The sequence below is a fragment of the Pinus tabuliformis genome, chromosome Q, assembly GCF_031772625.1.
Source record: "Pinus tabuliformis cultivar Carrire ecotype Pingquan chromosome Q, CPIR1, whole genome shotgun sequence".
In the NCBI taxonomy this organism is placed as follows: Eukaryota; Viridiplantae; Streptophyta; class Pinopsida; order Pinales; family Pinaceae; genus Pinus; species Pinus tabuliformis.
The window spans coordinates 1,165,751,090-1,165,895,268 of record NC_142296.1 but is presented as its reverse complement, the minus strand read 5'-3'; the positions used below and the strand labels follow the sequence as shown (position 1 = coordinate 1,165,895,268).

Sequence of the window (144,179 nt, the reverse complement as noted above, 5' to 3'; positions counted from 1 at the left end):
AAAATATATGGCTGCATTGAGTAGATTAATCCCTGATAATGAGGAGGCTGCATTGGTACGGAGACAGGTGAGCAACTATACGAGCAACACTGGTCCATTTGGGAGCATGCATGGAGGGCCTACTCCACTTCTACAGAGTTTGGATTTGCGGGTGCTATCACAGTGTAAACACTTCTTCTGCAGAGAGGTGTTGGAGCTCTTATTCTTTCATCCACAGTGTTAAAGGAACAGGTTGAATTTAGACCGGGCAGAGAGCTTGGTTTATGTTCATTACAACTTGCGATTGTTGTCCCATTACTGTGAAGATGCAAAGTCTAATAAAGACTTGTTGACTTGGGACAAGAATCCAGAGGAACCAATTTGAGGATGGAGTGTTGCGACTAGAGCAAATAGAGGAGGCTCTTATCCAGGTATGTCCATTGTGGTATGAATTTTCCAATTTTCCCTTATAAAGCATTTCTCTAATTCATGTTTTTAATTTTTTGTTAACTAGTGTTTTTTTTTTGCATGAATTTTTTGAGCGATTCTAGGATGATGACACGGGTCTTGATATGCCACCACCCCCACCCCCATCTGGTCCCTTGGTTTCTAGGTTCCATGGTTCAACACCAACGGCAGGGGGTTCTTCTTCATCAGTTCCAGTGCCACGACTTACACAGGGACCATCTTCTTCATTGCCACCACGTGGAGGCCCGCCATCACGTTCTATTCGTGGTGGAAGGAGGAGAGATTAGTAGATATATTCACAATCTACTTCTTTTTGTCATAGATTACTCATTAGACTTGTAGACTTGTGAATTTGAATTTTGAACCTTTTTGGCTTGGCGGTGACCAAGTGACATATTTTGTAAACATTATTATTTGAATTTTGGACATGACAAATGTTGACAGTTGCTCACTTGCTAGATAAATCATAATATGCTCTATGTTTTATGTTTTATAATATGCTTAAATGTTTTATGTTTTATAATATGCTTAAAAATTTGATGTATGTTTGTAATAGCTAGAATATAGATGATTGTTGTACATACTAGTAACTACAATGGAATCATGGATGCCATATCTATCTTGATTTATGCAAAAATATGCATGTTTTCATGTCTTCTACAATTAATTTGGTATTTGGGATGTTTGTTTGAGTATAAATGCAAAAAAATATAAAAAATATATATATATAGCAGACGCTTCCGCGGACGCTTCGCTTCCTAGATTTTTGGAAAATGACGCTTCCGCGCTCTGCGCTTCCGCTTCGCTCCCGCTTCATGCAACATTGCGCGGGGATACCACACTACCTCCTCAAGGTACATACCCCATCCAGATGTTCACTAGGTATGTCCTTTTAGGACTATTCTTATCTTGGATTCCCAATCCTCAAAGAATATCAGTCCTCTTCAACCACTCTTATCTTGGATACCTATCCAATCCTCAAAGAGTGTCGGTCCACTTCCTATCTTGGATTTTCTATCCTCAAGGAAATTTCATATGTTTATCCAATCCTCCATTCTCCCTACCATTGCCTTCACTTAGGCATACGATTGTTAGTTCTGGCCTAGTGCACGACACGTGATAGAAGAGAATATAATGCCCATCATCACTCCCTCTCAACTAGGGAGGATATCCTCATTCCCACTTGATTAGGGAATAGATTCTTGCTCCTTCACAAGTATTTAAGGAGACTTTCTTACTTCCTCTCAAGCATAGAGGAAATTTCTTTCACTTCCTTTCAATTGGGAAGTCATAACCACAAGCTCTTTTAGCTTGTCTTCATAAGTGTGTCAGCGACCAGTTCTTCATGGGGTAGCAGTTGCATGGATTCTTCTTTCCTTTGTATCTCATCATATTGAACTTCTTTTTTCCTAGATGTTGTGGAGCCATCTTATTTCTTCAATCTTGTATTAGGATTCATGCCATCAACCTTTCATATCACTTTCCTTTATTCATCATCAATTAAGGCATTATATTGAGCCTATCAAATATGAAAGTGATCTTCACTGAAACATGAACATTAAGTTATCTTCTTATACTGCAACCTTTTAATCCCAAGAAGATGATGTATACATGTTGACTATATTACCAAAACCATTCACTCAATTCATATTATCTTTGAATCAAGTTTAATACCAACAATTGAACTTGCCTCAACTGTCATTATGCATTTCTACAATATCTTTCCAGATAGCATAACAAAATGTTAACCAGACATCAATATCATAATTACCTCATTATGATGGCCTATTTCATCAAGTATTTTGAGATCAACATTGCATGGTCCATCTCTATATTGTGCTGGAATCCTTCTCCATGCTTGCACTTTTAATCAACATGCCCTTGGAATAAATTGATTAGCAAGTTACAATTGCTTCTTCCAAGGAGTTTTTATTAATAACTCCCTTTTTCCTTCTGGAGATCATACCAAATGTTGATCAATATCATTATGTGTATACCATGCTACCTTGTGAGAGAGTCTTGATCTCTAGCCATATTAAAATTTCTTCTTTCAAGGATCATGTAACCATACAGAAGACTTGTTGGAGAATGAAATAGGACAGCTATTAATTCAAATTCTCCTTCACCTTCATAATTGCTTGTGAACTTTAGTTATCTTCTTATGTTTCTTTATAAGATCTTTTCATCAAACAATTATCAAGAGCCAAAACAACAAATATAATGGACACAAGTATTAGGTTTCAAGCCAAGGCAAAACCCCTCCAAGGGGAAAACCCAAAAATTCTCTTCTTTTCCTATAGAATTTGCTTCAAATGAGAAAACAAAGTCGGCCCTCCAAGAAGCCCTTTCAATTAGGTCAAAGATGAAACAAGACAAGAGTCAATCACGCTTCAACCAATTTCCAACTTCAACTTCGGCCCTGCAATTGGTTGTAGAAACCCTAGCTTCTTTGCACGTGTGAGAGAAAATAGCCCAAAAACATATTTTTCTTCTTCTCCTTGACTTCTCCCTACTTTCTTGATCTTCGCTCTAGCTTTCTTGATGTTTCCAGCTTCATATCGAACTTCTTCTTGAGAGATCGAATTGGTGATCAAATGAGGTCGAATCTGCTTCTATTTATAAGCTTTCCATGAGGTCGAATACCCTTCTTTAGGCCGAATTCTTGCTGGCAAGGCCAACTTGTGCTAGGAGGCTTTTAAAACTTTCTAGAGCCATAATTAATACCTTTCACATGTTACAACTTGCCCAATAGGGTCTTATACAAATGACAAGGACTTTTTTGACTCAAGAAAAATATTCTTTTGACATGATAAACCCTAGAAGCATGAAGAAGATGCTTGACCTAGATGACCATCAAAATGGAGCATGAAACCCATACTCTAAAAATAATATTTTTCTTTCTTCTTATTCTTGAAGACCGAAACTAGTTACATTTCCCAACAAGGCTTACCAAGCACACTTTTATAACCAACTCTTTCTGCAAGATTCTTGTAGATATAAATCCTATCCTAGAGAAGAGTTACTTAAAATATACATACCTTTGCTTCCATACAACCATCTAGCCATCCTTTCTTGAACGAGCTTGCTTCTTATACTTGTCAAAGATAGGTGTCTTTTCCCAAGAAGAGAAAGACTTTCATTATGCCTTTCATACTGCAACTTGACCATTTGCATTCCTTCATCCTTCAAGAGTATTATTTCCATACTAGATGGAATATATACCAATCATGTCATAATGCTCCTTCCAAGAACCTTCCAAAATGATGGTTCTTATATGATATTGATGATCCCTCCTTACAAAATGACTACCTCTAACATTATGTTAGAAAATGATTGGATGAACTATAATATGCAATACGATCCCATTTTTTTTCATTCTTGTAAGCTAGATGATTTCTACCAGAGCAACTTGATCGTGTAGATTCTAATTCCTCTACTATCATATGCTTCTTTCTATGATGTCATGCTTTACAAAAATCAAGAAAGATAAATCGCATAATGAACCTGATAGAGATTCAACTTCCTTCAATAGTAATGATCCTTGGGATCTTCTCCTTTCTGCTTCTTCTCAAGTTCCCCCTTTTCCTCGGCTAAGTGAGCTTCACGTTTTTCCTTTCTTTTGTTGTTATTTTTATTTGGACAATCTCTCTTAAAGTGTCCATATTCATTGCATCCAAAGCATTGAATCTTGGACATATTTGGCTTTCCTTTGGACTTTCCAAACTTCCCTTTCTTCTTCTTCTTGTATCTTGCAACAAAGGCTTGAGACTTTTCATTTGATTCGATGTCATCCTTTGCCTTTATTCTATATTCTTCCAAGATACATTGAGCCCATAACTCATCAAAAGGAGTAGTATCCTTCTTTGAGTAGATACTAGTTGCAAAACTGCTCCAATAAGATGGTAGAGCATTTAATACATAAATAGTCATTTCAAAGTCAGAAACAATTTCCCCAAGCCCTTTCAATTCATCTCTTATTTGTGAGATCTTCATAAGATAAGTGGCCATGTCTTCATCCTTTGACTTCTTTATTGTATATAGTTGATTCCCCAAGAAAATCTTTTGACTCGATATACTTATAGAGTACAACGTTACCAACTTATCATACATATCCTTGGATGTCTTTAAATCAACAACAAAGGGAATTACATGATCTTTAATGGATTCAACAATGATCCTTTGTGCCCTTACTTTTCCCTTCTTGTATTTTACTAACTCTTGGGTCTTCTCTTTGTTGGGTACAGCCACTTCACGAAGGACATATTCCATGACTTCATTTTATGTGAGTACCAAGTCAATCCTCTTCTTCCATGCTAGGAAATTTGTTGACCCAACGAGCTTGTTACTCTCCTTGCAAAATGTAGCCATACCCATCTGTAGATTGCGACATATAAGACAATATGACACACACTTGTCAACCAAGAGTCCTCCTTCTTGATGATGTCTTCAACTATCTTGATACTTCCAAGACCTTCAAAGAGACTTCAAAGAGACTTTTAGGATTCCTTCAACATTATTGTCTTGAAACAACTTCAACGAGAGGATGATGATTCGAAGATTCTTTGACGCTTCCTTTTCTTCAAGATGATGCACTGGAGAATCTTCAACAATGTCTTTTCCTTCCAACGAGAGCTTGATCCTTCTTGAGATGATGAGATTTTGATGAAAGTTTGTTGCAGTATCCTTCCTTCTAGGTCAATAGATCTTCTTCTTCTTTCCTTGTGTCCTTTTGCAAATGAATCGTTTTAACAAGCAATCCCTTCTTAACAAGATGATCTTCTAGTTGCCTTCTCTTTCTTCCCCTTAGCTCTGATACCATACTGGAGAATGTAGTAGGGCAACTATTAATTCAAATTCTCCTTAACCTTAATAATTGCTTGTGAACTTTAGTTATTTGCTTATGTTTCTTTATTAGACCTTTTTCATCAAACAATTATCAAGAGAAAAATAATAAAGACAATGGACACAAGAAGTAGGCTCCAAGCCAGGGCAAAACCCCTTCAAGGGGAAAACCCAGAAAGTATCTCTTCTCTTATAGAATCTACCTCAAATGAGAAAACCAAGACCCAAAACCCTAGACCAAGTCCTTCTCCAAGCACTAAGTCATCCCTTCAAGAATCTCTTCCAAACAAGTCAAAGTTTGACCAAGTCAACAAAGGTCAAACCACTTCAAATTTGCTTCACTTCAGAATTTTAGCCTTCTACTTCAAATCTACAACTTCGGTACCTTGGAATAGCAGAAACCCTTGTTTCTAGCACGTGTCAAGACTTCAAGAAGTCCTTCTTCAAGCAAGTTAATGTCTCCAAAGCTAATGAGATTCAAAATTCTACAAATTAGCCCTAATTCAACTCTCGGCCTTGCAACTCTTCGGCCCTACAGCAACACAGAAACCCTAATTCACTCCGCACATGTGAGCAGAAAAGTCCAAATTTTTGCCTCTTTCCTTCGCTAGGGTTTCTTCCTTTTTTTCTTGCTTCCTCGCTCTAGATTTCTTCTTGTTCCCAGCTTCAGATTCAAACTTCTTTCTTGTGTGATCTAAATGGTGGTAAATGAAGTTGAAGCTACTTGTATATATACCAATTTGTGGAGGTCGAATAGCCTCTTCTAGGTTGGCTTGTCACTAGCCGGGACGACTTGTGCTTGGAGGCTCATAAGGACTTTCTAGACTCAAAATAATATCTTTTACATGTTACATCTTGCCCAATAGGGTCTTATACAATTGACAAGGACTCTCTTGACCCAAGAAAAATATTTTTTTGACATGATAAACCCTAGGAGCATTAAATGCATGCTTGACCTAGATGACCAATAAAATGAAGCAAGAAACCCATTCTTGACCTAGATGACCAATAAAATGAAGCAAGAAACCCATGCTTAAAAATAATATTTTTCTTTCCTCTTTTTCTTGTAACATAAAATATACATATTGACATGAGTATAATGACAATTATGAAGACCGAAACTAGTTATATTTTCCAACATGTTTCAACTGGAGAACGGAGATTCTCTACACATGAGAGATGTATTCTTTATATCAAGATTGAAGAAGAACTTGCTCTCTATTTCAATGTTAAAGGATAGAGGTTACAGAGTTGCATTTGTGTATCGTCAGGTTCTTGTATGGCCTGAGGGCTCGAGCATAGACTTAGCAGGAGTGATTGGTGTTTGGGAGGGAGGACTGTACATCTTGTTAAGACGTCCAACCCAGGCACTGGTACGCGACAATATCAATTTATGTGAGTTATGGCATTGGATATTTTCTCATCTACATTATAGGTCTTTGCCAGCATTAAGGAGGATGGTTACAAGTCTTCCAGAGCTTCGAATAGAGCATGATGGTGTTTGCAAGGTTTTGCACTTAGTAAGGATGCCAAGGGATCTTTTTCGAGCAGTGATAGTAGAACGAAGGCCATCTTCAATCTAGAACATTGAAATGTATGTGGACGGATGACAATACCATCTTTAGGTGGTTTCTTGAAGTATGTGGCATTCATCGATGATTTCTCTTGGAAGACGTGGATCTACTTCATGAAGACCAAGGATGAGGTCTTCAGCAGGTTCCAGGAATGCAAGGCTAAAGTATATAACCTAACAAGAAAGAAGATCCAAGTGTTTAGGTTAGATAATGGAGGAGAGTATACTTCTAGGGACTTCAGAAATTTCTACGAGGAAGGGATCAACAAGGATTGGATAGTTCCTTACAACCCACAGCGGAATAGGGTTGTAGAAAGGAAGAACAAGTCCATTGTGGAGGCCCTTAAGGTGATGATTCATGATTAGGATTTACTCATGTTCTTATGGGCAGAGTGTTAAAATTGGCAACTAGGGCCAAACTCCATGTGGGTTATCTTATTAATGGAAGCTGATATTTTTCTTGGATCCCTCTCATCGAGAGGTGTAGGATTGATGTAAAGATCATCCGATTCCGATAAGTATTCATGGAGATATGAATTTATTTGTGTTATGGGACAATTCGTCAAGGTCGGCCAATAACCAATTAAACCCCACTTGTGCTCAACGTTTTAGTATAAATAGAGGTGGCCTTCAAGTCATTTCAACACACTTGGGATCTCTTCCTCTCTACTTGTCTTTGGGTTTTAGTAGGAGGAGAGATCCTAAGGGATAACGTTGCCCTAATCTAGAGGGCAGAAGCCGGAACTGTCGGGAACTACCAGAACAGCCATGAAAGCTGACGCAGAGGGCAGAAGTCGGAACTGTTGGGAACAGTCAAAACTATCAAGAACTGCAGGGAAAGCTAACGCAGAGGACAAAAGCCAGAACTGTCAGGAATAGCCGAAACTGCTGGGAAAGCTGACGCAAAGGGTAGAAAAGGCTGAAGCAATCCCTAGAGGCTGACGCAGGGTTTTTCGTGGGGCAGATTGGAGCTAAGGAGCTGCCAGAGTGTTTATCTAGGGTTTCAGCCGAAGCATCTGTCTCGAAAGGAGAGCAGCATGCAAGGGACAACTAACTAACATTGGGACAATTGTATGGTACTTAGCAGCAAGTACACCGAAGCATGCAATGTTACAGCAAGCATGCAAGGGACAACAAACTAATATTGGGACAGCAGCATGATACTTAGTGCAGCAAGCATGTATTGGTACAGCTAGCATTCAACAGCAAGCATGCTAAGGACAACAAACATGCTAAGGACAACAAGCAAGCAAGGTGCAGCCAGCACATAGGTCAGTATGGCAACATGGTGCAACAATGGCACATAATGCAGTACAGTGACAGGTACAGTCATGATTAATGAAGCATGATGAGATGCAGCATAGTGATGATGGGTGCAGCATGATGACAAAATGCAGCACAACAATAAGTGAAAGAATCACCTTGGAGAATCAGTTGAAGCAGCATGTCTTCAACTGATCTCATGTATCATCTTCTTAGAGATGATCTATGCTCTTATCTAGATAAGTCAAAGTGTTGACTTCTGTTGTAAACGTACTATCTCTCTCTCTCTCTCTGTTGAACCATTGAAGAATATATAAGAAGAATTGATCAAGGGTTTCCCCACAATGGGGTTTGTCCCTGGCTAGCGCCACATCTTGTGTCCTCTTGTCTGGGCTTGTCTTTTGCGATTTATGTTTATGTTCTATCTGCGGTTTACTTTAATGCTGATGTGATTGCTAATCTGGAAAAGATATTGAGCTAACTGTGAAAATTGAAATAAATTGCTTTAAGCATAGAACATACCTAAAATTAACATGGTATCAGAGTTGAGGTGAAGACAATGTCCAAGTAAGAGTGAAAGAGCAATCACCGAAGACAGTTGGGAAAGGACAAAAGGATCAATGGATTCCTCATCCCTCTTCAAATTCACCGAGGGTGAAGTCAAAGCAAAGAATATTATCAGAATGGCGCAGTGGAAGTTTCTAATGGCCTACCTAAAGATCACTTCATTGGGAAGTACGGATCTAAGGGTGGAAGGAAAGGCAAATGCCTTGGTTGCAATAAGTTCAGCCATTATGCGAAGGAGTGTCCGAATGGCAAAGACACATCTCTTGATGAAGATAACAATCATTCCAGGGACATCTTCAATGATCAAAGGAATGACAGGTAATGCAGGTCATCAAGGAAATGGCCGACTCTTCAAAGAAAGCAAGGAACCCCAAGTATGAAGAATCAAATGTTGTTTTTGATAAGATAAAGAAGCGTTATCTTGTATTGGCCCTCTCCTTCAGATTCTTTGGGAATCTGGCTTATTGATTGTAGTGCTTCAAGGCACTTCATCGAATAGAAGGGTGCACTCTCTAATTTGGTAGAGATGGAAACAATCGTGGGATTATACTTGGAGCCGATGCCACCTATCCCGAAAAGGGTGTAGGGAATGTTACCCCTCAATTGAATGAGGGTAACTCGATTCATTTACAGAATCTCTTTTATGTACCTGATCGCAAGAAGAACCTGGTGTCCATTTAGGCAATGTAAGTCAAAGGTTATAGGGTGGCACTCATTGATGGAAAGGTGCGTGTTTGAAAATAGAATTTTCAAAGATGTTTTTGAGTTCAGGGTTGTATCAAGTTGCAAGAAGTCCACTGGGGACCATGTCCATTGACACATAACACCGAAGGTCTGTGAGTCAGATGGTGATAGGGATGCCTGAATTCAAAAAGAGCATGAAAGCACATGTCTGAGATGTACCGAAGGAAAATCTTACAAGGGGACCATTCCCCTCATGTAGCAGGTCCACAAGTTTGGAACAACCCGAGGGGTTTGAGATTCACGATCAGGAATCTCACGTATGCAGGTGGAAGAAAGCCCTCTATGGCTTGAAGTAAAACTCCCCGGGCATAGTATGAGAGGATTGATAGCTGTCAGATGAAGCTGAGATTTACTAAGAGTGAAGCCAATCCAAACCATTGTTTGAAGGTGTGGATGATAGACCTCTCATACCAGCACCTTCTAAGGACGACCTATTTCAAACAAGTGCAGACCCTCTCACTTGTAGAAGTAAGAGGAAGTTGGATTCCGGATGTGGAATGGTAAACTGCAAGCCCGTGAGTCGTGACTACCTCGATGATCTTAACTTTCAGAAGTTACATGGAGATGATGCTGGACCAGATTTGGGAAATCCCTCTGAGTTTCATAAACTCATTTGCATTAATGTTCTTGGTGAACTTCCGTCCGGACATATGTTTTGCAGTTAGCATGGTGAGCTCATATTTGGTTGAGCCTCACTGGATTGGTGCCAAGAATCTTCTTAGATATCTTCGGGGCACAATCTCTCATGGATTGAGGTACACTGCCGAAAATATGAAACTGCGTGACTATTCAAATGCTGACTGGATAGGCAGTGTGGAGGATCACTAGAGCACTTCTCAGCGTTGGTTCTCTTTGCGTTTTGCTTCGATATCATGGATGAGCAGGAAGCAGAAGTTGGTTGCTATAAGCACCGCCGAGACCAAATACATAGCTACGAGTATTATCTCGTATGAAGTTGCCTAGTTGTGGAAGCTCTTCAATGAGTTGTTTGTACATATGATGAATATCACCGTGATCCTCTATGACAACCAGGGGGGATTCAATTGTTGAGGAATCCCATATTCGATGATTGCTCCAGCAAATAGACATCAGATACTACCTTACGGTAAGTCGATGAGCGAGGAGGCTCCATCACATTGAGACTGATGTACAGGTCGCAAACATTTTGTCAAAGCCCCAAGGAAAGGTCAAATTCTTGACTTTTCGAGAATGACTTGGTGTCGTTCAGAGACCCTCTTATGAGTGTCATGTATGATGCACACATTGAGCTCTGAGAGCTCCAGAGGGGCGCAAGGTACTTCTTGGAGCAACATACGACCACAGGGTGATTCACCCTCCCCTAGTGGTGCGCTATGTACAGGGTGACAGGTTCAACCTTCCACTGTGATACCCCATGGCGACCGTGGAACAGAATGATTAGTTCTCCTGTGGGTCGGGATGATTAGTTCTCCCATGGCAACTATGGAATAGGATGATTAGTTATCCTATGGGTCGGGATGATTAGTTCTCCCATGGCAACTGTGAAACGAGATGATTAGTTCTCCTATGGGATGGGATGATTAGTTCTCCATGGCAACTGTGGGACAGGATGATTCGTTCTCCTGTGGACAGGATGATTAGTTCTCCTGTCAAGGCATCCTACCCATGCAGTCTGGGACTCATGGGAAGTACCTCTCATGTGATCAATGAGCAGGGAAATGGGGTTAGGGACCATAGTAGTACTATCAATGGACGCATCATTGTATCTACCGTACTCCCTATGCTAGGATGACCTCCATTGATCTGAGATCAATGAAACTGATCTGGGATCAGTATGAGTGGTTTGAGACACTCTCTTGTGATATTGATCTGGGATCAATAAAACTGACTTCAGGTCAGTAAGAGTGATATGACACACTCTCTTCAGATGAAACTGACTTCGGGTCAGTAGAGAATGGTATGAGACATTCTCGATCAATTCTTCTTCTTCATGGTTTAGCAGAGCAGAGCAGAAAATAGTAGAGAAAAGCAAAGCAGAGCTCAATAGAGCAAAGCAAAGCAGAACTCAGCAGAGCAGAGCAGAGCGTAACAGAGCAAAGCAAAGCAGAGCTCAGCAGAGCAGAGCAGAGCCCAGCAGAGCAGACTAGAGCAGTACAGGGCACTGATGGCAGAGATAGTACAATCGGACATATGGATCAGCAGATGGAGTTCTCCCTAGTTGAGAGGGAGTGTTAAAATTGGGAACTAGGGCCAAACTCCATGTGGGTCATCTTATTAATGGAAGCTGATATTTTTCTTGGATCCCTCTCATTGAGAGGTGTAGGATTGATCTAAAGATCATCCTATTCCGATAAGTATTCATAGAGATATGAATCTATTTGTGTTATGGGACAATTCGTCAAGGTCAGCCAGTAACCAATTAAACCCCACTTGTGCTCAATGTTTTAGTACAAATAGAGGTGGCCTTCAAGTCATTTCAACACACTTGGGATCTCTTCCTCTCTACTTGTATTTGGGTTTTAGTAGGAGGAGAGACCCTAAGGGATAACGCTGCCCTAATCTAGAGGGCAAAAGACGGAACTACCGGGAACTGCCGGAATAACCAGGGAAGCTAACGCAGAGGGCAGAAGTCGGAACTGTCGGGAACAGCAAGAACTATCAGGAACTGCCGAGAAAGCTGACGCAGAGGGCAGAAGCCAGAACTACTGGGAACAGCCGGAACTGCCAAGAACTGTCGAAACTACTGGGAAAACTGACGTAGAGGGCAAAAGCCGAAACTGTCGGGAATAGCCGAAACTGTCGGGAATAGCCAAAACTGTCGGAACTGCCAAGAAAGCTGACGCAGAGACCAAAAAAGGCTAACACAATCCCTAGAGGCTGACGTTGGGGTTTTTCGTGGGGCAGATTGGAGCTGAGGAGTTGCCGGAGTGTTTATCTGGGGTTTCAGCCGGAGCATATGTCTCGGAAGGAGAGCGGCATGCAAGGGACAACTAACTAACATTGGGACAGCTATATGGTACTTGGTAGCAAGTACACCAAGCATGCAAGGGACAGCAAACTAATATTGGGACAGCAGCATGATACTTAGTGCAACAAGCATGTATTGGTACAACTAGCATGGAATACCAAGCATGCTAGGGACAGCAAGCATGCTAGGGACAACAAGCAAGCAAGGGACAACAAGCAAGCAAGGTGCAGCGAGCACATAGGTCAGTATGGCAACATGGTACAGCAATGGCACATAATGCAGTACAATGATGGGTACAGTCATGATTAATGAAGCATGATGAGATGCAGCATAGTGATGATGGGTGCAGCATGGTACAACACGGTGAGGTGCAGCATGGTGCAACATGGTGAGGTGCAGCATGATGACGAAATGCAGCACAATGATAGGTGAAGGAGTCACCTTGGAGAATCAGTTGAAGCAGCATGTCTTCAACTGATCTCATGTATCATCTTCTTAGAGATGATCTATGTTCTTATCTAGATAAGTCAAAGTGTTGACTTCTACTGTAAACGTACTATCTCTCTCTCTCTCTTTGTTGAACTATTGAAGAACATATAAGAAGAATTGATCAAGGGTTTCCCTACATTGGGGTTTGTCCCTGGCTAGCGCCACATCTTGTGTCCTCTTGTCTTGGCTTGTCTTTTGCAATTTATGTTTATGTTCTATCTGCGGTTTACTTTAATGCTGATGTGATTGCTAATCTAGAAAAGATATTGAGCTAACTGTGAAAATTGAAATAAATTGCTCTAAGCATAAAACATACCTAAAATTAACACAGAGGCATCCAGCGTGACAGTTTATGTTCAAAACAAGGGTCCTCACTAGATATTTGAGGACGAGACTCCTGAGGTATTCACAAGAGTGAAGCCAAAGGTCAATCATGTGAGTATCTTTGGTTGTCCAGTATACATCCACGTACCCAAGGAGAAGAGGAATAAGTTAAAATCTTCTAGGAAGAAGGGTACTTTTGTGGGATACAGCGAGACATCGAAGGCCTACAAGATCTAAATTCCAGGACAACGTCAAATTGAGGTTAGTCAAGATGTTATTTTTGATGAGGTACCCTTCAGGAGGTCTAGAGTCTCATATTGATATTGATAATGAGGAGTAGGAGGCTCCAAAGGATGTGGATCCCTATAGTCATGTTGTTCATTCTTCAGACTATTAGGAGGAGTTAGTAGAGCTAGTGGACCAGCCTAAAGATGTTGCAATGACCATGAAGAGACCAGCATGGCTTCGAGACACTTTGCAAGATGCAAAGAGGCATGCAACTCCCCATGGTATTTTCAGGGAGTGCAGACAACCACATAGGTTCTCGAGTTATATCGCATTAATGAGTCACATCATTGATTCTGAGCCTTCCATTTATGACGAGGCAATAGGCCAATAGGTTTGGATGGATGCCATGATGGAGGCATATCAATCCATCATGAAGAATGATGTGTGGGAGATAGTACCGAGACCAGAAGAGAAGTCAGTGGTCACTTCTAATTAGATCTATAAGATCAAGCATGCTACAGGTGGCAACATCAAGAAGTACAACATGAGGTTTGTGGCAAGAGGGTTCTCACAGAAAGAGGGAGAGGACTATGATGAGACCTTTGCCCAGTCGCCAGGAACACTTTTATCATGACTATTGTCTCTATTCCTTCAATTGTGGGTTGGAGGTTATATCAGATGGATGTAGAGATCGCGTTCCTAAATGGTGTGATTGGGGAGGAAGTGTACATACAAAAACCCTAGGGCTTTGTGGAACATGGGAAGGAGTCCCATGTTTGCAGGTTGAAGAAGGCTTTGTACATACTCAAGCAGCCACCCAAGGCATGGTATTCCAGGATTAATCGATACTTGATGAGTTTGGGCTTCACCAAGAGTGATGTGGATCTTGATTTTTACTTCATGGTTGTTGGTGGTGATCCTTTGATCTTGGTGTTGTAAGTTGATGAGTTGTTCCTTACTGGGGAAAAGAAGCTCATTGTTGGGTGCAAGAGGGAGTTGGCCTCGGAGTTCCAGATGAATAATCTTGGCTTGATGCATTATTTCTTGGGATTGGAGGTGTGCCAAAGACTTGGTGAGATCTTCCGTGGACAAGGGAAGTACACAATTCATATCTTGAGGAGATTCCATATGATGGATTGAAAGTCCATGGCTACATCTTTGGTGACCAATCTAAAAAAGTTGAGTGATTCCGCCTCAGATTCAGATTATGTGGATCCCATGATATATAGGCAGTTGATTGGATCCTTGATGTCCCTGGTTAACACCATGCGTTAATATTGGAAACTAGGGCCAAATTCCACTTTGGGACAGCTCTTTTGATGGAGATGATGATTGCATTAGATTCCTCTTTTCGAGAGGACCAAGATTGATATAAATATCATCTCATTTGGACAAGCAGAAGTATGATTTTGAATTTATGCCCACTCATGTACAATTTGTCCAGGTCAACCACATCATCATGCAGGCTCATGAAGCCCATACACATGACTCTTCACCCTCATCGACTTGTATAAATACAATTGTCCCTCCACCTCATTTGGCATCTTCATCACTCACACATTCTCTCTCCTACTCTCATTGGTTCGAACTTCGTACAACATTGGGCGCTCTTCTCTCTCACACGTGTGGATCAAGGAGGATGAAATTTCAGACTGAATTATAGGGCCGAAAATCACAAGAACTTTTGCAGTTTGGCCAGTGTTGACTTTGACCTTCCAAGGAGAATTTGACTTTGATCTTTTGGGTGATTATCTATTTAGACAGGTTGCATTTCTAGGCACAGAAATCGAGGGAATATGGGAAGTTTGACAGCAGTTTGACCAGCGCTGACTTCAGGGTTGATTGTAGTTTGACCGTAGAAAATTACAGCAATTTTGTCTCCTTTGACCAAGTTTGACTGGACTGTTTTGGGTTGACTTTGACCTTCTGATCAAGTCAAGTTTGACTGAGAACACTGGGCTGTTTTAAAGATAATTATTGTTGTTGTGAGCAGCGTTGACTTTCTGGTTAGAGCTGAAATTTGACTACAGTAGACTGCAGAAATTTACAGGGTTGTTTTGTCTTTGAATTGGGGAAGTCAATTTGACTTTTGTACTCTCTCTATTGAACATTTGATATAATAATAAGAAGATTCGATCAAAGGGTTTTCCCCACATTGGGGGTTTTCCCTGGAATCTGCCGTATCTAGTGTCCTCTTGTCTTGGCTTCTCTCTACATTTTGTTTCATGTTCTATCTTCTTTTACTATCAATGTGATTATTGTGATTGTTATTGGAAACTAGAAATTGTTATTGTGTTGTTAAGAAACATTGAAGTAAATTATGCTAAGCATAGAACATACCATTGTTAACTAAAACTAACATGCAGAGAACACCCTACGTTATTTTATGGTTGAGTTAAGGCATGTACATTGGGTTGCAATAAAGCATGTGTTGAGGTACCTGTGTGGTACAATTGGATATGGTATGAGATATGTCTCAGGTGGTGAGGTGAGGCTACAGGGATATGCTGATTGTAATTGGGCCGAGAGTGCAGCGAACAGAAAGAGCACCTCAGCATGCTAATTTAGCTTGAAATTGGCTATGATTTCTTGGTTTAACAGGAAACAGACTTTTGTCATAGTCATTACAACAGAAGCAGAGTATAACACAATCAATACCGCAAGTCAGGAAGCAATGTGGCTTTGGATGTTGCTTGCAGGGCTATTTGATTAGGCACTAGAGACGACCTTGATATATTGTGATAATCAAAGTTGTGTCAAGCTTTTGGAGAATCTACTATTCATGATAGGTCGAAGCACATTGAGATCAAATATTGTTAATCTTGGTATGTTCTATGCTTAAGTGCAATTTACTTCAATTTTTCTTATTAGCCCAATATCAATTTCCAGATTAGAAATCACATCAGCATGATAGTAAAATGCAGATAGAACATAAACATAAATAGTAGAAGACAAGCCAAGACAAGAGGACACAAGATGTGGCACCATCCAGGGACAAACCCCAATGTGGAGAAACCCTTGATCAAATCTTCTTATATTCTTCAATAGTTCAGCAGAGGAGAGATAGTACAAATGATTAAAGCCAATATTGACTTGCCAAATAGGAGATCAGACATCAGAGATCCTCACCATGAAGATGACACATTGAGGTTGCAATTTTGACACGAAGGACTGAAGATTTCTATACAGCAAATGATAGCCCTAGAACATCTCAACCAATCACCCAAAGTACTGCGACTTTCCTTCCATATGACCCTCCTTCCTTCGCTGCATCACTGATTATGTCAAAGCTACTAATCTGGCACCCTTTTACATGTTTCAAGGACTGGTGCTTGTCTTGGCAAACCTGGTCATTGGTTAGGGCACAAACTTTGACTGCTACAGCGCCCTAAGCACACCCAACAACCCACCAATTTATTGTGGCTTTCCTTCACACAGTCCCTCCAACTATACGTTGCCTTATAAGGTTGTTATCCTCCCTAAATGCAGCTCCTTAAGGCCTCCAACTGTTGGCTATGGCCTGCAACCTATCCCAGCAGTGAACGATTACTTCGGTCCCCTCAATTAATGCCCCAATCAACCCTTAAACAACAGTCCCTAGCTCCTCTGTTCTCGGCCCTCCTAAACAGCCTTACGGTCTTTCCTGAAATGGCTTCAGAATAGCGTTATTTATCCCACGCTAAATACTCGTTGCGTTTAGGCCTTCCCTTTTGCTGCATATAGGAGCCTTCCTTTGTCGCGGATTAGGCCTTCCCTTTTGTTGCGTATTAGGCCTCCTTGACTGTGGCCAAATATTCTTCAAGACTGTGGCTAGATGTCTCCTTTTATTGCGACCAAATCTCCTTCATTAACAACTGCTAGGGCTCTCCTTCAACTGCGTATTAGGGTCTCCTTTAACTGCGTAATTAGGGCCACCTTTTGACAGTGAATGAGGACTTCCTTTGCTGTGTATAAGAGCTTCTTTGGACAACAGATTGGAGCTCCTCTTGCTGTGAATAAGAAACTTCTTTAGACTGTGTATTAGTGCTCCTAGGACCTGCAGCTAGGACTTTTTTTTGACTTGCGGCTAGGGCTAGATCTCCTCTCTAGGACTGCAGCTAGGTCTCCCTCTAGACCTGTCTTTCCACCAAACCCAAATGAGTGGAGAGAGATCAAGAGAGATGTGTGTGTGTGTAATGACTTGAGGCCTCCTCTATTTAAATGCAACGTTGAGGCGACCTTGAAAAATTGTCAAATAATACAAATAAATTCATATATCAATAAATACATGTCAGAATCAGATGATCTTTAGATCAATCCTACACCTCTCGAAGAGAGGTCCAAGAAAAATATCATCTTCCATAAATAAGATGACCCACATGGAGTTTGGCCCTAGTTCCCAATTTTAACAAATATCACTTCATCCGAGACATGGCACCGAAGGGAGCAGTAAAGTTCTAATACATATCCACAGACAAGCAAATTGTGGACATTCTCACCAAGCCTTTGTCTAGGGGGAAGTTTGCATACTTTCTAGACAAGCTTGGCGTAATGCCGAATGTCTCCCTCGCTAAGAGGGAGTGTTGATGTTTTAGCGGCAACAGGCAAACATTCTCCCACGAGGTCATGCTGATTTGACTAGTGAGGAAATGATACATTTACCAATGGCACCATGTTGATTTGTTTCGGGATAAAAGGCCCAGGGGTAGACTTTCTCCCATGGGATCATGCTAATTTGACTAATGGAGATTGACCATTCTCCCATGTGGCCATGCAGATTTGGCTAAGGGTGAATTGCCCACGATGCTTACATTGTGCTCCACGATGGAGTGATCTATTTTTTATAGAGAAGGTTTATATTGTTTATTGATTCGAGCTTTCACCCAACAAAGGGGTAAACAATTCTAGTCTAATGTCGAGTTGTTATGTAGGTAGGCTCCACTAGCGAAGGGGTTTCTTGTGATGAGAAGCAACCTTGATGAGTTTATACTCCACATTAGAGCTCTATATAAATAGACAACATGTGAGGCAAATCATCAACATAGCAAGCTCATTGAATCTTTTCCAGTGGAGGAAAAATTCGTCCAAGAAAAAAATCTATTGCTAGAGATAATCTATTCTATCTTTCTCTTGTTCTGGTTGTACATGTGAGAAGGATGGACTATCTGACCAACGCATTGACTGAAGTTGACCAAGAAGTCTTTGACCGAGTTTGATTGAGATTTCACCATCTGTTTGACCGAGTTTTTGATGGCCACACATGTAGGTTTTGACCGCAGCCCGCACATGTGGATTTGACTGCATTTTGACAAGCCATAGGACCACACATGTGGGTTGATCACAGAGTTGATCGCAGAATACAGGGCCGAGTTTTACCAAGCCAAGTTGACTGCAGAGTTTGACTATTTGACTAGCATTCACCAAGTTGATTTTTAGTGGTTTAACCAATAGTTGTTTGACCAGGTTTGACTGGTATTTTGACTTGTATATTGGCACAGATTTCTAGACAAGTTTATGATTTGTAACCTTGCTGAAAAGACAATTTCTACTCAAGGAAAGATTGTTGGGTTTTCTCCCAAGGTTGGGTTTCCCAAGTAAAAAAAAAAATGTGTCTATTGTGCATGGTTGTTTTTCTATGATCTTATTGTTTCCACTGCATTTACTGTTGAGCTTTTCTGAGAATAATTATTCAATGATAGCGGTGGCATTATATTACTACTTGAAAAACATTAGGAAGTAATTATCAGGCAGAAAATTGTATTCTAATGTACTTTCCATAAAATTTATGTTGAAAAATCTATGGCATTAGCATTAGGTGATTTCTCTTCAATTAGTGATTGCTTGTGAATGCTTTTTACTTCTTTAGATTAGGATCTTCCTCTTGTTAGATTATTAATGTTCTTCTTCATCAAACAGTAACCAATGCATGAACATAAATGGACAAGAGACACAGCATGTAGGCTATCAGCCAGGGCCAAAGCCTCTCATTCTTTGAAAGGAAAACCCCCACAAATTATTCTTATAGAGATTCCAATTGACGAATACCAAGACCAAGACCATTGACCTAGTAGCCTCTCCAAGACCAAGACACAAGTCTTTGTCCATCTTCCCATTCATCCTTTCTCGGTTCCTTCTACTTCAGAGCTTTCATCATATGAGATCATTGTCGTCATGTAGTTATATCAAACTAAGGTCACTATAATACTCCTCTTCCTCCAGCAGTAGAACCGAATCCTTATGTCTAAGATAGTACCAAGACCTTCTTCAACACAATATCATGAAGGGCTAGTCACATACTAGTGATCCTCTTCCCGAATGCTTCTTTGTTGTGAGATATAACGAATCACTGTGGCATAATATTGAACTGTAGGTTCTTAATGATCTTCATGATACGGAACTGTGGCTCCTTCCAAGACATTGAACTGTGGTATTATACAGAGACCAATCTCTTCCTCGCCATCATTATGATCTGTACCTAAGAGGGATCCAAATTCCCTTTATCACATAATTGTAGCCTTCGAATTGTTGCCTTCACTGAGTAGGATATCCAAAACAGAGGTGATCTAAATTTCTTTCTACTATTGTTTACCCAAAATCATAAAGAAACCCATCCAAACTTCACTATGCCATCATTTGAACTGTTGACTGTAGATACCCTCCGAAAATCTCAAAGGAATCCGAACTCTAAACTATTCCTTTTGCGATGACCCTAGCCTTGTATATATAGTAGTTTGACTATATAATAAGCCGACATGTGCAACGAATGGGTGTGTCTTCAAACTGTGAGCCGACATGAGTTTGTTTACTCCTCTTTGAAGCCAACATGAAGAGAGGACTGTGTGCTTGTCGTTGGAGGGCTATATAGACTCATATACAATTGACACATGCTCAAGAAGAGCTCTTCATACATGACATTGACTCTTTGACTCAATGATAAATCCTAAGGCTCTCAATGGGAGCCACTAACAAATAAAATCTCTTGCTCATGAAACCCATGAAGCAAGCCTTAGAATAATAATAATTGTATTCTCTTCTTTTCATCATTTACAAAAGTCACAATTACATGTCATTATGAAGACCGAACCTAGTTACATTTTACAAAAGTCCCTCTTAACTAGGGAGGTATTCATAATGGTACTTGGTCATTCTCAATCTAAATAATTTCTCATAAGAAGAATCGGATTGGTAACCCATCTATCTAGCATCATATCAACCAGCATTGCCACATAGCAAGACCTTGACTAATAGCTCTATCCACATGATCAAAGCACAATGTTGACGAGACCAATGATTCATAGACACCATAATTATTGTCCCTCAAGGTACATACTCCACCCATGTGTTCACAGAGTATGACCTACTTTTGGACTATTCTTATCTTGGGTAGCCAATCCTCAAAGAATATCGGTCCACTACGACTACTCTTATCTTGGATGCCCTATATCATCCTCAAAGAGAATCGGATGCCATATGTTTACCCAATCCTCCATTCTATCTTCCCAGGTGAAGACCAGAATGATGTGTCTATCTCTCCCTCTCAATTAGGGAGAACATATCAATACCTAAACTCCCTCTTGGCTTAGGGATTTCCAAGTTTCTTCCAATTAAGAAACTTGTTTTCAGGCTCCCTCTTAATTAGGGACCTACAGCAACTCCTTTCTAGTTGCCTGAAGAGCTCCTTATTTCGATGTCATGAATTTCTTTGTCAAGGAGTCTTCATCTTTTGTGGCTTCTTCATACGGCACAGACCATCCATAACTTTCATCCATGGGTTAGTCATGTCATTATTCCTTTCATTAGTAAGTCATCCATTAGTCTTCATTTGGCCTTGCTTCATGTCATGATGCTTCCCTTTGGCAATCCTGCATAAGCCCATCCAAATATTTGTTCAAAAATAAGAAATGAACACTTAAATCAAAATTACCTTTGTGATGGTCTTTTATCATAACATCTTCCAGTGTGCATCATCATCCTACATACAAGTTGACATATCTCCCAAAGATATACATTGTCAAGGGTATCCATCTTTTTCAAACTACCATCAGAGTCTTTATATCTTTCTGGGAGATTTCCTAGTCAAATCTTCTTGGTCTCTCGAATGTTGATTGCCTTTACCATGGTTGCATATCTCACGATCTCACATATCCTTATCCAGCAGATGTTTCCCTTTTGACTGATCTATGATGTGACTTGTCCTGGATGACTTCTTCCTTTGATCTTTCAATGAGGTCACCAAGAGCTATACCCTTCAAAGTTGACTGTCATAGATTTTGTTCCATCAGTCCTTCATGTTTTTCCTACGAGCTCGCACTTTTCCTCTTTTAGCTTCCTTCACTTCTTTGGTGAAATGGGCTTCTTCTCTATTCCTTGAACTTAGGACAATCTTTTCCATAGTACTCATATCAATGAATATTAGCTATGTTCTTCTTTCCTTTTGAAAAACATCTGAATACTTTTTCCTTCAACCTGTCTTCTTTTATCTTGCATAGAAACCACAAGTTGTTGATAGCCTTCTCATCCTTACAGACATTTCTTAACTTGTTCATGAGTTAGAGCATGAAGATTATCTCATCCCAGATCTTGCAACTTAGATCTTATGATGATAACCTTTTATCCTTTGATACCTTAATTTGTGTAGATCAGATCTAAGTGATATGACCTGCTTTATCGCATCTTTAGAGAATAGTTCTACAAGTTTATCATATACATCTCTTTGATGTCTCCAATACTGCTATATTAGGGGACTTTTCACAAGAATCCCTTTTCATGTATTCAAAGGAGACCTTTTCGTAGATATGTTCAATGACTTCACTTCCTTCAAGGACTATGCCTATCCTCCTTTTTCATGCAAGGAATTTCGATGACCCAACTAGCTTATAGATCTCCTTGCAAAACGAAGTCATTTTACCAAATTTGATTATAGAATGAAAGATACTTTCTTGACAAGTGAAGATGAAATCTTCAACTTGATCACTTTAATGGTGGTCGAAGAAGATCTATTAGTGCTCCTTTTGGATTATATTCTTTTAAATGAAAAAGCCCTTCTTCAATAAAGGAGATTGCTCCTTTTATGATGTCAACGACCTTAGATCTAATTTCCTTTGTTGATGGTGATTGATGAGGATGTTTTGATGCTTCCTTGGATGATCTTCATCAAGGATAAGGAGGGGATCCTTGCTTCAATGCTAGGGAGCTTGCCTTATAGCTTTTTAAGATGGTGATAATGCCTTCTCGCATCCAAGATACTTTGACTTCTTTTTAGTGTGGATCATAAATGCTTCTAGGTTTTCGATTTTCTCCAAGATGATGTGATCTTCGACTTTAAAGTACTTTAGCTACCTTGCTTTGCAGATAACTTGATGAGGGTCTTTGTGGTCTTTTGATGATGACTATAGGATCCAACACTTTTGTTGGAGTAGACTTCTAGCTACTTGATGTGTAGATCTATTTGCCTTGAGTAGGCAAAGGCTTTGGCCTTGATTGATAATCCCAGGACTTCTTCTGAAGTAAACCTTCTTCTATGATCTAGGGTTTGATTCTCCAAAGTAGATCTCGACTTTACTTTGATATTCTTCAAACTTGATCCTTGAGTGTCTCTTTCATTTCCTGCCCTTTTATAAACTTTGACACCTTATCTCTGGTACCATGTTGAAAAATCTAGGGCATTAGCATTAGGTGATTTCTCTTCTATTAGTGATTGCTTGTGAATGCTTTTTACTTCTTTAGATTAGGATCTTCTTCTTGTTAGATTATTAGTGTTCTTCTTCATCAAACAGTAACCAATGCATGAACATAAATAGACAAGAGACACAGCATGTAGGCTATGAGCCAGGGCCAAAACCTCTCACTCTTTGAGAGGAAAACCCGCACAAATTCTTCTTATAGAAATTCCAATTGATGAATACCAAGACCAAGACCCTTGACCTAGTAGCCTCTCCAAGACCAAGACACAAGTCCTCTTCCATCTTCTCGTTCATCCTTTCTCGATTCCTTCTACTTCAGATCTTTCATCATATGAGATCATTGTCGTCATGTAGTTATATCAAACTGAGGTCACTGTAATACTCCTCTTCCTCCAGCAGTAGAACCGAATCCTTATGTCTGAGACAATACCAAGACCTTCTTCAACACAATATCATGAAGGGCTAGTCACATACTAGTGATCCTCTTCCTGAATGCTTCTTCGTTGTGAGATATACCGAATCACTAAAGCATAATATTGAATTGTAGGTTCTTAATGATCTTCATGATACAGAACTGTGACTCCTTCCAAGACACTGAATTGTGGTCTTATACGGAGACCACTCTCTTCCTCGCTATCACTGTGATATGTACCCGAGAGGGATCTGAATTCCCTTTATCACAGAATTGTAGCCTTTGAACTGTTGCCTTCACTGAGTAGGATATCCAACACAAAGGTGATCTGAATTTCTTTCTACTACTGTTTACCCGAAATCATAGAGACTCATCCGAATTTCACTCTGCCATCATCTGAATTGTTGACTGTAGTTACCCTCTGAAAATCTCAAAGGAATCTGAACTTTGAATTGTTCCTTCTACGATGACCCTAGCCTTGATATATAGTAGTTCGACTATAAAATAAGCCAACGTGTGCAACGAATGGGTGTGTCTTCACACTGTGAGCCGACATGAGTTTGTTTACTCCTTTTTGAAGCCGACATGAAAAAGGATTGTGTGCTTGTCGTTGGAGGGCTATATAGACTCATATACAATTGACATATGCTCAAGAAGAGCTCTTCATACATGACATTAACTCTTTGACTCAATGATAAGTCCTATGGCTCTCAATGGGAGCCACTAACAAATAAAATCTCTTGCTCATGAAACCCATGACGCTTTACAATAATAATAATTTTATTCTCTTCTTTTCATCATTTACAAAAGTAACAATTACATGTCATTATGAAGACCAAACCTAGTTACATTTTACAACAATTTCAACATTTGATAATGGGTTGTCTTATTCTCTTTAACATTGCTTTTATATTAGCCCTATCCACCAATGGATGGACCTTACATGCAGTGGAATAAATCAAGCTTGGCATGGAATTGATATTCCATTATGTGATCAGCATTCATCGTCTGCTTCATCAGCAGATTTCTAAATGGTCAAGTATATACATGGGGCCAACGTAAGAACATGTAACATATGTCTAATGTGACCACACACAAACAAATGTATCCTTTCTCATAGGTTCAAATGGGCTCCGTCAAGCCACAGTCGACTTGTAAATGACTTATATCATATGAAACAAAAGTTAGACATTGTTTGTCTAGGAGTCAAAATGTGAGCACCACAAACAAGATTTTGTGTTGAAATGACATCCTAGAAGGTACTTAATAAGAACCAAACAGCACGAATATAATTCAGGCTGGCAATAGAGATGTATCAGGAATCCGGCAGGACCCATAAATGCCATCATTAGTTTGCTAAGAACAAATCCAATTTTTTTTTGGCTGGAGATGAGTCACAAATCACCATTGTCCAGTTGCATATTTTTGGCCATTTGTTGTCTTTTCTTGCATCCACCACCTAACCACCCCAAATCTGGAGGTCGAACTCCTTCCAGTACATTATTCTTTCTTAAGATATGTTTGGATGACAAATTTGGTAATTGAGTAAGGTCCTTTTCCCTTTGACCACCTGTACCCAAGTGTTACATTCATTAACCATTTTTTGAATGGATTATGGTTTGCCATAGTTTCATTTCTCACATTCTCGTGTGGGAGGATAAATTTTGTTTGTTTGATATTTGATCTCTTACAATTCATTTTGAAGTTGTATCCAGAAGAAATTATTAGATAGTGTATCGGCTGCTTCTCCATGATTGATGACTACGTTGGGGTGTCATCTTCTTCTTCATCACCCCATTCTACTTCTAGCTCTGATGCACCTTAATATGTTCCATTGTTTAGCTGGGGATAGGTGGTCATTTTTGTTCCATCATCAGCATATTATGTTTGACATGCCCATTGTCTCTATATTATTTCTAGTTACTACTGTTTAGGTCATTAGCTATTTTGTTTTTTTGTAGATTAGTGATAGGGGTTTCTTTCGCACTTCCACTATGTACTTGCACTGGTTGTACTTCTCACTCCAATGGACCTACTATTCATGGTCATTTGTTGGGTATTAATAAAATTATATTCTTCCATAGATGAGGGCGTTTGAAATTTCTTGAATATTACAATCATTGCATCCTGCAGTTGAATTCATCGATAAGTTCCGCTTAAGGTTGTCCTTCCCTGCAATTTGATTCCAAACCTGCTCTATTCGGCCAAGAACTGTCTCTAATCTCTTCAAGTCAGATCCAACTAGAAAATCTCTTGTATTTGATAACTGGGGTCTTAATTCTCTGCATCAGGAGTGACCTGAAGACCCCTTAGAGATTCAAATTCAGAACATCTGCACGGGAGGAGCAGACAGGTGCAGGCAAGTGCCCATGAGCAGAAAAAGCATGCAGACGGAGAATGCACAGATTTTACAATACAGGTGAACAATTTTTGGCTCCCATGAACAGGAAAAATCATGCAGGCAGGGCAGGAATAAATTTTGCAGAACAGAAGGGCAATTTCAGTCCTACATGAAGGAAAAGTTTTCTTTTACATATGTGAATAAAAAAAAGAGCCTATAAGAACAATATACTTCCAAGAAAACTTCAAACTCTTTACTATTAACAAAACCTCAATGGAGGATCTACATATTTGCTGTTTTCCTGTTATTGTGCCATCCACTTTCCTGGTACACCTAGGGCCCTGGTCTGCGAGAGTTCATAATAGATGGAATTTCCAATGTGAAGTTTGTTGGTGGCAATCCTACTAACAAAATGACTTGAACCATAAACTTCAATTCTAGTGCTGCCCCGGCCCCCACATCTTAGACACTGAAACAACAAAGTCAAGCTCAGCCACTTCATAACGTTGATTGACTATTGAGATTCTTTCCCATACACAATCGCAGAATCCCTCCTAAAGCAGACTGACTATATGGGAGAGGCGGGGAGAGCAGGAGATACCAGATCTCCATCTCCAGGTTCTAGAATGTTTGATAGATAAAACTCTTGGCCTTTACACCCGAGACCTCTAGCTACCAGGTTTGATGACAGATAGGCAAATGCCTGGCTATTTCTCTAGCAAAATACTGCACAATAGGAAAGAAGCAGATGAAGTAACACCCAATCAACCCAGCCTACAATGATGGTTCAATCATCAAAGTAAGCCTAATGAACTTTATTTACTATGCCTACTGTGCTAGATATCAAAAGACTGATTATATCTTGTAGGTTCAAATGTCATTACAATTTGTGACATAGCTCCGTCTGTTTATAACAGAACGTGGTTTGGAAGTGTTTTTCACGAAACTGATGTTTTTATTTGCCAAAAGATTTTGCATGGCACAACACCATGCCACAGCTTTTTGATAAACAATTCTATCTAATGTAAATTTCCAATACAAAAAGAAATTAAAATGACAGAACAGAAGTCAGAATACAAAAGGAAAATCAAGGTACAATGGTGATTCAGGGACAGTAGGAGAATCAGACCTTTGAAATGTGTACACCAAGACTCCGGTGTATTCCTGAACACTGGATGCACACAAAGATACCCAGGTTTACACTTGCCCACCTCGGTCCTCTGCATTTAGATGTGTTTGATTAAACATCTTAAAAACCACATAAATGACTGTCTGGTAGCATCCTATGAAACAATAACAGGGCAATAGGAATTCCCTACATAAAAGTCTGCAAGCTAAGAAATCCTCAGATGGTACAAATAAACCAGACTATCTTCTGCCATATAGGTTAAAAACCTCATTTGAGCCAGTGTCAGAAAGCAATAATACTAGACTTAAATTATCAATAAACACTAGACATGAGATATCATCTTATAGAGAGAAGATTGCAACTAACTGGTATACTTGCAAGAAGAAAATTTCATATATTATGCTCCATATAAATGTGCTTAAAAAAATGTTTAACGCAGCCATGTAAGGCATAAAAGTCAGAAACTTATATAAACAGCAGCAACTTGCATTCTAGATAGCATTTCATGTAACATGTATAAGTCAATAAATAAATATATATATATATATATATATATATATATATAAAAGCAATTTTCTCTTTTAAAATGAATAGGGCCATAATGAATGCCTAGGAAACAACTCCTCATTGGCAGACAATAGAGAATAAGATGCCCTGAATAACTAAGTTATCTATCCAATAACTTGTGACAGATAATGTGTTAAAAGTGCCAAAAGCCAATCTATCCAGGAATATGAATGGGTGGTGAAATTGTAGAAAAGTTAAATAATGCAAATCCATAGTACAGTTAGAGAACATTATATAAATGCTTAGTACAATCCATTCTTGCAGATAACGCTAAAATTGAAGATATTGGACACCTAATCCGCAAAAGGCTATGGTGTGGAAGTTGAACAGTCAAAGGGAGTCCAAGAGACCTTGGAAGATGAATCCAAGTGTCACACCAATGTATTATAAATGTATATCTTGTGAATAATAAAGCATCTCATGATTATCTATCTTAGTCTGCTGTCCATTATTTTTGTCTATGTTTAACATGGTATCAGAGTTGCAGGCGTATTCCTGCCCTGCTCAAATCTGAGCCACTGATTTTGTGGCCTCTCTCATGTCAGTTCTGCCCTATCTGCTTGTCATAACTTGAGCATTCTATTTCTCTCTGTGCGCCTGTCCATAGCGCTCCATTAATTTGTTGTCTATCAGAAATCTGTTGACTCTCCTCTGCATACCTGTCTCCTATTCTAATGCTGTCCAGAACTGTCACACTTGACCTGTCTCCTATTCTAGCGCGTGTTACTTATGCCTAGACCTGTACCCATACCTAACGCTCACCTCTCTGCCTCTCTGTGCCCTCTGCCCGTGAATTTTGCTCTTTGGTACAAAACAAAACAAAAAACATACAGACCCTCTTTCTCCCTGCGTGAAAATCATTGGTAAACAGTGAAGAAGCCAATGAGTATTTGAAAATGCAGTACGAGATTACGCAGAAGATGTGCAATTGCTGGGCGGCTATGCTTCCTTTCGGTGGGAATTAACAGAGATTGTGGTGATTATAGTGGTGGCTGGTTTTAAACTCAGATATATATGTGTACGAAATGCATAGCATGGCATTGCTTCTTTCGTTTTGATGAACAGTAGGAGTTGCGCTGATCACATTAATGGCATACGATTTTCGAAGGCCAAATCCCCACAGGCTGCGAGAAAAGCCTCTCAAAGGAGCGAATAGAGGAGCTAAAGGCGATCTTCACGGGGTTTGATCTCGACTTAGACAGAAGCCTGAGATTATATGTGCGTTGGTTATACATCCAAATGTCCTTTCTCTACATTGATTAAAGGTCGAAGCTTCTCTGCGTTGATTAAAAGTATTCGTGTGTGCATACATGTGCGTTGGAAGCGTTCAAGTTTTATATGTGCAGAGCTGGTACGGTGTGTATATATTATCCGCTGTTTGAGGTATTGTGTGGTATATGTACGCTGCTCCAAACTCTTGGTGTGTTTGGTGTATGCACTGTATATGATGTGTTCAAGGCCACTGCTTATGGTATGACAGCCTATTGTGTGAATACCTACATCGAATGGTGGTTATATGGAATGTAAGTTGAGTGTTCTGTTGTTTACATGTGCGTTGTTGTTTATATATTATATACATTGGGGTCATATACAGTGTCAAATCGAACGTGAGTTAAGTGTTGTGTTGTTTACATGTGTGTTTAACATGGTCTCATGTTGGAGTGTATGGTGCAGATGCTACCTACGATGAAAGTGGTTCCCTTGCATGATTCTCTACAATTGAAGGTCTCCATTCAAGTTTGTGTTGAGTAATGTGCGTTAGTTTTGGTGAAAATAATCCCATGTGTTGAAACTTTGGTATGTACGATGAAGATGCATTCACTCATCATATAGTTGCAGTTATTTATCATTTTATCTGTACATTTGCCAACACCATTTTTGTTGCTTCATTTGTTGTGAAATGGCTCTAATTGGTGGAGTATTAGAGTTTCTCAAAACTCTGATACAGTCTATTGTCAAAGACACAGTTAAAATCAGCAAGGATACTTTGTCTGATATTAGAACTTGTTTGGAAAATGCACAAGAGAAAATAGAGTTTTTGTAGCTCGAATCACACAGCTACAACAAGATGAGTTACAACAACGTAAACATCATTTTGAATTTTTTTTTGCTCATATCAATCCTCTGATTGAGCTCAAGATAGGCTCCCATCAGCTGCCAAAAAGTTGTCAAATCAGTAACATTGAGTTGACTCCCGTCATGTGCCCATTTTAGGAGCAGATTTGCATGCAGGTGTGGAAATTCAGTCTGCACTTCCCAAGCCCATCATCAAACCTTGGGAAAAGCTTGTCGACAACAAGCATAAAACACGTCTTGGATATGATAAGGAGGTTTCTCTTCACGTTCCAAACTACTCCAAGCCCATCCAGTTTCATGGTGTTGGGTTTTTGCATGAGAATTCATATTCACTTGTCCCTGCTCCTCCACAACAACATATTGTGAAATGCCAACATTGTGACCGATTCACCATGTGGAAGATCATTGTTTTGATCTTCACCCTTGTAAGCATTGTGGTGAGCACACTCATTCTTCAAACAGATGCTTCAAAAACAAACCTCCTGCAAGAACAAAGGTTCAACTTGGATGGATCGCTTCTTGGCAATGGGCTTCAACAACCAAGAAGATATTTAAATCATATGACAGAATTTGTTCTCGAATACTGAAAATTCTTGCAGTTGAGTTTTCTTCATCTTCTCACCTCGTATCTGACAGGGGGGAATTGATGGTCATACACAAGCTTCAAAGAGAAATTAACTGAGCCTGAGCTACAACCTGAACCTGTTGCCTGAGCCTTCAGCCAGAGATAGCGATACCCAGATTTAAATTTGTAGCCAAAGACATAAAAAAGCCCCCAAGTATGTCTTTGGTTGGTGCCCTTCCTTAAACCTTAAACCACCGCAAGTTGCAGACCTCCCTTTTTCCAAGTTGAAGGTCTCCCTCTCCAAAGCATTAAGGAGCACTTCCTCTTGCAGAAGACTTAATCTTCTTGTCCAATTTGGAAGAGTTTCGGAATCGCACTAAGCGTTCCTTTGGTTATTGGCCTTCTTTAAACCACCGCAAGTTGCAGGCCTCCCTTTCCCAGGTTGAAGGTCTCCCTCTTCAAAGCATTAAGGAACACTTCCTCCACCAAAAGACTTTAGCTTCTTGCCAGAATTGTAAGAGTTTTGGCAACTGCACTAAGCGTTCTAGTGTTGGTGGTCATCCTTAAACCACCACCGGTTGGGACCTCGAGTTCTCCCACCTTATACCTTCATTTAAGAGAGCTCATTCACCCTAGTGTTGTCATGCATTATTGTATTTTGTATTATGGCGCTCTTCTTGGATTCGTATATACCCCTTCGGATTAACGGAGGGAATGTTGGACACCTAATCCGCTAAGGGTTATGGTGTGGAAGTTGCCTGATTTGTAATAAACAAGGTTAAAGCACCGACAACAAGAGTGTCAGCGTTATTGTGTGTTTGAAAATAAAATAAAATAAAATAAAGAAAATGTGCTAACAACAGGAGTAGCAGCGCATTTTTGTATAAAAGTTCAGTTAAAACTCTGTTTTTCCTGTACAACACAGTACTTTTGGGCACGCTTTCCAAACAAATTAGAACAAATTATTCAAAACTGAAAGAGGTTTTTGTCTATAATAGACCCATTTAAAAAAAACTTCTCTCGATTTTCTAACAGCTATCACGGTTTTGGAGATTCGAAGGGATCACTAGACCCTATTTTTCAGTAATTCGTGAGGAAAAATCTCATGGACAGTGGTTGACTTGGATTTCACCTCATCAAATTTGAATTGGTGATCCTTATCTCCAGCCATGACTTCAACAACAACATGATCTTTAGATGCAGATAGGCTTAGGCTTGGAAAGATGTTTATGTGCATGTATTTGAGAGATACGCTTTATCTCTTTTAGTTTTATTTTTAGCAAATTGTAATTAAGAATATGCTAGAAACTTGTTGTAGTTTGTAGTCTTTTCTATAAAGACAGGTTCTGTAAAATGAAACACGGTTGGAATTTTTGGCAAAACCTTTGGTACAATGTATATATTTGGATATCAATATAAATTATTGTGTTCAGCGTTATTTGCTCAAATTTACAGAGATTCTTCTGTAATGGGTTTCTTGTCTATCTTCTAGTGTTTGTCAGCAGTAATTGTTGTCAAGCAAACTCCATGCCCCATGGTTTTTCTTTCTCTTTCAATACCAATGTTGTTTAAAACCAATCAGATCTAATCGATGTGTTGAGTACATAACCAATGATATTTGACAGAGTTATAGAAGTGATCCCCCTTCAAATTGAAAGAGCTAGCTTTCGATTCAAAAGATTGGTTAGAAGTTACCTTAGAGTTTTTCCCACAGCCAAGGTTTTCTTTGTGTGATAACATTTTGGCGATGTTGTCGAGGACCGAAAGTTACATCCTCCCTGAATGACTTGATTGCTTAAGTCAGATCTCTGAGAGAAAACAGGGATTTGAATATCAGATTCGCTGCAAATTTTTGCTCTGGCGACTCTACTGTCCAAAGACTAAGTACCCTGAAGACTTTCTCAGCGACTCCATTGCTTCAAGATGGATAACGGATCTGCAAGGTATGCTCCAATGAATCGCTCTCACATTCCTAGTTTTCCAAATCATATTCCTCGCATAGATTGGCAGACATATCTGCCAAGATTTAAAGATGAAGAAGGAAATGAAGATGCTCTACATCTGATTAAATTTCATATACATACACGTAAGCTTGGGGTTGAATTGCATGAAGATTGTCTCATGAAGATGTTTATGGTCATCCTAGTTTAAGCTCTTTAAATGATTTTCATAAAGTATTTTATGAAAATTACAGAGAATGTTATCCATCTTTATTGCTGATTGAAAACTATTGTGAACATTTTGAAAGTTTAATTCAATAACTAGAAAAAGTTTATGGTGATGAAGAGCTTATGGATGAAGAAATCATAGAGGCCTTTTGTGAAAAACATTTTCAACAGCAAGAAGAAATAGTACAGGATAGTTGCCATCATAGTCAGCAAGATCTCCAGCAGAACATAGTGTCTTCCTTGATTGTAAATGAAGAAAAACAGGGCCTTAGTATTCAGATTTTATCCACTGAGAATGATGAAACTTTTCAACAGACTTGTCAAACCTTAACAGATCAACAAAAGGAAATGGATAGTCAATCAGTTTATTCATCTTTTGGGTCAGTGATTGAAAAAGAAAGGATTATAAATTCTTTTGAAAACTCTTATTCTCAACAACATGAGGATGTATTCTGAGATAGTAAGACTGAAAAGGCATGTGATAAAGAATTCCATCTTGATTTGCCAGTTGTTGATGAATGTATTAAGGATAATCTTTTTCAAACACCTATTGAATTTGCTCCTCAAGAAATTCTCAATTCATGTTCACATAAAAGGTTACTTGTGCACCCATTGTTTCAAGCTGATGTACATGAAGTTTCAGATTTTGAGGATCTTAGGCTACAAGCTCAACAAATCATCCCTTCTTTGCAACAAAATGACCATCATAACTTGCAGAAAAATAGTGATAAAGAAATTGTTTTAGACCCTTATGAAAATCCAGATGGTTTTTCTGTTGAATTATGTGAAGGGTTACCTTTAGAAACTCCAGTTTTAAATGATGTGGATGTTGCATTTGAATATTTTCAAGAATGTGCAAATATTTTCTCTGATGTGAATGAAATTTTTCTTAAGGATCAACCAAAAGAAATACTTCTTGACATATGATAGAACAAACAACGGTGAAAGATGAAGGATATTCTTGTCTTTTTGTTGATCATCAACAGAAATAAATAGTCCATGTTTTTGAAGACCCTTTTTCTATCATGTTCCAATCATCAGGTAAAAAAAAGATGGCATTTTTGGAAATAGTCAATGGAAATTTTTCAAAATGGGTGAAGCTTGGAGATGGATTTAGTTCTAATGTTGAGTTGTCATTTTTTGAATTTTTCTTTCTAACTGGGGACAGTCCAAATATGTTGCAATCAAATGGCCATTTACTTGACTGGTTGCACTAGAAATTTGAGATCACTTGACCCTGCAATTGACTGGTTGGAATAGGGTAGGAAGTTGTACATGAATAAGCTCACAAGTCTGAGCATTCTTTCATTTTGGCATTTCAGCTTTTCATTTTCAGAAATTGGTGTTCAGGTTGATACCAGAGTTTGAGTGTGCATTTGATTGTAGTAAACAATTTTCAGCTTTCACATTGTAGTATAGTTTTCAGTTGGTTTTTTAATTAGAAACTCAATGTGCTTTGTATATTTTCTGAAGTTTAATAAAGGAAGACTAATTCTGCAGCAGAGATTCTTGTGTTGAGAGACTTTAGATACGTGTTTCTATTTCTGTTTTCCTTCTATGTTGTCATATGTATGTTCTTCCATGACTGATAAGAGTAAATAAACAGAAATCATATTTACTATGCTTTGTTTATATGATCAGTCATTCACAAATTTCTAACTTATGCTTTGTAGAATTCACCCTTGTGGTGCTCTTATAAGTATATCATTGCCTTCTTATTCTCCATTCCATCTCAACAGTTTTAAATCTCAGAGTATCTCAGCTACAGGTTTTAATTAGCTTACATGTTAAGCCAAGTACTTGACTCCATGCCCAGTGGAAATCTATCAAACCTTTCCACAATTTTGAAGCTTTGTTACATCAGACCTAGTCATTGTGTTAAGTACATACCAGTGATTTTGACTGAGTTATGGAAGGGATCCCCCTTCGGATTGAAAGGGCTAGCTTTCAATTCAAGAGATTGGTTAGAGGTTACCTCAGTTATTTCCTTCCACAACCAGGGAAATTTTTTAGTGATAACCCAGTGAAAGGGAGTCCAAGAGACCATGGAAGATGAATCCAAGAGTCACACCAATGTATTATAAATATATATCTTGTGAATAATAAAGCATCTCATGATTATCTATCTTAATCTGTTGTCCATTATTTTTGCCTATGTTTAACAGAAGATAAAAATGAAGGTTAAAATTTAGGAAAATTCTATAGAAAAATAAAAAGTCACATCAAACTCAGATAATCTACCCTTTCCGGTTCAGTACTACTGTTGTGGATAAGATTCCTATATCATCTAAGATTCTAAAGTTTAAACCCATTGTCTTTAGTCTAATAAATAAGATAATATAAGATAAGATATTTTTATTAATGTCCAACAAATGACAATAAATAGGTCAATGGGACTGAAGGATACAACCAGTATGAGTATAATGTGGGAGTGCAAATGCAACTCCTAGAAAAATGCCTAAGCTAAATCAAGGATAGAATGAAATGAAGTAAAAAAGGATACAATAATAGGATAGCTTCATAAACATGTATATAAACGAATCATGTAGAAGACTAAGTGAACAAGTCCAGGGCTGGAGGTCAATAATGTCAAGAATGCCAAAGTCTGATAGCTGACAACAAGGTGGGTGACTGTTACGAATATAAAATCATATCAAATAAAATGAATATAAATAATATATAATCAAAATAATGATTATTTAAATAGTCATTAGTTAACTGAAAAGGCATGTCTAAAAGACATGCCCAATAATGAAAAGGCACTTGCCCAAGTATATAAGCAAGGCCTCATTGTAACATTCAACATCCTTGTACATTTTCATATATTAATAAAATATTATTTATAAATACATTTGTGTATTTTATATTAAGAGAATAAACACTCTTAAGTTTTGTTGCTTCAGTGGTATCAAAAACATGCGAGTCTTTGAACGTTATCCGCCGCACAATATGCCATTAAGTTTACATCCTGAATTCATTGAGCAGTTAGGTGAAATTCGAGAATCATTTCAGCAATTAAAAAAATCATGTGCAGAAATTACAGCATGTCTAAAGGAAGAATACACTGACATGAAAGGGACTAACATTAAAGAATGTTCGAACCAAGGAAATATTGTTGAAAATGTTCCTCATGGTGACATAGATAAGACTTTTGAAGAAGATGAAGATGAGGAGGAAGACGAAACTCCAAGGAAGCATAGAAGGCCTTCAGCTTTCATAGATGACACCGCACTTGTTGCAAGTGACGAAGAAGAGGATGAAGAAGAGGGCGAAGAAGATTTTATCAATGATGTGGGAGCTGATTTACAAGATGAGGAGAATACTTAGATGCACGTCGTCCTTTCCTTCCTCGAGATGAGCAAGAACAGGACGTTGAAGATCTAGAAAAATTGATACAACAAAGATATGCAGCATGCTCGAACCATGTTGAATATGATGAAGAAACTACTGATGTTGAACAACAAGCTCTATTGTTGTCTGTGAAGGACATGAAGTTGTGGATGGTCAAATGTGCGATAGGACATGAACTTGAGGCATTTGTTTGTCTTATGCAAAAGTACATTGACATGCAGTCCCAAGGGACAGATTTGCAGATAAGGTCAATTGTTGCTCTTGATCATCTGAAAGGCTATCTTTATATTGAAGCAAACAAAGAGGCCCATGTTAAGGAAGCATGCAAAGGTCTTCGAAATATATATTCTATGAAGATATCGCTTGTTCCTACCAAGGAGATGACAGATGTGCTTTCAGCACAAAGAAAATCGGTTGAGCTTTCCAAGGATACATGGGTGCGTGTGAAAATTGGAACATACAAAGGTGACCTGGCAAAGGTCATAGATGTTGATAATGTAAGACAAAGTAACCATAAAGTTGGTTCCTAGGATAGATTTGCAAGCAATGGCCAACAAATTGGAAGGCAAGGATATTGGGAAAAAGAAGGCTTTTGTTCCTCTGCCTCGCTTCATTAACATGCATGAAGTCAAGGAAATGCATAATCCCAGTTGAACGTAAACGGATCCATTCACAAGAGAGGTGTTTGAGACAATTGAGGGTATGATGTTTAAAGATGGATATGTTTTCAAAACTGTGTCCATGAAATCTATTAGTTCCCAGGACATCCAGCCAACATTTTACAAGCTTCAGAAATTTCAAAAGCCTTAAGATGATGCAAGTGATGATGTGCCTAGTTTATCTTCATTGCTTGCCAACCGAAAGAAAGGGAATTTTATGAAGGGTGATGTGGTTGTGGTTATTCGAGGGGACTTGAAAATTTTGATGGGACTGGTGGTGAAAGTGGAAGGTCGTGTTCTCGTATTAGTCTTAGACACGACAAAAGAAGATATTCATGTATTTGCAGACATTGTCGTTGAAATCTCTGAAGTAACTTTTGGTATCACCAATCTTGGAGAATATGAACTACATGACCTTGTGCAACTTAATCATCTAAGCTTTGGTGTAATCATACGTGTTGAAAAGTATTTGTGTCTTTGTACTAAGTTGAAAAGCATCGAAATGGAAAAGGCGAATGAGCGCCAGTTCTTCATTGCAGTTGTTGAGTGGTTGAACGCATTCCCGGAGTATTTGCAAATGGAAATCTTGGCATCGTTGCCGATAGAATACGTGCAAAAATATAGCTTTTTCTACCAACACTGGAAGTCCATCGTTTCATCCAACTATTTCATAACTAGAATGTGGGGTGAGAAGCCTGTTAACAAGGGACCATTGCTTGTTTTGTGTAGTTCAGACCCCACTAAGCACCCTTGTATCGCTTATTGCTTCTACATGCTCTTGGAAGCCCTGCTTATCCCTCTCTTTAATTACGGAGTCTCCACGTTCATCACGACATCCAATTGGTGGGGATGCCTTTTGCAAGGGTTCGACAACGAGCCCCTTGCTGCTAGATTTCCCCATCACTGTCGACGACTCTCACGATGGAGACGTGTTGAGTGAGAGTTATCAAGAGACCAACAAGACTAGCCATGAAATTTTCTCGCCACTGGAAAGAAATTGGTTGTCACAATATAAATCATCGTGTCATGTGGATAACTCAAAGCATGCAGAATCAAGATCAACCAAAAGAGTGTGCATTTTAAGCATCGACGGGAGCAGAATAAGAGGAATTCTGGCCTGCCGCTATCTCTTATATCTCCAAAATGCTCCCAAACTCTAGACGAGAAATCCGAATGCGCACATCTCAGAGTATTTCGACATTGTAGCGGGGACTAATATTGGTGGAATTATGGTTGTTGCATTATTGGTAAAGGGTGAAAACAGAAAATCTCTTTACACGCCCCAAGAGACAATGGACTTCATTATAGAAAAGGGAAAACACATGTTGCACTTGCGGTCATCATCATGTGGGTTGTTGGGTAGGTTAATCCTCAGGATCAAGGCAGCAGTTGCATCAAAATGCTCCACCAAGAGCCTTGCAAGGATTTTGCGGGTGTTGTTCAGAAGTAGTGATGGGCGACCATTAACATTGAAAGACAAAATGGAGCCGATTTTGATACCCTGCTACAATTTATGCAGCGTTGCGCCCTTCCTGTTCGCGGAGGCAAGTGCAAAGCACACGCAGAATTACAATTTCAATATGTGGGAAGTCTATCATGCGACCATGTGTTCTCCATGATTTCAGAAGCCTATTCCAATTAAGTCCGTAGACGGGAAAACGACAATTGTGGGAATAGACGGTGGGTTAGTGATGAACAATCCCACAGCGGCCACTATTACTCATGTGTTTAATAACAAAGTTGAACTTCCATCTGTTGAAGGGGTGAATGATATCTTGGTGTTGTCCCTTAGAGCGGGAGCACTTGATTGTCCATACAAATACAAGCAGGTAAAAAGGTGGGGAATATCACTATGGGCCAAACCGATTATGAATATTGTGAGTAAAGGAATCTCAGATATTGTGGATCACGCTGTCAGCATGGCTTTTGGTGACAGTCCACAAAACTATGTAAGATTGTAGACAACAAGGAAGCCAAGTAGAGGTGTAAGTGAAGGGCATGTGAAAGGATTGATGGACGGAGGAGACATTGAAAGAGAAGAGCCTAAGGATAATTCGGTCTATGTTACACCGCTATTTGTTACGCACGTCAACAGTCAACTACCGTTCAAACGGTGTGACCCCTCAGTCACCAAATCGAACCATTCAACTACAATATTAACTATATAGTACATAGGATTACAATATAATTAATTATATAATTTAATTAAAAAATAATAATAATAATAATATAAATAAATAATAAATAATAAATAAAAAAATAGATAACCCTGGGTTCAAGACAATGTTACCAGCTAATTATACACGCTGAGGTACCAGTGATGTTGAGTACATATGTTGAGATGACAAACGCAAAATGAAGAAAATTTTCAGCAATATAGCTTTGCGGACAAAGCTTTTGAAGGAAAGCGCAATGTTACTAATATAAAATTATATAAAATAAAATGAATATAAATAATAAATAATCAAAATAATGATTATTTAAATAGTCATTAGGCAAGTGAAAAGGCATGTCTAAAATACATGCCCAATCATGAAAGGACACCTGCCTATATAAGCAGGGCCTCATTGTAACATTCAACATCCTTGTACATTTTTATATAATATTAAATTATTATTTATAAATACATTTGTGTATTTTATATTAAGAGCACAAACACTCTTAAGTGTTTTTGCTTCAGCGACCTTGGCGCTGGCTCGCTATCTGAAGTCCCCTGGAAGTTAAATTTACCATGTAGAACAGATTTGGTCAACCTTAGTGTGCTTTTATTCCAAGGTTCAATGACAAAGCAGTAGCACTATCGTTGGAGTATAAGGAAAAGCTCAATGATTGGAAAATCATTTTTTAATCCTTATGGTACCAATAAAGCCCACAGGTTTTGGGGTTGATTTTCTCTCATCCTGTGTGCTCCGTTTTCCATCTTCTTTCATTTCCTCCTCATTTTGGAACTTTCTGTACAACGCTGGAAAGTGATCCTTTTTTATCCTTTTTATACCATTACAGCCCATTGGTTTTGTGATTGATTTTCCCTCCTCCTGTGTTCTCTGTTTTCCATCTTCTTTATTTTCCCTCATGTTTTTTTTTTTTTTATATACAACACTGCAATATGGAGTTTTCAAAGGGAAATTTGCCTCATTCTTCTATGAGATCAGAGGTATGTTATAACTTGTTAGAAAATTATATATTACGGAGCAATGGAACACATAAAATATTACAGAAATATAAACACAGAAAACGCATAAAACAAGAGAGACACAGATATATGTGGTTCACCCAGTTTGGGCTACGTCCACCCCGAACAGCCAGTCCTTCCTTTCTATTATCCAGCAAAATGAAGAGACACAACCTACAACAAATCCACTGTAATATCCTCTGTTTTCTCTCACAGTCTCACCTCTATGTTTCTCGCTCAGATAATGTTAGGCCAGGAGTAACTCCAGTTTGGCAGAAAACTGATACGATTTATTTCATTAGGTAGCTATTGTTATATACAAAGAATGTGACTGCTCAGTTCATCTTCTGATGACTGTTCACATTCCAAATTCACCCAATCGCAGAGGATTAGGTGTCAACATTCCCCCCCTTAATCTGAAGGGATGTTGGTGAGTCCAAGCATCGTTCTGAATCTTTCAAGCTTTTCTCTTCCAAGCGCTTTGGTGAAGATGTCTGCAATTTGCTCATTTGTGGAACAATGACGGAGATGGATTGTTTTGGCCTCAACATGATGTCGGATCAGATGATATTTAGTATTGATGTGCTTTGTACGATCATGGAACTTTGGGTTCTTGGCCAACTTTATTGCAGAGGTGTTGTCAATCATGAGTGGAGTTGATTGTACTTGTTTTACCTGCAAATCTTCAAGAATTTTTCTGAGCCACACAATTTCTTTCGTTGCTTCAGCTGCTGCCACGTATTCTACTTCTGTTGTGGAATCTGCTGGAACTGATTGTTTGCGTGATCTCCAAGAGACAGCTCCTAATCCAAGACTCATAGCATATCCTGAAGTAGATACCCCAGTTTATTTGTCTCCATCGAAGTCTGAATCAGAGTATCCAGTCAAGCTGAAGTCGTCCACCTGTGTATACTTGATTCCAAGGTCTTGAGTTCCCTTCAAGTACCTTAGAACTCTTTTTGCAGCAGACCAATGTCCCTCACAAGGCTTTTGCATAAACCTGGAGAGGATTCCAACAGCAAATGAAATGTCTTGTCTGGTAGTAGTGAGGTAGATGAGACTTCCTACAAGCTGTCTATACTTTGTTGCATCCTCAAATTCCTTTCCTTCAATAGATGTAAGCTTTAAGTTTTGTTCCATTGGAGTAGAAAGAGGATTGCACTCTGTCATGCCAAATCTGTTTAACAAATCTCCAATGTATTTCTTTTGAGAAAGAAATATGGATTTTGGATGTTGGGTTACTTCAATGCCAAGATAGTAATGAGCATAGCCCAAATTAGTCATTTCAAAACTTTTCCCCAATTCCTTCTTTATGGATGCAATGTAGCTTTCATTGTTCCCTGTCATTAAAAGATCACCTAGATATACCACAAGATATACAACTGTTTTGCCAACTTTCTTGACAAATAAAGTTGCATCATCAAGATCAAAATGATTGAAGTTGAGTTTCAGAAGATGCTCAGTTAGTTTTTCATACCAGGCTTGTGGTGCTTGTTTGAGGCCATACAAGGACTTCACAAGTTTGCATACTTTTTGTTCATGTCCTTTCACAGCAAATCCTTCAGGCTGGGACATAAAAACATTCTCTTTTAGATCTCCATTCAAGAAGGCAGCTTTTACATCCATTTGATGGACTTTCCAACCGTTCTAAGCTGCTAGTGCAAAGAGTGTCCGGATGGTGGCCCATTTTGCTGTGGGGGCAAAAATTTCCTCATAATCGACCCCTTCCTTCTGTGCAAAACCTTTTGCCACAAGCCTAGCTTTGTGCTTGTCAAGTGAGCCATCAGCTTTGTACTTGTTCTTGTAGACCCACTTGCAGCCAATTGGTTTGGTTCCAAATGGAGGATCAACCAGCTTCCAAGTGCCATTCTTTATGAGGGCATCATACTCCTTTTACATCGCTTCTTTCCATTCATCATGAGAAGCAGCTTCTTTGAAGGAAGTTGGTTCAAAATCTGTAGACAAGTTCAATTCACAATCATAAGTAACATCCATATCAACAGGTGAATTAGAGTCATCTACATCACCTCCATTTTGTCAGTTTGAATTTCTGGTTCCTGTTTTTCCAATTTCATCAGGATGAACACTTTCAAGTGTCTTTGTCAGCCACTTTGGGGGACCTTTCTGAGATGGTCCAGGCTGCTCTGTTGATTGAGTTGGGACTGAATCAAGATTGAGTCTCCCAATTCTATCAATTACATCACTTAAAGCATCATCCGTTGTTGGAGTTTCATTCGGGAGAGAGTGTTCTTCAGAAGAAGATTCCACATGTTGATCTAGTATAGGAATCCCCCTTCAAGATGTGGAATCTGATTATCAAATTCTTGAAATGATTTCGTTTTTGTGAATCTATCCAAGCGATCAAGTTGCCGCTCAACAACATTGTCAGATTTGGATGATTCAAGAAAAATTACATCTCTAGATACAACAAACTTTTTATTTACTTCATCATAGAGGCGGTATGCTTTGGAGGTGTTTGAATACCCCAGGAAGATACACTTACGACTTCTAACACCAAGTTTGTTTCTATGTACCTTTGGTATCAAAGCATAACAGGTGGAACCAAAGATCCTGAGATGTTTTACCGAAGGAACATGTCCATACCACAATTCATAAGGAGTCTTGTTTCTTATAGCATTAGATGGACATCTATTCTTTATATATGTAGCACATAGAACAGCATCAGCCCAAAACATTATCTTTACATTTTTGAAGAAAAGCATGGATCGTACCATATTCAAGATTGTTCTATTCATTCTTTCAGCTACACCATTCTGTTGGGGATTATAAGGCACAGTTGTTTGATGTTTGATCCCATGTTGGCGAAGATAGTTTTCAAATTCATTTGATGTATATTCTTTTCCATTATCAGTGTGAATAGAGCCAATATGAGATTGTGCATCATTTTCAGTCCATTTATGAAAATTCTTGAATGTTTGAAAAGCATCAGATTTGTTCTTCAATAAATAAACCCAACACATTCTGGTGTAATCATCAATAAATGTCATGATATATTTATTTCCATTTGCAGAAGGAACAGGCATTGGACCACATAAATCTGAATGAATGAGTTCAAGCTTCCTATGTGCTCTTGAATGTGAATCATGAAAAGACTGTTTGCTATGCTTTCCTAGAATGCAAGCATCACAGTGCTTATGTTTCTTAGGAATTGTAGGCAAACCAGCAACACCATTTTTCTTCAATAAGCGGAGACTGTCATAGTTTAAATGTCCAAATCTAGCATGCCATAATAAACTTGATGGAAGTGTACCTTCTTCATGATGAGAAATATATGAGAAATGTTGTGCATGAGCAGAGGTTCCTTACAGTTTGAGAAGCCTTTCTTCTTCTATTCCCCTCATGACAAGTGAGTGGTCAGAAGCTTTTCTTACCTCAAGTTTGCCATCAAACATATGAATGGAGTGACCTTGCTGGCGGATGTGGACCAAGGACAGCAAGTTTCTCTTGAGTTGTGGGAGATATAGAACATGATCCAGAAGAAAGTCTGGAAGACCAGGCAGTTTAAGCCTGATTGTGCCAAGCGCTGATGGCTTGATTTTTGACTGATCTGCAAAGTACACTGCTCCATCAACATTATCAGTGAAATCTTCAAAAAAATCTTTTCTATGAGTCATATGACAGGTTGCTCCTGAATCAAGCAACCAATCCTTTTTCGAAGAAGCAAGTGAAGCATTAAACAAATCTTCATTTACTCCAATGTTACATTGTGCCTCAATATAGTGAGCAGATTCAGGTGCTTTACCTTTGTCTGTATCATCAGTTTTACCTTTCTGTTGGTTTCTTTTCTGCTCAATTTTGTCCCATGGTAGCTTGCATGTAGAAGCATCATGTGATCCATTTCTTTTGCAGCGAATGCAGTGTAAGTCTGCCTTTTCTCCTTGAGAATGTCTGCCGCCCCTGCCTCTGAAGTATCTTCCTCTTCCTCTTCGTCCACCTCTTCCTCTTGTAGAATCTTGAGCAGGATGCTTTTCTTTATGAGCAAGGCACACAGTCTCTTCAGAAAATTTAGGGGTTGTCTTCTTTCCAAAGTCTTTCTCTCTTTGAGCAAACTTTTTCACAAGAGAATCAAAGGTTATATCTTTAAGATTTCCATTTGCTTGTAAAGACTCAAGATAATTGGAGTAGGTAGGATAGAGTGCCTTGAGAAAAGCAATAAGAGGGATATCCATCTCAACCTTAGTGGATTTGATATCATTCATTATAGACTTTACTTCAGATGCAAGAGCAAGAGGATCATTATTTTTCAGTTCAAGAGTGAAGAGTTTAATCATGAGCTGAACAACTTCAAGTGCGGAATGTGAGTCATAGAGTTCTTTCAGCTTTTGTAAAGCTTCAAAGGCAGTTGAATATGATGAAATATGGCGACTCACCTCTTCATTTACAGATGCTGCGATTAATGCATAGGCTTTGCTGTTCTTGTTTTCCTAAATGACGAGCTCTTTGTCTGATGTAGGCTGCACTGGGTCATTGTCTGCTTCTCCAACACACACTCCTTTCCACATCTCATTGAAGATGAGGGTGTGTTTTATCATCCGGGACCATTCAGGATAGTTCTCCTTGCCAGTGAAAACTATTCCTACCATAGAGATGATTGAATGCATTCTGTAAAAAATACTTCTGCTGATAAAAAAAAACTTTTGCTGATATACAAAGAAATTGTACTCAAAAGATTTCTGTGGGAAATAACTTTGGTTGTTTAAAAATAATCAATCATTCACCGCGAGCTCTACAAAGTTGGAGCAGCAACGGTATTAACCGCGAGCTCTACAAAGTTGGAGCAGCAACGGTATTACAATCACCATAAATCCCTTTGATTCTCTAGACCAGTAATAAAAATATGGCAGCGTTAAAGTGCAGACATTCTCTCCAGATTTCACAAGAAAGGATGACAGGCGGGAGCTCTGTTTTCTTGACTAATTGCTGCCATTAAATGATAAAATCTATGTTCAAAGAGTTTGAAGAGTATTTCATTCGGAAAAGACTGAAACCAATCGATACCAGAAACCAATCGATCAACACATCCATTATTCGAAAATTTGCTTTTGCAATGGCAGAAGCATGTCGCCCTTGGCAGAAAAAATCACAATGAAAAAACAACTTTTCACACGCATTTACATATATGAACAGTTATAAAATGCGTTGTTCAAATACCAGGTAGAGACCGACAGTTATATGATTTAAATACACTGTTCAAAAAATATACCAATCGATATATGGGACAGAGACCACCACGCTTCGATACCAGGTAGAGACCGACAGTTATATGATTTAAATGCGCTGTAAAAAAATATACCAATCGATATATGGGACAGAGACCACCACGCTTCGATACCAGGTAGAGACCACCGTGAATCAAGGAATGCCAAGTGAAGATCCTCAAGTGAGGCATGTGCATGCTAACAAGTAGCTCCACGGCAGAACAGATCTACGCCGAACGAATGCGTGCCAAATCCCATTTCATATCCAGGAGCTTAGCTTTGTAAAGGGTGTCGTGGACTCTGAAGACCTTCCTCTGAATATTTCTCGCGAAACTCTCCAACAAAACAAAATATCAAAAGTTATTAGGAACAGTTATGAAGTCTTGTGAACAAACAGAAGCCTATCCGGATGAGAAAACCAGAGGATATTACGACAGATGCGTTAATACAGATGACAGATGCGTTAATGGACAGATGCATTAATACAGATGACAGATGCGTTAATGGAGATGACAGATGCGTTAATGGACAGAGCCCAGTGGCGCAGGAATATGGAACGGTTTTGGATTCTGAGCGTATTCAAATGAACAGGGCGCAAGAAATCATAAATAGAATATGTCAGGGCAGCGCAGGTGTGGCAGACAGAACGTAGGTAGGCAGATAGAATTAGAGAGAGAAATGGAGCAGATCAGGAGTTACAAAGACATAAAGGGTAAACAGGGAGCTGGCTCTGATACCATGTCAGGCCAGGAGTAACTCCAGTTTGGCAGAAAACTGATACGATTTATTTCATTAGGTAGCTATTGTTATATACAAAGAATGTGACTGCTCAGTTCATCTTCTGATGACTGTTCACATTCCAAATTCACCCAATCGCAGAGGATTAGGTGTCAACAGATAATACACATCTATATCACAGCTTCAAATACAATGCCCTCATACAAAGAGAAGGGTTGCCTTCTAGGGCAAAAAACCCTAAACTAAACATAAGTTCTACCGTCAGATCATCCGCCTAATGAACGGCCCAGATTGACTAGAAATTACTATACTTTTACAAGGCAAGTTTATATCTGCTTTAGCTTCGGGGGCGCTGCCCCTGAAACCCGCACCCCCCCGCATGGAGGGGTGTACAAACTTCCTGGGGTATACATCTGGCTAAAACAAAAGACCTCTAAACAATCATGCTCCACACACAACAATCTCCCACTTGGAGAATGATTGTAGCAACTCCACCGCTGCTTCATTTGTTGGACAATGACTCCTCTTTGGACCTGGTTGTTTCTCATCTTCATCGTCATCCTTGAAGACCAATTGAAACTGAGCATGTTCTCAGTTTCTCCCTGGTTACAACTTTTGTTAGCATGTCTGCAGGATTCTAGCTAGTGTGTATCTTTTCCAGCTTCAACTCTCCATCTTCCAACACTGATCGTATGAAATGGTACTTGAGTTGTATGTGTTTAGTCCTGGAATGAAATGTTGAGTTCTTTGCAAGATGAATGGCACTTTGGCTATCACTGTATAACGTGCCCATATCATGCTCCTTACCCAATTCACCCATAAACCTTTGTAACCAAATCATTTCTTTACTAGCCTCTATAGCAGCAACATACTCTGCTTCTGTTGTTGAAAGCGCAACAACACTTTGGATTTTTGAAACCCAACTAACAGTTGTTCCACCAACAGTAAATACATATCCTGTAGTGCTCCTCCTGTTATCTCTGTCACCTGCCATATCTGCATCAACATATCCCTGTAGAGAAATATTTGAACCACCAAAGCATAATGTTTGATTTGTGGTACCTTTCAAATATCTGAGAATCGATTTCACTGCCATCCAATGTTCCTTTCCTGGATTGTTCATGTACCTGCTTACAACTCCCACTGCATGTGCAATATCAGGCCTTGTGCAGACCATTGCATACATTAAGCTTCCAACTGTTGATGCATATGGAACTTTAGACATATAATCCATGTCTTCTTGGGTCTTTGGGCACATTTCCTTACTAAGTTTGAAATGGCTAGCAAAAGGTGTACTAACTGGTTTTGCATTGTGCATATTAAATCTTCTCAACACCTTTTGTATGTACTCATTCTGAGACAATGTTAATTTGCGATTTTTCCTGTCTCTAGTGATTCTTATACCAAGGATTTATTTTGCAGCTCCCAAATCCTTCATTGCAAATGAATTTGCCAATTTTCTTTTGAGCACATTTATTTCCTACATGTTAGACCCTGCAACAAGCATGCCATCTACATATAATAACGACATAATATAGCTGCCATCATTTTGCTTTTCAGATAAACATAATGATCAAAGTGACATCTAGTATAACCTTGTTCAGACATAAACTTGTCAAATTTTAGATACCACTGCCTTGGAGCCTGTTTTAAGCCATACAAGCTCTTCTTCAACCTGCACACTAGTTTCTCCTTCCCTTTCACCTCATATGCTTGTGGTTGCTGCATTTATATCTCTTCCTCCAAATCCCCATGGAGAAAGGCCGTCTTTACATCTAACTGCTCAAGATGCAAATCTTCAGCTGCTACTAAACTTAAAATAGTTCTGATTGAAGTCATTTTAACAACAGGAGAAATATTTCATCAAAATCAATACCTTTCTTCTGTGCAAACCCCTTCACCACAAGTCTAGCTTTGTACCTCAGTTTTCCTCCATATTCTTCCTTCAGCCTGTAAACCCATTTATTCTTCAATGTAGTTTTTCCTGCAACCAACCTAACTAAGTCCCAAGTCTGGTTATGCATTAAGGAGTCCATCTTTTCTTCCATGGTTGCCTCCCACTTCTTCCTGCTTTCAACCTACATTGCTTCTTCATAACATTCGGGTTCACCAGAATCAGTCAACAATAAATAATATAATGAAGGAGAGTATCGTTCAGGGGGTCTACTTATCCTGGTAGATCTTCTAACACCACTTTCAGGTGTTTGGGGTGCCTGTTGCTGTTGTGGTGGTTGTTGTTGTTGTGGTTGTTGATTATTATTATTTTCAGGCACCTTTACTTTTTCAGTGATTTCGTCAAGAACTGCATATTCCTTGTTTTCTTTTTCTTGCTTCTTTTCCTGCAACTGATTCTTATACAAGACCTTTTCATTGAATATTACATCTTTGCTCCTAATGATTTTGTGATTTTCGTAATCATATAAGCGATAACCAAAATCATTAACACCATATCCAATAAAGGTACATTTCTTTGACTTTGCCTCAAGCTTTGTTCTATTTTCTTTATCAATATGGACAAAGGCCTCACAACCAAAAGGCTTTAAAAAGGAGTAGTTTACCTTTTTACCTGTCCATGCTTCCTCTGGAACACCACCATCCAAGGAACTTGAAGGTCCTCTATTTATTAGATAAACAGCAGTATCTACAGCATCTGCCCAAAACTGTAAAGGCAATCCTGCATGCAATCTCATGCACCTTGCACGCTCCATGATTGTTCTGTTCATCCTTTCTGACACACCATTTTCTTGTGGTGTTCTTGGAACTGTCTTCTCTCTACGAATTCCATGCTCTGAACAGTACCTATCAAACTCTTTGCTGCAATATTCACCTCCATTGTCTGATCTAAGGCACTTCAATTTCTTTCCTGTCTCAATCTCAACCAAAACTTTCCATTTCTTGAAAGTATCAAATACATCAAATTTATTCTTAATACAATAAATCCAAGTTTTTCTAGTTGCATCATCAATAAAGGTAACATAATAACGAGAGCCGCAGAGAGATGATACCTGAGCAGGTCCCCATACATCTGTATGCACAAGCTCTAATTTTTCGCTCTTCTTTTCTTTCCCAACTCTGAGAAATATGACTCTCTTCTGTTTTCCATAAATGCAATTTTCACAGAAGTCCAAATCAACATTCTTCAAACCCGGCAACAAATTCCTTGAATGAAGAATCTTCATCCCCTTTTCACTCATGTGTCCGAGCCTATGATGCCATAATGCTGCATCTGCTCCTTTGGAAGTTAAAGCATTAACAGAGTTAGAAATACCATTGCATAAATACAATGTACCAACCTTTTCGCCTTTTGCTATTACCAGGGCTCCTTTGGTGACCTTCCAAGCTTTATCTGTGAAAGTTGTCACACAACCTTCACCGCCTAACTACCCTGTTTAAATCAGATTTTTCTTTAGATCTGGAACATGCCTTACCTCCTTTAGTAGCCATTGGTTTCCATTCTGTTGTTTTACAAGAACCTTACCCATTCCAACAATTTTACAGGGTTTATCATCACCCAAACGAACTTGTCCAAAATCTCCTTGAACATAGTCATGAAAGTATTTCTTATCAGGTGTGGCATGGAATGAGGCCCCTGACTCTACCACCCAGGAATCAGTAATATTTTCGAAAGAAAGAATCAAAGAATCTTATAACACCTCACCTGTCACATTTGCTTCATGATTGTTTTCTTGTTGTGCATCTCGTTCTTTTCCCTTCCGAAATCTACAGTCTTTATTTAGGTGTCCTTTCTTTCCGCATTTCCAGCACACTATCCCCGATCTGGACTTGGATCTGCGTTTCCTTGATTTACTGCGATATCCTGAGCTCTTTCCTCTTTCCATTTTTCTTCCCCTAGACTCTGCACTCAAAGCATTACCCGATGTCTCACCGGAGCTTTTTCGTCGTATTTCCTCGCTAAGGATAGCACCGACAATATCATCAAACTTTAAAGTACTAGATCCAGAGACAGAGTTACTAATGGCCATTACTAAACCATTCCAACTTTTTGGCAATGAGCACAAAAATAACAGAGCTCTAACTTCATCTTCAAAGTTTACCCCTACAGAACTTAACTGACTTGTAACTGTATTAAAGTCATTTAAATGATCTACAACAGATCCACCTTCCGACATCTTCATATTAAATAACCGTTTCATAAGAAATACCTTGTTTGAGGCCGAGGGTTTTTCATATAGTTTTGACAACGCCTGAATCAAACCCTCTGTCGTTGTTTCCTTCAAAATGTTGAAGGCGACTGACGCAGCGAGGCACAACCGTATTGTTCCGAGTGCCTTTCTATCGAGAAGGTTCCATTCTTCATCTGTCATAGCCGTCGGCTTCTTTGTTTTTCCGCTCAATGGTAGGTATAGATCTTTCTGATACAAATAATCTTTCATCTGCATCTTCCATAGCGAGAAGTTTTGGCCATTAAATTTCTTGACCCTAAACTTACCATCTTCCGCCATTGCTCCCACTCGAACGAGGAACCCTTCTTTCCTGCGAGTTTATCAGCTAAATAGACCTTCGGCTCTGATACCAGATGTTAGAAAATTATATATTACGGAGCAATGGAACACATAAAATATTACAGAAATATAAACACAGAAAACGCATAAAACAAGAGAGACACAGATATACGTGGTTCACCCAGTTTGGGCTACGCCCACCCCGAACAGCCAATCCTTCCTTTCTATTATCCAGCAAAATGAAGAGGCACAACCTACAGCAAATCCGTTGTAATATCCTCTGTTTTCTCTCACAGTCTCACCTCTTTGTTTCTCGCTCAGAGAATACACATCTATATCACAGCCTCAAATACAATGCCCTCATACAAAGAGAGGGGTTGCCTTCTAAGGCAAAAAACCCTAAACTAAACATAAGTTCTACCGTCAGATCATCCGCCTAATGAACGGCCCAGATTGACTAGAAATTACTATACTTTTACAAAGAAATTTTACATCTGCTTTAGCTTCGGGGGCGCTGCCCCTGAAACCCGCACCCCCCCCCCCCCCCGCGTGGAGGGGTGTACAAACTTCCTGGGGTATACATCTGGCTAAAACAAAAGACCTCTGAACAATCATGCTCCACACGCAACAATCTCCCACTTGGAGAATGATTGTAGTAACTCCACCGCTGCTTCATTTGCTGGACATAACTGCCTCTATAGGGATTCATAGGTCTCCTTTTCTACTTTCCTCCAGTACTAGGACCAGAGATGCTTAGCCCTCTTCATCAAAGAGATTGCTTGCCATAAATCTCAACTCTTGCATGCCATTCCCCACCCTGGGATGACGAAAACGCTCACCACATACTTCCATGATCTGTCATATCAGAGCAACAAACGGCAACTAGAGTTCCAAAGTGCACCAATGGTGAGACCCTGGATTTCTCCTCAGCCTCCCCCTCTGAGAGGCCAGCCAATATTATTAAGACCAGTTTAATGGTACCAGTCTGTATGTCAGGCCACATGTTTTCATAGTATTAAAGAGATCAACTCTAGACAGATTCAGAGTAAAACACATCCAACCCATCAGACTACTTCCTAGACCCAGAGGAGCAGATAGAGGTCCATTCGTTGTTTCCTTCTTTCCACCTCAAATGCTAGGAGTATCCCTCGCTCGTACATTCCCCCTAGGATCATACAGTCAGACCTCTGAATGGTTCCAGAGGATGATGACAGCAAGCCAATGCCCTGTTCGCCTTGCTCGCCCTTGGCCATCAGACTCAAGAGATCTTGACATCATCAGCCTCATCATCTGATCTCTCTCTGTCTCGCTCTTGATAGGATCTTGAGTTGTCCAAATTCACTCAATGACTTGTATGACCATACCTTTGTCACAGTTATATACATTTGTTATGATGTTATACTTACATAGGTTTCTTTTTTTATATTATTTTCAACGTTTCTAGGAGTTGTGCTTGCACTCCCACATTGTATTCATACTGGTTGTACTTTTCAGTCCCATTGAACTTCCTTTGTGATCATTCATCAGACATTAACATAATTATCTTATTTTATAGGAGATTTCATCTCCCAAAAACTAGGACAAAGAGGAATCAAAGTGGCAATCTTGCTGATCCCTTGAGGTTTCTTGTCATTAAGATTAATTAAAAGTTGAGTTATTTAGACTGTCTTGTACTCAAGCAACTTTACCTAATAAAATTGTTAGCTGATCATACTACTTGTCCTTTGCAGCTCTCCACAATTGTTTATGAAGTTCCTTTCATCGATTTCCCTCATTTAGTCTTGTATTTTAGATCTAAAAGTATATGAGTAACAAGATTCATAGCATGCCTTTGCCCTGTTAAAGTTCTCTACATTGCTCAATGGAAGGTACCAGCCAATCATACAAGAAATAACTGAAAATATCATTAAACCTTTGTTTCTTTTGAAGGGTTTCATTAATAAATCTGCAGAATTTTAAAGGCACACCCCACTATAGTTGGCTCTGATGCAAAGGGACAAAATTCGAGTGATAGCACACCATTAACCATGCAAGAAGAGATACCAACATAAACTCAGCAGGATCAATGGAAAAACTTTTATTATGAACCCTACTCGAGAGAGAACACTCTCCAATTCACTTCAAGGGAACAGTCTTACAATACAAGACAGCTATATATTCAAAAGATCCCCCAGATACTTTCAATGAGCTTTAATATACAATAGAACTGAATCCTCAACAAACATATGTCCATGTATATAAAATATAGTGAAACTTGACACAGAGGCTAAGATTAAACCATGGAAAAGAGGCTTTGATTAATGAATTACGATTGCCTCTGATAGTAAAATCATAAAAATGTACAAAAAGTATGGCAACTGCTCTGTTAGCATAATAAACCCTTCTTGTAGACAAAAGGCCGCTGCTCAGATGGTCAACCCTGCCTCTACAAGATATCTCTCCTTGCTGCTAGCACCCAGAGACTTGGGGATCTCCATCAAACCCACCCTCCAATTGTGCATGCATTTTGAAGATTTGAGATTACAGATAGCCTCCATTTCCACTTCATTTCCATATTTATCCTCCTCCTTTTATATGGTAATTGTCTTGGGTTTTCTTCTTCTTTGATGCAGCATTTTTGGGCCCAACTTTCTGGCCCCTATTTCCCCTTTGTGCCAGCTAGATTCTTAGTTTTTATGGTCTAGTCTCCTCCCTTTAACGCCATGGCTGCATCGGGTTTGGCTTCATTGTCCTTGGTGGCTGTTAACATTAAGATTTGTTGCTTTGGTGAATAATGGTGTCAAGGTTTTAGAACACTTAGGGGGAGGTATTTTGGAACCAAAGTTTAGGTCGGGCATAGTTCCATTTTCAGACATTTTCACACACCAACATTGGGGACACATCAAACAGTTCAGTTGCTACTTTAAGGAGGGATTTGATGCATGTAATGAATTTACGTGCATGGCATTAAGTATTCTACATGGTGATATCTTCACTGAGTGACTTTCTATTATTGGGAATTTCTCTTTTTAGAAACATGCTATTTTTAGAAGTTTTCTATAGTTGGAAAGTGCCATGCACGCAGGTTTCAGTTGGGTGGTGGTATAAGATCTAGTCCATTTTTAGTTTTGAAAATGGCTTGTTATCTAAGGAAGCACATGCAAATGAGACTATTTTTATAATGCTTGAGTTGTTAGCAAAATACATGCAAAAGGTTCCTTCACTTGCAAGCAAAATGGGTATATGCACATTCATTGTTCACTGGAAGGGTTTTCCTTGACCAGAATGCTGAAACATTTTCCATGTGACAGGTCTATTCTAGGAGATGAAGGTGCCTTGCTTTAGGAGTTGAGTGGCCTAGTTCCCTTGTGGATAATAGAGAAGGCTAACCACATAATTCCAGCCCTGTATCATTGCTGGTTTTTGGGGATGACTTGGCTTTTAGAGTAAGCTTGTGTGTGGTTGAGTTATTAGTTATACTCACAGGTATATCAGCATGAACGAGCATTTGATTACCCTCTTTTGTAGCTGTTTTGACATGCAGATTTTTGGAGTTCAATGCCCAGCATGTTACATTAATGGCATCATAAAAACTGAAATCAAGTCTGTTATGAATGTAAATTATTGATAATAAATAGTTAACAGTGATTAGTATACTGAAGAGGCATGTTTAATAAGGACATGACCATTCGTGAAGGGGCACATGCCTAGGTATATAAGCGGGCCCTCATTTGTAACAATTCCATCGTTTTCATATTTTTTGTACATTTATATATAAATATACTACTTGTCCTATAATGGATATTGTGATCTAGATGTATAATCCTGATTCCCAAATGTTTAATTGTAAATCAGTTATGTCATATTGTTTTTTATTCCAGACGTCTAATTTTTCCATTATATTTGATTCAAGAATCACCAATTGATTTGCGAGTTTACGGTTTATATAATTTTTATTTTCAGCAGGAAAGATAAAAATAATAACATGTTTTCCTGCAAGAGTCCCTTTTGTTTTAAATACCACTAAACCGGAGTTAAGTGAGGTTTCTAAAGATCTTTCATTAATCATTTCCATTTTGCTTTGTCAGTAAATTACGTCGAATGATGCTTGATTATAAAGCTTATGTATTCTTCGAAATGAGTGTGTACAAGGTGTAAAAGACCCACTTCTTTAATATGAGTTTTGATACTTCAAAACTTAGATTTTTTTTTCCTTTGAATTAAGATTTTGTTTTCCTTCCATGTTCTTGCTTTCACCTTTTAAAATTTCTTTAATATATTTATATACTTCTATTTTTATTTTTATTTTTTTCCCACTTTGTATAAAGATAGATGCAATTAAATAAGATTTTCTCATTATAAAAATCCTTTACCTATAATCTTTCATATTTATAAAACTCTTCCTTTAATAACTAGTCGTCCTTTTTGTCCCTTGAAGGGATGTGACATACGGATTGGTATGTCACAGTGATTCAATTTTTTGAATTGTAAAGGTATGGAATTTAAATAATCCGACTACAATTTTCCTTACACAACACCAACACCAATTGTTATACGAAAATATGAATTGCTGACGTTGTGTGCTACGAATTTGTTGTAGGATGGTGTGCCACCGCGTACACCTCTATGTGTGTGGTTGCCACTGGGTGTACGTACTACAAACACAAGTGTATGGTGTTTGTATGCATTGGGTTATACAATGGATGTGAAACTGGTGGATGTTATTTTAATGGCGGTAACAGCGCAAGAAATGTGGTCAGCAGAGAACATGAGCGGAACATGGTTTGGTGGACGCGCGAGGGAGGGGGAGGTGGCATGCTGGCATCATGTATTTCAAACAAATTGGTGACGTGTTGGCGGTGGCACTGTGTGGCAGTGGCGACTGACAGAAGCAGCGGCGACTCTATTGTTGTAGAAATTACGATGTAGATTTGCAACTGCTTATGAAGATTTAATCAAAATCATAAGACACAAACCTACTCTACTGCTCTACGGCCATTAATTCACAATTTAGAACAAAAATTTTAGACATGCAATAAGAAATCACACACATGCAACAAGTATTTTTCCTAGGGAAAGAAAACTGCTAAAAACCCCAATGTCTGCTTGCATTAATCTGATGAATAGAGATGTATTACAATTGCTTTGCTCAACTGAGCACAACCTGCAAGTGCATAACCTATCTCTTTGCTCACTGAGAAGCTCTGACCCAGACTTAGTCAATTTCTACCTTTGCTTGAGCCCCTATTTCCTTACGTAATTCCTTGAGAAATTAGGCCCCTATTATTTAGGAATTTCTCCAAAATGGATTGCGCAATTCCTCAAGTTGATCATCAGGTTGCATGCAACACCTGTACACTCTGGAATAGTCTACAACTGATGTTACACTACCTTGGAATCTCCACCTCAACTGGGTAACTCGAATTCTCTGCATGCACTAGCTATTTTGGGTTGATTAATCAATTAACTAGATGATCACTGAGTTTGACTGAAGTCCCACTGCACAACTGACCTTCCACTAGTTCCAACAACATTTGGATCTAGTTTAACTAAAAACAACTTGAGATAACTAACCTTGATTGCTACAAATTAACAATCAAACATGCTTAACTAAACTCTAACTCCTCCAACTTGAATTTACTGAGTAAACTAGGTGACACAAGCCATGTCACACAAGTTAACTACATCCAATTTGTGTGTTGGTGTGGAAATTCGAATTTTCTCAATTTATCTAGGCAAAATCAAATTGAGAATTTCTTGCTGCATTTCTCAACACTCCCTCTCAGCAAGAAAGGGATTATCACCCACCCCTATCCTACACCTATGGAACTCGAACTTCCCTTTTGACAAGGCCTTTGTCAAAATGTTAGCATCTTGTTCCTCTGTAAGAATGTACTACAACAACATTATCTGCCTCTACACACAATCCCGTAAACGATGATACTAAATATCTATATGCTTGGATCGATCATGAAAAAGAGGATTCTCATAGAGCTTGATGCAACTCTGATTATCACAGTTGGATCCATCATCTAACCAAATAATCCAACAAGTATCTTTCTCATCCAAATCGCCTCACATGTTGCTTGACTTACAGCCATGTATTTTGCTTCTGCTGAGCTGAGCACCACAGATTTTTGCTTCCTGTTGTACCAAGAAACCGTTGCGGACCCAACAATGAAAAGTCCACTTGATGTACTCTTTCAGTGTGATGGACTCCCCGCCCAATCTACATCTATGAAGCCACACAGCTTCAATCCCTCTGTCCATCTATACCATAGTCCAAACTGGGTAGTGCCTTTGAGTTACCGTAAAGCATGCTTAGTTGTCTTCCAAAATAATTTGGTTGGCCTAACCATAACTTGGCTCAGTTGATTGACTGCATAGCACATATATGGTCGTGTGTTCACAAGATATATCAACGAAACCACTAGCTATCGATAAATGGTAGCATCCACTTCTTCACCTGAAGTGGCATCCTCCTTCCTCCGGTTGGTCAATAGATGTGTCTCCATGGGTTTGCAACTCTCCATGCAGAACCTCTATATTATCTCATTTGCATATTTGCCTTGAGAGACAAACAGTTTCTCGTCGCCTTGCCATACTTCCAAACCGAGGAAGTAGTGCATGAGACCCATGTCCTTCATTTCAAACTCCCTTGCAAGGTCCTCCTTGCAAGATTTGATCAGTTGCTCATCACCAATTAAAATTAAATCATTAGCGTATAAGACAATAATCAGCAATTTACCTTCTACCAAGATATGATAGAGGTTTGCAACCGGTGAGATAGCTATTGATCCTGGTGTACCAAGCACGAGGTGCTTGTTTGAGACCGTACAACGCTCGCTTGACTCTACACACATGAGACTCTCGATCAAATGTCTCAAAGCCTTCTGGTTGCTCGATGTACAACTCCTCCTCAATAACTCCATTGAGAAATGTTATTTTTACATCCATCTGGTGGATCTTCCACCCCATCTGCGCAGCCAAAGCAAGAATTGATCTAATGGATGAGTACCTTGCTACAAGAGCAAAGGTCTCCTCATAGTCAATCCCTTCAACTTGAGAGTACCCCTTGGCCACAAATATGGCCTTATACTTTTCTATGATTTTGCTTGCTACATGTTTTACCTTGAAGATCCATCTCGAACCCACAACTGATTTATCTACTGGTCTTGGGACCACTTCCCAAACACTATTCTTTACAATGGATTCATATTCCTCCACCATTGCATCAACCCATACAGGTGCTCTACTGCTTCCTTGAAAGAGGATGGCTCAGTATCTACAAACTCAGTCATTAGAGCCATGTCGCCAATGTACCGATCAGGTGACCTTCTCTGTCTCACTGATTTGAAAGAGCATCCACATTCTCCCTCGCATCCTGCACAAGTCTTTCAGCTTCCCTGGTTCTTTTTCTGCCTTCTTTGGATGGTTCTGCTTGAGTGGATGTCTCCACTCTCTGCTCTTCAATTTGTGGCTGCTCCACAACTTCTTGAGGTTCCTCCTTTGGAGCTAAAAGATACTCTTCTAGTGGGATCTGAAGCTCCCTCTCAAGAAAGCACCTCATTGCTTTCTCCTCATCAAATTTTACATCCCTTTGCACAATTGTCACCCTGAGGGATGGCAAGTACATACATAGTTGTGTGTGTTAGAAAATGTAACTATGTTCAATCTTCATTAATGTACTTGAGTCGTTATGTAATGTACTTGTCAAAAGAATAAAGAAAAGAATTTTTATTATTGTAACAATGACTTATTAAAGCATGGGTTTCATGCTTGGGTCATCATTATATTAGTCAAAGTCCCCATTGTGGGCTCCTAGGATTAATATTGAGTTTATAGAGTCATTATACATTCAAGAGACCCTTCTTGGGCTTTTCAATCATGTAAAAAGGTTTTGTATCAAGTCAAATATGAATTATATACCCTCCACATCAAGTCGGCCTAAGATTGATCAAGTCGCCCTAAGGACCCTAATTCGACCCATAAGAAACCTATATATACAAGGAGGTCGAAGTCATTTGGAGTATCGACTCTCAAGCAAGTTCGATATCTCAAGAAGAGTTGGAGAAGTGTGAAGTTTGTTGTCGCCAAGTCAAAAGAAGTGAGAGTTTGGGGAAGTCTATAGAGAGGAAGAAAATTGAACTTTTGGTGCCTCTCTCTCTCTCTGTTTCATGGTCTGGACTGGGAGATCAAAGTCTCCTAAGATTTCCCTATTACTGGAAGTTGTTGCCTAGTCGAAGTTGCTGGGAGGCTAACTTGGTATGGAGGGAAAGTCTAGTCTTGGTCTAGGGTGAAGAGTCTCAAAGAATACTATTAAAAGGAAGAATTATCTTGATTATGTTTTCCCCTCGAGGGGGGTTTTGCCCTGGCATGGTGCCTATATATTGTGTCTCTTGTTTTGTGATCTTCATACACACATAATATGGTAATTGCTTGATGAAAGATAAGATAATAAAAAAGTAAAAGAATCTAACACACTCACAAGTAATTATCAAGAAAGGAGAATCAAACCCTAATATAATTACTTTGATTTTCTAAGATGGAACCAGAGTTAATGTCAGGAAGAGTCGAAGATCAATTTGTTGGCATGGATTCTCCCTCTATGGTGAACTACATAAGAATGGGTTGTAACGCTGTTGGAAGCTGGATCAAGAAGGCCATCTACTACTTGTTCAAAAAGGTCAAGAGTTAAGGATTCTTGGCTACACTTACAAGTTTTTTTACTGATGATAATGCATAGATCATTGATAGTGGAGCATCGAGACACATGACAGGTGAAAGTAAGCAACTTCATACTGATGAAAAGGTAGTCTTGGATATTACCCAAAATCCCCTTTTCTTAATAAAAATCGGTCCTTGACCTGTGGTAACAACCTACAGGCTTTATCGGAAGCGCTTAAGGCTTTAAGCCTTTTATGACCATGGACATATGAGGAATCAAAGCCACCTTTTTATCGGCGCTCTTAATCACCCATCGGAAGCCACCACCTGAGCTTTAAAGCTCGCAAGCACCATATTACATGAATCGGGAATGACCCATCATAAATACATGGGAATCATATATATATAAAACCCCTTTCTACACCTGCGCCCACATATATATAAAACTATATGGAAACATACAAAAACCCGCTTTTTTTTTTTAAACGCCCGGACTTCAAATTATATATATACCTTTGCAATTTTCGCCAGGTCCGATATCGGCTGTTACAACCATAAACACATGCCGCGGTCCCGATGACCCCGATGAGGTTGCGGACCCGATCTCCACTTTGCCACAGTTAATGGTTCTATCGCATCCGCCTCCGCCCAATAATATTTCGTCGCGATCGGCGATCGCTCGACGCGCTATACACATATATGCGTCTGCCGATATAGATCCGGACCCGATCTAGCAATTCAACCCGATATATATTATATCGGGTCCGCACTCATCGCTTAAAGGTTCCGATATGATATCGCTCCGTCATCGCCGATATGCCGATGCGATGGTAATTCCGGACCCGACTTGGTCCACAATCAATCTGAATAATCTTTCAAGTCCGCCCAGTACTCCGCTAAGGGGGTTCCGGCGTCAATTCGCTGTGTAAATGGGCCTTTCCGTTCGCGGACTCTAATTAACTTGGATTTGCTTTGAGCACAAGAATTCTTTACAATTTATTAATAACAATACAAGCAGATCGCATTGTATGGAGAACAAAAAACAATCAACATACAAAGCCTTCACGGCCGCATAAACAAAGCATTGCACAAACACTGGATTATTTCATATATAAAATACAGGGTCTCGGCCTTGCCAGATTACACTGTAGTGATGACCTCTGTTTTGATACAATCCAAAATACACTTTGAGCTTTTCGCTCCACACCCAGCCTCACTCTCCCCCATACACGATTATATTTTCCCCTTTTTAACTCCATAATTTCTCTAACAAAATCTAACAATAATATTCTATTTCTAAGAGATCTAACAGCAATCTTCTATCTCTTAGCTTTCATGCACACCTAAGCTAACAAATCTTATCCCCAATCTAAATAAAACAATGGCTTATTTATTACAATAACTAACAATTTGAGAAGTCATCCTTCTCGGTAACAGTAAATGAATTTAACTGTGATTAGCCACAACATGTGGACAATCCTCCACATTGTTGGCTAATGTCGATGCTCCTGCATCAGACTCCCGGGGAAGAAAAGATTTGTCCTTCAAACCTTCAGGGCTCACTCCATATTTCTGTAGTTCAGCTGTTGTCAACCCACTGGAATCTTCCACTGGCTGCTCCTTCCACTTGACTAGATATTGGAAATATGTCTGCCCTCTGGTTTTCTTAGATACTCTTCGGTCTAAAATAGCTTCAACTTCTTTTTGAGATGCTTTTGGTACTTGTTCCTCCCAATCCACAGCTTGAATTTCATCACCTGTGACTTCTTTCTGCAACTCTGTTTCTGCCTCTCTGAATGGATACAAGTCTGCAATATTAAAAATGGGGGATATTCCGATCCCTTCTGGTAGCTCAATCTCATATGCATTAGCTAAAAATTTCCTTTTGATTTTACAAGGTCCTATTTTCTTCAGTTTCAGTTTATTATAAGTCCTTGTAGGAAATCTCTCCTTCCTCAAATATGCCATGACTAAATCTCCTACTTGAAATTCTTTTTCTCTCCTTTTCAGATCTGCTCTCTGTTTATATCTTCTGCTGCTTTCCTGTAATTTATCTTTGACTTCTTCTTGTAGCTTTTGCATTTGTTCAGCAAAATCTTCAGCACTTGCACTTCTGGCTTCCTGTTTTCCCAAATCTCTGAGTTCATATACTCCTCTTGGATGCATCCCAAAGACAATCTGGAATGGGCTCATTCCTGTGCTCCGGTTTGGTGTGTCATTGTAAGCAAATTCAGCTTGAGCTAATGCTAAATCCCACTGTTTGGGATTCTGATGAACCAAGGTTCGTAATATATTTCCCAAGCTTCTGTTCACAACTTCAGTTTGTCCATCGGTCTGAGGATGGTAGGCTGAACTAAAACTGAGTTTAGTTCCCAGCTTCTTCCAAAGTGTTCTCCAGAAATGCCCTACAAATTTTGTATCCCGATCTGATACAATGCTCACAGGTAAACCATGCAATCTTACAATCTCAGAAAAGAACAAATTGGCTATGTGTGTGGCATCGCTAGTCTTCTTACAAGCAATAAAATGGGCCATTTTTGAAAATCTGTCTACAACAACATATATAGAATCATTTCCTCTCTGAGTTTTTGGTAAACCCAGAACAAAGTCCATACTCACTGCATCCCATGGTCGATCTGGTATGGGCAATGGCTGATATAGACCTGTATTTTGACTCCTTCCTTTGGCATACTGACATACCCTGCATTTCTCAACAAACTTTTTAACATCAGTTTGCATTTTGGGCCAATAATAAAAATCATTTACCTGAGCGAAAGTCTTGTCTTGTCCAAAATGACCAGACAATCCTCCACTGTGCTTTTCTTTAATGATGTTTTCTCTCATTGAACATTTAGGAATGCATAATTTGTTGCTCTTAAATAACAGGCCTCCTTGAATAAGGTAGTCCATCCATTGACTTTTGTTATGGCTCATTGGATTCTGCACTGTCGTGTAGATATCCCTAAAATCCTCATCATCATGATACATTTCTATCATCTCATCAAAACCTACAACACCCACTTTGAATTCTTGCAAAAGAAAACTTACCCTGCTCAACGCATCTGCCACTTTATTAGACTTACCGCTTTTGTGCTTTATTACAAAAGTGAAACTTTGTAGAAATTCTACCCACTTGGCATGCTTCTGATTTAACTTTGGCTGATTATTAATGAACTGCAAAGCATGATTATCTGAATATAAAATGAATTCCTTTGGCAGTAAGTAATGCCTCCATTTTTTTATCGCCTGCACAATAGCGTAGAATTCTTTGTCATAGGAAGAATACCTCCTTTTCGCATCATTTAGTTTCTCGCTAAAATATGCTATCGGTCTTTGCTCTTGGCTCAACACCGCTCCAATTGCTTCCCCACTTGCATCAGTTTCCACTTGAAAGACTTTCTCGAAATCTGGCAATGCTAGAATAGGCTTTTCTGTTATTTTTCTTTTCAACAAATTAAAATTCCTATCGGCTGCTTCTGTCCATTGAAATGGCTGATTGACCTCCCTGATGGTCTCAAGGATTGGTGCACAAACTTGACTGAACCCTTTTATAAACTTCCTGTAAAAACTAGCAAGTCCATGGAAACTTCTTACCTCGAATACACTCCTGGGAGTAGGCCAGTTTCTGATTGCTTGTACCTTTTCCGGATCCATTTTTAAACCTTCTCTAGAAATCACAAACCCCAAATATACCAGCTCCTCTTTCATGAAACTACATTTCTTCAAGTTAATTAGTAGTTTTTCCTTCTGCAGTGTTTTCAAGACTAACTTCAAATGTTCCAAATGTTCCTCTTTACTTTTGCTGAAAACCAGAATATCATCAAGGTAAACAACAACAAATTTACCTGTATATTCTTTCAGGACCTCGTTCATTAGTCTCATGAATGTGCTGGGCGCATTAGTGAGCCCAAAAGGCATCACTAACCACTCATACAATCCACTATTTGTTTTGAATGCTGTCTTCCATTCATCGCCTTCCCGAATTCTAATCTGATGATACCCGCTTTTTAAATCTATCTTTGTAAAATACCTGGATCCACTTAAACAGTCCATTAAATCATCCATTCTGGGCAAAGGAAATCTATACCTGACTGTTATCTTATTGATAGCTCTGGAATCAGTGCACATGTGCCATTCTCCTCCCTTTTTTGGACTAAGCACCATTGGCACAGCACACGGACTCAGACTTTCTCGGATCAGTCCCTTGTCCATCAGCTCTTGAACCTGTCTTGCAACCTCTGCATTTTCCTGAGGAGTTAATCTATAGGCAGCTTTATTAGGTAGACTTGATCCTGGTATTAAGTCGATATGGTGACTTATACTCCTAATCGGTGGTAATTCATTTGGCAATTCATCCACAATGATATCCATGTAACTATTTAACACAGATTGAATTTCTTCAGGAAAATCATTTAAATTGGTGGAGGTTAAAATTACCTTTGGCCTTCCTACAATAGCGAAATGCACCTCTTCGCTTTTATCAACCTCTTGTAGTAGTTCCTTGCCACTCATCAACATAATACTATTTTCAGGCAACTCTTTGTCAACATCATTCTTTACTGGCAGCAACGTATGTTTAACTCCGTCCTTCTCTATGGTATATGTATTCCTTCTCCCATCATGAATCGCCTTCCTGTCAAATTGCCACGGTCTTCCCAATAACACATGACATACATCCATGGGCATTATGTCACATAAGATCACGTCTTTGTATGTGCCGATCTGCATTTCCACATTACACTGCTCTGTCACAATGACTTGATGACCCTTCTGTAGCCAAGATACTTTGTAAGGTGCAGGATGCACTTTCCTTGTTAATCCGAGCTTTTCCACCATCTCTGTAGACACAAGATTGTCAGTACTCCCGCTACCAATTATAACCTTACAGCACTTACCCTTTGACTTGCACGTAGTCCTGAACAAGTTCTTCCTTTGCGCAGGTTCTCCAATCTCCGTTTCTGATCTTAACAAAGTTCTTCTAAGCAGCAATGCTTCACCTTCTTCCGGTGGTTCTTCTACAAGTCGAGGTGGTTCCGGCTCTGCCTCAGCCACATTTGCACCCCTCTGGCTTGCTGACTTGTTACGAGGACAGTCTCGTGACATATGTCCCCATTCTCCACTGGTATAACACCTAACATCTCTTCCTCGCCCTCTTCCTCTGGGCGCGAATCTCCCTCTACTAGATTCACCCATCTGTGGTGATCTGCTACTTGAACTCCCTGTGTCAATTTGATGTTGTGTTCCTCTAGATCGGCCAGCTCCTCTACCTCTTGCTGAGCTCTTTCCTCTGTTCCTTTGACTTTGTTTTCTTAATATCTTCTCTTCTGCCTTAATCCTGCTTGATAGGCATCCTCAACAGTTTTCAGACCTAACAGACCAATTCATCTTGGATCTCATACCTTAGCCCATTAACATATCTAGCTACTTTTTCCAAATCATCCTCTACATGCCCTGTTCTGATACTTAATCTGTAAAATTCTTCAGTATATTCTTTAACAGACATTCCTTTTTGCTTCAGATTTTGCATCTGCTTAAAAAGATTCAAATGATAATCTTTCGGCAAAAACTTGGCTTTCAGTTTACTTACCATTTTATCCCACTGCTTGATCTTAGATTTCCCTTTTCTCGTTCTTGATGTCTGTACCTCGTCCCACCAGATGGCTGCATGACCTTTCAATCTAGTGACTGCAAATTTTACCTTCTTGTTCTCTTCAACCTCTTCATAATCGAAGTACTGATCTATGGATCTGATCCAATCCATGAGCTCCTCGGCATTCAGACTCCCTTCATACATAGGAATCTCCATTTTAGGTTTGCCTCCAACCTTTGCCAGCATCTTCAGGATTTTGATATTTTCATTCTCTTCTTCTGCTTCCACATCTGTATCAGATTCTTCTGCAGGACTCTCAGCTCCCTCGTCAGGCGCTCTTCTTTGGGCTGTCTCCATTGCCTCCATTCGTGCACGCAAACTCCGCACTTCTTCTATCAAAACTGCATTTGGTTCTGGTCTCCCTCGACCAATTCCTCTCCTTGGCGGCATCTTTACTGTAAACACTATCTCTTCTGCTCTGATACCAAAAATTGATGAAAAGGTAGTCTTGGATATTACCCAAAATCCCCTTTTCTTAATAAAAATCGGCCCTTGACCTGTGGTAACAACCTACAGGCTTTATCGGAAGCGCTTAAGGCTTTAAGCCTTTTATGACCATGGACATATGAGGAATCAAAGCCACCTTTTTATCGGCGCTCTTAATCACCCATCGGAAGCCACCACCCGAGCTTTAAAGCTCGCAAGCACCATATTACATGAATCGGGAATGACCCATCATAAATACATGGGAATCATATATATATAAAACCCCTTTCTACACCCGCGCCCACATATATATAAAACTATATGGAAACATACAAAAACCCGCTTTTTTTTTTAAAACGCCCGGACTTCAAATTATATATATACCTTTGCAATTTTCGCCAGGTCCGATATCGGCTGTTACAACCATAAACAAATGCCGCAGTCCCGATGACCCCGATGAGGTTGCGGACCCGATCTCCACTTTGCCACAGTTAATGGTTCTATCGCATCCGCCTCCGCCCAATAATATTTCATCGCGATCGGCGATCGCTCGACACGCTATACACATATATGCGTCTACCGATATAGATCCGGACCCGATCTAGCAATTCAACCCGATATATATTATATCGGGTCCGCACTCATCGCTTAAAGGTTCCGATATGATATCGCTCCGTCATCGCCGATATGTCGATGCGATGGTAATTCCAGACCCGACTTGGTCCACAATCAATCTGAATAATCTTTCAAGTCCGCCCAGTACTCCGCTAAGGGGGTTCCGACGTCAATTCGCTGTGTAAATGGGCCTTTCCGTTCGCGGACTCTAATTAACTTGGATTTGCTTTGAGCACAAGAATTCTTTACAATTTATTAATAACAATACAAGCAGATCGCATTGTATGGAGAACAAAAAACAATCAACATACAAAGCCTTCACGGCCGCATAAACAAAGCATTGCACAAACACTGGATTATTTCATATATAAAATACAGGGTCTCGGCCTTGCCAGATTACACTGTAGTGATGACCTCTGTTTTGATAATATCCAAAATACACTTTGAGCTTTTCGCTCCACACCCAGCCTCACTCTCCCCCATACACGATTATATTTTCCCCTTTTTAACTCCATAATTTCTCTAACAAAATCTAACAATAATATTCTATTTCTAAGAGATCTAACAGCAATCTTCTATCTCTTAGCTTTCATGCACACCTAAGCTAACAAATCTTATCCCCAATCTAAATAAAACAATGCCTTATTTATTACAATAACTAACAATTTGAGAAGTCATCCTTCTCGGTAACAGTAAATGAATTTAACTGTGATTAGCCACAACATGTGGACAATCCTCCACATTGCTGGCTAATGTCGATGCTCCTGCATCACATACACTATCAAAGGAGCCATCCTCTCGTGCAATGGAATTAGGTGACAACAAAAGCTACGTTGTTAGAGGCCTGAATCAACATCGTTGACGCTGGATAATGGATCGAAGCTGCATCTCAACAACATTCTCTATGTTCCAGGTTTGAAAATGAATTTGCCTTCTATTACTTGTTTAGACGATAAAGGGGAAAGAGTTTCTTTTGTTGATGGAAAAGTATTGGTTTGGGGAAAAGACTCTAGCATTGATAAAGCTAGGGTTATTGGAGTTCGTGAAGGAAGTCTTTATCGAGTCATTACACCACCTTCTCCAGCCTTGGTTCATATGGAAATAAGTCCCATTGAGCTATGGCATAGGAGGTATGGTCATCTACATTACAAAGTCATCCCTACTCTTAGTCAACCAGTTCATGGTATTCCTAATATGAAGTTAGATCATGAAGGAGTGTGCAAGGGATGCTCTTTGAGGAAACATACTAGAAAGCCATTTCATAATAGTGAAACAAGGTCTAAAGAGATATCAGACCTCATTCATTCCAATGTGTGTGGGTCCATGTCTAACAAATCACTTGGAGGTCATCTTTACTATGTGACATTCATTAATGACCATTCTAGGAAAACATGGCTCTACCTACTCAAAACTAAAGAGTATTAGATAAGTTCAAGAAGTTTAGGGATGAAGTGGAAGCCCTAACCAAAAGAAAGATAAAAACTCTGAGGTCTGACAATGGTGGGGAATACACTTCTAAAGAGTTGATTGCATATTGTAAGGCAGCAGGTATTAAGAGGGTGCTCATTGTTCCCTACTATCCCGAACAAAATGGATTGGTCGAAAGGAAGAATAGGTCAGTTGAAGAAAGCATTTGAACTATGCTCCTTGATCAAGATCTACCAAAGTTCTTATGGGGAGAAGCAGCGATGACTGTCATATACATTCAAAATAGAAGTCCCCATAAGCGTCTTGATAATACTACACCCAAAGAAGTATTCATGGGGAAGAAGCCGAGTGTGGATCACCTCTGAATCTTTGGAAGTCCAACATATATCCATGTTTTGAAAGACAAACAAAAGAAGTTGGACTCGACAAGTATCAAGGGAATATTCGTTGGCTATAGTCTTTCCTGAAAAGCATATAAAATCTACATAAAGGAAGGATTACACATTGAAGTAAGCGGGGATGTCATATTCGATGAAAATCAAGCTTACAAGAAATCAAAGGATATTCCCATTGATTCTGATGACGAAGAAGTTCCCATATTTGAAGAAGAAGTTCATCATGAAAACTCTACTACAAATATCGAAGAAGAAGGACCAAGTGAGCCTATTCAATTGGTGGTTGTTCCAACCACAAGGAAGAAGCCAAATTGGTTGAAAGCTACATTAGAAGATCTTGAAGGACATGAAACTGCGAAAAGTTCCTTCAGGGAAAGTAAGAAACCAAAGAGATATTCTGGTTATGCTGCATATATGACAAAGTTAATTGAAGTCGAACCACCTACATTAAAGGAAAGCATTGACTATGAAGAAACCTTTTCACCTACAACAAGGTACACTACCATTAGATCGTTGGTTTCAATGGCTACTACAATGGGGTGGAATATCCATCAAATGGATGTTAAGACCGCATTTCTGAATGGGAACATTGATGAGGAAGTGTACATTGAACAATCTGAGGACTTTGAAGTGAATAGCAGGCACTCTCATGTTTGCAGACTTAAGAAGGCCCTATATGACTTGAAGCAAGCACCTAGGGCATGGTATGCAAGGGTGGATGCATACCTACTTAGAATTGGGTTCGTGAAGAGTTTTGTTGATCTGAATCTCTACATCAAGGTCATGAATAATGAGCCTGTCATTATTCTACTATATGTGGATGATCTATTCATCACGTGTAGAGTGAAGAATTCAAGAATGCAAGAAGATGTTGGCAGCTGAATTTGAAATGAAGGATCTAGGACTGAAGCACTATTACCTAGGTCTAGAAGTATGCAAGAGACCTGGGGAGATATATTTGGTGCAAGGAAAGTACATCATCAAGTTATTACAAAAATTTGGTATGATGGATTCCAAGTCGATGACTACTCCTATGATCACCAATCTCAAGAAACTGAGGAGCTCTGACTCTAGTCTCATGGATCCTACTTCATATAGACAGTTGGTAGGTTCCCTGATGTATCTAGTAAATACTAGGCCAGATATATGATTTGCAGTGAACATTCTTAGTCAATTTCAGTTGGAGACCCGTCATGATCACTAGATAGCTGCAAAACATATATTGAGGTATCTTCATGGCACTATACACCACTACCTAAAGTATGATAGTAAGGAATTCAAGCTAATTGGCTTCACAGACTCTGATTGGGGTGGCTGTGAGACCGATGGAAGGAGCGCTACTGGAGGATGTTTTAGTCTTGGAGCTCTTATGATCTCATGGATGAGTAGGAAGCAAGATCCCGTTACATTGAGGAAGCTTCTGACAGATTTGTTCGAGAAGTCTCTGGGTCCTACTATGATTAATTGTGACAATCAAAGTTGTATTAAGAGGTCTGGAGATCTCATGTTTCATTCGAGGACAAAACATATCAATAATAAGTTCCACTTTATTAGGAACTTGGTGCAGGATGGGATCGTTAAGTTGGAGTATGTCTCGACAGATGAACAGGCAGCAGACATTCTGACAAAGGCTCTTCCTAATACGAAGTTTAAATATCTAAGGAACCTACTTGGTTTGGTAGATATTGTTGATTGTATTGATGATAAGACAGTGGAAGAGATTTGTTGAGGCTTTGGAAGTGAAGCATCGCCTAGGGAGACATCTAGCCTGCACTTTGTGTTGATGTCTGAGTCCCGAAGTTGAAAAGGTGGTGTTGATTATTGAGCTATGTTTTGATACACACCTGTATGTTTGGGTTGGTTGTTAGCAAGTAAGCTTGATGGCACCTAGAGGGGCTGAAATCTCGAGTCCACCTTATTCCCACTTGGTTAGATTGCGGTGCCTAAACTGTTGAGTAACTGATTGGATAGATTGCCGTGGTCAGGAATCTAGTCTATGGCATTGCAGTGCCTAGAGATTCTTCATGGTTCATATAGTCTGAGATCTTCCATTGTATTTGTACATTATGAATACCTCCCTAGTTAAGAGGGAGTGTTAGAAAATGTAACTATGTTCGGTCTTCATTAATGTACTTGAGTCATTATGTAATGTACTTGTCAAAAGAATAAAGAAAAGAACTTTTATTATTGTAACAATGACTTATTAAAGCATTGGTTTCATGCTTGCGTCATCATTATATTAGTCAAAGTCCTCCATTGTGGACTCCTAGGATTAATATTGAGTTTATAGAGTCATTGTACATTCAAGAGACCCTTCTTGGGCTTTTGAACCATGTAAAATGGTTTTGTATCAAGTCAAATATGAATTATGTACCCTCCACATCAAGTCGGCCTAAGAAAGATCAAGTCGGCTTAAGAACCCTAATTCAACCCACAAGAAGCCTATATATACAAGGAGGTCGAAGTCATTTGGAGTATCAACTCTCAAGAAAGTTCAATATCTCAAGAAGAGCTGGAGAAGTGCGAAGTCTATTGCCAGGAGGTTGAAAGAAGTGTGAGTTTAAGGAAGTCTATAGAGAGGAAGAAAATCGAACTTTTGGTGCCTCTCTCTCTCTCTGTTTCATGGTCTGGATTGGGAGATCGAAGTCTCCTAAGATTTCATTGTTGTCAAAAGTTGCGGCCTAGTCGAAGTTGCTGGACGAGGTCGAAGATCTCAGAGGCTGACATGGTGTGGAGGGAAAGTCTGGTTTTGGTCTAGGGTAAAGAGTCTCAAAGAATACTAATGAAAGGAAGAATTATCTTGACTGGGTTTTCCCCTTAAGGGGGGTTTTGCCCTGGCATAGTGCCTATATCTTATGTCTCTTGTTTTGTGATCTTCATACACACATAATATGGTAATTGATGGATGAAAGATAAGATAATAAAGAAGTAAAAGAAGTCAACACTCACAAGTAATTATTGAGAAAAGAGAATCAAACCCTAATATAATAACTTTGATTTTCCAACAGTGTGGAGTTTCTATGTAACCCACAAATACCCCGAATTTTGTTGTCGGCTCTAGCTTATTCCTTGATTCTTTGGAGACATGGCAGTGAAGTTAAACAGAGGCTCCAAAAATCCTGAAGTGCGACACATTCGACTTTCTCCCTGAAAAAGCCGACTCTAGTATAATCATGCCAAGAATCCGATGAGGACTCTAGTTCTGCAAATAGACTATTGTGTTGCATGCCTCAGCCCACAAATGCAGAGGTAGGCCTTGGTCATGCAACATCGCAATCGTTGCTCCCACAATGCTACGGTTCTTTCTCTCAGCCACCCCATTTTGTTGTGGGTTGTGGGGTGTTATCAACTCTCGTCGAATGTCTTCTTTTGCAAAGAAATTTTTAAATTCATTCCACACATACTCTCCTCCATTATCGCTCTTGAGAGCCTTCACCTTCTTTTCAGTGTCTTTCTCAACCAATGCCTTGAATTCTACAAACTTCAAGAATGTCTCATATTTCTTCCGCATGAAGAAGATCCAGCACTTCCATGAGAAGTCATCAATAAAAATGACAAAATATTTGTGTCTGGCAGTGGAGGTTGTCGAGAAAGGTCCACAGACATCAGAGTGGATCCTTTCTAGGACTACATGTGCTTTGTTGTCCTAATCATGGAATGTGGATTTTGTGTACTTCCCCAAAGTACATCCTTTGCATACATCTTGTTGCTCAAGTGCTCCTTTGGGGAGGCCTGTGGTTATCTATTGCATGATCTTCAGGGTGCCATGATGCAAATGGCCAAGTCTTATGTGCCAAAGTTCACCGAGATTGCGACTCTACATCTTCTTTGCCTTTGTGCTTAATGCAGCACAGTCTTCCACATCTAGCTTATATAGGTTCTTCACACGAACCTCGATCTGCTTCACCTGTCCCGTGGTTGTGTGTCTCAGAAATGCCTTTCCTTTGCTGAAGATCACATCATAACCACGGACTTCCAAAAATGCAACAAAGATGAGATTTTTCTTTAGGCCCGAAACCAACATAACATCCTTGAGCCTGAGGGGGGAGCCCAACTCCCTCTAAAAGGTGACTGTACCACTCCCAGTCGCAGTATACCTTCCGTCGTCCCCCATCTCAATGTGCATCTGCAAGTCTTTTTTCTCCAGGTCACTGAAAAAATCTCTACGCTCTATCGTGGAACGATGCACCTGAGTCCAAGTACCACACGCTCCCCATCACTATGTTGGCCATGCATGCAGTGAGGGTAAAGTCAAGCTCAAACTGTGAACCCAAGGCTTCACCTACCCCTCCTCCTGAGGTCTTCTTGCTTTCCTTTTTGTGTGGACACTTCGCGGCATGGTGCCTAAATTCATGACAATGGAAGCATTTAATTTTGAATAAATCTCTCTTCTTGACCCCTTGACTGAATTTTGGTTTGGATTGAGATTTCTTCCCTTTTCCCTTCTTTGCCTTTCGAGCCAATGCAAATTTTTCTTCATCCTTTCCCTTGGATGAAGTCCCATCTCTGGTATTCCGCCTTATTTCCTCCTATACCAAATCGGGCCATAAGCACTCCCAATGCAGTAGCTTCTCCCTCTCATTCACCGAATCTTGATAGTTATGCCAGCTCTTGGGAAGGCCCAAAAGGGCTAGGCTTACCAAGTCTTCTTCAGGAACATTAGCATTGACCCTACCAAGTTCATCACAACATTATGAACTTGATCAAACACTGTGGAATAGTGGCATTCTTCTGCATCTTGATACTTTAAAGTTTATCCTTGAGCACCAGCTTCCTGTGGTCACTATTGTTCTCGAACAATTCTATCAGTGCTTTCCACATTGCGAACGGAGTTTCTTTTCCATGGAGATTTGAGACAATGTGATCCCATACTCCCTCCAAGATTATTCTCCTCGCCTTGGCTACATCTTTCTTCCATTGAGCAAGGCTTTGGCCAACAGATTCAGGTGGTTTTTCAACCTTTGTCTTGATGTATTCTAGTAATCCATTGTCATCCAATATCGCCTCCATGTGATCCTTCCATGCAACAAAATTAGAGGTGCCTTCTAAGGCATACTCTAGCCTTAGTCCATTGAAGGCCATCTTCTTAGCTCTGAAGAGATCCTGCTGCACTGAACTCCAAATTCGAACCTCCTGAGAAACAACTTCAAAATTTCTGCTCTAATGTGAATCTTGCTCTGATACCATGTATAAATTACGATGTAGATTTGCAACTGCTTATGAAGTTTTAATCAAAATCATAAGACACAAACCTACTCTACTGCTCTGCGGACATTAATTCACAATTTAGAACAAAAATCTTAGACATGCAATAAGAAATCACACACATGTAACAAGAATTTTTCTTGGGAAAGAAAACTTCTAAAATCCCCAATGTTTACTTGCATTAATCTGATGAATAGAGATGTATTACAATTGCTTTGCTCAACTAAGCACAACCTACAAGTGCATAACCTATCTCTCTACTCATTGAGAAGCTCTGACCCAAACTTCGTCAATTTTTGTCTTTGCTTGAGCCCTTATTTCCTTGCACAATTCCTTGAGAAATTAGGCCCCTATTATTTAGGAATTTCTCCAAAATGGATTGCGCAATCCCTCAGGTTGATCATTAGGTTGCATGCAGCACCTGTACACTCTAGAATAGTCTACAATTGATGTTATACTGCCTTGGAATCTCCACCTCAACTGGGTAGCTCAAATTCTTTGCATGGACTAGCTATTTCGGGTTGATTGATCAGTGAATTGTTTGATCACTGAGTTTGAATGAAGTCCCACTCCCCAACTGACCTTCCACTAGTTCCTCCAACTCGAATTTACTGAGTAAACTAGGTCACACAAGCCCTGCCACACAAGTTAACTGCATCCAAGTTGTATGTTGATGTGGAAACTCGAATTTTCTCAATTTCATCAAGGCAAAATCAAATTGAGAATTTCTTGTTGCATTTTTCAACGGTCGTGACTGTGGCAGTCGTGGACAACCACTATTGTCAGGTGGTCGCAGCTGCTTTTTTTTCAATGAATTTTGTTTATAATATAAATATATATATATATATAATTTAAAATAATAATAAAAGAAAGGAAATATATATATATATATATATATTCTTTTAATTTATTTTTCTAATATATTTAGTCCTTTTGTATATATTTTGAACTTTTTCTTTCCTTTTTCTTTTTTTCTATATATATAATATTTTTTATCCGTTTTTTTACATATTATATATTCTCTTTTTTTTATTTTTTCTTTTCTCTCTTTTCTTTTTTTTAAATGGCCAAAGACTTGATGGAAAAATGGATAATCCCCAAAACTGTGTAGCGAAATACTTGAATCGTGACAGCCTGACAACAACGAAGTTGACAAAGGGTTGATGGCCAAAGTCTAGATCAGACTAGCTCTATGCAGCGGTTGAGCGGCCAGAGGATCAAATAGCTCTTATACCAATGTAACAAATAAGTTCGTGTACATTCTGATACCAAATGTTATGAACAAAGTTCATATATGCAGCAGAATACTCAAAACATCTGAAATATGTAAATATCCATTATAATACAAGTAGCATATTTATGTATAAATTTACAGAAGGTATGAAAATGATGGAATTGTTACAATGTGGACCCGCTTGTATACCTAGACAGGTGCCCCTTCATGAATGGTCATGTCCTCATGAGACATGCCTCTTAATATTAATATTTTACATTCATAACAAAGTCTGGCATAAAGATTGTAACAGCAGATATCAGCATTTGTTTAGGAACTTTACATGGACAGGTTCATGAGAATATGGGAGTAGACTTCAAGTATTTTTAGGTCAGTCTTGGATAAGCGATTAGGATAAGAAAGATGAGCAGCTTGTGGGCATAATTTATGGGTTGCAATGCATAAAGCCTGGATAAAGCCCTTATTTTTGGAAATATTGTTCAAATGTAAAACATGCTATTATTACACGAGGAAGGGTGCTTTTCTTGGAGACTTTCTGGTGGTTTTCTATTATTGAAGCTAAGTGTTGTGCTCTATTTGCAGGGATCTCGCTTGCTTTAGACAGGTTATCTTTGGCTTGGATAGGAGACTGCTTTGGGGGGGTTCCCCATGGGTTTGACCAGCTAAATATGTGTTATCACTCAAAAACCGGAAGGATTCACATTTGCGAAGGTGCCATTATTACCTCGCACAATCCCTCTCTCTTTGGGCTAGTGCTTGCTAGCCTTGGGCAGGGGAGGAGGGGAAAAGCAGGAAATCCATATTGATCTGAAGCAAAAATTATTCAATTGTCCCCTGCAAAATACTTCAAATCTGCAAGTATACTCACTGACATATCCCAAACAGTTCAGACTTTTGCTATTAAACACTTGAGAACAGCAACTACGATTCAGATCTGTTACCCATTCAGGGTAACTACCTCTAGAGACACACTCCTTTGGGTGTGATGATGATGCTTGGACAAGTTCTCTTGTTCATCTTGTTCAATTCAGACCTGTTCTTCCACTTTTTTCCATCAAATACATACATGAGCTCTTTCAGACAGCTGTACCAGGGTATATCAGCTCTTGTATCGTCAACCTCAGATTATATGTGCACTCACAGATCGTACTCCATGATGACCTTTCTTTCAGTTGACATGCTATCATTTCATGTGTCGGTTCTTTGCTTTATGCGCGTTGTGAAGGTTTCTACTCTTGTCATAAAAGTGATAAACATTGGGTTTGAACTAATAACACTTCTTAACAATAAAGATTTTATTATTTTGTTTCGTGTACCATGGGGGAACATAATCATCCTTAACTAAGTTTTGTCTTGAATTAGGTAAAATTCTAATACTGGTGATCTAGGCAAGTAGCATCTTCCATATCCTGAGCATACCTAACATTTTCCATCCTTTCCCTTTTACTTCCATCCATTCATAAAAAAAAATTATTCCCATTTATGTATGACTTATCAAGTGCCATCTAGCAAGGTTTAATGAATAAAATAAAATAAAAAAATCAATCAAAACAAGCCTAAGTTAAACAAAGCTAAAAAGGCTAGAGGTAAAGAGTGTAAAAGCAATAAATGAAAAAATAATGAAGTTAGACCTATGCCACTTCATTAAAAAGGTCGACCCCCTAAAGTCTTGTCATCACATATGTTGCATGGGGAACTTTGCAGCAAAACCCCCAGGTCAACTTACAATGTCAAAGCAGCATTTGGGAGCATATCCCAAAGCACAAGCCTCAGTGATCATGCCCTTGGTGACATTCTTCATCATCTTCTTCAATGCATTGATGGTCCCTTGGTGGTGTGCTTGGTTAGGAGTTTGCACCTCTCACGCCCCTTGAGTTTCATGGTCATATTTTGATCTTCAATGGCTTGATCACACTTTTAAGTTTAATTCACATGGGATGCATTTTATATGTATTTGGCTACTTCATGGTGAAGATTTCACGAATTTTTGGCTAATTATAATTATTGACAGGTTTCCTAAATTGAGTAAGGTTGTCTAAGTTAATTATTTAAAAAATGGTCAATTTCATGTTACTTTAGTTTCCTTAGTCATTTTGGACAATATTTCCCTAGGAAAGTGTTTTCCGGTGTTGACCATGCTTAAAGAAGTGGGGCATATCACCTTGGGCCCACATGTTAAAATAAAATCATCATTTCACTAATGTTGTAAGGAAATAGGGGATGCACCCCTTAAAGCCATTCTGGGCGGGATGGGCAAAAGGCTGATTGGAAGCGGAAGCGGAGCGGGGAGCAACAACTTTCAAAAGCTTCCAGGTGAGGAGCGAATTTGGGAGCAATTTTTATATAATATATATTTTGATGCATATATGTCAACAAAGGCATGTAGAATGATGAATTAGTTATAAAAATCATAAAAACATGGATTAAACCATATAACATCAATCATCTAGTAGTGATAATCTTCATCAACCACAAGTCCACAAGCTAGAACATTGTATGGCCCAATACTTTCAATTGTTTGAATTAATATTTCTGTGATGTTGATGGTGGTCTTAAACTTATCTAAGTAGCCATGAGATGAAAAGAAGATTGCACCAGTATCAGACACACCAAGAACGCTTATCAATGGCTTGCCTTGTACATTTGTCCAACCATCACATACAATGGATACCCCATATCCATTCTAAGAATTTGTGACTTTACCCAAAGCATTTTTTATTTTGGGTTTTTCTCGATCAAGTCCCACGATTCTAGATTTGTCATATCCAAGGATTTTGTATCCTTTAGGGGCATCATTCATGCCAATAAGGTGAGCGAAGAACATTGAATGGTATGCCACATGCAAAGAGAAACCAAAAAAAAAAAATTCACATCATCGCTACAACCTTGGTCAAGGAGTTTTGATATTGTTTTATGCCTTAAAGGGATGTTTATGCCTGTGGTTGCAAATCCACTACCATGGGTGGATGTTGATGGAGTTCTTACAGTTGCTCTATATGTGCTAGTGGTGTCATGTTCACCCTTTGATCTTTTTGATTGGTATTGTGCTTCCTCCTCTTCCTTTATATATTTGGTTCTTTGTAGTGTTGACACATTTGCACAGCTTTTGGTTCCTATTTGTTTATTTCTATCCCATGACATTTTCCCACATAAATGCTTTATGGCATGGGTATATGAACCTGTGTAAGTAGATTTGAAATGGGGGCATACAAATTTAGCAGTTCCACCCCCTTTCCCTCCTCCAAGCCTTGTAGCATATTTCCTCAAGGGTGTTTGGCCTACCCTCCTTTTCTTTCCACCATCTTCACTCCCATTATCCTTCTCCTCTTCCTCTTGGTACTCCTCCTCTTCTCTAGGGTATCCTCCACCACTACCCACTTCTTCTTCTACTTCCCAATACCATCATCATAGCGAAAAATAGAACCAACAAGATAAGGCTAAGCCATATACCCATCAAGTTAGTTGAAGGTTGAGATTATTGCCTGCAATAAAATGAGGGAGGAATGGGAAAGAGTAGGAGAAGAGAAGAAGACCATCTAGATTCTAGATGCATTCAACATATTTTTACACAAGTGTTACATGGAAGGAATGGGATTAGACCCTACCTCTTTGGCTCTCCAACAATCTCCCTTCAGTCTCCCAAGTTTGAAAGCTCCAACAATCTCCCACAATCTCCTCAAGCTCAAACCCTCTCAATCTCTCTCACACATCAAATGCTCTCAATCTCTCTCTGACAAATGAAATGATGATAATGAGGGAGGAGAGGAGGCCTGTCATTTTTTTTGGCCCTTCACATTCCCCCCAAAAAAGTCGTCCCTCTTTCCCTTGGCCGCATGTGGGTTTTTCATGACATGAGAGCATATTTTTTAAGGGAACAATTGCTCCCCGCCTTAAAAAATAGCCCCCAGAGCAATGGGGAGCGATCACTCCATAGAAACCAGGGAACAAAATTTTGTTACTAGGAGCGTGTTCCTGAATTTTTCTCCCGAACGAGAGCAAATAGGGAGTGTGCTCCCAGTGTCGCTCCACTAGCACTTCCAATCGGAGCGTACTTAAGGAGCGGATTCTGGGGGCTACTCCCCCAGAGCCTTGGGTGGGTACACCCCTCAAAATACTTTTGGTGAATATTTTATGAGAAATGTTAGTGAAAGCTTGATGTATTGGCCTAACTTCTAAGGGAGACAAATAGACCTCTCTAAAATTGTTGATTTATATTGCTAATTTATATTTTCATATCCTTTTAGGCCTAAGAAATTAAAATTTTGTAAATTTAGGGTTTCTTTTGGCTCATTTCCTATAAATAGAGCCACACTCTCATTTTTAACCATGATTGAAGCAGTGAGAAACAGGTTGTTTCTTTTGGTTTTATTTCTTGTCTTGTGAATGGCTAAGTGAGGCACACTCCTAGAGCATTTCTTCTGTATTTCATTGCTAGGCACTGGCTATGTAAGGCTATTTTCATCATAAGCAGATTTTCAAATAGATAATATCAATTTTATTCTGTGTTTGTCCATTAGAAATTTTTTGTATGGGTTTACTCCTCAACCATTGGTTGCAGATTACTACTACTTGGCATGTGATGTTCCATTCACATCCTGTTATGGTATTAAGTCTTGTGCTCATTGGATTATCATCATGAAACATCAAGTCACATAATCATCTTTATGAAAGGTTTATTATGCCTAAGGGTACTTCTAAAAATCTAACTTTCTTCTTAGCTTTTGCATGTTAATTTAATTTGTGTCTTGTCACTATTATTCCTCAAGGGGATTTGGTTTGAAAGCGAATAGAGGGCACAAGAGAGAAGTTTGAAGATGGAAGAATGAATGAACCAAAGAATTATTGATCAACCTATCTCAATCAACCTAAGTAACATGGCTCAAACTAGAGTTCAGGTTCAGAGATGATTAAATTAGATTCAGTTCAAATTTTCCAATTGGGCTCAAGTATATACATTTTTCAAATATATATATATATATATATATACTTTAAATTTAAATATGATATAAAAGAATAGTTATTGTTACAAGCAATGACTATGTGATGAGGGAGTCAATAGACCAAGCAAAGGGTTTACCGTATACATTTTACAAGAGACAATGGACCAAACGAAGGTAGGCAATGAGGGAGGCTCCAGTAAACGTCGGAGTCTCAAGCGTTTACAATATACAAATAACATAGTGCACTGCAGTGGTGAGGGATGCCCAAGGGTCGAAACAATAAATAAATGTGTGTCGTCGAGGATGAAGGTCGAAAATAATATGCACACCATCAAGCATGAAGCTCACAAATGAGGCACACATTGCAAGCCCTTCCATGTCTTTATTTTTTTAATCAAACTAAACAAACCCTAAATTAGAATTGTTGTTGAACATGAAAAAAAATTGATTAAATTCACCTGAAGGTTCAAATCCGTCTTCAGGTTTGTTAATAGATTCATCTTTGAGTTTCGACGAACTTGGGCAAACCTCAAATTTTTTTAGAGCTTCACTGAATTTTGGCCCTGAAGGTTTAGGTTCGACAAACCCTATGACTTAGCAGTCAACATTCCATCTCTTTTAGAATGAGAATGGAACTGTACAAAACAAATATCTTATATTCAAATGGAAACCCTAAGAGCATTATAGCTAGGTCAAGAGAGGAATACTTAGATTCAGGGGGAGAATAGAAGAATACAAAGTCCTTTAGTGCCAGAGACATGGGTCTCAAGGGCTCACACTGCATGGTGTAGGAATATTGAACAGAAAAGTTTGCAAGATGAAATAAGATTATGCAAATACCTTCTGAAGGCGTTTTTCTTTTACATGCAAGCTAGAACTTGACATTTAATGGTATAATAATGGCTCCAAAAAAACAAACTGAGTGAAGACTCTAAATCAACATAGATGAATTCTAAGAACTTCATGATGTCTTCGAGTGAGTATAGAGGGGATTTTATTTTCAAAAGAAGGATTTTATAGTCATTCTAAGAAAATGTTAAGCAGTTAACAAACAAATTGAAGGAAGAATGGGAACAAGGTAGTAAAACTCGATGTAAATTTGACTCATTAAGAACTAAAATAGATTACCTGTCTTATGCATACCTAGTAATTTCACATGCCCAAGAAACATTGACCTGTGGTCCAAGAATTTCCTTTTCCCTCCTCGGCTTCGAGCAGTGGTTAGAGGGAGTTTTGAGAGGGAAACAACTAATCAAAGGATGGCTAGGCGTGCTCAATATCCCTAAAACCTTGCGGGTAGTGACAATGGCATGCAATAATCAAGGTTTGAGGAGTGATGGAGAGTAAATATCAGAAGTAATGGCAGATGTAAGGATTGCCAATGTGGATGGTTATGTCCTCAAGACAATTAAAGTATGAGTGTCAAGTAGGATCCACAAATTCGTTGACCTCTGGTTATTACAAACATGAGTGCACCATGTAAGCAATGTTTACGCAGTCGAAATGACATGTTGGCACTCTTCTTAAATGAGGGATTAAAACAATTTAAAAGGCAGTCATATTTCATCAACAAAGCAAGGGAGGACTCAATGTAGCATTAAAAATCAATATCTAATAAAGATTGTGAGAAGGACCAACCATCTTAAATATTATAAATGACAACACTTGATAAGATGTAAGCCAACATATATGGAATGGCACATTGGTTTTACAATTTGTCTACTTGGACACAGTCATCTCCAACCAGGCCCTTAGGTCGTATTACCAAACGATAACATGTAGAAATCAAACAAGCATATGCTATGAACTCTCGACTTTTTCACTGGACTCATTTGCCACATATTAACCTATGTAAAAAAATATATCATGCTACCTGTAGATATATCAATGCTTCCAATATTTTATTGTTTAAATATGCACCCTACTGCCACTATAAACAACGTGTTATGACACACAATATGCACTTCACAAATTTTGTTCAATAAAATGATTATATAAGCAATACTTTTGACCTTGTAACCATAAGTATCACATTTGATAAAGCATTGTCATTCTTTGTGCATGGGGAGTATAAATTTGCGACCACAAAACTATATAACAATACTTTGCAACGATTCAAACCCTCTAGCAGTGGTAATAACATACTTATGTTTGGAAAATAACATGGTATATATGCAAATTTGAGTTGGCGATACTTATGAATATGGCGCAAGAACAATCCTTGACAATAGAGACTGTAATAATTGAATGCATGATAAAAAAAATAAAACCCTTATTCCTTCAAATGCTTTGAGTAGACTCAACACTTCTCAAAACTTGGCTACATATAAATAGATGCTCAAATCATAGCAAAGCTTCACCTTCAATCCAAACATAGTCAAAATCTAAATGTGAAGGATAACCTAATGTATTAGGCTACTTACTGAATATCATCACACATCCCAGAAGCTCCTTATGTCATTGTCTTAAGGTAGGGTCCCACCTACTAGTTTTCCTTTTAGTCTTTCTTTTACAAAATTTGTGTTTAATTTATTTATTAGGGAGAGAGCGAAGATTGTCGCAAGGAATTGTGAAATTTTAAATATTGACGTACGTCAGCAGTCTCCACTTTCAACTACCATCGTAATTTGGAACTTCAACTCGTTAATTTCCTCTTTTCTTACAAATTAAGGAACTGCACTCTAGGGTCTACTAGATCATTTTTCTCTTCTTCTTCTGACATTGGTTCTAATTCTTTGTTATGAACCAACTCCTTGAAAATAATAAAAAATGAATGAATAACAGTCCACTTGAGGGGGAAACCTCATTTACAATGAATCCAATAGACAAGACAAGACATGATGCCTATACAAATGAATCTCCTTTATTATAAGTAAGAGATAAAGTGACATGGTGTAACTTACCACTATGCCAACAAAAACATAATTAATAAATTAATAATGAATGATTACTATGGCCTTAACAAAGCCCCCCTCTTTTAAAAAAAACTTTGCCACCAAAGCTTATAATTGAGAGTGTTTCTTCATGAACTGCTCATTTTCCTATGTAGCTTCTTCTAGAGGCATATTCTTCCACTTGACTAGGTACTCCATAATGGTTATATTCTTAAAAGAATGAGAAAATCGATCTATGATTTTTTCTAGTTCATATAATTTTTTCTAGTTCAAGAATCAACTTCACTTCATCTAATTCTAAAAGTTTTGTTTGCATTGACATAGCTTGTCTGAAAACCTTGTTTTAGGCAAGATACATGAAAATTCTTATGAATGCAAGAAGGCAACAAATCTAATTCATACGCCACTTGTCCAATCCTATGAATAATCTTGTAAGGGTACATAAAATTTGGAGCCAATTTCTTATTCTTCTTTTGCTCAAGTGTAGATTGCTTAAAAGTTAGTTGTCTCAAAAATACCCAATCAACCTCCTCAAATTTCCTTTCACTTATGTGTTGATCCTCTTGTTGCTTCATCTTATTTTGCACCATTTGAAGGTTTTCTTTAAGAATTGTTAAAGTTTCTTTATTCTTCTCCATATCTGCCCCTAATGCTTGTACTTTGAACTTATCTTGCAAAAAGTATGAGATACTACCAAATATTCATAGATGGCCTCAAACAGTGACATTTTAGTAGAAGTGTGATAGGTGCTATTATACCATTTTTTTACTATACGAAGTCACTTCATTCATTGATATTGCTTGTCTGAAGAATAACATCGTAGATAACCTTCTAAAGATTTGTTAACTATTTCTCTCCAACCATTTGTTTCTAGACGATATATTGAACTCATAGCTAGTTGTTGTTCTACTCATCTTTCATAAGTATTTCCAAAAAATTCGTGTGAAATCTGGATTGTTGTCATTTATTGTTACTTAAGAAAACCATGACACCTATGAATTTCCTTCATTAACACTTCTGCTACTTGGCTCATTGTATATCTACTTTGAATTCCACAAAAATGTGTACATTTTGTGAGTGTATCGGTGACCACAAAAATGCATTCCTTACCTTCCACTTTTGGTAGCCCAAAAATGAAGTCCACTAATATCTCTTTGTTGAATTTTCTACAAGATGCATAGTAGAATACAATTTTCTACCACATAATTACTTCCTAATGATTTTTCCACGTGCAGTGTTCTCACTGATATCATTGAGCAATTATACGTCAGAAAATATCAAAAATAAATGCAACGAAAAGAGTAAAGATCATAGATGGATAACCATGCACAATAGAGACAATATTTTTACCCTAGTATTCTCACTGACATCATTGAGCAATTATAATTTAGAAAATATCAACAATAAATGCAACGAAAATAGTAAAGATCATAGATGGATAACCAGGCACAATAAAGACAATACTTTTATCCTAGGAAACCCAACCTTGGAGAAAACCCAACAACTTTTCTTTAGGATAAATTATTCTTCAGCAAGGTTTACAAATCAACAATTTGTCTAGATATTTGTGCAGAGTAAAAATCCAAATAGTAGTCAAAACCTGGTCAAAGTAGCAACGCGTCAATGCTGGTCAAAGCAGCCAAAATGCTCAAAAATCAACAATGGTCAAACAATTAGCCTACAGTCAAACTTTGACCCTACAGCTCCTGTGGTCAACTATAGTTGACTATGGTCAAATTTGGCCCTGTGACTCCCACAGTTGACTGTAGTCGAATTCCTACACACATGCAGCCCTCCTATAGCTCAGTCAACCCGAATCAAACTCAGCCTAAAACAAACAGTCAACTTGTCCTCCTTTTCTCCACACGTGTAGTTGTCCAAGAGACCGTAGAAAGATGAAGAAGAAATTCTCTTGGTGGAGAAAATGAGATGTCACATCATCTATATATACTAGTCGAATGGGGGTAAATTAGCCCAGGGGTCACACCCTTTCATGAGCTAGGCCGACTTGGTGCCCCAAAAATAAATTTTAATTTTAATTTTCTAAGGCTAGCTTGGAGACCTCTCGCATGCTAGAATACCTCCCGATGATTAATAAAAATCAGCATTCCCTCTTAACGAGGAAGGTATTATCCTTAGCTTCAGCAAATTTCCTCGTAGCTAAAATTTCTCCTCCACAAGAAAAGTTCATGAGCTTGCCATGTTGGTGCATGTCTATAGATCACTCCATCTTAGAGTAGGTAATGTGAGTATCTTGCGCTATTTACCCTTGGCCAAATCAGCATGGCTCATCCAAAGTCTTTTATGGCTCCTTAGGTAAATGTATCAATCACCTCTGGTCAAATCAGCATGACACAACCAAGTTCCTTTATGGCTTCTCAAGAGAGGATCTACCCCCGGACCATTCACTCCTAGCCAATGTCCTTTATGGCTTCTCGGGTGAATTTCATCAATCTCCATTAGTCAAATCAGTATGACCTAACCAAGTCCTTTTGGCTTCTCAAGAGAATATCTATCCAATCCTACAATTGCCCTAGGCCATTCACCCTTGGTCAAATCAACATCACCGAGCCAAAGTCCTTTATGGCTACTCAAGTGAATGTATCCATCTCCTCTGGTCAAATCAACATGTCCCAGCCAAGTCCGTTTGGGTTCTCAGGAGATGGTCTACCCAATCCCGTAAAGACATCAACACTTCCTCTCAATGAGGGAGACATTCTACACCACATCGAGCTTGTCTCTAAAGTATAAATACTTCACTCTAGATAGAAGCTTGGTGAGAATGTCTGCAATCTGCTCATCTGTGGATATGTACTAGAGCTTCATTGCTCCCCTCTCCACCATGTCTCAGATGAAGTGACCTAATCAAATAAGTCTCGCAAGAAGCTTCTGAAGCAACACTGCTTCACAACTTGTGACACTAGCTGCAATATAAATTGATTCTGTTGTACTAAGTGCAACAAAAGTCTGCTCCCCGCTAAACTAGGAAATCATAGCCAATCCTAGCTTAAGTAGCACCCCAAGGTGCTCCTTTTGTCCTTTGCACTCTCGGCCCAATCTGAATCTATATATCCCTGTAGTCTCACTTCACCACCTAAGATATAATATATATCTCAAACCATATCCAACTATACCACGCAAATACTTGAACACCTACTTTGTTGCATGCCTTGGCTCAACCATAAATTAGTTAGCTTCCTTCACTGGATCCATTACCACAGCTACTCTATAGTCACCCTAACTAGGTGCTCCCTCTGACACTGGAGAAGATCCTCCTATGGAAATCCTAGTTATCCCCTTTGCCACTATTTCTCCCCTTGTCATTGAAGCATATCCGGCTATCTGGCATGGTCCCCTCATAGAAGGCATACTGCTCCTAGATACCTCCTGTCTCTGAGCATCTAGTCTAACAATCTCAACACATGACATCCTCTTGGAAGGCTACTCGTTCCATTCTGCCTGACTGTCTACTTCCTCAGAACTGGAAACTCTTTTGGTCATCTAGCATGGTCGCTGATGTCCTAACAATATATACAATCCTCCCCCTTGAACATCAATCACTCCCACTAAGTCTATGCTCGAGTTCTTAGGCCATACAAGAACCTGACCATCTGGCAACTAGAGAAAAAATCTCCTCATAGTGCACTCCCTCTTTCTAAGAGAACCCTCTTGCCACAAAATTTGCTTTGTATTTCTTGATGTTGCCATCTACTGCATGAATCATTACATTAACAGTCTTCATAATTCTTCCTTTCTGCAAAACTCCACTCAGCAAGCCATGGAAGAAAAAATTATAACCAAGCAAAATACAAGGACAAGAGGCTGACCAAAAAATTAAGAAAATAATAATCAAGGAAAAAATATGATGTACTTATCTCTTGATTAGGGAAGAAACTATTGAGGATTGTCAACTCCCTCTCTAACAAATCTGTAAGAGAAACTCGAAAACCTGTCATTGGCCTAGAGGCACAACTATTCACAAACATTATTGGTACTAGATCCTGAAGGAATTCAGAGGTCTTATGAACAGACAAATCCTCAAATTGTGCCTCTTGTTCTTTTGATGTAGCATCAAAGACCAAAACAAAGGAACTCCAAGCTAGGGGCCTTCTACAAGGATGTTGAGTGGCAGTAGTTCTTAAAATGTGCCAAAGCTGACTACATTCTCTGTTGGAACACTCTTTTGGTTGTCATGTTATTCCTGCTGATACTGGTGCTGAGAAAATGTGCAAACAGTTTCCTTTGCTAATCAGATTTCACATAGGAAAACAGGTCGATAATGGTGTTGATGCATTTGTGGCATAACTTATGTATTGTTGAAGTGATCCTCCACACATTCGACATGTGTTAAATAGCAGCCTGTTGATTTCAAATGTTGAAAGCAGCTACAGGACTAGGATGTTCTAATGGTCAGCTACAGAAGTCCCAATCTTGATCCTTGCTACAACTTTTGCTGCTGACAATGGATGACGATGTCACCATCCATGGACTTTTATGTTGTCACACAGTCATGAAAAGAATTCCTTTTTTGCTAGAAACACATGACAATTTGCCCAGATTCCATACTTTTGCCTTTGTGGTGAAACTCTCAGTCCTAGATTTCTTGGAAGATTGTTGGAGATACATCACCCAAAGTGATAAAAAAAATCATTCAAGACCTTGCCAATAACCCACCGTCTTCATGCACACACATGGATATGTGGACAAGCCCAGACAGTCATGCCATATTATGCTCCTTTTCATCTCTTGCAGTCCTCGAAAGTTGGCCTCATCAAAATGCTATTCCTGAGCAGTCAAATGTCATTAAACCGTCTAGATCAGCCTAAGTAAAACCTCATGCCAGATTGAAGGGTAACAAGGTATACAACATATTATCTTCCAATTAGGGCTCAACTCTCTTATTAGTTGCCTTTGCTTCTCCACTCTTCCTCCACATGCCATCTCAAAAGAGTGCACGCAATAACTACTGCCCTTACCTATTACTGGTAATTGTCTACTATAAATAAGCCATTGATAGAATTCTTCTTATACTTGGCTTTCTCCTCAGCTACCTCTCGCTCTAGAATAGCTTCCTTTTGAATATTGGTAATATTCTTCAAACTGTTTTCCATTGTGAGAAATCATTTAGTAAGAGTTCAAAAATCTAGTCAAGTAGTTGAACACCTGTCTCTTAGTCTGACTTCAATGGCTTCACATTCAACAATAAGGCTCTGATACGATGTTGAATTTTCTACAAGATGCACAGTAGAATATAATTTTCTGCCAGATAATTACTTCCTAATCATTTTTCCACACATAGTATTCTCGTTGATATCATAGAACAATTACGCTTCAGAAATATCAACAATAAATGCGGCGGAAACAATAAAGAATAGAGAAGGATAGTCATGCACAATAGAGACAATATTTTTACCCTGGGAAACCCAACCTTGAGAGAAAATCTAGCAACTTTTCTTTAGGAGAAATTATTCTTTAGCAAGGTTTACAAATCAACAATTTGTCTAGAAATTTGTGCCAAGAAAAAATCCAAATACAAGTCAAAACCTAGTCATAACAGCAGGTCAACGCTAGTCAAACCAGGCAAAATGCTCAAAAATTAGCGTTGGTCAAACAGTCAGCCTGTGGTCAAACTTCGGCCTTGCGGCTCCTAAGTTCAACTGCAATTGAATGCGGTCAAATTCCTATGCACGAGCGGCCCTCATGCATCTCGATCAACCCAAGTCAAACTCGGCCTAAAACAAATAGTCCACGCGTCCTCCTTTTCTCCACACATGCGGCTATCCAAGAGACCTTAGAAAGATGAAGAAGAAACTCGCTTGGTGGAGAAAATGAGATGTCACATAATCTATATATACTAGTCGAATGGGGATAAATTAACCCAAGGGACACACCCTTTCATGAATTGGGCCGACTTGGAGACCTCTTTGGCATGCAGGAATACCTCCCGATTCTACACAAAAATCAGCACTCTTCCCATCTTTGATTAGGTATGTGTGATGGTTGAAGTAACCCTGGAGTTTTTACTGTCTCTCTTTTATTTCTTTGACAAACTTGAAATCTCTTACAATTTTTTTACTTTCTTCACTCCTCAAAAAAGATAATTTTTTGATTCGTTGATTTCTTTTAACGAAGCCTAAATTGTTGAAGTTTCTAAGGCTAACAGTTAGAACCCTCCATGTACTTTCTGATTTATTCCTTCCTACTTGTTCTAATTAATTAACAAGTTATTTACCATGTAAATACTGAAAATAACCACAAGTACATGCTCAACACATTACAGATCACCCACTGAAGGAAACAGAAACAAGCACACAAATGACACCGTTATTTTTGGACTAATGTGCCTGAAAAAAACCCAATGCAAGAAAACCTGTACAGTTATCTGAGGGTTTGATTTATTAAGCAGTTTCAAACTACAATCTAGGTGCCAAATCCGGCTCACACAATAGAGAAAAATCTCGGTAGTAGTACCTCTCCTTCGAAGACAGATGCTCTGGCTGAAACCTCAGATAAACACTCCGGCAACTCCTCAGCTCCAATCTGCCCCACGGAAAACCCCAATGTTAGCCTCTAAGAACTGTGTCAGTCTCTTCTGCCCTCTACGTCAGCTTTCCCGGTAGTTCCCCGCAGTTCCAGCTTCTACCCTCTGCGTCAGCTTTCCCGGTAGTTCCCCGCAATTCCAGCTTCTACCCTCTGCATCATCTTTCCCAGCCTAAGTTGCACGAAACGGGGAAACGGAAACGAGTTTCTGAAACGGGAAGCGAAACGAAACGCGACCTCCCCAAATTTTGGAAACGGGGAAACGCGAATATATATATATATATATATATATATATATATATATTAGGAATTTAAGAAATATGTGCAATCATAAAGCATATATGATACATTCTAATTTATTACATTATGATAAAATTGTCAATTGTCAATGCATAGACTATAAGTATCTAAATTTACATCACATTTACTCATGAATAATCACATAATGAAAATAGAAATATCCAAAATCAGCCACGAGAAATTTCTAATTTTTTGTCTCGTGGTTGATTGGGAGTCTCCTCCTACATAGTCGAATGACCTTAGTGCTCTTGATTAAATACAAGTTTCATACCCTAGTACCCTACATTCTCTTGATTATTGGGAGTCTCCCCTGCATAGAGGGCTTTGTTCTCTCGATTAAATACAAGTTCCATACCCTAGTACATGATAAAATCCAACGGAAACATTGAAATCCCCCCAATCCTGAAATCCTGAAAAACAGATAAGTCTGCTGGATTTTGAGTAAGATCTAAAATTCTACTTTCTCCATATGAAATCCAATGACGACGAAACCACTCTCAAACATCCTGAGTCATTTCATGGTAATGTTAAAAATTTAAGTAAAAGGATGAAAATGAAAAATAAAGGAGAATATCACTTTTACTTTAAGAATTTAACATTACCATGAACTGCATATCAACACTAGGGCAAACAAATGTAAGAGATCTACATTAGAAAAAAAAATTAAAAAACAAATGTTTTTTTGGGGGAAACGTGGCCCGTACGGCCTGGAAATGCGTTTCCCGCTGTACGGCCACGTTTCCGTTTCGGGAAACGTGGTCGTACGGCCGGAAACGCGTTTCCAGGCCGTACGGTACGGGGAAACGCGTTTCGTTTCGTTTCCCCTAGAGAAACGCCCCCTAGGGCCACGTTTCCTGCAACTTAGTTCCCAGCAGTTCTGGCTTCTACCCTCTGCGTCAACTTTCCTGGCTGCTGCACTAATCCTCCCAGCACTATCTCTGCCTCTTTGCTTCTGTATTCACTACCCCTCAGCTGCAACTCCAGATCACTCTCTCAACTTTCTCAGCAAACCCAGCCCCAGAAAGTCGAAATCTTGATCTCTTAGTGTGTTCTCCAAGTGACCCTTAAGCCTCCTCTTATACTTTTCTCGTTGACAGATCAACAGTTGAGATTAAGTCCCTAATCAACGGCTAAGATTAGATCTGGCTTGATCCATGACTTTTGGACCATTCTAACATAGTTTTATATTAATTCACATTAATATTTTAATTTCCCTAAGTTTAGACTTAGGGACTCCATTAAAAATATTAATTATTTTAATATCTCCCAAACTGTTTAGAATCTACCCAAACCCTTTATGGGTATTGGAGATCTCATGTGCCTTAGCCTCTCCACCAAATTTCGTGGCTAGAGCACATCCGATGCTACCCCAAATCAACACTCCCTCTTATCGAGCACTGTGCTCTAGCAATACTCATCACTGAGTATTACTCTGATCATCCGGCATCGATCCTTGATGCTAGGCCTGCTGCCCATCATCTGTACTATTGCATGCCGTACTGCCACCCATGGCTCTACCACTGCCATTGTTGCATCTGTACGACAGCTCCCTCTGCATCCGTGTTGTTGCCCATGCCCTGCCACTGCCACTGCTGCGCCTGCACTACATCCCCTCTCGTCATGTTGCATCGTGCTGCCCATAGCACTGCCACTGCTAACTGTTGCACTGCAACTCAGTTGTTGAAAAGTAAGTAACAAGTCTCCCAACTCTAACATCTCTATCAAGCTAGAGACACTCCCGATGTTGAAGCTCCCTCTGTCACTGACAAGTGCTCCCTCTCTGACCTTTGCGCTACTGCAACAACTCCCTGCATTTCGCGCTGTTTCACACCTCTCTGTGCCATCCTGCACTGGTGCAACACTCCCGTGCCTCTCGCATTGTTGCAACCTACTAACCTCGCACTGTCCAGGGAATCCTGCACTGTAGCTCTCTCTGCCACTCCATCCTCATCCATCTCTACCAACATCCGCCAGTCCTGCTACTCCTCTTCGGGGCTCCCGTAGCCAGGTATAATCCAAGAGGTTGGGTACCTCGAGGATCCTGCCCCTCATCTTCTGTAGTCCTCCTGACTACAGCTCGATGTCTCCCCACTTTCGCTCAAGTGGTGTGTGTGCACTCATGGCACAAACATCGTCTGTCTCCACTTCCTTCTCTGCCCTTGCTGGCGCTGCCTTGGTCTCGAAAGCCTCTCCCTTGCTCTTCTTCCTCGGACACTGGGTCGCATAATGACCCAACTCCCCACAGTGGAAGCATTTGACCTTGGAGAGGTCCTTCTTCTTCCGCTTTTCTTGCCTACCCTCACATGCTAGGGTAGCATCCACCTCCTCCTCCTTCTTGATTTTGATCCCCTTGCTGCCGCTTCCCGTCTTGGTCACCCTCTTGATCTCTTCTTGGCGAAGAGCCGCCCACATTTCCTCCCAATCTAGAAGGGTCGCCTTGCCCAGTATGCTCTGGACAAACACCTCCCAGTCTTCTGAGACTACATTCAGGGTTGTTCTCACCATCAACTCTGGATCTGGTGTGGCCCCTTTGGAAATCAGTTGATCTCATATCTCCTTCAATCGATCGAGGAAGGTGTCGATCTGTTCTCCCTTTTGCATCTAGTATGACCACAGCTTATTTTCTAGGAGCATCTTCCTCTGCACGGAAGTATGCTGATACAACTTGGTCAGGGCCTCCCACATCTCTCGTGTCGTATTCTTCTCGGAAATATGTGGTAATATATGATCCTTGACCCCGTCAAGAATGATACTCTTGGCCCTCGCCATTGCTTCCTCATACCTGTCATTGTCAGTTGGGTCAACTAGGACCGCTATCGTCTTCAAGGCGAAGTGTTTGACACGATTTCTGTCAAGTACGGATAAGATTTTGGCCTTCCAGACTACGAAGTTTGAGGCTTCGTCCAGTCTTTCTTGGTCTCTTACTTTGTGTAGTGCCATTCCATTGCTCTTCTACTTCCCTCCTGGAAGTTTTCGATGTGACTCCCTCTGAGCCTCAATTTCCCTCCTGGAAATCCTTCTGTCGATGTCGAGATGCCCCCTACTCTGATCGGATGTGCAACTGCACCACTGATTCAGATTTCTCGGCTAGAAACCCTCGGTAGCAACTCCCTCCACCTTGGCCTTGCCCTGTTAGGTATTGTTCTGACTACAATACCCCACCAGCCCCACTCTGAAACTTACCCACAGCCTCCTAAACCCAAGCAAACTAAAGGTTAGAGCTCCTAGGCTCTGTGCAATCCGGTACCGGCAAATTAGCCTCCTCAACCAACTGCGTTAGCCCTCTTGGCCTCTGCGTGGCTCTGCATGAGCCTGCCTTTGCCTCCCTTAGCCTCTGCGCTGCCTCTTCCTGGCTCAATCTTGATGATGCAGGCACTGCGTCACCCCTTCCTTGCTGCTACTCTACTAGGAACAACTTCTATCACTCGGGACAGTTGTTTTCTATTGTTGTTGCTCTGCTCGGCTGATGTCCTCAGTTCTCCTATGATCTGTAACCACGCTCCGATACCATGTTGAAGTTTCTAAGTCTAACAATTAGAAACCCTCCATGTACTTTCTGATTTATTCCTTCCTACTTGTTCTGATTAATTAACAAGTTATTTACCATGTAAATACTGAAAATAAACACAAGTACATGCTCAACACATTACAGATCATCAACTGAAGGAAACAGAAACAAGCACACAAATGACATCATTATTTTTGGACTAATGTCCCCAGAAAAAAACCCAATGCGGGAAAACCGATGCAGCTATTTGAGGGTTTGATTTATTAAGCAGTTTCAGAATACAATCTGGGTGCCAAATACGGCTCACCCAACAAAGAAAAATCTCAGCAGTAGTACCTCTCCTTCGGAGACAGATGCTCCAGCTAAAACCCCGAATAAACACTCCGGCAGCTCCTGACTCCAATCTGCCCCACGAAAAACCCCAGCATCAGCGTCTAAGGATTGTGTCAACATCTTCTACCCTCTGCGTCAACTTTCCTGGCAGTTCCGTTGTTCCTGACGATTTCGGTTGTTCCCGGCAGTTCCGACTTTTGCCCTCTACGTCAGCTTTCCTGGCAATTCTGGTTGTTCCCGATAGTTCTAGCTTCTGCCCTTTGCGTCAACTTTCCCGACAATTTCGGCAGTTCCAGCTGTTCCCAACAGTTCCAGCATTTGCCCTCTGCATCAGCTTTCCCAGCTGCTGCGCTGATCCTCCCGGTACTATCTCTGCCTCTGCTTCTGTATTCACTGCCCCTCCGCTGCAACTCCAAATCACTCTCTCAACTTTTTCAACGAACCCAGTGCCAGAAAGTCGAAATCTTGATCTCTTGGTGTGTTCTCCAAGTGACCCTCAAGCCTCCTCTTATACTTTTCTCGTTGACAGATCAACGACCGAGATTAAGTCCCTAATCAATGGCTAAGATTAGATCTAGCTTGATCCATGACTTTTGGACCATTCTAACACAGTTTTATATTAATTCACATTAATATTTTAATTTCCCTAAGTTTAGACTTAGGGACTCCATTAAAAATATTAATTATTTTAATATCTCCCAAACTATTTAGAATATGCCCAAACCCTTTCAAAGTATTGGTGATCTCATGTGACTTAGCCTCTCCACCAAATTTCGTGGCTAGAGCATATTCGATGCTACCCCAAATCAACATAAATGTCCTTTCATTAGAGAGTCATGGTACTCCCCTAATATTTGTTGCTTCAACTTTGATTGAGGACATAAAAATATTCTACCCTTGTCCCAAAGTATATCTCCCCTCCACTACCAATGTTCCATAGAGCTCATCCCTTCTTTTATACATTGTACCTTCTATCTCGTATTGTTCTCAATTTACCATTCATGGTGACCTTATTCCAACCATACAAGAATAGAATATGTAATAGCATATAAATTGCCTTTCTCTATTCTAACAAGAGCATCTACTACTACATTGTCCTTCCCCTTTTGTAAATTATTTCAAAAATAAAACCCTTGCATTTTTGCTAGCCATTTTTGTTGCTCTTCTAATGGCAATATTTTCTCCAAAAACTACTTTAAGCTATATCATGGTTTGTCTTGACTTTGAAGTGCCTCCCAAAAAGATACTATCGCCATTTATTAATTGCATGTCAAAGTGCTTCCATCTCTTTTCATATGTAGATTTCACCAAATCTTTTCCCTTGAATTATTTACTTTCAAAAGCCAATGGGCTCCCTTCTTGTGCCAATACTGCTCCAATTCCTTGTCTCGATGCATCACATTCGACTATGAATGTTTTACTGAAGTCAAGGTTTGCTAACACTGTTGTAGAAGACAAGGCATCCTTTAAGAGAGGGAATGCACAAGTAACATCATCATTCCATATAAATGATTTTTTCTTCAAAAGAAATGTAAGTAAACCTACAATGCGTGCATTATGCTTATCAAGCTTTGATAATATCCCATAACACCCAAAAATCCTCTAAGACTCTTGATGTTTTAGGATTAGGCCATTTTGTAATAGCTTGGATATTTTAAGGGTACACCTTAACTCTTTCCTTTTAAACAATATGACCCAAATACTCTAGTTGTTTTCCTAAAGCACATTTGAATATTTTTACATATAATTGATTACTTTCATGAATTTGTAAAATTTTATCCAGATGTTTAATGTGGTCTTCCAAAGATTTCCTATAGATAAGTATATCATCAAAGAAAACCAACAAAAAAATTTAAGATATGGTCGAAAAATTTTGTTCACAAGCCTTTGAAAAGTAGGAGAATTAGTCTACCCAAAAGGAATGACCAAGAACTCAGAATGTTTTTTTCTCTTAATCTGATCTAGTGGTATCCTAATTTAAGATTAAGATTTGTAAAATAAGCCACTCTATGAAGTTCATTTAGTAGTTCATCAATATTTGGGATAGGGAAATTTTATCCTTAATTACAATTTTGTTTAGATCTCTATAATTAGAACATCCTCCAAGAATTATCTTTTTCTCTCACCATCACTATTGTAGCTGAAAATGAAATTCTACTAGGTTGAATAGTTCTTGAATCCAACATGCCTTGTACCCTTTTTACAATCACTCTTTCTTGTTGATGAGAAATCTACAAGGCCTTTTATCAGGAGGAGTACTTCCAAGCAACGTTGCACGAAGCAGGGATGAAGCGGGGACGTTTTTTGGAAGTGGGGACGTTTTTTGGAAGCTTCATTTCCCAAAAATCTAGGAAGCGAAGTGTTTCCAAAGCAACTACTATATATATATATTTGCATTTATATTAAAAAAACATCCAAAATAGTAAATTAGTTGTAGAAGACATGAAAACATGCATATTTTTACATAAATCAAGATAAATATGGCATCCATTTTACATCAATGATTAATTACTCCAGCATCAACCATCTAAAATCTAGATTCCTCTTTGCTTGTCTAGCCCTTGCCTCTAATTCAATTCTATATGGATACTAGTCAACATTGCCTAATTTTGATCAAACAACCTAATCCAAGCCTTATAATATAGTAGAGAAAGCTTAACATGCCTGACCAATGATTTTGACTTGAGTGAAGGGTACATAATTGCTAAGGCCATGACAAAGGAGTTCAACAATCAACAACACCAACATTGAGGTACATATAGGGCTTGGGGCTCTTGATTAAATGTCGATCGCATGCCCTCATACATGATATAATCCAATGAAACGCCACAATCCCATTGATCCTGAAAACTGTTAAGTCTACTGAATTTTGAATGGGATATGAAATTCTATTTTCTCCATTTGAAGTCTGATGAGGTTGGAACCACTCTCAAACATCCTGAGTCATCTCATGATAATGTTAAAAATTTAAGTAAAAGGATGGAAATGAAAGACAAAGGAGAATTTCACTTTTACTTTAAGAATTTAACATTACCATTAGGGAGCATCTAGGAAGCGTCTAGGTAGCATCAAGGGCACCTTGGAAGTATTCAGAAAGTGTAGTTCCTCACATAACAAATCAAAATTTCCAAAAACAAAAAAAAACCCATGGAACCATGCAAATTGTCCACCTTCTCTCGGATCCGTTCGCAATCCATGATGGATACATGCTTGAACCTTCACAGATTTGCACCCGATCCTTTTTAGATCTGCATATCTAGCAGCAGGAACCGCGGATTGGGCCCCCACAGATCCAATTTTCCAAGAATCACCAAAAAAAGGGATCCACAATTCCACTGAAGGATCAGTGGCAGATCCATACAAGATGCGGTTCTGCCTTCAGATCCTTGTGGGGGGACGATTCTTGCAACTGTGCTTCCAAGTCTAAGTTCGATTTGATGTTCATGATCTCCAGATGAAGGGAGACATTTAGAAAATTCTTGGAAGACCCTAGAGCACTTTTCCAATGTGCATTTTAATTCCTCTCAAATATTTTCATCTTCTTGTTTTACTTTCATAGAATAAAGTCTAACCACAACTCCCTCCTACCCATTTTTAGGAATATTTCCCTTCTATGAAAGTAAATGACTTAAGAAGGTCCAAATTTTAACCCTTTGAGTTCATATTGAATTCTTTTCAATTCAAATCTCAATCATCATTCCTTATATTTTGTAGAAATTCTACCTAATGTTCTCAGCCATTGAATCCCCAAAAAAACATCTACAACTCCAATGGGAATGGCATACACTGGACATTTTAAATTATATTCTCTCATACTCAATTTAATGTTGTGGCTCCCTCACAGTTAATGTTGTGGCTCCATTAGCAAACAAAACCTGAAAATTTTTCATTGGATATACAAAACAACTGAGGCATTGTGCTAATATTTTATCAAAAGAAGTTATGGGTGCTACTCGAGTCAACGAGCACTATGACCTTTAATGTATCCTGCAATCTTGAAGGTTTGAGGTGTTAATAGAATTGCCAATCCATGAACAGATATTTGGCTCCGGTCTAAATCAATGTCGTGAACAATTTTGGCATCCTTTTCATGCTCTTTTGATAGGATCTTCCTCATCCTTTTGTGTAGATGGCTTCCCTTCCTCTTCATTGTTTTCCAAAGTGAAAAACTTTGTTTCTTAACATTTATGCCATTTTGATAATTTGTTGTTACAACTAAAGCATAGTCCTTTTTTTCTTCTTTCCTCCATTTCCTTTTGTCTTATGAACACCAAACCAATCTTTGCTTCCTGCATATGATCCAGTGGTAGACATATATGTAGCCCTATTCTTCACTTGAATATGATGAGAAAATTGCATAATAGTTTCAGGATGTTTAAAAAAAACTCATGTTTAATATCTTCTTTTAATACACCCATGTAAACCTCCCAGATGTTCATCACTTATGTTATCCACCCTTGTGGCCAATATTTGAAATCTTGACTTATAATCTTCAACATCACCTAAGTGATTGATTCCTATAAATTGATTAAAAGAGTCTTGCTCCTAAACATTCCTATATTGTGATTCCAAGTCTCTTGTAAATAAACCCCAAGTACATTGATAAGAATGGGGCTTCATTTTAACCATCCATTGATACCATTGATAGGGTTTTATCTCAAAGCACAAAGTTGCTATGTAAATATTTTGTTTATCATCCATAATATTATAAATTCAAAATATTGTTCTATTATCCAAAATATTATACAAAGGTCTTTCACCCAAGAAAAGGCCTTTGTTCCATCAAACTCCTCTAATACAACCTTGGGAAGGTTCATAGCCTTTGGAGATCATCCATAAGTAACTCCATTATTAGAGTTAAATCACCTGACAAATGCTTATTATTGAAAAGTTGTTCAATATGGATATCACCTTTATTTTCATGAGTCCCTTTAGTCACATTGTCAATTTTATGAAGCCTCCCATCTAAGGCTTGTATGATCATATGATCTTATGTCCCAACTATTCCATCTTTTGTTCCATGGAATTTTGTAATTTTCCATATCTCCTTCTTAAGGCATTCCTGCGAATGCAATAAAATCGACTTATTTCAACACACTACCACTCTTTCATCAACTTGGTTCTTTAATTAGGTTAACCTATTTTCTAAGTCTTCACTTTCTTCAGAAATCATGTTTGAGTTCTTATGAGTACCAATGATATTTCTTTTAGAATATTTTGCCATATGAGAATATAATAATACTCCTCTTTATCACAATTTTTCAATCACCACAAATAGATCTTCCAATCAATAGTTATGCCACTTGTAAGTTGCATACACTTCAAACTTACTTTGGAGACTATCTGGATGGTTGACCTCTGTGCATAAGCTCACTAAAAAAGTTACTAAGTCATGATGACGAGGGAATGTCAAGTGCTATAGCTCTCTAATAGATGTGCAAGGTCCAACAATAATACTCGATTCAATATCTCAAGGCACTAACTAAGGAGGCTCAATCGTGCCCTTAGTTGTACTACTTGACTACCCAAGTACTTGAGAATGGTCTCCCCAAGTGTTGTTCCCAACGTACTATAGCAACAACAAGACGACCAATCAGCTTATCTAAAGTTGGGTTTAGGTATGACTAGGGGACTTCCTATATACCCAAAGGAACATGGAAGTGAGATTTTGTATACAAGTATTGTCTGATGTGATACTACTCAAAAGAGAACTAATAGGGATTACAAGAGTCTCCAACTAGGTCAAACCATGTGTTGTTCCTGCGTGTTTCTTCCTTGGCTACAATTTTACCCATTGAATGACAAATTAAAGACACTAGAACACATCAATTAGAAAAAATTATTAAATGAGCTTGCTAACCCCATAAAAAGCTCTTAAAATTACCAGAAAATAACTAGTCAAAAACCCTAACCTCCACAAGATATATATCATAAAATATAATGAGTCAAAATCTTTAAAAAATTCCACATAATTCACTCTCATCTCAAGATTTTGAAAATCTTGGAGTATGAATCTTGAATGACAAAGTTATAGTAAAAATTCTAAGATGACTTTTAAAAATAATTTTAGCATTAGTCACAAGCCCTATCTTCCATAAACTATATATCCAAAAGTATAGTGAACTGGGACTTGGAATTTTGACCACCTATACTATGATATGTCTCCTCGGTCTCCACAAAATTTCACTATCTATAACTTCCCATAAAAGGAGTTATAGTGAAAACTCCAAGATGACTACTTTAACATTGATTTCAAGATTAATCACAAACCCTATCTTCCATAGGTTATATCTATGAAACTATAATGAACCGGATCTTGAAATTTTGACTAGGTGTACCCTAAACTTTCGCCTCAATCTCCTCAAAACTTCATTCTCTTAAACTTCCTAGAAAAAAGTTATAGCAAAAATGGTGTAGAAGCGGTTTCTAGAGAAAACAGTGTGATGAAGATGTGAAACGTCCAAATCTAAAGATGGTGTAGAAGCGATTTCTAAAGATGTGAAAATTGTGTGATGAAGATAACATCTTCATCACACAGTTTTCTCCATAAATCGCTTCTACACCATGACTAACAACTGTGGAAATATACATTCAATAATTATAGCTAAAATGCTAAGATGTCTTAATTGAAGCAAAACACTAGGTTCATAGCCCCGTTACCAAATGTTATAAATGAATGCCTTGAAAATGATAAAAAGTCAATGAATAGCACTCCGTCCACTTGGTAACCACCATTTACAATGAATCCAATACACAAGAAAAGATATGATGCCTATACAAATGAATCTCCTTTATTATAAATAGGAGATAAAGTGACATGATATGACCTACCAGAAGGACGATCTAACCATAACTAATAAACTAATAATGAACGCCTACTTGGGCCTTGACACAAGGACCATGAGGCCTTAACATTCTTCTTCTACATCCCCACTTTATCATGTTTCAACTTTCAAATTCTTCAATTCTTCTCAACTCTTTCAATTCTTTATTCATTACTCCTCTTCCTCCTCTATGCATCATACCAAGAATGAAAAACTCCTCAAATAAATAGTTTCAACTTATGAGTCCCTTTAACTTAGAACTATGTTGCAACACCAAATGAAAGCAATTTTCCTTGTGCCCTCTCACTAGAACTACTTTTCTCCACAATGACTCTATCAAGTAATCTTCATCAATGGATTTGTTTTCATCAACACAAGAATCAAACTTATGTTGATACCAACAAATGCAAGGCATAGGCCCTACAAATTGAAGTAACACACTAGAAGATTAATCAAAATCAAACAGAATTGCAAAAAACAAGGGTCAAAGCAATACTTTACAAATTCCAATGGCCAATCTATTAGGTCAGGTTACAACAACACAAAGTCAAAATCAAAAAGGATGTAGCCTCTCAAGCTAAATTCGTTTCAAAACGGTTAAAACTCAACAGCCCCTGTGTACAACATCTCTTCTTCAATTAAACTCAAGAAATAGAATCCAATGCAGAAGGAAAACACAAAAAATAGTCAAGGAGTGACCTATCTCCCAAAAGCCCCTTATTCATTCTTTGAAATTCCATTGAGAAATTTGAACTATGTACAACATCTCTTCTTCAATTAAACTCAAGAAATAGAATCCAATGCAGAAGGAAAACACAAAAAATAGTCAAGGAGTGACCTATCTCCCAAAAGCCCCTTATTCACTATTTGAAATTCCATTGAGGAATTTGAACTATCACAATTTGAACTGTCCATTAATCGAATGGTTGACATGTCTAACACTACTAATTGAATTAGCTTCCAAAATAACAATTTCAAAATTTGTGTAGTTTTTGCTGATATGGCCATACGTCAAGTCTCAATTCGCGATTAGTTTTGGAGAAAACAAGTGAGTGAATCCTTTGAAGAGTCCCAAAATAACCACAAGAACATTCATTGCATCCAATGTCAAATCCTTTCATTTCTTGTTATTCTGAACATCTTTTGCTTTTTTCCTCTAAAATCAGATAACTTCCATCCCTTTTTAGCCTAAGTTCCACTCTGCATCGTTTTATCAAAAGCTTCTTTTCAATCCATTGTATCCCGAGCTCCCCTTTCAATCAATATTATCCCAAACTTACCAAAGTTTTGTGAGATATTTTGTAAACAAATACATAAAGTCCCAAAAAGTGAGTCCTACAAAGTCTGTGACTTCAAATGACATATGAACAAGTCAGTTAAGTCTTTCCTTTCCTTCTTCCCCATTCCAAAATTCCTAAAGTTAAGCTTTTGGTCTATTATGAGACAAGTTACAAAGTTAAAAGGTGGGTCCCACTGAAAGCAGGACCTAGTGAATTTAGGACTCGTTTAAATGAATCATTTTACAACTGTCTAAGGTTACTTTTATGCTGCATTCTTATGTCAAAGCTTTGGAGTAAACCACCATACCTTGGAAATTACGTCAAAAATAAAAACAAACAAGGCTGTGAACTGAATTGAAACAAAATATTTGGGTTTTATGCGGGATTGCCTAACTCCAGGGATGCTCCTGCATCAGTTACTCATCACAAAAGAGAACCGATGCAATGGCAGAAGAATCAGTACTGTACCATTTGAACAAGTCAGTTCCTTCTCCAGATGATATGGTGGCACACAAGGCTCCCTGAGTTCTTGGTCACTATCATTTAGCTCCAGACTTTGTTTTGGCATGCTCAGAGCCATACTCGACTCTCAGCAGTTTTTTTGAGTTGTTGAACTTGACTGATACAAGTCACGTAGATTGGGTTAAACCTTATATGTAGTTTCTTTTATCAGAGTTTGTGTTAATGGTTCTAAGTTCTGTATATAGTGTTTGGAAAGGAATGGTATCAGATAAATATAGCAAATCTGTATAGACGTGTCCCATTGGAGGCAAAAAGGGATGCTATATGCATTATGCACCCAATTTTGCACACTATCTATAACAGAAAGCTTTCCCTATTTTAGCAACCAAAAAAAACATTCTAAACCCTTGTATCATAAGGGAATCCCGACAACATATCATAACAAACTATATAACAAGAAGATTATCATCAGCAACGCACAAAAAATACTGTTATCATTTAAGATGATGTTTTCTACACCCCTTTTCTCAGTGCTTGTATCTAACTTTAAAACTTGGTTTTCATCAGCCTTTACAGCAGCTCACTTGTAAGAGTAACCATGTCTAAATAGTCTAATAGAAAACAAATGCACAACATTATCGCATTAAAGCCTTACAGTCATAACCACAATTATAGAAACACAATCATTAGCTTACGCAGAGATTTCTACACTGATTAAATCAATCTGTACTTTGTAGAATACATACTTGCTTTTGCAATCAGCACACTCCCTGTTGTCTGGTAGTTTTAAAAGGCCTTCCAATATCTGCAAAATAGCAATTAAATACATTTACATCCTCATTTATAATTTTAGTCACACATGAAAGACAAATGCATAATGACTCATATACAAGGAAAAAGACTTAAAGAGGGGGCGAGTGGGGAGTTAGACTGTTTCTAGCAGAGTTGAGGGAAAAAAATTATACAAACCTTTCCTTCTAATTATAAGCATCAGCCTGCTACTTTTCATTGAATTGAATTTTGATGTCACAAATAAACTAATTAATCTGATTGAGGATTATAGTAATAACACTTTTCATGTTGATGTGCATTAATTTAGGTGGCAAACACTAAAGTATGATTTAAACAAAACAAAAAAACTTGCGTATACCCAAACACCAAAAAAAATTTAATTGCCTTTTTCTTTAATGTAAACACAAAAAGAATGAACAAAGATACTGTTACTAAGGGAAAAGAGAAACAATGTCACTAAGGCCCTCACTTTGTCAAAGATAACTGCAGGAAAACAGGTCAGGTTGCCTATTGGAGGAGGTGGTTTGATAAGTCAGGAAGGCCATATCATTGTACGAAAGCCTATATGTCATAGGATTTGGCCATTCAACAAATAATGAGGCAGACTTTATACTTATAGCATTAATTCAAGTGTTGGCTATTTTCAATAGATAAACCTGAGAATTGGCAGCTTGTATGTTTTGGGGATTCCCTTTTGATAGTTAAATTTCTGTCCAAACAAGTGGCAGGTGCAGGATGGGTCTCCATGATCCCAGAGGAAACAAAGGTGTCTATTACATCTAGGGGCTAAGGAAGATCTCGAACAACTTAGCTGAAGCTTATTCGCTGTGGCGAGGTGTCTCCATCACAAAGGACAAAGGTTTAAGGACAATGATAGCATCTGGGGACTCAATGCTGATTATCAAAGCAATGGTCAGCCTAGCTAGCCCAAGGGGAAGTAAATCGAATCTAATCACCTCTCAAATCAAGCAAGTCCTTCCACAACTTTTACAAGTCTCATTTTACCGCATAAAGAGAGAAATGAATGGAGAAGCAGAACCTTGGACAAAGGTTGCCACCACCTCAGATCCAAGGATCCTGAACAAAAATGGGGTATTAAGCTATAGTTTTTTCCCATGATCTATTTGTTAGTGGATATTTATTGGCACCCAATCCAATATGCAAGTACCATTAACCAACAATTGAAGGCGACTTTGGAAGGACAGCACATGGAGGCCTTCTCCCCGTCCTCATATGGCTTTGCAGGCCTCACCCATGTTAATTCAATGCACAGGTATGACGCCAGCATGAATTATGCGACTATGTCAATGTTGCCATCCACTATGAAATGTGTTCTGGCCAATTCGTCTTGGGTATTGCAGGAGCTGAAAATTGGCAACGAGTTTAGGGTTGTCAGTTGTAACAAAGGTGCATTGGGTCTATTGATGTGGACATGGCGAAACTATATCGAGGGTTGCCCAAGGGCAGTGGTTTTGGGTCACGCTGGGCCTCCAATGTTGGTATCTTCCTATGCTCTGGCCAAGTAAGCCCTAGTCTTTAGCCTTTCTCTTTGATTTCTATTGTCTCTGGTGTCTTCAGAATGACAATTCAGAACAGTCAGAGCCAAGCAAATTTTAGTTTCTTTTCCTTCAAAGTTTTGGAACTTGGTTTTAGAGTTTCAGGGTTTTTATTTTGATTATCTGGCCAGTTGTTTTATCTAGCCCATACAATTTGGTCCTTGGCTTTGTAAGTGTGTAAGGCATAACCAGGTCCGCCATGGACAATAATGATATTAAAGAAGTTAGAACTTAGAAGGGTTCTCCACAGGCACGAAGATATAAATCAAGCTCTTAGGTAACAGTGATGCTCTCATGCTGGTTTCCTCCAAAATTACAGAGCTTGGGCAAGCTAGTGTCACACACAATGCTTTATGAGTCTTCTTCTTCAGAAGCAGTGAATTGATCCTCTCAAGGTAGAGTTCAATAGACTTTGCTCTTTGGTTCTACCTCAGCATATGGACTCTCTTCTTTGCCTCCAACAAACATGACACCGGTAATTCACTTAAAGCTTGGATGATGGAAAATGAAACAGTCAACCAAAATCACGATCCTATGGAGACCAAAGACCCAAGATCCCCCATTCAACAGAGGGACAGGAAGCACAAGGCAATGCCCAAATGAGTTTTAATGTTCTTTCAAGTTGTTTGTATTTTGTTTCAATATGTGAAGCACCAGCCACTAGTAGAAATATGTCAAACTCTTTTTTGGAGAATGAATTAATGATTATAGTTATTACTATAGAAATTTGTACAGTTTTCATATATTCTCTTAACTCTGATGAATGTAACCACTGCTAGCTTCAGCTCAGCTAACAATTGAATGAATACAAATTTCTATTTTGGCTATTTAAGAAAAAAATATGTCCAATAATTGGACTAACATGAATTGGAAACTTCAAGGAGACTAGGAAATAAACCTCCTTCATTGTGGGATAATAAAGGAAACGAATAAATCAGCTGATACATTACTCAAATAAACTCCTGCAAAGCTTAAAAAAGTATTTGTTTCAGGACAAAACAAATGAATATGAGTTGATGGATAGGTAAAGAAGTATGAAGATGCTAATGCAGATGGTATGTAGATTCAGACAATAAATTGGATAATGAGGTCTCTCTCTTTGGTTTCGGCAATCTCCAATATGGTAACAAAGGAAAATGATCTAAATGAAGAATGGACTTGATTCACCAATCAGCTAGAACACAGTGCCACAAAACTATCAGCAAAAGAAGAAGAATTAAAATGGTCCAAAAACAATGTTTCGGGAAATTATACTGCAAACACAGTATCATTCTGAGATAAAAGAAGCAGAAATGGTGCAATCCAAAAGGTGGTGGAAGACAACTTGGAAACTCGAAAGTCCTTTGAAGAAAAAAAATAAAATTTGGTTAGCTCCCTCAAAAAAAATCCTTAACATTAAACAATGATCAAAAAGGCAACTGGCAAGGGCCTAGTATCTACTGTAAAACCAATGAAGAAATTGTTAATATATCTTTTGTTAAATGTATTTTCTCTAGAGAGTCCCGGAAGGAAGTCTTCCAGGGAGCTGGGAAAAATAACAGATGGGAAAATGAGCCTTTGGTAGAGAGCATTAGAAATCTGTATTTTGATAATTCTGCCACTGAACAGAAAGCTCTCCCTTGTTTTCTCATCCAAAGACTATGGATTTCAAGAAATTACATGATATTTCAAGGAATGGGAAAAAAATCCGGGGCTGGTTGCTCATAAAGTTAGATTCTCATACAGCAGTTTCTGGAAGCCTAAAAAGACAACGCCACAAAGATTCTCAGAAGGCCTGAAATAAATTACACAAGAATGGGGGTTCTTTGATGAAGCTCGTCAGGGGACTCCATGAATGCGTGATTCCAGGGATATTTTGTTTTTAAAAGAAAACAACTATATTTATCTGAAATATGCAAGCGTTGAGAGCACTAATAATAGGGCTGAATGTATGGCTCCATGGATACTCCTCAAAAGACAGCAGACAGAGGTATCAATACTCTAGTGCTAGTTGGGAATTCAAAGCTTTTAATGCATTGGGCTAATGGTAAATGCTTTATTGAGAATCTGGTTCTTTCCCCAATATTGAACAGGATTCTTGAGGTAAAGCTCAAATTTATTGATATCTCTTTTTCACATATATGTAGACAATTCAATGTCAAAGCTGGCAGGTCATAAAAAGAAGCTCACTCTTTGCAAGGAACATTGTTTGAACAGGAGTACCAAAATGGAGAAATCCATCACCAAAATGTTTACTTTTTACTAATGTTTTATGTGATATAACAGGGGACTTAAATGGTCCAGGAAGACTGTAATATGTAGGGTTAGATGACAAACTGTAGTAGTTTTGAGGTTACAGAGTATTTTGCGGCTCAGAAAGTGTTGTAAAGACATTATAAGGTATATTGTGATTTCTGATAACAAATATCAAATGTAAAGTTCTTTTTCATGAAAAATAGAAGGTAAAGAAGTAAAGTTGACATATCACAGCCAGCAATAATCAAACTAAAAGCACCATTTAGTATATTATGACCAAGTAGTTTCAACCCCTGGGCAGCAGATGGTGATGGCCGTGTTATGAAGAATTATGTAAACTATGAGATCTGAGGTTCAAAACAACCAAATTAACCCATGTCTGCAGAAGGTGCATATGTAGGCACCTAGAGGTCATGGTGGTAGCAGTTGGAATCAACACCGTGCCGCATGAATATGAAACCGGCCCAGTTGCTGATTCCTCTAGATACAATAAAGAAAATAAAAATTACGACCAAGTAGTTTCAATACAGGATGGCAAATTGCATAAAATGTAGAAGAGTTGTGTAAACCATATATTTACATAAAAATCTGCATTCACTAAGCCATGAATTCATTTTCGAGGCTGCAGGAAACTTAAGGGAGGGAATGGACCTGCCATATTTTCAGCGACTGAGGAAAGGCATAGGAAATCAAGGTCTGACATTGAGGAACTCCGGGGAGGCAAAGTGGGAGATAGGGGAGTCTGAAGATCAGGGAAGGAGCATGCAATCACAAGCAGTGGATCAGTGAAGGTCAAACTCAAGGACCGGGGACAGTAGAAAACAATGAGTGTTGACCTTTCAGATGTGGGAAGCAGCAACAGCTGGCGTCTCCAGCATCAGTGATGAGTTTCATCGTAAATACAGGAACAGTTATGAATTTGTTGAGATACATGGTTAAGTTAGGGATGTCCATAGGAAGTATTGATGGTGCAACAGGAAGAAGGAGAGGGTAAGACCAATTGGAGTGGTAACCAGGGCAGCTGAAGAAAACTCTGTCAAAGATGGAGGCAAGCTTAATTGTTGCTCTCCATGGTATTAAAATTGAGAATAGTGGGATGAGATAGGATTTCACAACATTGGTTGAACGAATTGCACATCTCAAAAGAGATGTGTTACAGGTACAGTTTGTCATCCATAAAGGTTGGAGAAGAACCACCCTGAACTATGTTGTATGCCATGCATCACATATTAGACATACACAACCTGCATGCTTACAGATGTTTACAATTTAGCTATGTTGCACGGGTTTCTGGAATGTGGGTATGTTGGGTATGCTGGTATAGATATCTGATATGGCTAGAAGCTTCACTCAAATTTGTAAGAAACAAGAAGTTGGAAGCAGCATAAAAAATATATATATATATATCGAGAGAGAGAGAGAGAGAGAGAAATTTTTCAAAAATTGAAACAGAACATAATTGATTAATTTCACAACTCAAACTATTTTAAAGTGTTCCAGAAGGATGTGTCCCCCAGGGTGGGGTTGCATTCCCACACTCCCAAGATGGGGGGGATGCCCAGGGAAACATTTCCCCACATCCCCCTTCTAGGGAAACTCAGGCAAATGTTTCCCCAATGTCGGGGATGTGTTTCCCAAAAACGGGTGCTGTGGGCGCGCACCCTGAATTTTGCCTAAAATCAATAGTTTATGAATGGAGAAGCCTAATATTCAATCCAAGGGCCCTACTATTGCTATGTAATTAATGGGAATGTTAAATTCTTAAAGTAAAAGTGACATTCTCTTTTATCTTTTATTTTTGTGGCATTCTCCTTTGTTATCCTTTATCTTTCATTTTCTCATTTATCTTTTATTTTCATCATTTGACTTAAATTTTTAACATTACAATTAATTGTTCAAACTATTTTAAAGTGTTCCATGAGGATGTGTCCCCCAGGGTGGGGGTTGCATTCCCACACTCCCAAGATGGGGGGATGCCTAGGGAAACATTTCCCCACATCCCCCTTCTAGGGAAACTCAGGCAAATGTTTCCCCAATGTCGGGGATGTGTTTCCCAAAAACGGGTGCTTGTGGGTGCCCCCTTGAATTTTGCCTAAAATCAATAGTTTATGAATGGAGAAGCCTAATATTCAATCCAAGGGCCCTACTATTGCTATGTAATTAATGGTAATGTTAAATTCTAATAAAAGTGACATTCTCTTTTATCTTTCATTTTCTCCTTTATCTTTTATTTTTGTGGCATTCTCCTTTATTTCCTTTATCTTTCATTTTCTCATTTATCTTTTATTTTCATCATTTTACTTAAATTTTTAACATTACAATTAATTGTTTTAGGATATCTGAAAGTGGTTCCAACCTCATTCAATTTCATATGGAGAAAGTAGAATTTTAGATCCCACTCAAAATCCAATAGACTTTACAGTTTTCAGCATTTCAATATTGGGGGCATTGCAACGTTTTCATTGGATTCTATCATGTATGAGGGTACGGAACTAACATTTAATCAAGAGCGTCAAGCCCCCTATGTACCTCAATGTTGGTGGCATTGATTGTTGAACTCCTTTCTCATGACCCTAGTAAAATATTCCCATCGCCCAAGCAAAATCTCAATTTGACATGTTAAGCTTTTTCTATCTTATTTTAATGCTTAGAGGGTGATAATGATGATGGTGGTCACAATATAAGCAATGATTATGATGATATGTAGGTATTTGTTGTAGCATGATTTTTTATAGACTGTAGAGGCCATTGAGAGCCTCTTTGTTGATGTATTTTTGGTTCAAAGATGGATTACACTTGGTTCTATTTTGGTTATATGCAACCTCGCTTGCTATATCTATGAGAAACTTTGCATGTTTGTATATAATGGTTTGGACTTATATGGATGCATATGAATATTTATGTATTTTTCAAAATTTGAATATTTATGTAATTTTTGGTCAACCAGTTTTTTGGAACAGTTTTTCTCTAGTTCTTGATTTTGGGGTAGACCAATTCGATGGCTAATCCGGTTCTAATAGCATAGGTTCATTGTCCATTGTTCAGTTTTTTCAGTTTTAACTTTTGAGTCTTGATTCTAGACATTGATGACCATACTGAGTCATTGACTCATCACATTTTACTATTTTTGAGTTTGAGTAATTTCAATTTACTATTCCAATCTTCAAATTTAGTATCCACTATTTCGATTCGTACTAATCGGATTCTAGAATGGTGAATCATGAATTTAAATCAATGTATGCAACATTTTACTATTTCTATTTCATTGAATCATTTACAATGTATGAATCAATGTATTTCATTATTGAATTTGCATTTAAATCTAATCGGATTCTAGAATGGTGAATGATGAATTTAAACCAATATATGCAACATTTTACTATTTCTATTTCATCGAATCATTTACAATGTATGAATCAATGTTGCACGACTCGTACTCGTATAAGACTCGTCATGGCATTGACTCGTCGACTCATATAAGACTCAGGAATGACCCTTATAAGACTCATCAAAATACAAAAAAAAAAAACTTAAAATATGGTAAATTTTAAGCACAAAAAAGAAACTAATGAGATATCCAATCTTTATAAGTTATAAAAACCACAATATATGCAATAATTCATAACATCATCTCATATCTATAAAAGTACAACATAACATATTCAATTTTTGTAAGCAAAACATTTAGATACTGAATAAGAAAGGGACTCGTGATTCCATAATTAAAATCAAAAATGTCATCAAGTTCAAAATTCAAATACATATGTCATAAATCATAAATGATTGTCTCATAATAATCTTGAGTCTCATCACTCATGGACGACCATGCCTAAAATAATTCCTCGTGGAGCTAGTGGTAACATCGGAAGGCTGAAGCAACTGTGAGGCGGGTGTATTTGGAGTCTCCATTTGAGATGGCAAACTAGAGAGATCCTCAATCTCTTCACCAAGCCAACTCAAATCAAGGGCCTCCTCCTCCACAACCCAATCAGACTCTAAATCAATAGTATCCAATAAAATTGGATCTGCATCCTTTGGTTGCACTTGTTTTGTGAGCATTCGAAGGTTGTAGTAGATGAAAACCAACTTCTCCAACCTCTCATGCTCCAACCTGTTTCTCTTTTTGTTGTGGATAAGCTCAAACACTGACCAATTGCGCTCACAAGAAGAAGCATTGTAGGGTTGACTCAGAACTCTTATGGCGAATTCTTGTAATTGTGGTGCCTCAGTGCCACAACCTATCCACCAATGAGCTGTAAAAAAATAACAACAAATATTATCAATTTGCAATGCCAAACATATAAAAGAGAACTAGCAAAATTATAAGCTAAGTTCTAACAATTTGCACTTACAAGGCATTTTCTTTTCCTTGAGACGTTCGCTTGATTTGAATCCAAACATGTCAGATGCTTCCTTGTACATATCTCATTGTATGTTGATTTTGTCCTGAATATCTTGATCCAAGAACATCTTCTCAATGCATATCATGACACCTCTCATCACCTCAGGATCTCTTTGAATGCTAGACCCCTCATTATAGAATAAGCTCGGATTGAGATATGCTCATGTTGCATGCAATGGTGAATGTAGTTGACTGTCCCACCTAGAATCAATAATTTTCCATATAGGGAGATATTTAGATTCATTTCTCTTATAGAAAGTCTTGATGGCCTCTTCAGCCCTGTCCATGCCCTCATAAATATATCTCATTGCAGGTTTCTCTCCATCCATCAATCTCAAGACTTTCACAAGGGGCTCAGTCTAAATTGCAGGAAACGTGGGTCTAGGGTCCGTTTCTGTACGAAAACGAAACGGAAATGGGGAAACCCGTACAGTACAGCCCGGAAACTTGTTTCCAGCCGTACTGGCCCGTTTCTCGAGGAGGAAACGTGACCAGTACAGCCAAAAACGAGTTTCCAGGCCATACAGCAGAGTTTCCCCACGCAAATTGACTTTTTCTTATGTTTTTTTATTATTTTGTTTTCTATTTTTTATTGAGCGACTAAAGTGGTTTCTAGTTGCTTCTAGATGCCTCCCTCAAGTTATAAAAGTGACCTTCGCCTCATTCTCTCATCACACAATTGAGCAAGTAGTTTCTCTTAAAGACTGGTGATTTTAGCAAAGGAGAAGAGAGGAAGAGAGCAGTAGTTTCAGCTAGGGCATTTTCAACAATGAGAAAAGAAGATTTCAGCAACAAGAGAAAGGGATTTCAGCAACAGATTTGGTGTGCAGAGTTTCCGGCTATAGCATTCTTGGCTTTTGGCTCGGCTACAACCATATTTTTCTTGTCTTTTCTGGCATTTTGGGGTAGCTTCAGCTACAAAAAAATAATTTGGGTAAGCAACATTCATTTTCTTAGTTTTTTCCTACTATGTCTTCAATGTTTCGAGGGCTTATGCTGCCAAAAATATGAAAAAAAGTTTTTATTTACAAATTTGATTTTTTTATTTATTTTTGCAACAATGGCTTCCAACCAAAATGCAACTGCAAGTTCAAGCCCTAGGGCCAACCCAAGGGCTGAATATTATCCTCTTTGGAGGCATGTTCAGAAGCTTCAAAAATGTGGAGGTGGTGGCTCATGGGAATGGCGATGTAATCTTTGCAATAATTCGTACAAGGGCTCCTACCCAAGAGTGAAGGCACATCTTTTGCATGGAGGAGGACAAGGGGTTGTGGGTTGCACAAAAATAGCAGACCCATTGGCAAGGAGGGCATATCAAAGAGAGCAAGATGAGGCGGATGTTATTAAGAGAAAGCATGATGAGCTTACTCAAGCTACTCCTCAAGCTCCATCTAACATTGAGCCAAGGATTGTAGTTGAAGCAAGAAATAGGAGAGTCCGTGCCACTCAACAACATGAACAACCATCACCCAAAAATACCATAGGGGCATCCCCTTCAGTTCACGATAGCAGAATTGCTAAATTGGTGAATGTATAAGCGAGAGAAGAAACTGATTCCAAAGTGGCTATGTGCATTTATGCATGTGGTATCCCATTCAATGTTGTTCGCTCTCCTTACTGGCAAGATATGATAAGGGCAATTAACAAAGCTCCTCAAGGGTACAAGGGGCCCAACTATGAGAAAGTCAGAACTCAGCTTCTCAAAAATGAGAAGGAGCTTGTGGAGGATATTTTATCACCAATTCGTTCTTCCTGGAGTAGCTCTAGGGTTACCATAGTCTCAGATGGATGGACAGATACAAGGCGCAAACCATTGATAAATATCATTGCCACTTCCCCCAAAGGAGCAATGTTTATCAAGGCAGAAGACTACTCAGGAGAGGTAAAAGATGCATAGTTCATTGTTGATGTTATTATAAAAGCTATTGAACAAATAAGGCCTAACAAGGTGGTGCAAGTTATCACGGATAATGCACCAGTTTGCAAAGTTGCAGGTTTAATTATTGAGGGGAGGTATGACCACATCTTTTGGACACCATGCATTGTCCATAATCTGAATCTGATTGAGGAGATCGACAACAAAGTTTCATGGATAAAGGAAATCACAGGGGAAGCAAGGAAGATTGTCAAATTCATCACCAACCACCACCAATCTTAGGCCATATTTCGAGAGTACTCCAAATTGGAGTTGTTAAAAGTTGTTGAGACAAGATATGCCTCAAACTCCCTGATGTTGCGCCGCCTTGTTGAGGTTAAGCATGCATTAGTTTCTATGGTGGTGAGTCAACTTTGGATTGAGAGGAGACAAGCAGATTCAGAGCAAGGATATATGGTGCGTAGATTGTGCCCTGATGAGGATTGGTGGAGAAAGATAGATTTCTTGCTAAAGTTCACAACTCCTGCATTTGAGCTTCTTCGGAGTGCTGACACTAACCAACCTTTCTTAGGAGAGGTATATGATGGCATGGATTCCATGGTTGAGAAAACTATGGAAATCATTTCGCAAGAGTCTCCACAACTTTTGTTTGTTGATGATCATTTTGCTGGTTTAGTCAAGAAAATCATTGTTGATAGGTGGAACAATTTCAACACTCCATTGCACACTTTAGCACATGCCTTGAACCCCAAATTTTATGATGACGAGCTTATTGCTCAAAGCAATGGGAAGAGGAAGGCACCCCATAAGGATAGAGAGGTGGCTAATGGGGTGAAAATAGCCCTTCTGAGAATGTTTCCTCCTCATCTACACAGGGAGGTAAAGGAAGAATTTGTCACTTTTGCTGCAGGAATAGATGATTATGCAGATATATCAGCTTTGGAGGAGAGAAGCACCATGAATCCAGTTAGGTGGTGGTTTTGTCATGGAGCAAATGGTGTAGATTCGCAAAACCTTGGCATTTGTATTCTTTCACAAGTGGCAAGCTCTTCATTAGCAGAAAGGAATTGGAGCACTTACGATTTTATTCACTTTGTGAAGCGCAATAGGTTGGGCTCACAGAAGGCAGAGGATCTTGTTTATGTACACTCCAACCTTCACCTTGCATCTCATAGGGGTCCAGAATGGGATGTGGATGCAGAAAGTCCTGATTTGGATCTCTCTCTTGTTGCCCTGAATATTGAGGTCCAGCCTGGAAGTGGAATTGGCCCATCATCTTCTTCAGCACCACCATCCACTGTTGAGCATGGTTCTGCTTCTATTTTTTATGAGGATTAGTCTTTTGTCTCTATAGTTCTTGCAGCCTTATAGTCTTTATTGTACTTGCAGCCTCATATATATAATAAAGGTTGATTTTGAGATTTGGATATATAATAAAGGTTGCTTTTGGATATTCCGATATTTTTATTTTCATTATGTGATCATTCATGAGTAAATGTGATGTAAATTTAATCATAATGTTTAAATGTAATAAATTATAATGTATCATGTATGCTTTATGATTGCACATAACATTTCTTAAATGTCCTAAATTCATATATATATATATATATATATATATATATCGCGTTTCCCCGTTTCCAAAATTTGGAGAGGTCGCGTTTTATACCCGTGCCCGTTTCGGAAACTCGTACCCATTTCCCGTTTCGTGCAACTTAGGGCTCAGTGAAGTTGACAATCTCAGTGACTTTGTCCCGCAAAGTATCAGCAAAGACAAATGTTTTCACAGACATTGCTTCTGGTTTTGTGCTATCTTTCCAAAATACCCATCGTTGACTACAAAATATTCTTCTCAAAGCTTGGTACTAATACAAAAGGCTTTGGAGGGAAAGAAAGTTTGTAGCAAACCGTGTGACAGCTCGAAGACTAAGCTCACCCTCTATGAATTCCCTTATAAGGTTCAACACCCAAGCATGATTATAAATATACTTGGTAATATGCTTGCACTCTTGCACAACATCTTGCACCCACTCCAACTTCCCAATGTCCTCTAGCATCAAGTCTATGCAATGGGTAGCGCATGGAGTCCAAAATATGGTGGGATATTTGGCACAAACGAACCTTCCAGCTGCCACATAATTTGTTGCATTGTTCGTGATTACTTGAAGAACATTTGCAACACCAACTTCCTCCACCACATCAACCAACAATGAAAAAATCAAATGTGCATCTTTTACATTTGCAGATGCATCAATGGATTTTAGGATCATGGTTCCTTTAGGGCAAGCTACAACAAAATTCATTATTGTTCTACCCCTCTGATTTGTCCACCCATCAGACATAATTGTACAACCTATAAATTTCCATGAGCTTTTAACGCTCTCCAATTGTTCCTTGACACACTCAAGCTCCTCATCTAGCTCTTTCCCCCTAAGTGCATTATAAGATGGGGCTTTTTATCTAGGGCCAGCACTTGCAATGGCATCCACCATGGGCTGATAAAAATAAGACTTCGCAAAGTTGAATGAAAGACTGTTATGGTACCAAAACCTCCTCACTACCATATCTGCCTCCTTCCTCTTCTTTTCATTGAAACTGTCCAAGGTTGGTTGAGATCCTAGAGTTGTACGAAGACTGAAGAAAGAAGAGGTTATACTCTTGTTTGCCACAGCACTTGAAGAGGAGTTACCAATACCTAGACTTTGAAACTGTGTTTCACTCTAAGATGAAGATCTACTTATCCCAACAATCTCATCCTTCCTTGAACTTGCTTCTTTAATGGATTCCAAAGAAGTTACCATTTCAGTAGTGACTTCATCAGGGCAACTTGGACAACATCCCACACCATTCCCAGGAATTTTGGCTAGGTGGTATTTTAGCCTATTTATGCTTGCATGCATTGTGGTATTGCAATAATTGCACTTAATATTGTGGTCATTACCGGCAATGATTCGTTGACCATGTACCCATGCCGAATCACAAGACTATCTGAACCCTTTGGTGGCATGGTGACAAAATCTGGAAGAAGAAAAAAATAAATTTAAAATTTTTTTTGGTTTTTAAATTTTTTTTGTTTTTAAAATTTTTTTAATTTGCAAATTCTTTTGGCCAAATAGTGGCCCTGTGAGGCTGAGACACTCAGCCACAAGCAGCCCCAAACATAATAATAAAAAATTAAAAATTTTGAAAACATAAAAAAAATTAAAAACAAAAAAAAAACAAAATGAATACATGGAAAACATTCTAACTAGGTTCATGAAGCCTCCTTTAGCCTCCTCCAACAGCTCCTTAAAGCTACTTTAGCTTTACTCTCAACACTCACACAAATTAGCCAAACATTCAAATGACAATTGAATGAGAAATGGAAGGGAGAGAGGTGCTTATAAAGCATTTTTTTCCCTCCAATTTCCCTTTCCCTCCACCTCATTTCCAAAAAAGAAAAGAAAAAATCGAAATTTTGGACAATTTGTGCTTGTTCATGCCTGACGGGTCCTATGTGGTTCCGATAAGGGTCTTATGGGCTTCCTGAGGATTTGATACGGGTAGCCGGGTCTAATGGAAAACCTGTCGAGTTTGGGTCTAGACAATGGGTTCTATGTGGGTGACCCAGCCCAGCCATAGACCCATCCTTACCCTCTTGTTTAATCTGGGTGGTGCTTCACTAGTATGAATCAATGTATTTCATTATTGAATTTGAATTTGAATCATGTTTATATATATACTATTTTGCTTAGTACTAATCGGATTCTAGAATGGTAAATGATGAATTTAAATCAATGTATACAACATTTTACTATTTCTATTTCATTGAATCATTTACAATGTGTGAATGATTGTATTTCATTATTGAATTTGAATTTGAATCATGTTTATATATATATATACCACATGTGCCCCCGTTCCCCCTAAATTTCCATAAAATTTGGGGGAGCTCCCACACGCCCCCCCTGTGCGTCTCTTCGTTCATGTGCTACCCTTGTCTTGAAAACTTGGTGGAACATTGCTATTTTAGCCTTATAAGCCTATAGTCATCATGTATTCAATCCTTGTAAATTTGTTGATACCCTTGTGTCCATGTTCAAATATACATAGATTGGGTTTTTGTGACAATAAATCAGCCATTTAGTAACTATGCATGATTGTGTATAACATATATTTAGTGGCATGGGTATTTTTTGTAAATTCAACCAACAACTTCGTCCCACTTTATGAGTTAGTTAAATGATTATTGCTAATAGTGCCAACATCCATTATTTATTGCTCCCAAAGGTGACCAGCACTTGGGTGTCTCTACAATTTTTTGGATGGTAACCACTGCTTTGTGAAATTTCTGGCTACCCAGGAGATGTTATTAACCCAGTTAATTATTTCATGTTACTTATTCACATCAAACTAATTCTTTTACAAGAAGTAACGAATAATAACATGAACAACACCAAGCACAAAATAAATTTACAGGAAATATACGAGAAAGAAATCACAAAACAAAATGTTCCTGAAAAAATCCCGATGTGGGGAAAACCTTTTCTCAAATCTGATGGTTTTTATTAATATCTTCAACAAAAGCTGCTAGTGAGAAATTACAATTGGGTGCCTTACTCTAGAAAAGCTCTGGCAATATTTTACATCACAAGCAGTTATCATAGTTAGAAGAATCATTAATGTCATCTTGCCCTAGATTCTTCAACATGGTATCAGAGCTAGGTTTGCACAAGGCATGAAGAAGGTAAACTCTATTATGAAGAGGCTTGAAAAGAAGTGTTCATAATTACCAAGTCTCAACAAGCAAAGTGTCAAATCTTCAAAGAATGAAAAGGATTGTTCTCAGCGCTCACTGGAATATTTCAAGATGAAAATATATGGGTGATAGATAGTGCAACTTCAAGACACATGACTAGATATCACAAGCAACTCAAAACCCTATCCAAAGGGAAGTCCTCATACTCTGTGGAGCTTGGTGACAACAAGAGCTATCCGGTAAAAGGCATTGGATCTACATCAATTGAGCTAGAAGGAGGAGGTAACATTCATCTCAACAACATTTTATATGTTCCAGATTTGTGCAAAAAATCTTATTTATATTTCATCATTAGAAGAAAAAGGAGATAGAGTTGCTTTTACAGACGATAAAGTAGTGGTTTGGGCTAAAGATTCTAGCATTGAAAAAGCTAGAACCATTGGAGTTCGAGAAGGAAGACTCTACAGACTCTCATCTCCTCTAAGTCAAGCACTTGTCCACATTGAGATAAGTCCATGTGAACTTTGGCATAGAAGATTGGGCCATCTTCATTACAAGATCTTGCCAACTCTAAACTCCATTGTAAATGGGATACCAAATCTCAAAGAAGACCATGAAGGAGTCTGCAAAGGTTGTGCTCTAGGAAAGAATGCAAAGAAACCATTTGCACATAGTACATCTAGAGCTCAAGAGATTCTAGATCTCATCCACTCTGATGTATGTGGTCCCATGTCTAAATCACTTGGAGGTCATCTATATTATGTTACTTTCATTGATGATCATTCAAGGAAAACTTGGGTTTATTTACTTAAATCCAAGGACGAAGTATTCATAAAATTTCAAGAATTCAAGGCAGAGGTAGAAAATCTTACAGAAAGAAAGATAAAGATTCTAAGGTCAGATAATGGAGGCAAGTATACTTCCAAAGAACTCATTGCTTTTTGTAAGGAGGCTGGGATTAAGAGGGAGCTTATAGTTCCATACAATCCCGAGCAAAATGGAGTAGTTGAACGAAAGAATAGAGCTATAGAAGAAAGTGTCAAGGTTATGCTCTATTATCAAGATCTACCGAAATTTCTATGGGGAGAAGCAACAAAGACTGCAATATACATCCAAAATAGGAGTCCTCACAGGTCACTTGGCAATATAACTCCAGAAGAAGTCTTCACTGGGAAGAAACCAAATATTAATCATCTCTGAATATTTGGGTGTCCTATATATATTCACATTCCCAAGGACAAAAGAAAGAAGCTAGATCCCGCACGCAAGAGAGGAATATTTGTTGGATCTAGCAACTCTTCCAAGGCTTACAGGATCTACATAAAAGAAAGACATCAAATAGAAGTAAGCAAAGATGTAATTTTTTATGAGAACATTGCCTTCAAGAAATCCAAAGATCTCCCATCCAATTTTGATGAGGAGGATCTTCCTATGTTTGAGGAAGAGTTTAATAAGGAAGAAGAAGTCTCTCATCATGAAGAAGAAGGTTCCAGTGAACAATCTCTCTCCCTGAAAGAAGAAGAAGACCTAACTGGTTAACTTCTACACTTCAAGAAGCAGAAGGTCACACCGCAAGAGGAAGATTCAAGGAGAGCAAGAAACCGAAAAGATACTCAGGATATGTTGCATACATGTCGAAGCTCATTGAAGATGAACATTCCACTTCCGAAGAAGCAGCCAAACACCAAGAATGGAAGAATGCAATGAATGAGGAATACCAATCTATTATGAAGAATGGAGTCTAGGAAATTGTCCCAAGCCCAGAAAACAAATCACTGGTAACCTCTAAGTGGTTGTATAAGATCAAGCATGTTGCAGATGGAAGCATAGATAAATTCAAGGCTAGATTCATGGCTTGAGGCTTCTCTCAGGAAGAAGGCATTGACTATGAAGAGACCTTTGCTCCCATAGCAAGGTATACCACGATCCAATCTCTGATATCTCTAGCAGCATCAATGGGATGGAAGGTACATCAAATGGATGTCAAAACAGCATTCTTGAATGGCACCATAGATGAAGAAGTCTACATAGAACAACCATTGGGATTCGAAGTAAAGGATAGAAAAACTCATGTTTGCAGATTGAAGAAGGCGATTTATGGCCTCAAGCAAGCTCCTAGGGCATGGTATGCTAGAAAGGATGCATACTTGAAAAGTTTGGGTTTCAGGAAAAGCACAGTAGATCCCAATCTCTACATCAAAGTAGAGAATGATGAACCTGTCATCATTTTTCTATATGTAGATGATCTTCTAATAACTGGTGATGAAGAAAGAATTCAAGAATGTAAGAAATTGTTGGCAGTTGAATTCGATATGAAGGATCTAGGACTTATGCATTATTATCTGGGACTGGAAGTCTGGCAGGAACCAAATGAAATCTACCTAGGACAAGGAAAGTATGTGATCGAGCTATTGAAAGGTTTGATATGATGGAATGCAAACCCATGACAACTCTGATGATCACAAACTTGAAAATGTTAAGGAATTTTGAATCCAGTCCAGTGGATCCTACTAAGTACAGACAATTGATTGGCTCCCTAATGTATCTAGTGAATACTCAGCCAGACATGTTTTGCAGTAAATGTTCTCAGTCAATTTCAAACGGAGCCTAGACATGATCACTGGATAGCTGCCAAACATATGTTGAGATATCTGCAGGGAACCGTCCACTACTTCTTGAAGTATGAAAAAGGAAAAGATGTTCATCTAGAAGGATGTATTGATTCCAATTGGGGAGGCAGCAAGAAGGTTGGAAGAAGCACTACCGGAGGATGTTTTAGCTTGGGATCCTCCATGGTCTCTTGGATGAGCAAAAAGCAAGAGACAGTGGCTTTGAGTAGTGCTTAGGCCAAGTACATTGCAGCATGTGAAGTGAGCAAGGAAGAGTCTAGTTAAGGAAGATGTTATCTGATCTGTTTGCATGACCGTTGGACCCTACCATAATACATTGTGATAATATCAGTTGTATAAGACTGTCTGAGGGCCCGGTATTTCATGGAAAGACGAAGCAAATTAACAAGAAGCACCACTACATTCAAAAGTTGGTACAAGATGGTGTACTGAAGCTGGAGTATATCCCCACCGATGATCAAAATGCTGATATTTTGACAAAATCCCTTCCCAATAAGAGGCTTGGGTATTTTGGAAACAAGCTTGGATTGGTTGACATATCTTCCCTAGTTGAGAGGGAGAGATAAACACATCATTCTTGTCTTCATTTTGGAAGAAAGAATGGAGGATTGAGTAATCATCTGGCATCTGATACTCTTTGAGGATGTGGTAGGGCATCCAAGATAACAGTAGGCAAGAGGACCGATATTCTTTGAGGGTTGGGGACCCAAGATAAGAATAGTCCTAAAGGTCATACTCGGTGAACACCAGGTGGGTATGTACTTGAGAGACAATGATGAAGGTCTCTATAATCATTGGTCTCGCCAACATTGTGCTCTGATCTATTGAGAGATAGAGTTGTTAGTCAAAGCCTTGCTATGTGACAATGTTGGTTATAATGATGTTATACAAATGGATTACTAGTATGATTCTTCTTATGAGATCTCTTCAGTATTGAGAATAGCCATGTACCATTTATGAATACCTCCCTAGTTAAGAGGGAGTATTGAAGAAAGTGTAACTAGGTTCGGTCGTCATAAATATGAAATGCACTTTTGATTCTTGTATTTTGTAAAGGAAAGAAAATTGATTATTATTATTATTGAGCTTAAAGTTTCTTGCCCAAGAAATTTATTTTATAGGTCAAGCACTAATTGAAAGTGCTTCTAGGGTTGTCCTAGGTCAAGAAGTCAAATAGGGATATTGCCATAATATGAAGACCCCATCAGGCATCTTGTAAATTGTAAAAAGAATTATTTTTGTATTTTACTGAGCCTTCCAAGACCAAGTCGGCCTACCAGCCTGTCAAGTTGGCCTAGAAGCTGGAATTCGTACCCCTGGAAGACCTATATATAGGAGACAGTTCGACCTCATTTGGACACATTCATTCCTCTCTTTCTCATGCAAGGCAAGAAGCAGAAAAAAGCAGCAAAGAAGGCAGAAGAAGGAGAAGAAGTGTTTTGGGTTCCTCTCTCTCTCTTTCTCTCCACACGTGCGAAGAAGAGGGCTGAAATTCTGTAGCTTTTCGCTAGGGTTTCTGTTGCTTGGCTAGGGTTTCGTTGTGAGGGTTCGATCTGATGAAAAAGGGCTGAAAGAAGGGCCAACAAAGTCCCCTTCTAGATCCAGAAGACAAATTAGGTCAAGTGAGGCAACTGGAGGCAAAGAAGAAGCAGTTCTAGTCCACGCGTGCAAAGTAGCAGCGGCTGTCAGGGGGCTGAAGTTGCAAATCTGCAGTTAGGGCTGAAAATCTGTGGTTGGGGGTCGAAGAAGTGTTGCCATAAAAGGTTCTGTTGGGTTTGGAAAGCAATAAAGCAAGCACATTATTGAGAAGTTGATCTTGGTCTTGTAAGGGCTTCAGTGTTGGTCAAAGTCTTGGTATTCATCAATAAGGGATCTATAAGAAGAGATTGAAGGGTTTTCCTCTCAAGAGGAGACGTTTTGCCCTGGCTTGGAGCCTACATCTTGTGTACTTGTATCTTGTTGATCTTCTTGTTTTTGGTAGTCGTTTGATGATTGAAGAACACACTATAATTATAAGAAGAAGAAGACAATCCTAATAAGTAAAAAGATATCACAAGCAGTTATCATAGTTAGAAGAATCGTTAGTCATCTTGCCCTAGATTCTTCAACAGACAGGAGGGGTTATGTGATAGAAATACCATCTGGCTAAACTCCCTAGACATGAGGTTGGGCTTTGTATGGTTTTTGGTGCAGAGCTTACACAAAAATCTCTTGAAGCAATTGATGAAAAAGACAGAAAGAAGGAAGAGGCAGAGAGAAACAAGGCTGAACATGCAAGTAGATCTTTCGGGATATCTTCTTCTGATTTTGAGGCTGAGGGTAGTGGGAGGGGCTCCACATCATCACTTGCTAGTGCTAATGTTACAGGGAGTGGGAGGTCATCATTTTTTGTTCCACGAACAGGACACGGAGTACAACCTTCCATAAAATCAGTTGTTAAAATAAAGGAAAAGCAAGAAGCAGATAGAGTTATGGGGAGGTGTCTTTCCTAGAGCGATTTACCTCTCAGCATCACCAAAACCAATCCATTTTGGCAACCAATGTGTGATGCTATTGTTGTTGTAGGCCCAGGGTACAACAGTGATACATATGAGGAGTTGCAGGGGCCAATGCTTCAAGCAAAAAAGCAGGACATCAACTCTATATTGGTGGAGTTGAAACAGACATGGGAAGCATCTAGATGCACAGTGATGTCTGATGGTTTGACAGATAGGAAGGGTAGGACCCTTATAAATTTCTTGGTACATTGTCCTAAAGGTACCATGTTTATTAAATGAGTGGATGCATCAACACATATAAAAGATGCAACAATGATATGTGAGTTTTTAGATGGGTTCATCCAGGAGATTGGTGTGCAGAATGTGGTGCAAGTCATAACAGATAATGCAGCTAATTATGTGTCTGTCGGAAGGATGCTTATGGAGAGGCACCGCACATTGTTCTCGACTCCATGTGCAGCACATTGTATCAATTTGCTACTTGAGGATATGGGGAAACTCTCCTTCATCAAGGAGGTGATTGTTATAGCTAGGAGTCTCCCCAAGTTTATAAAAAACCATGCTTTTGTTCTTAGCCTCATGAGGAGATACACTAGAAACAAGGAATTGTGGCGTCCTGCAATCACACGTTTTGCCACCAACTTTATTGCTCTTCAGTCTTTGCTTCAATGTCAGTTTGAGTTGAAGCAAATGTTTGTTTCGGTGAGTGGCGTGATTGTAGATGTACACTGACACATTTTGTCATGGAGTAGAAGACGTGTGCTCAGTTAGTGAACCTATAGAAAAGGTTCTCAGATTGGTAGATGGGGACAAGCCTACAATGGCTTATTTGTATGAGGCCATGGATAGGGCCTGTTACCCACCATTTTGTTGGTGATATCCCTAGGAAAAAAAATTTCTCCGAGATGGTCCTCAACCATCAGCCAACTGCCCCTTGCAGCCGACAACTAGCTCGGTGTGCTAGTTTCTGCCCCCTGAGCCAACCATGTGGTCCCTCACCCATCTATCATGATCGTATGTTTGAAGGTGGGCCTCCCAAACCTAAAGATATGCCTTGTCATTTGGTAATTGACTATTGTAGTTTACTTATCATGAATACTTTTGGGTATGAATTAATGGGGGGATTCAGTGGAAAGAGTGGGCTAGGTCTGTGCTCTTGTCCCCTAGACCTCTTTTGGATGTTAACCTTGGACCCTAGTCCCATGGGATCTCTTTTACTGACCTTTGGGCTTTAGGGATGGTACTACATGGGAAACCCTGATTTTGGTTGTGTGGTCTCGCTCCCTCATCCACATATATCACTCCCCTTCCACTCATTATAACCCCATTCATCATTTCTCCCACCTGGGTCCACATTCCTCCACTGGGTCCACATAGGGTTAGCCTTCCCCCTCCCCTTGCCCACACCTTAGGTCGGGTTTGGAATGATGCCCCAAAGGTTGATGCAACTGAAAAGAAAATTAAAAGCATAATTGGCCACATTGAACAGGAAAATGTACCACAAAATGCAAAAAATAGTCGGGACAAACACATTTAACACATGAGCAAAAGCTAATGCATGAGCTCTACCTGATTCTCATGGCCATCGCCTTGCTTCTTGTAGGCCCTAAATGAGCCTCTTTTATCATTCAGGAACCCGTGATTTTCCCAACCCCTAGTAGGCAATGAATCGCCCCACCTCAAAGGGGGTATCCACTGCTGTACTTTACATACCATTCTCTTACTCCTTGTGCCCCAAGCAATTAACCAAAGGAAAATCATAAAAGGCAAAAGGCAAATGAAAAAGGATGGAAAAACCAAGGTTGGGGTGACTCATGTACCACAATTTCTCCATCCTATACATTATATACCCAAGTGTGGGCTTCCCCTTTATTAGCTACCCTTGTACCTTGGCATGTGACCTAGGATTGCCCCCTCGATCCCCTACTCTGTACCATCACTTTATCACATGCCACCACCATTTGAAGGATGTACCTTGGACATATCATCCCCTTTAAAAGTATAAACCACCTAATAGGGCACTTGGTTAACCCCCCTTGGAGCTTGGAGACATTAGCACATGCCAAAGCCCACTATGGAAGGGCATGCCATTATGAAGTGCCCACTTGTTGTCCATGGTTTGTAACCTCTTTAACTCGAATACTTTAAATGACTTGTTGTGCTGGAAGGTTAGGGGATGCATTGGATCTTATGCAGGATTGTAGATGGTCTCCATTTTGTGTTTGGTCTCCCTATACGAGGTCCTAACTCTCTAGAGGGCTACATTGGCACATGTTGGGTGTGTGTAAAGAGCCATGGGCCTCCAGAACAGTAGACAACACCCCATGCATCCCCAGAGATATTCAGAGATTGCTCGAGATTCACCTATTGAACGAGGAAGATGCACTTGGTTCACCATGCCCAGTTGGCCCACAATTGTACCATGCATTTGGAAAATGGTCCAGGACTTGTATGTTGATTTGGCATCACTTACACCATCATTTGAGCCCTCACAAATGGTCTACAGGCATCGTCGACCTACTTGGAGACCCGTGAGGTTACTTGTGTGCCCCCACACCCATTGGGAGCACCACAAGTTTATTATTCGGAGAATAAGGGGCCAACCCCTTGTCCACTACTTTTGGAAGTCCTATTCATCATTATGGTACTTATGGACTTCATCAGGCTTCTTAGAAGGCCCAGCGACATGTATTATTGATCATTCAACCTCTTAAGAAGCTTATTCTTTTGTTTATGAGCTAGTTTGTTGGGCTTGTCACCAAAAGTTAGTTATTTTGCACATTATTTTACTTTACTGGCTAATGTAGGGCTAATTAGCTAAATCGAACTCATTAGGTGTATAAATAGAAGTGATGAGGATTTATTTTAGCATCATCACTTGGAGTGGACTTGTATCTCTTGAGAATTTCGCTATCCTTCTTGTAGGATGAATTTTGGAGCATGGAATGAATTTTGATGTTTGGATTATTTTCTCTTGTCTTGGTGCTTCTTGATGGTTGGATATACTCTTAATACATGTAAGTACAATTTAATGCTATTTTCTTTTCTATTCTTGTCACATACATTGTTGTTGGAATTCTGCTATACTAGGGCTAATTTACTACATCCATTTATGCAAAGTTGTGGAAATTCGGTTTCTAGATAGTGATGCTTTATATATGGGCCATGTATTATGAATGAATGTTCCTACAGATGCTTCTTCATTGAAATTCATCTTGATAAGCTATCAATCTTGCAAAACAAAGTATAAAGTTCTTGAAGTTGCTTTTGTTGTTGTCCTAATGTTATGCGAAGTTGTCTTTGAGGACTCATTGACATAGAAAATTCAATGTCCATAGTCATAATTACTCTTGACTCCAAATCTCCCCAAAGGATTAGGCACTGGTCCACCATAAGGTGATCACCTTAAACCTATTTTCCTTCTCCCTACTCCTCTTCTCTAAGTCTAGTCATCTAGGTCACCTAGGGCATCAATTATCTCACAATCTAGCCATTCAAATACTTCGATTTTTGGTCCACAACTGCGTTGGTGTGTCATCAAGAAGCCTTCCAAATTTCGTGAGATTCCGACAGTGGGATCTTGAGATATCGCAAGCCCTAGCTTGAAGACCAATTCTTGCCCTTAGTTTCCCTTTGGCTAGAAACCTCACAGGGATCCTTGAGTTGCCTTTCATTGGAAATTCATTCCTTGATCCCTTTTCCCTCCCTAATTAGGTCAAGCATATCATTGGTTGCTAATTCCTATCCCCTAGACCTAAACTCGAGTCCGCTTGGTCCTGTCTGGTCTCATGCACTATCAAGGTTAATTCTTCAAAGCATATCATTGGTTGCTAATTCCTATCCCCTAGACCTAACCTCGAGTCCGCTTGGTCCTGTCTGGTCTCATGCACTATCAAGGTTAATTCTTCAAAGATCACCTGGAACTTAAGTTTTCACAAGAATTCTAGGGCTTAGTGATCTCCTTTATAAGACACATACTCAAAACCTAACCCTTGAAATTCTCCCCAAGCCCTTTCTTGAGAGCCTTCCATCTTGTCTTCCAAGACAAGCAAACCACATATTTGAGCCTCTCTTGTGAATAGGCTTCCAGGATCACCCCTCGCCCTATCATTGGTCCATCCATTTCGTGATCCTTATCATAATGGGTCTCCTCCCATCGGTGAAAGTTCGTAAAGAGTAGGGAGCCTTAGCCGAGGTGACAGTGAGTTATCGCTCCATTGTTGCCCTTATCTTAGTAGTAGCCCTTCAAGGATCCCCTTTTAGGACCCCTGCTAGTTTGAGCGGTAACAAGGGCAAGGAAGCCATTCATTCTTATTATGCAGACAATGGTTTTGTTGAGCTTGATAGACGTATGATATTATGGGATGTGATTGATAGTCAGTGGACAAGGATGCTCCATCGACCCATTCATGCAGCAGCACTCTTCCTCAACCCCGCATTTTCATACAAATGCACCTTTGATTTTGATGGCGAAGTGATGGAATGGCTCCATTCCTGTATTCAGATGATGGTACCTGATCCTGACCTTTGTAGCAAAATCAGTCGCGAGATACAATTTTATCGAAATTGTGTTGGCCTATTTGGCTTTGATGATGCTATTAGGGAAAGGACCCTCTTCATGCCACGTAAGTGACATTTCATCACTCATTAGAATTTTCAATTTAGAATTTACTTATTTATAATTCTAGATTTTTAAAATTTAATTATGTAACTTTTATTTGAAAGTTTAATTATGTTTTAAGTTTTTGACTTTTTTATTTCTTTATTTTGTTGTAGATATTTGGTGGCGAAGCTATGGTGCAAGGGCACCAATTTGTTGAAATTGACCATAAGAATCCTGAGTCAAACATGTAGCTCTTCAAGGTGTGAGCGCAATTGGAGTGTATTTGAGAAAATACACTCAAAAAAACGCAATAGGTATAACTTTGAGCTTCAACCTTCAATTGGAAATTACATTTATTGTAATTTTAATTTATGACCTTCAAGTGTTAAGAGCCAAGACTCGTTAGTTTTTTTTACACTCTTACAGGTTGGCGTTCTCACACCTCAATGATTTAGTGTATGTGCATTACAATCTCCGACTTCGGGTGAAGCAAACAGAAACACCAACTGATTCAGATGCCATTTCCTTTGACAATATTGATGTATTGTCTCAATGGAGGGTGGAGTCTGAGGTGCCCATCTTGGAGGAGTCGCCTACAAAGTTAGAGCCAGAGAAACCATTAGAACAGGGGCAGCAAGAGGAGGAGGACTTGGGGGAGGAGCAGCACAAGGAGGAGGAGCAATAGGAAGAGGAGGAGGAGACTGTGGGAGCATTAGCGTCAGCACCATCTGCTATAGATATAGGAGACCACAACTCCATACCCAACAGTCATTATTTGACATTAGGTGCAGGGGCAGGGCCTTCTATTGCTAGGGGCAGGCTGGCAAACATCCCATCATGTTTCCCCGTAAAAGGGGGAGAGGGCACTGATCTCATATAGATAGATGCTAGTTTTATTTGTTTTGCTACATATAACTCATGATGATGAGATACTTTTATATATGTGATGTTATTTTGTATTGGTTCTCCAAATTTGAGTCCTTGATTGGACAATTATCAGGGATCAGTAGGATTTGGTATCGCCTTTGATGTATCATTTTTATTTTACATCCACTACATCATATATATTAGTGCTTTCTTCATATTTATGTGCCAATGTGTTTATTTCATATTTATATGCCAATGTGTTATTGTTGTTAGAGATCTTGTGTTCATTCGCCTCTTAGACATCATAGAGACTAAAACACTTGTCCACTGCTACCACAACCAACAAAAAATAACACTCCCTCTTAGTGAGGAAGGTGTTCTCCACTATACCCACCTGCTCCTTGAAGTAGATAAACTTTGTCCTTCCCAAGGCTTTCGTGAGTATATCATCCACCTGTTGGTCTATGGGAACACTGGATTCTCAGAGAGCCTAATGCAACTATGATTATCACAGTAGATATCGTCGCCTCCATCTTCTGACCGAACAAACTCACTAGCAGCTTCCAAAGCCAAATAGCTTCGCATGTGGCCATGCTAGTTGCCATGTATTTAGCCTCTACAGAACCCAGTGCCACGAACTTCTACTTCTTGTTGCACCAAGATACAACCCTTGATCCAACATTGAAGCAACACCCAGAGGTGCTTTTCTAGTCCACTGAACTAACTGCACAGTCTGCATTCGTATAACCACATAACCTGACACCATCATCTCGAGTATACCTCAACCCCTACTTGACTGTGTCGCGCAAGTACCTCAATATATGTCTCGCCACTGTCCAGTGCACTCTCTTAGGTCCCACTATAAATTGATTGAGAGTGTTGATCGCAAAAAAAATGTCTGACCTTGTGCTGACCAGATACATGAGTGAATTGATGACTTGTCTATACAAGGTTGGGTCCACGTACTCATCCTTCGATGCATATATCTTCCTCCAATTAGTAATCATACGCATGGGGATAGATCTACAATCTTGCACCCTGAACCTCTTCAAGATCTCTGTAGTATATCTCCCTTGACCAAAGAAGATCTCCTTGTCCCTCTACCAAACCTCCAGCCTTAGGAAATAATGCATCAATCCCAAATCCTTCATCTCAAATTTTGTTGTCAAGATCCTCTTACAATCCTCTATGAGCCCTAATGACCCCCTGTCAAGAAGAGGTCATCCACATACATCACTAGGATGAGTGGCTCACCCTCTACCATTAGGATAGTAAAGCTTTGAACCCGCATCACTCTTCATGAATCTCATTATGCTGCAAGTAGATGTCAATCCAACCATACCATGCTCTAGGAGCTTGTTTGAGCCTGTATAGTGCTCTCTTCAACCTGCACACGTGTGTGCCCCTCTCATGTGTCTCGAAGCCCTCTGGTTGTTCGATGTATACCTCCTCCTCTATCACCCTGTTCAAGAAAGTTGTCTTGACATCCATCTGGTGAATCTGCCATCCCATCTACGTTGCTAGAGATATCACTGACTGGATGGAAGTATATCTGGCAACTGGGGCGAAGGTCTCCTCATAGTCTATACCTTCCTTCTGTGCATACCCCTTTGCCACGAACCTAGCCTTATACTTCTCTACACTACCATTTGCAGCGTACTTGATCTTATAGATCCATCTAGAGCCTACAATTGACCTATCCACAGGTCTAGGCACTACCTCCCATACATCATTTGTCATGATGGAGCTATACTCCACCATGGCATCTTGCCACACTTGATGTTGTGCAACCTCCTGATAACTAGAAGGTTCAACAACCTGTGCCACCAACGCTTGATACATGTTTGGTTGTCTGTGTTCTCTCTTGCCCGTCCTAGGACCCCTCGTATACTCCTGCACATCCTTTAGCGTTTGATGAACTTCTCTGCTTGTTCAATTGCTAGTGGTGGGTGGTTCGACCAGCTCCTCATATTGCCTTTGTGGCTCCATTCGCTGCGAACTCGTTGGATCCCCTGCACCTGAGCTAGTGCTCGTACTGGTAATTGTACTAGAACCCTGCGATTGTCCTTGCAATAGTCCTTGTTGTTGGACTAATGGCACTTTTGTTGGCTCACTCTAATCACCTGTCGACATCTCTTGAGACCTTATGAAGACCCTCTCCTCCATGAACTTCACATCCCGTCACATGATAATCTTCCTACTACTAGGAATGTAGATCTTGTATGCCTTTGGGGTTTTGTTATACCCAACGAAGTACCCCTTCTCTACAGTGTGATCTAATTTAGTGCGTATCTCATCTAGCACATGGGAATATGCTATACTACTAAAGATTCTAAAGTGGTTGACCTCTGGTTTCTTCCCTGAGAAAACCTCCTCTGGTGTTGCCTTCCCTAACACCCTATGGGGAACCATGTTTTGCATGTACACCATTGTGTTACACGCCTCTACCCATAGAAACTTGGGTAAGTCCTGATCATATAGCATACCTTTTGTCTCCCCAATAATACTCCTGGTTTTACGCTCCACTACTCCATTTTGTTGTGTATTGTATGGAGTTGTCCACTCCCTCCCGATGCCCTCCTTTGAATAGAATCTCGTGAAGTCATTGTCTGTGTACTCTCCTCTCTTATCTATGTGAAGTACCTTGATACTTTTCCCTATCAAGTTTTATGTTTTCTTGGAACCGACTGAAGACCTCGTCCTTGTTCTTCAAAAAGTAGATCCAAGTTTTCCTAGAGTAGGTACTCATACCCTCTGAGAGATTTGGTGGACATTGGCCCACAAATGTCTAAATGTACAAGTTGCAACACCCCACAATTTGAGAAAACACCATAAATTGGAGGAGGAGCACTTGGCATCACGAAGTAGGGTGTTGAACCCTATACAGCATGGGGTGGCTTGGGTGCTTGCAGGTGTAAATTTTTCTAGACTCGGTGACTACTGACATAATGTTCTCTCATTTAATAACTCAAAACATAATTTATATAACAATAAAAAATTGAATTTATAAACATTGCAATGATTGCATCAATCACACAATAGCTAAAAATTTAATGGTAAAAGGAATAAAGTAGAAGGATTAAAACAGATATACAGGGATTTTTCCTTCTAATCAACTTCCATTCATTTCATCAAAGCTTACAAGGTGACCTCTACAACCTCTTGAACCAATAACTATATGATCAATAAAATCACCTCCAACAACCATGTACAACCTGTGTAAGGGAGAGCACAACTACAGCAATGCAACCTACTTTGTTTCTAACTTTCCTAGATAACAAACCACTCTCTCTCCTCTCAACATTGAAACACACTCTAATGATATAGTGTGTGGCCAAATCTGAAGATGTACATCTTGTGCATACAAAAAAGACACCTACAACAATAGTACAACCTGTACAGTCTGCTTGTATCTTGTTGGTCTCATTAGTAAACTACTCTTCTTCTCCTTGAATGCACTTTGCCCTCTTCCAACTCTCTTGTTCCCTTCTCATGTGTGTTTGACCGCTCTTATCTTTTCATCTTTATGTTTTGAGAGAAAACAACAATATCCTCAATTTCAGTTGTCACTTATCTCAATCACGAGATCTATTACTAAGATAAAATCCTAATCTAAATCACTAATGTTCTAGAACTTATAGAACATTAGATTCCTAAGATTAATTGACTTCAAAACATTAAATTTTCACTCTTGTTTTATTTTTCAAGAGAAATTACAAGATGGCATTATTTCCCACATTTCCTAACGGTCACCAAAGAAATGTCTCAAACCACTTCCTACATGTTCAACTAAAACCATGCAAGAAGTTCCTACTCAAGCTAAACTTCTCAATGCTCCATCGTGGCAAGGAAGGAATTCTACACTAGTCCAAGTCTATCTCAGCAAGTTTCAAACTTTTGTTTTCCTAAGGGCTTGGTTAGAATATTTGCTACCTACTAATTTATGGGAATATATTAGAGAGCTTCACTACTCCCTTCTAAACTATGTCTCATATAAAGTGATATTTGTTGCCTATGTGCTTAGACCTATCATGAAACATTAGATTCTTGGAGAGTTTGATACAACTCTAATTATCATTGTAAATGATTGTGGGATCCAACTGTCGATTGAACAAGCATAAAAATAACTTGCAAAGCCAAATGGACTCACAACTAGCAATACTAAGTACCATGTATTTTGCCTCTATTGAGCTAAGTGCCACAGAAGTATGATTTTTGCTAAACCAAGATATCATTGATGGTCCCAAGCTAAAGCAAATACCCTAAGGTGCTCTTACTGTCTACTAAACTACCTACCCGAGTCTGAACACCCCTACAACTTCACTTCACCATCTCTTAGATATATCTAACCATACTTCACTATGTCCCTCATGTGACTAAGCACATGTTTTGTTGCAACCCAATGCTCCTGCCTTGGTTCCACCATGAACTAACCCAAGGTGTTCATTACAAGACATGTGTTTGTTCTAGTGTTGACCAAATATATCAAGGGACCTATCAATTACCTTTGCAGTAGTGGCAGGAGTATTTGCTTTTGTGATTGAGGGAGCAGTCAAGCCTTGCTTCAATGTCAAAGGGAATTGACCTCTGAATTTGAGATAAAGGATCTTCATTGGATACATTACTTCTTAGAACTAGAACTGTGGCAGAAGCCAAGTAAGCATATTATCACAATCCTTCAAAGAGCTGGGATGATGGACAGCCAGTCCATGGTCACTTCCATGATTAACTCATCTAAAGAAGCTAAGGCGCAGAGGGAGCAGCCAAATTGCTACAACGGGATTTGTTTCAGTGTCAAAGGGGGCACCCAGTCAAGGTGGCCAGAAAGTAGTAGTGGCACAACATGTGTTGAGGTACCAGCATGGTATAATTGGATATGAATTGAGAAGTACAGCTGCAAGGATATTCTGATTCAGATTAGGCAGAGAGTGTTAAAGACCAGTGTTGCACTAATCGCAATTTTTTCAAATCGGAGATATTATTGGCTGATTAAATCGCAAAAAAATAAATTAATTAAAATTAAAATTAAAACTAAAAAAATTAAAATTAAAAAAAAAACAAAACAAAACAAAAAAAAAACAAAACAAAAATAAAAAAAAAATATATATATGAGGAGGAGGTGACCCAAGTTACCCCTGTCACCAATAGAGGACGTGGTCAACCTCTTGTAGCTCCAATTCTTCAGCTTTTAGAGCACAGCAGAGTCTATTGCCAACTCCACCGACCTCTACATCTAGAGGGGCAAAGGAAATTAGTGGTATTAGACTTTAGTTATTTGGTTCATTTCATTGTATATGACATTATGACTCATGATATGAGATACATTATTATATTTTTTGTTGATATTTTGAGGCTAAGTTGGGAGTCATGAGTCAGGACTTACTATTCAGGACATGATTCACCGTTATGTGTGATGTGGCACTAGAAATGATATTAAACATCTTATATATTAGTTCTTTTATCATATTTATGTGTCAATGTATTTATTTTATGTTGTAGATGCTTTAGATATTAAAAAAATTGAAAAAAATGAATATTTTTGTATGTTACGATTTTTTCCGATTTTTCCCCGCGCCGAATTAATCCCGATAACGATTAGTGCAACATTGTTAAAGACAGGAAGAGCACATCAGGGTGATGATTCACTTTAGATTCTGCTTGGGCAAAACACAGACATATGTCACACTCAGGACTGCAGAAGCCAAGAATATTGCAGCTAGTTTGGAAAGTTGTGAAGCAGTATGGCTATGGTAGCTACTCGCAGGATTGTTTGATCAAGTGCAAGAGACAACCATGTGATAGGTTGAAGCACATCGAGATCATCATACTACCACATATGGGACATGGTATAGAAGGGAGCAGTGAGGCTCCAATGCATTTCTACAAATGAGCAGGATGTTGACATTCTCACAAAGCCTCTGCTCAAGGTGAAGTTTGTACACTTCAGGAACAAGCTTGAGAAGTTTGTACACTTCAGGAACAAGATTGAGAAATTTGTATACTTCGAGGACAAACTTAGATTAGTTGAGAATGCTTCCCTCAGTCAGAGGTAGTGTTGATGTTGTAGCATCAAGGGGTAAACATTCTATCTAGGTTAAGATATTGACAGGCCAAAGTTATTACCCAGGGGCCATATAATGTAGGGCTAGGGAAGAATGGCCCAAAAAGCATCAAGGCCCAAGTGCTCCCCAAGTAGGCAAGTGAGTGCCTTCAACATCAAGCAAGAGAGTTACCATTCAATTAGCATGCAGGAATGGTAATAGCCTGGGGCTTCACTATAGGTCATAAGTGTTGACCAGGTTCCAAGTAATGACTTCGATAATTGGTGAATCGCTCCAAGTCACGACTTGTTAAGCATGATGCTAGTGAGGGATGTTTTCCACAAGTAGTGGATAGATACATCAACATAGCTAGTTCATTCAACCTTTCTTAGAGAAATTGTTCAACAAGAAAACATCTAAAGAAGTCATTATGAATACATCCCTGGCTAAGAGGGAGTCTTCATTTTTGTAGCTATGGTCGGTCTTCATAATTAATATTTTTAGCCCTCCAAATATATGTAATAACAAATATAAGACATGTTCTTCATGTCAGTTTCAAGAAGAGGGAATTTTGAATTTACAAATTTGAATTTTTGGCTCCTAGAAGATCAAGTCAACCCTCCTAATGTTCAAGTCAGCCCAGCATGTATAGACACCCATTCGGCATCCCAACGAAGACTATAAATAGGCTACTCATTCTCTAGTTCATGACATCAATTCGAATCACCATTTGAAGTAGAATAAGGACAATTTTCTAAGGCATCAAGACGAGTTTCTAGGTAGCAAAAATGAATTTTGGGCAGAAGGCTAAAATTCCCTGACACAACAACAGACTGAAATTTTTTAAGGCAACAAGCCAAAATTTCAAGCGGCTGTAATTTTAGGATGTTGAGATTTCATGAGGCTGAAATTTCAAGAGGCCGAATTTGTCTCTGGTTGACCAGGTTTGACTTGCGTATGCTTGTGGTCAATTTGACTTTGTTTTTGACGGGAAGATAAAATTGTATCTCTTGTTGAATTGAATGATTTCTCGTTGAGTTTTCCCCCATGTAGGTTTTCCCAAGGTAAATATTTTTGTCTCTTATGTTTGGTTGTCTCTTTATGATCCTACTATCATTATTTGTTCTACTGTTGAGATCTTTCATGTAATTAATTAATGATGGATGTGAATACAAAAGGATTTATCTAAGAAACCATTAGAAGTAATTATCAAATTAGAAGGTCTTGAAAAGTCAACACCAAGCTCCCTTCAATCCAACAGGCAACCATCTCTCAGGACTAGGCTTCTAGCTCCCGTGATTACACACTGTAACTAACTACTTTAATCCATTTGACGCCTAAAACAACATCCTTTCAAGCTACCACAGTTGCCTTGAGCGCTTACGCTTGGCCCCACGTGACTTGTGGCAAGAACCACAACCTTAACAGGTCTATCGGATCTCAGGCATCAAGGATGCCACTTCTCTCCGTGTGTTTTCATCGTCCGATGACCAATGGGCCTAGTCCCCATGGCGCTCAAGTTTCAACCCTTAGCAACTTATGACTTGTCACCATAACCAAAAACTTAACCAACTATCTCAAATCTTGGAGATACCTTTCACCACTTTAAATGCAAGAGTGTGAGACCAAGGAACCCTTAGACACTTAACCTCCAACACTGTGTGACCTCAATGGTGACCATGGCTTTAACGACACTTGCTCATCAGCCACATTCCATCATTGTTTGCAAAGACCCTCTACCCTGGTGCTCTAATCGATAGAAACATCACATGACATTGAACCTATTAGTTGCATATGACGAGGAATTCTCCATTTTCCAACCCATCGCTCATTAGTTACACCACTACCTATTACAACATCCTCGAACTAGGGGGTCCAATGAGGGACCCACAAGCCACCTCATCTGCCACTCATGCATACACGACACCTGCTACAGCTAATGAGAAATTTTCCACTTGTTCTGCACACGTGTGCCTGCCACATGTCACTCGCTAACTATCCATTTGTGTCATTAAAAAAGAGAATCCAACTACTACGTGTCACCCCCATGTGTCACCACTTCATATGTTTGCCACATCATTTACCATGTCATCATGCTACCACATGGATGATTAGCCACCCAAAAGTGTCAATTCTGCCTGCCACGTGTCATCACCTCAGGCTGCCACATCACCTACATTGCCACGTGGTATCTATGTCATTTCAACTACTTGTCCTGCCATGTGTGTCAGGGCTTGGATCTCAAGCCTCAAGGTTTTCAGTTGTGCTACCCTCTTAAGCTTTGCTTCCACAGTGTGATCTTGGATCTCGAATCTTGGGGTCTCCAAATGGTGCTACCCTCCTGAGCTTTGCTTTTGCAGCCTGATGGTTGATGGACTCTTAGCCCAATTAGTCCATGGAACCATGACCCAAGTTGGAAATTTGCCTATACTACTCTATTTCAAACCCAATTTTCTCCCCATTCCTTAGGAATTAGGCAAAGTGCCATATATCATTGGAAAGGTCTTTGAGCAAGCTAGACAACTGTACTACTCATATGTGCAACTTCATACATGACATTAGGTTGGTCAACTTATACTCAATAAGCCATGACAACATACATTCGGCACTACACACATTCATGACAACATATTCAACAAGCTCCCCCTAAGCTTGACATCAATGACTACACTTGCCATCAATGACAACACACTCTGCAATTTATGTCAACACACTCAACAAGGTCATTAATGAAGGAACTAACAATACATGCTACCTGAAATCAACGCTACTTTTATTGGTCCAAAAATATCCAAATGCACTAGGTCTAGAATCTCCTTAGACCTATGCTCACTACTTTGGAAAGTAATCTTGGCATGCTTGCCAAGCGTTCACCCTCTACATACTCCATGCTACTCAATACTGAACTCCAAAAGAACCATTGCTATCTCCCTCGAAATAGGAGTTGCTCTATGATGCAAGTGCACATGACCTTCTAGTACAACTTGCACAAGTTATCACTACCATGAACTAGGGCTTGAACATATTCACTCTACAACCTATAGAGGCTTCTCTAACCCCTATTACCTGAGTTGTATATGGGCAAGATTCCTTCGACATAATGAGGACTTCATTGTTATTAAACTCAAATACATAGCCCTCATCCTCCATAACCAAAACTGAAAGCAAGTTTTGTTTAAGACCTGGAACAAACAAGACATTGTCAAAATTTAAGGAGTTACTTGGCTCAAGCTAGAAGGGAATAGTACCAACTCCTACTACTGGATACTTGGCATCACCACCAAGCTCAAACCATACTCCTATGTCCTCCTTCATTAGTCTAGAAAATAACTGTTAGGCTGATGTCATATGACAAGATACCCCACTATCCAAATAACACACATTCTTAGGAACCATATTGTTAGAAACGAAAAATACCATTGAAAAATCCTTCTCATATATTGTAGCAAACTCATTCATATAAGTTTTCACAATGGTTGCTACCTGCTTCTGCTACTACTTTTCTTTACTCTTCGTCTTATAATGATCGTGCTTATGCAAATGAAGCATCTCCTTCTTTCCTCACTGTGAAACTGACTCCTCACTCTTTCCCTTACTCTTGTTGGGTCTACTTATACCCTTATTTGTCCAACCAAATAGGGCTAGGTTCTCATCATTACGCTTCATTCTGGCCTTTGACTACGTCTCTCACCTCATATATATGGAGGAAGGAGAGAGTCCTTTCATTACCATCTTGATCATCTTCCACTAGAGATGTGAGAAGAATAGTGCTCTCTCTCTCTCTCTCTCCCTCTCTCCCCCCTTGTACTTCTTCATACTTTATCTCTCTTGTCTTGGAGGCAATAGGGTTTCTTGATGCACTTGGAGTATCTTGGATAATAGGGTTAGGGTTTCATCCCTTAAAGACATTAGAGTTAGGGTTTTGTGGATTAAACCCTAGGTTGTGTTTGTTGAGAAGGAAAAGAAAAGAAGACATCTTGCCTAGGAGGGCTGGCTAGTGTGATACTTGCTTATTTGAGATCCTTGGTATTGTCTAAGTTTTTCTTCATTTTCCCTAGCTAGGGTTTTGGAGAGCTTAAAGTGTTGTACTAGCTTGTAGTGAGCTAAGAGTATGTACTTGCCATATATAAAGTTTTCCAATGTTCCACCAAGGTTCCGGGATGAGAGGGCGAGGGAGTGAGGATACGCGGGAGCGGCCTATGCAAAAGCTCCCCACCAATTTTTAGGAAACGTGGGGGACGTGAGGGTCTTAAAAACTTATAAATATAAAATATAATTTATAAATTGAGTCCACTATGACAATTGGGTTTGAATTGAAAAGTTGCAAAGCATGATTATTGATATGAATATCATTATCTAATATCATATAAATTTAAAATTCTAATTTATAATCATACATCATACATTATGATTAAAGTTTAAACCATATTGATGTTCCACTTCCTACTATGAACATTGAATAATGAACAGTGAATATTGACATAAAATTATAAAAGTCAAGTCTAATAAATCATACATCAAGAGTCAAAATTTTATAGAATTTTAAAAGACTAAAGTCAAGTCTGATACATCAACAGTCAAAATTTTATAGAGTCAGAATAACATAAGAACATCAACATATCAAAAGATAAACGAGCATAATTTTCCTCAAGCCTCAAGGTAATGTTTCGCTAATCTTTGCATCTAGCTGTTGCATGAATAAATCAGGATCAACCATATCACCATCTGAATCTGAATCACTAGCATTCTCAAACATGCTAAGTGGCACACCAACCAACCCCATTTGTCACTCATCAAGTCTCTCCTCCATATCTACCTATGCATCATCCTCTGGATCAACATCCCATCGTGTTGCTGCTCCCTTCAAATACTCAAGTGTCTTCCTATGCTCAAGGCATAGGCCACTGTGCACAAAAACTAACTTCTCCGCTCTTTTAGAGGTAAGCTTGTTCCTCTTGATAGAGTGGATGAAGCTATATGGGGACCAATTCCTCTCTGCTGCAGAGGAACTAGGAACGTCTTGCAAATGGAGTGAGGGGCCAGGGCGAATAATGAATTAAATTTATAAAAAAACCGAATTGAGACCCTAAAGTATTAAAATTAATGTTCAATTTTAATTATAAACAAAAGTTTATTTAAAAAAATCGGGCCCCTCGACCCCCCACGTCCCCCCTTGACCCCCCCCTCTCCACGACCCCCTTTTCAGAAACAACCCTCAGCACAAGGAAACGACCCCTGGCACGTCCCCCTGCGTGCCCTGTTTTTTGGGAGCACGGGGAAACGACCCCTTCTCGTCCCCAAGTCCCTGGAGCGCAGGGGAGCTAGGAAACTAGACCCCTGGGGGGGGGGGGCAAGTCCCCATGGAACACTGAAGTTTTCAGCTGGCCAAAATTGTCTTATTGAGGATTTCATTTTCAGCTATCTTGATCTCCATGGTTTAATAATTTCCACCAATAATGTATCTTGTTACTTCAACATAAGTTAAGGCTGAAATTGCTAAGGGTATTAACATTGGTATTGAAGATATTAGGGCAGATTTACTGCTGTAATTACTAAAGTACATTCCATATCTGATTTATGCTGGATAAGATTGCCCTATAGAGCCTAAACTTGTTGGCACACAATTGGTATATTTTCTCTTGGAACACCTTGTTGATTAGGGTCCAAAAGGAATGAAAGATTGCCCACTGTTTCCTGCTGTAAAAGTACATTTCAGATCAGCCGTAAGGCTACAAATTCGAAGGGTTAAGATCCTGTAAACCTCCTCGTGAAGTGAAATTTCTAAGGTATATTAATTGCCTTAGATTAAGAAATTCCAGCATTGGTTATCAAAACCACACTTCCTAAGGTTGTCTTTTCAAATATTGCATGCAAATTTGGTGGTAGAGATGAAATGTTGAGAATATCTTTATGGCCCCGCAGTTCAGTTATCCACTACTGGCTTTCTGTGGAAATACTAGTGTAAGGCTTTCATGAGAAACCATCCCATCTTAGGCTTTTACGCAGGAAATGGCTTTGCCTGTTGAAGAAATTTTTCCATAAAGATATTGAACCCCTTCCTATTGGAGGAAAAGCTCATGTGCCAGCATTTTTGGCTATTTTAAGTAAAATATGGTGCATTTCTCCAACATAAAGCTAAAAAAACTGTTACATATCATATTTTGCACATATATGATATTCATGAACTTCTGCACTTTACAATTTCTTCTGAAACATAAGTTTCCTTAGTACAGACAAGCCTCTTGTCAAATTTTTCACTTCCCAAACTTGAACAACTGTTTTAACTTTTAACAGTGCTGTCAAGTGGGTTGTGGTCAAGTGATCATTTCAAAGTGCTTTCAATGCTCAGACCCAGTTTAAAAACTCCCTGATGACACTGCCATTTTAATGCAGCCAACAGCTTCACTACCACATCCAAGATTGGGTGGAAGGCCCTGTGACCTTGAAAGTTGAGGGATGCAGCATTCCTCAACAGCTAAGGTTAGTAGTGAGTGCTAAGTGAATCTGACAGAATAGAAACCTCTCAGTCATGGCATCTTAACCAAAGATAAAGCCCACTTCATTACCAAAGGGCCATTTACATACCAAGAAAACTATCATAGAAGTGCTTATATGCTATAAATCAGTCACTAAATTTCATCTCTGTGTAGTTATCGCATCCAGAGTTTAACAATAGTATGTAACTGAACCAAGAGTTACATTAGAAACTCAAATACCAAACTTACTTGGAAGAACAATTTGCAAGGCCTTTTTGTATTTTCATATATGAGATATTTCCAAACAAGGGCTGATTCCTTAAATTTGTCCATCCTCCTGATATAAAGGAATCCAGTTTCTCAGGCCGTTTATCCCCAGTTGGCTAATTGTTGATCAGATTGTCCATATTACTGATCTAAAAGATTTCATTCAGACATCCATGCAATATCCAAGATCTTTGCACTCCTCGTCAGAGTCGTCACATTTGGGAAAGATATCTATTTTTCTTGATCATTCTCCTATAGTATACAATGGACTCCAATCTTACATATTGAAAAGATTTGGCCCCCAACAATACTATATAATATTCACACGAGAATTTTGTGCCAGCGGAAATTGAACTGACTTCTTCTTTTGCCACGCACATGCATACTCGGTTGGATCTTGGTTGAGTAACCATTATTAATTGCTTTAGGCAAATGAGCTTTGCTCTGCATCGCAACAGCATGCATAAGCATATCTGTTCATGAAGTCAAAGCAGACTATCCTTGAGTACATGTGCTTCTGTCTGTGGTCATGGATAAGTTTTCTTTAACTTCAAAATTCTACAAATCTACGATATGGGCTGCTTTATTTTAAATGCTTTCAATTAACTTGGCAGCAAGAGCGCCCTTGCCCAGTGTGGGAACATTACATTCCAGGCTGCTTTATTTTAAATGCTTTCGACTAACTTGACAGTAAGAGTGTTCTTGTCCTTGCCCACTCTTTTAAATACACCCAGTACCCAACTGCATGGAAGCCTGTGTAACCCCCACGAAACACGTCTATAGGTAATTTGAACCGAGGTAAGGGGTATGAAACACACCCGCTTTACCGTCGAACCAAAACCTATTGAGCTGAACAACCATTTGGAACTGCAGAAGCATTACCTTTGAAACAAAATTCAGTATAACGCACATACCAGTAAATAGGACGCAAACATAAAAAGAATTATTACTCGCTGAATTTCCTGCGATTAACGGCAATTCTGTTTGGTTTGCTGTGCGGCATGTTTGCTCCGCAAATCTGTTATGGAAAACACTAGACCTGAAAAATGAACTATTGTTCCCCTGCTGAATCAGGTCAAAATAGGCTCCAAGAAGCATTGAATTGAACCAAAATAACGTCAAACAAACATATCCGACGTCGGTACAACATTAAGAAAATTATAAATGTCGTGAATTTAATACAGTAGTAATGGACTGAATATGTGTGCGAAAAAAAAATCAGTAATATGTCAAATTTACGCTCTGAAAATGGTTAACGGATAGTCTGAGCATATCCAAACGCATGTTGATGGTACAATTGAAAATTCAGTTATACAAAACCCTAGGTCAGAGCATAAGCTAAACTTACATGAATCAGCATTGAAAATGCATAGATCGGCTAGAATATAGAATCCAAAAAAAGCCATCATTTGAAGAGTTCCAGACGGCAATATAATTCACTTACCCGTTTGTGTCTGTCATTGAGCTCTTTTGTCACGGCAGCCTTATTATTGAAGGCCATGCTCGTTGGCTGTTTGAAATGGAAAATCGATACAGATATCAATTAGTCATGAAGTTGGTTTTTATTTTTATTTTTATGGTGATACGAGCTATCACTGGCTAAAATTTCTGTAGTATCAGCGATCTATATGCCTCCAGATCTTTCTGAAGAAGATTATAAGATCTGAGAGGCTTCAAAATGACCATCTAAGCAGAGGGAGCGTTATATTTCAAACCCTCCAAGGCCCGAACTCTGGTGGATTTTCCAATTTTTTATATGGTATTATGTTTTTTCCATATTCTGCCGATATGGATTCCCACGGAATTTAACGGAAATTTCTGAGCTATTTGCTGTTTTTGCACGAAAGAATGATCTCCCAAGTTACGTGGTCAGAGCGGTTGCCTTTGGTCACACGTTTGTCGAAAGATTAATAAGAGCAAGGTCACATGAGAGAGAGGCGGTCTTTAATGGGATAGTGGGTGATGAGGAGGAAGGAAAGTGGAGTATTCATCATTGTGGAACAAGATCTTCACAAGGGGCATATTAGAGGTGATAATAACTTGTACGTTAATGGGATGGTGAGTGATGAGGAGGAAGGAAAGTGGAGTATTTAGGAGTGTGTAACAAGATATTAACAAGGGGCGTGATGAGGAGGTAACAAGATATTAACAAGGGGCGTGATGAGGAGGAAGGAAAGTGGAGTATTTAGGAGTGTGTAACAAGATATTAACAAGGGGCATATTAAGGTGATAATAGTTTGTATGTGTAATATGGGGAATTATTATGGTCAATTTAAACAGAGAAGGTATTTTTGGGCAAAATTTTAGTAATATTTTATAAATGTATTTTTCAGGTTAAAAGGTTTATAGTTTGGGTGGTTGTGCAAATATTTTGTTTTCTTCTTCATCCAATCTTAATTCGCACAAATGACATATTGGTCCATTGTGATAAGGTTAGAAGGATAGACACCTTTCGCACGTGGGACCCTTTTGTGGGTGTGTCTCCAAGACGTCTCAACCCTTGTTAAGTCAAGAGTTACCTGCTAAGCACTGGCTTGCGCCCTATTGGGACTAACCTAGGTGTTATAGTGGCAATGAGGCAGTTTTGGACCTAGGCCTCGCCCAAGTGATCCTAGTGAGTTATCGATTCCTCTCAATCTTAAAAATAATAATAATAATTATCCTTTATAAGGTTTGATTTTTTCTCTACACTTTAAATCTTTTTTGGAATATTTTATGAATTTTGTTTCATTCGTATCATAATTTAAGTTAATTAGCAAAAGTTTTATGTGGGAAATGCCTCGACAATCTTCTTTGACTCACATCACATTCTAAATCTCACCTCTATACCTTCTTTGAAAAGGCCTAATAATGTCTCATGAGTTTCCTTTACCTCATATTGTACTGCATAGCCATTGACAATGTTAATATTTAATAAAGAAGTGATGGGGTCCTATCATGTCAACCTAATAATAGTGCCCCAAAGTGAAGGTCAAGATTGGGAAAGCTTTTGGTGTGAGTATTGCCTCATAAACATCCTTTACCTTGTGATTCTTATGCACTTGGGATTATCATGTGCACCCATACCAAAGTTGTTATACAAAGCATTACATTAAAACTATTAATAATATTGTTCCAAAATGAGAGAATGTGTTAATACATAAACTAATGGATTATCAGGTAGACCAAGATGACATCCTGGTAAGTTTTGACGTAGTATCCTTATTCACCAAGATTCCCCTTGATGAGGCTATTCAGGTTATAAAGGATGTTACTAACCCAGAAACTGCAAGACTTGCTGAGATTTGTTTACGGTCAACTATTTTCACCTTCCAAGGAGGATATGATGAGCAGACATCTGGGGTGGCAATGGGATCACCCGTCTCGCCAATTGTGGCCAACTTATACATGGAAACTTTGAAAAGAAAGCCCTTGAATCATACCCTTTGAGGCTAGCTTAGTGGAAGCGATTCGTCGATGATACCAACGTAAAATGGACTCATGGTAAGACAAAGCTTGACAAGTTTTTTATGCACCTTAACTCTATCTCTCCCGAAATAAAATTTAATGTGGAGCTGGAGGAAAATAGGAGCATCCCATTTGGAGGATGGATCGTACGCGCAAGGGTTTGGGCTAGGGTTAACCGGCGTACCATCGACCTAGGGCACGATACCTGTCTGGCTAGCCTACTCTCTGTCGCGGTCACTAGTCTGGAACCTGCTGCAGCAATCCCGTAGCTACCTTGTCTGTCTCTGTCGGTGCGGTTATCGTGTCAGTTATGGATGCCCCTGAGCTGGAAGCGGTGGATTATTCGGCGGATCCATCGCCGGATAAGGTAATCTTTGGTCAGCCCTGTTTTGGTCCCCGTTCGCAGTTTTTACCATCCTCTTCGTCAGCTGGTCCCGGGTTCCATTCTCACCTCTCATCTGAAGTGCCCATTGTTTACCGGAACAGCCCTACCTCCGCCGGAGTTTATCCGTCTGCGCCGCTACCCTTCGAGGTCCCGCCACTCTCGCCTGGGTCCTTACAGTTTTTGGCCTCTAACACACCCCCATCTCCCTCTTTCGACCCATCAGCTCCGCCTCTTCTCTCGGTTCCTATCCCCCCGCCGTCTGTTTACCCTTCTTCTACCCCATCTGCATCTGGGTCGCGCCGTTCAGGATGTTTTGAAACCCCGGCGGTCTCTACGCGACCTGCTCCGCCCCCTGCGAGAGAAGGCATCACCAACCCTCTGGTTGATCATCCATCGGCCCCTCGATCTGGTAAGAAGAAGGTTCACTGTGTGCGTGCGACATCTAGGGATATATCAATTAAATTTGACGAATCGAAGCCGTTGGGGGAATATATGGACATTGCGAACACGGTTCTGGTTGGGCACGTCAGGGGCAGAACGTATTCGCGTCAGCGGCTCATATCGTGGGTCAAGGAGATTTGGGGCGGTGTATTGTTTGATCTTCCTGAGGTCCACGTCCTTCCCAGAGGCTGGTTCTCTCTCAAATTTTCCAAGGAGAGTCAGACTGATTTGGTTCTGGGGCGCTATTGGCATATTGAAATGGCCCCTGTTCTTCTTAAGCGCTGGAACCCTCTCTTCGA

General features: G+C 39.1%; 1 protein-coding gene and 2 pseudogenes across 1 annotated transcript; 2 read left to right on the top strand and 1 right to left on the bottom strand.

Moving 5' to 3' along the window:
- Positions 1-26,936: 26,936 nt before the first annotated feature.
- On the bottom strand, positions 26,937-141,491 carry LOC149223813 (putative ADP-ribosylation factor GTPase-activating protein AGD15). Its single transcript, XM_089383411.1, has 3 exons — positions 141,052-141,491; positions 101,373-101,431; positions 26,937-27,059 (listed from the first exon to the last, which is right to left on the bottom strand). The coding sequence occupies exons 1-3, from the start codon at positions 141,106-141,108 to the stop codon at positions 26,963-26,965; spliced, it is 213 nt and encodes a 70-aa protein (XP_089239537.1). The 5' UTR covers positions 141,109-141,491; the 3' UTR covers positions 26,937-26,962.
- LOC149223815 (putative transcription elongation factor SPT5 homolog 1 pseudogene) lies at positions 35,261-37,294 on the top strand (annotated as a pseudogene).
- On the top strand, positions 37,584-38,315 carry LOC149223814 (patatin-like protein 6 pseudogene; annotated as a pseudogene).
- Positions 141,492-144,179: the final 2,688 nt, after the last annotated feature.

Coding starts and splice junctions, on each gene's coding strand:
- LOC149223813 (XM_089383411.1), bottom strand. CDS start 141,108: ATGGCCTTCAATAATAAGGCTGCCGTGACAAAAGAGCTCAATGACAGA. Junction 101,432..141,051: donor TCAATGACAGACACAAACGG/GTAAGTGAATTA, acceptor GCTATTTTGCAG/ATATTGGAAGGCCTTTTAAA. Junction 27,060..101,372: donor TGTGCTGATTGCAAAAGCAA/GTATGTATTCTA, acceptor ATCTAAATGCAG/AGGACCGAGGTGGGCAAGTG.